Consider the following 121,896-nt stretch of genomic DNA (forward strand, 5'->3'; position numbering starts at 1 on the left):
TCACGTCTCCCCTCATTCTTCTATGCTCCAGGGAATAAAGTCCTAACCTATTCAACCTTTCTCTGTAACTCAGTTTCTCAAGTCCCGGCAACATCCTTGTAAGCCTTCTCTGCACTCTTTCAACCTTATTAATATCTTTCCGGTAATTCGGTGACCAAAACTATACACAATACTCCAAATTCAGTCTCACCAATGCCATATACATCCTCACCATAATATTCCAACTCTTAGACTCAATACCTTGATTTATAAAGGCCAATGTACCAAAAGCTCTCTTTACTACCCTTTCTACCTGTGACACCACTTCTAGGGAATTTTGTATCTGTATTCCCAGATCCCTCTGTTCTACTGCACTCCTCAGTGCCCTGCCATTTAGTTTGTATGTCCTACCGTGGTTTTTCCTTCCAAAGTGCAATACCTCACACTTGTCTGTATTAAGCTCCATCTGCCATTTCTCAGCCCATTTTTCCAGCTGGTCCAAATCCCTCTGCAAGGTTTGAAAACCTTCCTCACTGTCCACTACACCTCTAATCTTTGTATCATTAGCAAATTTGCTGATCCAATTTGCCACATTATCATCCAGATCATTGATATAGATGACAAATAACAATGGACCCAGCACTGGTCCCTGTGGCACACCACTAATCACAGGCCTCCACTCAGAGAAGCAATCCCCCACTACCACTCTCTGGCTTCTTCCATTGAGCCAATGTCTAATCCAATTCACTACCTTACCATGTATACCTAGTCACTGAATCTTCCTAACTAACCTCCCAAGCGGGACCTTGTCAAATGCCTTACTGAAGTCCATGTAGACAACATCCACTGCCTGCCCTTCATCCACTTTCCTTGTAACCATCTCAAAAAACTCTAATAGATTGGTTAAACATGGCCTACCATGCACAAAGCCGTGTTGACTCTCCCTAATAAGTCCCTGTCTATCTAAATACTTGTAGATCCTATATCTCTTAGTACTCCATCCAATAATTTACCTACTACCGATGTCAAACTTACTGGCCTATAATTTACTGGATTACTTGTAGAGCCTTTTTTAAACAACGGAGCAAAATGAGCTACCCTCCAATCCTCCGGCACCTCACCTGTAGATACTGACGTTTTAAGTATATCTGCCATCAGATTCTATACCAAGCTCAGTCATGGGAGGAGATGAGCAGGACGTCTCCTTGAAGGAATGTGACATCCCCACTGGCCCCTTGCCATTCAAACTGGAGTAGTCATATTCAGGATGGTTTTGAGAATTTTGAAGTCTTACATTGGGAACTCGTAGAGCCCCTGCACAAGGAGTGCACTACTCACAATCTAGCCACTTGCTTGCTCTGACAGCTATAACTTGTCCCAACTGTGGAATATCTATAGTTCACATGTCGACCAAATCAGCTCCTTCAAAACCCACAGGAGCAGAGGCAAATCTCCCTTCTCACAGGGTACTGTCTAAAAAGATTAAAAGCAAGTCATGTTTGATGAAAGCAAATTGTGCATTTTGATTCACCGCCATGTAAAAAAGATTTAGGTAATATGATTGATGTACATTTGGCTTTTCATAAGGTGGTTGCTATGTCCTACATTAAAACTATTTAGGAAGTGCAGACAATATGAAAACAAAATGTCAGGAACACCATGGATGGGAAATTGGCATATTGACTGAAGAGTGAGTCATGGTATATAGTTTTTTTTCAACTTTGAGGGAGTCGGGCATAATGCTGGTGACATAATTGCTACCATTCATAGATACAAATGATCCTAATGGATGTCAAGTGCAAAAATACAAAGTTTAGGAAATTCTCAACCAATTTATGGCTAAAGAGGAGGGAATAGTTGTATCTTAATAGTTTAAATTCCATCTCCATTTCTCAGCCCTTCTTTCTAACTGATCCAGATCCCACTGCAAGCTTGGATATCTTTCCTTACTGTCCACTATGCCCTCAAGTCTTGGTGTCATCTGCAAAATTTGCTGATCCAGTTAACCACATCCAGGTCATTGATATAAATGATAAATAACAATGGACCCAGCATCAACCCCTGCAGCATAATACAGTTCACAGGCCTCCAGTCAGAGAGGCACAGGGATCTTTGCTATTTTGTGTTTTAATCCTGTGCACAGCAATGCAATTATCTATTAACTGTTCATGGGATGGGCATGCATATTAATAGAATTCAAAGAATGCCATTACTTTCTGAAAATACAATGTACAGCTATCACCTGAAGCATTGGAGCATAACTATATATTCATATCATGTTTCATTTATAAAGCAGCGATCTTTTACAATTAAAAATCAGTAAACTGTGCCATAAGATCTCAGTGCTAATTTGATTTTCAAGAACAAGGAAATAATTGCAACATCTACATTCTTAGTTACACTTGGTTTCACACACTGCAGTTACAGAAATAGTGAAATGTTGCATGCAGGTTTCCACAGAAATTTTAATAATTAGTTTATAAAATTGGGTACTTGTACTTAAAGTTTTATGTCTAAGAATGTTCTGGGGAAAGTGCATTTTGCTATAATCTTTGAGTAAATTTTAAAATATTATTTCAGTATCACATAAGCAAGTTATCACTACTATCTGAGCCAGAAGACTACACAAATGAGCAAGATGTAGATGAAGTTGAGGCTGCCCTTACCAATCTAGAGGTGACACTTGAAGGTGGAAAAATCGACAAAACTTTGGTAAGTACTTGTTAGTAAAAATTCTTACTGAAAAAAAATTGTATTTTATTTATCAGTCAAATAATTACAGATATTTAGGGTGCCTTTGCTTATTTAGTATATAGGTAGTCCCTGAGTTACGAACGTCCGACTTACTGACAACTCTTACTTACGAACCGAGGAAGGAGAACTCCGACTGCCATTTTAAGTCGGATCGCGATGCCGTCCACCATTTTAAGTCATTGCCGTTAACACTGTGTTGAGTGTGTAACTTCGTATTTGGCTTAAATTTTTCTTAGCAAGATCCACCCTGTCCCGGTCGGCTGGTGGCGCAGTGAGATCAGCGCCGGGCTGGAGAATGGAGTTTCCTGAGTTCAATCCAGTGACAGCCCACTCCCGCGCCGGGTTGATGTCGATCCAGTGTTACGTACTCGTGACACATGACAGTGGTGCCCCTGTCATGTGACTGGGGTTGAAGCTGTACTGGTCTTGAGGTGATGGTCTTGTGATGGTGGAATGACGTCATTTTCCCGCCAGTAGAGATCATGTGACGGGTTTTTTTTACAGATTATGAAAGGTAGACCACCCTGTGAGGAGGGGCAGTTCGTGGCTGGATTTGCCAGGTTGACTTCATGCCACTGCGTGTTTTAAGTGATGACGCAGTTTAGTTGAAGGATGAAGTTTTTATTTAATGCCTAAAGTTTAAAAGGTCATTGCCGGCAGGTTCTTTATGATTCTGCTTGTTCGAGAAATTAGTGGAGAGTGAAGATTGGAAGTTCGGAAGTTAAAGATCGAGGAGAATCGCTTTCTACGGTGAAACGGGGGCGACCTTTGTTTGATCCTTATTTGGAAGGATTTCGTTGACTATCTTCGTGTTAATCCCTAGGTTTAACTAGAAAGGATTGAAGGTAGTGGAGAAGGAAAGGTCAGTGCCTTTAAGCCGTTCTGTTTCGTAAATTCTTCGTGGGAAGTTCGACGTCGGGGATCGAAGCAAGCGACGTGAAAGAGAACCTAAATCATCCTATAAAGTCTCTCCTTTTAAATGGACTGTGAGGATATCGAACTTTTGGCAATACCACTTTTAAGAACTGTTTTTTGGAATATCACTTTAAGAACTGTTTGGGCTGCCGCTCAGCAGCTGTTTCCGGTTACGTTAGTGTTTGTTTACTTTTGGGGGGTTTGTTTTCGGTGTTTAATAAACGTGTTGTTTGTTATAAGAAACCCTTGCCGAACTCATATATTTATTGTTGCCTGAATATGTAACATTAAATATGTGGGCTTGTCCGGGATTGAATCATTTGAGTTTAAATGCTTGCAAACTTTTGAATCGGTGTTTTGGGAACGGAGATTACTCAGTTCTTTTGTTTGGCTTGTTGTGGTATTCGGCAGCAATGAATATTGATGAGTTTCTGGCTTCGCCTGCTGCGGAGGTGTTGGCGAAGGCGATAAAAACTGAGGTGTTTGAGATAGCTAGTAGATTGCAACTTAAAGGTATTTTGCAGACTACATCTAAGGCTGTGATACAGAGAAAAATCGCGTCACACTATGTGGATTTGGGTGTTTTTGATTTTAGAGTCGTTTCAAATAAGTAATCTGGAGATGCAGTTGCAAATCGAACAAATGAAATTGGAACAAAGTAAAGCTGATTTGGAGAGGTCTAAATTGGAGATGGATCAGAAAAAGAGAGAATTTGCATATGCAATAGAGGAATTAAGGTCTGGAAATCAGTCTTCTGGTTCTAAAAAACCGTTTGTTGCTAGTCAAGAAATTAAATTGGTTCCTCCAATTAGTGAAACAGAAGTGGAAAGGTATTTTCAACATTTTGAAACTATTGCTCGGATGTCAGAGTGGCCGAAAGATAAATGGTCAGTGTTGCTACAGAGTGTAATTAAAGGCAAAGCACAACAAGTTTACACAGCTTTAACAGCTGCGCAAGCACTTGATTATGATATTGTAAAGAGGCATATCTTAAACGCATATGAGTTAGTCCCAGAAGCATATAGGGAAAGATTCAGAAGTTTGAAAAAGTCTGTAGAAAAAACTTATGTGGAATTTGCCTATGATAAAGCTATGTGTTTTGAGAGATGGGTTTCTTCTAAAAATGTAAATGGGGACTATGATACATTGAGAGAGCTGATTTTAATGGAGGAATTTAAAAGAAGCATTCCTGTTGAAGTACGGACCTACTTGAATGAGAAGGATACTGATAAATTGCAGGACTGTGCTAGATTAGCTGATGAGTATGTTTTGATCCATAAGAATAAATTTCCTCAGGGCAGAAATTTTAAGAGGAAAAATAACATGGAGACTCCAGGTAAATCTGAAATTAAATCAGAGGTTAATGAGAAAGTTGATGAGAAAGGAAAGCCTGTGAAGGTGAGACAGTTTGGTCTTATTTGTAACTATTGTAAGAAGCCTGGCCATGTAATAACTAACTGTTTCAAATTGAAAAAGAAAGAGAAGGAAGCAGTTCTAGATGCTTGTGTGCAACATACTTAAGCACCTGTAAAGTTACAGGGTTTGATAAAAACCAATGAGGCTTTGTTAGAGTCTGACCAAGTTAGAAAGGGATATGATCATTTTATAACTGAAGGGTTTGTATCCTTGAAGGAAGGATCTACTCTGGTGCCAATAAAAATCCTTAGGGATACTGGAGCTTCTCAATCACTGATGTTAGACAGTGTGTTGAAGTTTAATGAAGAGTCTGATACTGGTGAGGTAAATTACATGAGAGGTGTTGGAAGTGATTTTATGCCTGTACATTTACATAAAGTAAATTTAAAGTCAGGGTTAGTTACTGGATTTGTTAAAGTAGGATTACAGCATAGCTTACCTGTGAAGGGTATTTCTTTATTGTTAGGTAATGATTTGGCAGGTGGACAAGTTTTTCCTGAAGTGTATTTGACAATGGAGTCAGAGGAACCAGAGTTGAATTCTAACACAGATTCTTCCTGTGTTGTGACTAGAGCTATGGCTAAAAAGATTGATGCGCAGAATGAGGTTGTTATTCAGGACTGTTCAACTCAGGATTCGAGTTTTGAGGATGTGTCAGAGACTTTCTTATCTTCGTTGTTTGAACAAGATTCTTGGAGTAAGTCTGTCTATAAAGATTTATCTTTGTCTCGGAAGGAGATGATAGCAGAGCAGAATAGAGACTCTGAGATTATAAAATTAAGAGAGCAGGTTTTACTAGATAGTGAAATTGATAAGGTGCCAGTAGGATATTACTTGGAAAAAAGAGTGTTGATGAGGAAGTGGAGATCGCCTACAATTCCTGCAAGTGAGGATTGGAATGTTGTTTACCAGGTAGTTGTTCCAAAAGTTTATCGAAATGAGATTTTGACTTTAGCTCATAGTGTGCCTTTAGGTGGACATCAAGGGGTAAGGAAAACTGTGGACAAGATTTTAAAACATTTTTACTGACCTGGTCTAAGAAAAGATGTGGCGATGTTTTGTAAAATGTGCCATACTTGTCAAATTGTGGGTAAACCAAATCAGGTTACACCAGTAGCTCCATTACAACCTATCCCAGCATTTGGTGAACCATTTTCTAAAGTTATTGTAGATTGTGTTGGTCCATTACCAAAGACAAAAACTGGTTATCAGTATTTGTTGACTATCATGTGTACTTCTTCTAGGTTTCCAGAGGCAGTACCACTTAGGAATATAAAAGCTAAAACTGTGACAAAGGCCCTTATAAATTTTTTTACTTATTTTGGATTACCTAAGGAGATACAAACTGATCAAGGCAGTAATTTTATGTCTGGATTGTTTCAACAGATAGTTTATAAATTGGGAGCTAAGCAAATCACTTCATCTGCATACCATCCAGAATTGCAGGGTGCCTTGGAGAGGTTTCATTCTACCCTCAAGAATATGATTAGGACATTTTGTGTGGAAAATGAAAGTGACTGGAATGAGGGTATAAACTTACTTTTATTTGCAGTAAGGGAATCGGTACAGGAATCTTTAGGTTTTAGTCCATTTGAACTTGTGTTTGGGCATAGAGTTAGAGGACCTTTAGCTTTATTGAAAGAACAGTGGATTAATAAGGAAGTACACACTAATTTGTTGGACTATATTTTGAAATTTAAGGACAGGTTACATAAAGCTTGTAGCTTAGCTAAGGAAAATTTAAAGTTGGCTCAGGAGAAAATGAAGACTTGGTATGATAAAGAAGCTAGGATGAGGATGTTTAAGCCTGGAGATAAGGTGTTGGTTCTTTTCCCAGTGCAGACAAATCCTTTACAAGCTAGATTTCATGGTCCTTATGAAATTGTGTCTAAAATCAATGATGTGGATTACGTGGTAAAAACTCCAGATCGTAGAAGGCCAACACAACTTTGCCATATAAATATGATAAAACCATATTTTGAGAAACAATCTGATACTGTGACTGTTGTGGTTAGTGAGAATGAGTTTGATTTAACTAGGAACATGATAGATGATTCATCTGACTTTCACTCTAAATGCAACATTGTTTCTGTTAGGTTACCAAATTCAACCATTCTGGAAAATATTGATGAAAAATTAGCACATTTACAGTTAGAGCAGAGACAACAGATGAAGGAGTTAATTTTTAAGTATGAGGAGTTGTTTCCAGATGTTCCGAGAAGTACTACTATAGCTTCACATGATGTAGATGTTGGAGATGCCAAACCTATTAAACAACATCCATATAGGATGAACATGGAAAAATGTGAACTTGCTGAGAAAGAAATTGAATATATGTTAGAGAATAATATCATTAGACATTCTAACTCGAATTGGAGTTTGCCATGTGTAATGGTGCCAAAACCAGATGGTAGTATTAGGTTTTGTACGGATTATAGGAAGGTGAATGCTGTAACGAAAACAGATGCATATCCAATTCTTAGAGTAGATGATTGTGTAGATAAAGTTGGAAAAGCAAAGTTCCTTACAAAGATTGATTTATTGAAGGGGTATTGGTGTGTTCCATTAACGGACAGAGGTAGAGAGATTTCTGCATTTGTAACTCCATCTGGGTTATATGAGTATAATGTTCTTCCATTTGGGATGAAGAATGCCCCAGGTACTTACCAGAGGATGATTAACTCTGTGATTCAGGGATTGAAAGACACAGATGCTTATATTGATGATTTAGTGACAGGAAATGATACTTGGGAAGCACACATTATTGCGATGGAGAAATTGTTTGAAAGGCTTTCAAAAGCTAACTTAACTATTAATTTAGCTAAGAGTGAATTTGGACATGCCACTGTGACTTATCTTGGTTATGTTGTGGGTCAAGGTAAGGTAGCTCCTGTTCAGGCAAAAGTTCAGGCAATTTTAGAGATTCCCACTCCAACGGGGAAAAAGACTCTCAGAAGGTTTTTGGGAATGGTAGGATATTATCAGAAATTTTGTAAGAATTTTGCTAATGTTGCCCTTCCATTAACTAACCTTCTGCAGAAGAATGAGAAGTTTGTATGGACGGTGCCTTGTCAAGAAGTATTTGAAAAAATTGAAAACAATGATAAGTCAACAACCTGTGCTTAAGGCACCTGACTTTGGAAAACCTTTTTCATTGGCTGTGGATGCTAGTGATGAGGCTGCAGGAGCAGTAATAATGCAAATGAATGAGGGTGATGAGGTTGATCATCCAGTAGGCATCAAATAAACTATTCGACAATAGAGAAAGAATTGTTATCTCTTGTTTCAGCTTTGGAATATTTTGAGGTATATGTTAGTACAACTCAAAAACCACTTATTGTTTACACTGATCATAATCCGTTAGTTTTCCTGAGTAAGATGAAAAACAAAAACAGGAGATTATTAAATTGGAGTTTGATGTTACAAGAGTACAATATTATGATAACTCATATTAAAGGTAAAGATAATGTGGTTGCTGATTGTCTATCTCGATGTTGAATGTACACTGTAATTTTTTTTTGGAGTGTTTTTTTTTCAATTGTAACACACCTACTGTATTGTGAGTTATAAGCTGTTATATGATGGTATTGTATATGTCATAAAATTTATACCTTTGTTTTTCTTGTAAGCAATTGTTAAAAATTTTTGTTCTTGTCAGACCAAAATTGTTTTTTTGGAGGGAGATGTTATGTACTCGTGACACATGACAGTGGTGCCCCTGTCATGTGACTGGGGTTGAAGCTGTACTGGTCTTGAGGTGATGGTCTTGTGATGGTGGAATGACGTCATTTTCCCGCCAGTAGAGATCATGTGACGGGTTTTTTTTTACAGGTTATAAAAGGTAGACCCCACCCTGTGAGGAGGGGCAGTTTGTGGCTGGATTTGCCAGGTTGACTTCATGCCACTGCGTGTTTTAAGTGATGACGCAGTTTAGTTGAAGGATGAAGTTTTTATTTAATGCCTAAAGTTTAAAAGGTCATTGCCGGCAGGTTCTTTATGATTCTGCTAGTTCGAGAAATTAGTGGAGAGTGAAGATTGGAAGTTCAGAAGTTAAAGATCGAGGAGAATCGCTTTCTACGGTGAAACAGGGGCGACCTTTGTTTGATCCTTATTTGGAAGGATTTCGTTGACTATCTTCGTGTTAATCCCTAGGTTTAACTAGAAAGGATTGAAGGTAGTGGAGAAGGAAAGGTCAGTGCCTTTAAGCCGTTCTGTTTCGTAAATTCTTCGTGGGAAGTTCTACGGCGGGGATCGAAGCAAGCAACGTGAAAGAGAACCTAAATCGTCCTATAAAGTCTCTCCTTTTAAATGGACTGTGAGCATATCGAACTTTTGGCAATACCACTTTTAAGAACTGTTTTTGGAATATCACTTTAAGAACTGTTTTTGGAATATCACTTTAAGAACTGTTTGGGCTGCCGCTCAGCAGGTGTTTCCGGTTACGTTAGTGTTTGTTTACTTTTGGGGGGGGTTTGTTTTCGGTGTTTAATAAACGTGTTGTTTGTTATAAGAAACCCTTGCCGAACTCATATATTTATTGTTGCCTGAATATGTAACACCAGTGACTCCTGTACCATCTGTGCCTGGTTGATGTCGAGCGCTCAACTCGACCTCATAAAAAAACACCGCCACCTCCAGTTTAAATTCCCACATGGAATACTGTGGAGGATCAAATACTGTACCCAAACCAGTACAGCCCCCACTTGTCCCATTTAACCTGTCTCAGTGCGATGGACTTTCGGACCCGGGGAATTTCGTGCAGTGGACATTAGGACCCAGTGGACCTCGGGAGCCAGCGGAGGTCAGGACCCGCCGCCCACAGTGTTTCTGTTCTGTTGATTGGAAGCAATCACGATTGAAAATAAAGTGGAAATAATAAAGTGTTTGGAAAGAGTTGAAACACCATCGTTCTTTGAAAAAGCATTAGGCTACAGTCGGTCAACAATCGGAACAATTTTAAAGGATAAAGCGAGAATAATGGAGCATGTGAAAGGCCCTGCCCTGATGAAAGCTACAATTATTACTAAGCAACACAGTGGTTTAATTATTGGAATACAGAAACGTTTCTTTAGTGTTTTATATGCATAGAAAGGTAAAATGTATACTATATACTAAGACATACATTTGACACTAAATAATACCAGATGTACTTGTTCCGACTTAAGTACAAATCCAACTTAAAGACAGACTCAGGAATGGAACTCATACGTAACCCAGGGACTGCCTGGATTGAAGCTCTGTGCTTCAAAATGAGTACACAATTTGATATTTGTGTCAAAGTGCAATTTTAGAGCATAAGATGCAGGAGCAGAATTAGGCCATTTGGCCCATCAAGTCTACTCTGCCATTTCATCATGGCTGATCCACTTTTCCTCTCATCCCCAGTCTCCAGCCTTCTCCCCGTATCCCTTCGTGCCCTGGCCAATCAAGAATTCTGGTAATTTGTTATAAATGAACTTGATATAAAATGCAAATTTGAAGCATTTAAGATTTCTCTTGACTTTATCACGTGGGACATTGTTTTGTTCAAGTTTGTTTGTTGGGCTTGACAGTAAAATTGCATTTGCTGAATACGTTACTTCATTTATCAGTGATTGCAAAGTGTATTGAGTTTAATAAATTAGTTGGAAATGGACGGTAGAGAGGAATATTATTTAAATATGAAACCTTGCACTTTTCTGTTGATTTACTAAGACTGCATGCAAAACGTTGAGGACACTGTGATGTAAAAATAGCTGAATAATATTAAATTGTACAGGTCATACCTAAATCAACTGAGCAACTCTATCTCTGATATCTAATTACTGGGCCAACAACTGTCTGAAGTGTAAGACTCATTGTCCTAAGAACTGAACAAAATAACTGCATTGTTTCATAATCTTGTCTACTGAAAAGCACCCCATACAAGTTGCTCTGTGGTCAGAAGCCCTTGAGGACAAGTCATGAAGATTTTGATCACCTTAGAGTCTCTCATATTATTGGATAATAGATAGGAAGGTGTTTTATTAGAGGACTGAAGTGCAAGTTGACCAGACAGGGATGTGTACAAGACAACAACCTTGCGCACAACATCAGTCGGACAAAGGAATTGATTGTGGACTTCAGGAAGGGAAAGTCGAGAGAACACACACCAGTCCTCATTGTGGGATCAGCAGTAGAAAGGGTGAGCAGTTTCAAGTTCCTGGGTGTCACATCTCTGAAGATCTATCCTGGGCCCAACATACTGACATGATTACAGAGAAGGCATGAAAGTCAGCGACAATATTTCACAGGGAGTTTGAGGAGTCTTTGTGTGTCACCAAAGATTCTAGCAAATTTCTACAGATGTACTGTGGAGAGCAGTTTAACAGGTTGCATCACTTTCTGGTATGGAGGGGCCACTGCATAAGATTGGAAAAAGCTGCAGAAAGATGTAAACTCAGCCAGCTCCATCATGGACAGTAGGCTCAGGACACCTTCAAATGGCAATTCTCCAAAAAGGTGGCATCTATCATTTAAGGACCTTCTCCCACCCACCCCCAATCTATGCCCTCTTCTCATTGCCACCATCAAGGAGGAGATACAGGACCCTGAAGAGACACACTCGGTGTTTCAGGAACAGCTTCTTCCCCTCATCAGATTTCTGAATGGACAATGAGTCCATTTACCTCACTTACCTTGCTGCCTTCTCGCACTACTTGTTTAATTTTTTATGTCTAACTGTAATTTATAGTTTTATTATGTATTGCGCTGCTACAATTAAAAATAATTCTGATAAGTTTACTGGCTATAGGAGAGGCTCAATAACCAGCATGTCCTTCATTTGAGTGATTGATTATATGCACAAGCACCCACAAGCTGGATGATTATTTGGAGGAGGCTGGCTCTACCACTCCTTGTGCTCTCTCCTTCCAATTCTGTGCATTCCCAGATCCCCAGTAGATGTTGGTTTCATGCACTTCTTTAATATTCGACTTACACCTGGGGAATAGTCTCACTGCCATTCTGAAAATAAAATTTCTGGAGTGTTCCACATTGATGATGCCTTGCTACCCAGCGCTGCACCTGACTCCGCCATCTTGCCTCTCTGCCACAATGATCACAGGGACACTGCCCCTTTACATTTTAGTATCATGTTGACAGTTTAAGTGCAAACTCTTGAATGATGTTGTACAGCTGATAGAGAGTGGCTTTCAATAAGTTCAAGAGCTGAGTGAGAAAAACAAACTTGATACGTGTATTTCATTTCGATGAATTTTGTAGTATAGTGTTTTTACAGAAATTTCAGTTTGCAAAATTAAGGACAACTCATTTATAAATAAGTCACGCACCCACACTTCCAGAAATAATTGCACATTTGGATACAAGAATCCCATAAATCTTTCATCTTTCATTTCATTGAAAGAAATGAGGTTTCTAATATGCTTAGTCTCTTCAGAGTTCCGAACCACATACTACAAAAGAATAAAACACAGTAAACAGTTCAGTAATTAAATTCAGCAGCTGTTACAAATGAGCAAGTAAAAACATTTCTTCACTGACTTTCCAGAGAGTGGAACAACGAGTGATGAAATTCCAACAAAAAATATCTGCCCAAAGCTGTAGATTTATTGTTTATAATTACAATGTAAAATGGAAGAGATATATAATTATCACTAAGTTTTTATTCTTTGAAAATGGGTCCCATGCCTCTGTATCTTCTTGCCTTTCTTTGCGTCTTCTACAATTAACTATTCCAGTTCTCTCCTGGTTGCTGACAGGAGTGAATAGATTAATTCTGTTTCTCTTCTAGTGGTTGCTCATGGCATCACCTGATATAACTGCTTCCCCCAGCCTGGAGATGGAGATATGAAACAGAAATATATCACGTTTCCTATACCTACTATATACTTCTGCAAAGAGAATGTAGAGAGAAACCTACTAAACAAGATTTGTATCTTGGTGTCCCTCCTGTCTCTGCTGAGGAAGAGGGAACAAGGAATGCTGAATCAGAGTGGAAGTAGCAGAGACACAAGTGGTTCACTGTTTCAGCTCTTAAAGCAGCTGTAGGGGGATTTAAGCAATTTCAAATATTACTAGCAGATTAGTGACCAATAGTAACTTATTGGTTAACTTTTAGCAATAATCACAATAGTAAATGTACGCTCATTGGACAATATTAGGTTCACCTACTTGTTAACACAGATATCTAATCAGCCAGTCATAGCGCAGCAGCTCAATGCATAAAAGCATGCCGAAATGGGCAAGAGGTTCAGTTCTTGTTCAGACCAAACATCAGAATAGGAAGAAATGTGATCCAAGTTACTGACAGTGGTACTAGATGAGACGGCTTGACTACCTCAGAAATTGCTGATCTGGGATTTTGGCACCTAACAATCCATAGGCTTTACAGAAAATAATACAAAAACAAAGAAACATCTAGCGTGCTGCAGTTCTGTGGGCAAAAATGACTTGGTAATGAAATAGGTCAGAGGAGAATGTCCGGACTGATTCAAGCTGGCTGGAAGGTGACAGAAGCAATCATACATTACAACAGTGGTGTGCAGAAGAGCATCTCTGAACGTACAACACATCAAACCTCGAAGTGCATGGGCAGAAGATTCCAAACATACCCTCACTGGCCTCGGAGTGTAACCATCCTGCTAGGTTGGCTTGACGGTCTTGTAGTAATACCACGTGTATGGGTTTGGTGGATTCTGTTTCTCAAGTAATGACAGGTGGGCTGGCAGTTAGGTACCAGGTTCTAATGAAGCTGGGACCTTGTGCTGACTCAGAACCAGGCAAGTTCCCCAGAGATCTGTCACAAAGCCTAGTTTCTCTCAAATTGGTGGAGAGCAAGCCTAACTGATCAGTGTGGTCCGGCGCGGTGCCTCTCCAGTTGAAGTGTATAGTCCCCAACAGGAGGGAATGTTTTGCTAACCGTTTGGACTTTATCTTCTAATAATGTTAGCAGGTTATTACCTGTACAAGGTTGACAACACTGTAAAGAAGAGGAAATATGTGTAAATGACATTCAAATAACATTGCGAATAATACCTTTATATTATTAAAACTACATTTTAATTAAAACAAGGAAATAAATAAAATTAAATGCAAGTTGTTGAATCCAATTCAATAAAATTGACTTGAACATATCCACTATTACTTCAGGTTTTTTCCCCTCACCAGTGCTAGGCAGAAAGTTCAGAGGGCTCATTGAACCTCTGCCAGGTGTACAATGATTAGATTTTCGGTAAATTCCTATGATATTCTGGCTGGCTTATTTGATGTTCTTGTAATTATTAGTAGATATCAAAACTGCTTGCTGGAAGAATATCAAAAATTTAGAAACATCTCCCAAAGGATGACAGTTTCATGCCTTTCTTTACGTTAGTTGCAAATTTAAAAGGAAATACTTCATTCACATCACTTGATGTTTAAAGAAGCCAGTCCCTTTCTGCAGGATTCAACAAGATTATGACAGAAACAAACTGAAAAGCATGCAATTGGTCTGGCTTATTTGGAAGACTTGCATCCACAGTTTCAAATATTTGCTCCTTTCTCCATAATTTTTCATGAACTTTTACTTCCATGTCCTTCTGAGCAAGTTCATTTATAAGTTTTTACATAAATTTTATTCCATGTTTATCCATGGTTTTAATTTTCTCCAATAGAGTTCACTGGGAGTACATTTGCAGTGAAATCTCGATCTACTATTGTTGTATCCCATGTTTCCATGATGTCAAATATTCTATTTCTTTCCAGTTTGCATTGTCTTAGTATATTTCCTATCATCTGTCTCTTTTCCCTTCCATTTCAGGCCTAAACTATCGTCTTCATTACTGATAACGTTGGTGGGTTATCCTTAGCACAAAATTCTTGACCTTTTTCAGCTGCCCCAGCTTTAATAAAACATCTTTGAAACTGAAAAATAGTCAAAAAAAAACACCAGAATATTTATGGGAGGACAATTGACAGGGAAAGTGGGTGGACAATCTCAATGGAGAAATGAAAAGTCTTGAAAATACAAAACAATATCTAGCATGTGAAAAGTTTGTTATATGAAGAGCAAAAATGACATTATCCTCGATACAGCTACCTGGAAAGATACAGCAGCTGTTTCACATAATTATAAACATGAATTTGCATTCAAAACCTATATTAAATTCTAATGTTTGCTCTAATTGTATTCCTTTTTCAAAGAATGTAAATTAATATGATTTAAAAATAATTACAGTACCTGCTTTTATTTTAGGAGGATATCACAGACATCCCAAAGTTAGCAGATTATCTTAAAATTTACAGGTAAGTAAATAAATGGGTTGATTATAACATATTTACCTTGCATAATGGCATAATGTAAAACAAGTTGTTTAATTGTTCTGTATTTAATTCAAAATTGGAAGCATGTTGTGCATAAGTTGTAATTAGATTTGAAGAAGTGGGTAACATGTTCTCCAGCTTCAATAGTGAGGTACCAACAATGAAATCTGTTTGCTAAACATTCATGTTTGGTAAATAGATTTCATTGACTTAACATCCAAACTCCTCAGCCAATGGTGGTTAATTTATTTGGAGCATCACGTAAGGACACTGCAGATTTATTTGCAATATTAATGTCTACATTATAACAATCATTCTACAATAGGAGGCTTTTAAATTTCAAACACTCTTAGGAATTCTCTATTAAATTCTGCAGATTGAGCTTGAGTCACATACCCATGGAGTTGAGTTACATTTACAATTTGGATTTGTATGGTACCTTATTTGTTAAAAATAGATATTTTCAAAAGCTGTGTTGACTGATCTGATATTTTGCCACATTTTCTATTAAGTTCTATATTAGCAAGCAAAAGTCTGTGTTCCTAGCAATGTTTCCCACCCATAAGAGCCTAGATGTATTTATTCATGATGGATAAAGCCTACAGTATCATATCCATGTACAATTAAAATATCTTGAATTACCTTTTGTCTGGCTTTGTTGCAATGCTTAACTGGTGAAGGGTGCAAGAGGGCGCAGTAAAATTGAAGAAGTCCTTTAGATAATTAATTGGATTAATATAGAAATAGTTCTTAAAGAAAATTAAATATAAGGCATCATGTTCTTCAAACTAAAGCAATGGTCTTAACACAAATTTTTATGATTTTTTTTCATTTGAGGCCCAAAAAACTGTTGCTGAAAGCCTACAAGCAATACTACTTTATTTTTAAAGATACTTGTCTGTCGTATTATAAGAACAAGGAAGTTTCTCAAGGAGAACCAATTGAGCAATTAAACTTGAGAGGTGAGAAATCTATGCACTACTAAACATAGCAAAGGCAAAATTTAGAAAACTGGTGGTAACCAAATCATTGTCCCAAATATTGCTTGAGTAGTCACATTTCAAATGGAATAGTCATGGTGCTTTCAATTCTGCTAAGTATTGGGTTGTCATTTAATTGCTCTTAAAGGCTCACCATATTAGTTAAAAACCTTGGTCCATTAAATTGCTACACTAACGAAATGGCTGGAGAGTTGTAAGGCAACAAGAGAATTTTGTTCAAAAATTGAATTAACCTGCAGGCATTTCACTGACAAGTTAAATTACAACTACAATTTAAAAAAAAATATAGGAGAAGGATAAACATTTTCTTGTCAGTCATTCCTCAGTTTTGGAAGATAATTCTGTTGAAAGCAGAAAGCAAAGATTTTGGGGGAGGAAAGAGAAGTCCTACTGTGAAATGAGAAGTTTTCTGATTATATTTCTCACCTTATCTCTAAGACATTCAGATTTCATCAAAGTTTTTAAGAAATCCAAAAATTGTCATAATGTATGTAAGTCCTGTCTGAACCATTGGATGCCAAGGCACGTTGCAGCCAGTTTATAATTTTGGAAAGGTTAGTTGCCAGTTCTCTGTGATAATCTGGCCACTATGCCCTTTTGAAATGCTAGCCTTCGAGATTGAAATCTTCAAACCCCTGATTCAAAGTGCTTGCTTCTGCTTCTTCAAATCCAACATCAAGTCTCTGAAATCCTGCTCCCAGTGTAAAAGAGATGTCAATGCCCTGAGTATTTTCACCATTATCTCTCAGTGAAATAGTTCTTTTAGAATTAGAACAATTCCATGAGTACCACAGCCTAGAAATCTGTGTATATTTTCAAACTCTAAAAATAGGGGGAGAAGTCCCATTTTTACCATCCAGTGCCACTCATTAAGCTTTGTGTGTTTGCGTGCATTACACATCCATAATTCCTAAGTCATTAACCAGCGCAGTTGTTAAAGCAGACACGTTCAATTACAGATACCACTGGACATTTTTTGGTAGCTGATGATGAATGAATATGACAAGTACAGAGGTGGTCGCTACCAATAGTATCCCTGATGACCATATGGAGATCATAATAGCTGAGGTGGCTACCCCGAGCAGATCAGTACTGGGTGGAGGGAGGTGGATGATTCAAGGACGTTTGTCAAGTCCTTTCCCGAATGTTGATTAGTATTCTGGGCTACCATAACAACTGAGGTGATCACGTCAACATCTTGCATGAAGAAATCCTCAAAGATACAGTTAAACCGTGTTGTTTAGATCCCACACAAGTAGGTTTGGTTTCCAATGCATGGGCTGTGTTGCTGGCATGCAGTCTATTGTGATGTTGATAAACTTTCCATTTTTCATGTGCATTCAGTTTGCAGAGATGCACAGAAAAATAGATGATTGAAGCCTGCTTCACCATCCAGTTTAGTAATGACAGGCCTCTTTTCATGATACCATGTCCCTACTCTCTCTTCATACACTGATTCACAAATAAATCAAGAGACTTGACCTCTCCAGTCTTCTAAGTAGCAAGTTAGTGAATTCCACAAATTTACCAATTTCTGAATGGAGGCAATTTTGATCAGTCCTCAACATTGCACCACTTGTGACCTTGTTCTTGACACCCCAGCAAGGGGGAACAATTTACTCACATCAAGTATCTCCAACCCCATCAGAACATTTCAGCTTCAGTTAGCTCTCCTTTCATTGTTAACTCTGCCATATACAACCTTTCTTTCAATGACAGTCCCACCTTCCCAGCAATCACTGCACTCCCTTGGTGGTTAGTATATCATCTCCAAGGAAACCAAAACTGTATTCAGTACTCCAGTTGTAACATCACCAAGACCCTGTATAATTTTTACAGGACTTCCTTGCTCAAGTACTCACGTTGTTTTGCTTCAAAAACCAACATACCAATCTGTGCCTTAACTGCTTGCTGCACCTGAGATGACTGGTGTAACAGAAAGCACCAGTTCTGTTTGTATATCAATACTCCCCAAAGTAACACCATTTAAATTGTGATTTATCCTTGTTAAGGAAAGTGAAATGCAATGTCATTTGGTCCTAAAGTCCTGATTGTGCTTACCATTTACTTTAAGTACATTTATTCTCGAAGTATGTATACCATTTACAACCTTGGGGTTCATCTCCTCGCAGGCAGCCACAAAAAAAGAAAAATAATAAAACCCATTAAAAGAAACACACAACAAAGACTATCAAACGTGCAATGTGCAGGAAAGAAGACCAAATCATGCAAACAATAAAATAGTGAACAAGTAATGTTCAGTACCTTGACCACAGAGTCCCCGGAAGTGAGTCCATAACCATGAGCCAGTTGAACATTGAGGCCCCTGCTGATGGTCGCAGGCCACAGCTGCAGAGTCAGTTCATTGTTGAAGCGAGTGAAACTCGCGGAGTCGTGAGTCGAAGACTGGTTCGTCCTTCTCCCTTGGCCTTGACACCTCGATTAAATCGCACAAAGAGTAATTAATTAATTAATTAACAGGCAAACAAACAAACAAACGCACGCACACGAACATGAATTGCTGAGTCCCTGAAAGTAACTCTGCAGCACATACAAAATCAAGCACTTATTATTTCAAATGCTTCCATATTTACCATGCAGGAACATCTGAAAAAATCTTCCACTTTACATCCCTCATTTAACTGTTTGGTTTGAAACTTTGCTTAATACAGGATGTGAACTTGTTCCAGATGTGAACATAGCAGGGCAGAAATTTGGGATCAAGCTGCTGATTCCTGTGTCTGATGGCATGAATGAAGTATATATAAAATGTCAGCATGTAAGTATTTGATTCATAGGCATTAATGCTAGTGAAATATTACCTTTGTTGAGCAGTGATGTTTACCAGCCAGAACAGTACTTAGAATTAATTGTGATGACAAGAACAAGCACATAGACATGAAGACTGAAGCTTACATGTTGAGCAGAAATCTCCAATAATGTAATGTCCTATTTTAGACCATAAGACATAGGAGCAGAATTAGGCCATCTGGCCCATCAAGTCTGCTCTGCCATTCAATCACGGCTGATCCTTTTTATTTTTCTCCTCCTCAGCCCCAGTTCCTGGCCTTCTCCCGGTAACTTTTGATGCCAGGTCCAATCAATAACCTATCAATCTCTACTTTAAGTACGCCCAATGACCTGGCCTCGACAGCTGCATATGGTAACAAATTCCGCATATTCACCACCCTCTGGCTAAAGAACTTACTCTGCATCTCTGTTTTGAAAGGGCGCCCTCTATCCTGAGGCTGTGCCCTCTTGTCCTGGACTCTCCCACCATGGGAAACATCCTTCCCACACCTACTCTGTCTGGGTCTTTCAACATTCGAAAGGTTTCAATGAGATCCCCCCTCATCCTTCTGAATTCCAGCTCAAACCCAGAGCCATAAAATGGTCCTCGTATGATAACCCTTTCATTCCTGGAATCATCCTTGTGAACCTCCTCTGGACCCCCTCCAATGCCAGCACATCTTTTCTAAGATGAGGGGCCCAAAACTGTTCACAATACTCAAGGACAGGCCTCAATGAATTTTGTTCTTTCATTGATCAGGATCTGAGCATTGTCACTATTAAACCCATCATTTATCATCCTTCCAAACTGCTCTTGAAAAAGGTGTTATTATGAGGAAAGATGTATAATACTTTCTCTCAAGTTATGTACATCATTTTGCAACATACAGTATTATCACATTTGTACATTATATTAGCTTTTCTAGTTCGACTATATTCATTAGGTTTAGATATTTTCTAGAATCTTTAAAACCAAAAGGAATAAGGATAACTATGTGAACCAACAGATATTTGGGAATTATGCTTTTCCATGTTTCCAACCAAAGCCAGCACTTTGATGTATTAGCTACAGTCCCTGGGTTTGTTGAAATCATGAAGATCATGCTGATGTTGGATGAGAGGAGGAAATCCTTCCAATTTAACCTGGCAGTGAGTGATTTGCTAGTTCAACAGCTTTGATTTATCACGATAACCACTTTTTATTCTAGTGATCCTCCAATGAACCTTTTCCAGATCCTGTAAATCCTTCACCAGTTGATTGACATAGTCCAGCTGAGACCTAACTAAACTCTTTCATACAGTCTTTGTTTTATATGGAATTATTTCTGCTTTACATGCCAGGCATAGATAATTTTCTTTTTCTGGACATTGTGGTCTCAGAATCATATTTGCTAACTATGTTTCAGTGACACAGATCGTCTGTAGGGCTGCGGCCTGGCAGTGCCAGAGATCTCATTGAACCTTGATCTTAGCTGCTGTCTACATGCTGTTTGCATTTTCACCTTGTGTGGGTTTCCTTCTCCGTCACAAAGGTGTGTGGGTCAGTGTGCTTCCCTAATATGGAAGTGAGCGGTAGAATCCGTGTCTGTGTGTTTGGAGCGAGAGAGGAAAGAAGGGAGTTGATTAGAATGTGGGAAGAACATAAATTTGGATTACTAATGGATTTATGTTTTTAAAAAAACGGTGGTTGACAATCTGTGTGGACTCAGTGAGCCAGTGGATGTTTCATATTGTCCATCTAAATTTACTGTACGTTCAAATTAACTGTGCTTTCTACCTTTCGTGTATTTTTTTAAAATTCAAATTAACAGAACACCTGTGTTTGACTGCAGGAAGTACAATATGCTAAATGGATGGCTGCCTTTCGACTGGCTTCAAAGGGCAAGACAATGGCTGACAGTTCATACCCAACCGAGATGTATAACATCCAGTCCTTCTTAAGGATGAAGAATGTAAATTCCTCACCTCACATGATACACAACCCAAACACCATGGAGATGAATCCAGAATCACTGGTCTCACCCAGATATTTGAAGAGGTTCAAAACCAAACAGGTACTAAAATACAGTCAAGTACTTAAGTGTTATGCTGTAACTTCAGCCTTGCTCTCCTTATTGTATGAAATTTATTGATTTCGGAGCACAGGGTGAATTTGGTACAACATTCTGGCCCTTCAAGCCACACTGCCCCAGCGACCGCAATTTAAATCTGCCCTAATCATAGGACAATTTTCAATGATCAGTTACCCAACTCAGTATGTTTGTGGACTGTGGGAAGAAATTGGAGCACTGGGGGAAAACCATACAGAACGGCACCGGAACTGACCTTGGAACTCAGGAGCTCCCAGAGCTGTAATAGTGTCACGTTAATTGCTACACTATCATGGTGCCCAAAATGTCAGGTGAAATTATGTATTGCAGAATAAGCATAGAGTGGAGGGATTTAGACTTGTGTGAACAGAAGGGAATAGTTTAGTAAGGCACAATGTCAGACACCAAGGGCATGTTCTGTGTCCTGTGTCATTACAGAATTCTTAAGACTTTTTTCCTTCATTACATAACAATCTGAATGCCCATCACTTTTAGTTAACTTGGTGCATTATTTCTTCAAAGAGAGATGATACACTCCATTCTCGTAACTTGATTCTGCAAAGCATTTGTACTTGTCCATCCTGAGTCCTGACGAGGGGTCTTGGCTTGAAAAGTTGACTCTTCATTCATCTCCGTAGATGCTGCCTGACCTGCAGAGTTCCTCCAGCATTTATGTGTGTTGTTCTGGATTTCCAGCATCTGCACAATCTCTTTGTGTTCATGTGCTTATCCATTTCTGTGTCCGAACAACCATTTTACAGAAGTGCAGGTGGGATGTACTAGCCTCAGTTAATGCCCAGTTTAAAATTATGCCTGGGTGAAAATAGATTAAAGATCTGCCACAGTCCGGGTTTAGTACAGTGGCCAGAATTTATTTTCATAATTTTACTTTGAATCTTTATAAAAGACACCCTGATTCTTGGACTAATGCGTGGGTTTTCACATGAAATTTTTTCCATTGTATGTATGGTTTAAAAATGGTTTCTACTAGCTGTAGTGAATGGAAACCTTTGCTTGAGTAAATGAGCTGGAGCCAAATTTCATTACTTTTCCTGCTGATTTCCACAATGTATTTATCTTTACCTTGTCTATTTCCAACTCTTCCCACAGCTATCCTTGTATATACTTCCTCCCACTGCATCCTGTGATTGCTCTATTGCCATCATCTTTCCAGTGATGATAAGACTTTCTGCAGAGGTGCCTCAAATGTCAGCCAGACTTTCCCCACATTGTGGACCGATATCTTGACTACATCATTTCTTATACCACTGCTCTCACCTTCTCCATCTGGACAGAGTAAGAATAGAGATCTTCTGGCCCTCACATTCAACACAATATCCTTCACAAAGTTGTTCTAATAAGTTTTCACCATCAGATGTGTCTACCCCTTTCACAGTACTATTCACTACGGTCTCCCTGGTCTGCTTTTCCATCACCATGATAGCACTCCCATGCAGCCTAGGGGCCTATCGCCTCTTCCCTGCCCACCAGCCAGTGGGCTCAGTCTTCGCAGTGAATTACTGGCATTTAAATCAACGTGATCTAGTGTATTGCATTTGGTATTCACAATGTGTTCTTCATTAGAGAAACTAAACACAGTTTGAGCATCTGTTTTGTATAGTGGCCATGTTTACTCAGAGCTTCCTATTGCCTGGTACTTCAGTTCTTCAATCCCACTCTGATTCGATTTGTCTGCAGCCTTCTGCCCTGTTGTAATGAAGCCCAGTGCAAGCTTGACAAACAGCATCAGCATGTCAACTTAGCAGCCAGAGGGGAGAATTTATTAGGTCTGGTTTATATCAGCAATCGTGGAGCCTATAAGACTGCCCACAACATCCCCCATCTGTCGACCTCACCTCAGATGCTCAGACCACATATCTAATTTGCTAATTCCTGCATACGGACCACTGGTTAAATGAGTCAAACTATTTTACAGTGAGATCATGACCTAACCAGAAGCTGCGTTGTAGGACAGTTTCAAAAGCATAGACTGTAAAATACTCAGGGAGGTGGCTTCCTACAATTACTACATTAACATATGCAGGTTTGGTGACTGGATCACTCTCCTTTGGACATCAGTGGCGCTGCTGTGGGGAGAGTGAAGAGCACAAAGTTCTCTGGTGTGTACATAACCTGGATCCAGAACACCTTCTCGTTAGTAAGAAGGCACAGCAGCATCTGCACTTTCTGAGGAGATTGAGGCATGCTAGGGTCCCTGCCCCATCCTAACAACTTTCCAAGAGATCACCATTGAGTGTGTCTGGTCTGGCTGCATCTTTGTGTGGTACGGAAGCTCCAAGACCCTACAGAGGACAGTTAAAAACCACCGAGGGGATTACTGTGGTCTCTTTCTCTCCCCCCCCCCCCCCCCCCGGTTTGTTACACTTACCAAGAGGGGTTGTGGACTAAGAGCCCAAAGCATTGTTGAGGATCCCTACCACCCGTGCCACAATCTCTTTGACCCATTGGGAAGGAGGTACAGGAACATCAAGACAAGAAGACAAGGGTTGCCAGACTGGATAACAGCTTCTTCCCTCCGGATGTGAGACTAGTGAGTCACTACTGAGGTCTCGTCGCTGGGATAATGAGCTGTTTACTGTACTATTTACCTGTGCTGCAAACTACATTCATTCTGAATTATATATTTTTAATTTATTTATGGTGACATTTTGTTTTATGTGCTGTGTGTGATATGCTTTGTTTCTTTCTTTCTTTCTTTCTTTCTTTCTAAATCTTTTTATTAATATTAGTAATATGGACAGAATACAGATGATATATTGATAAAGAAATTACCAACATACACATTCCATTACATATGAAAAAAAAACATACATAATAGTTACAATATAAATGAGTTTACCAAGACATAAGCCATAAGATATATGTATGGACATAGTAAATCTAAATATTTCATAATATATAATATAAAAAAACAGAAAAAAGAAAGAAAAAAAAACAAAAAAAAAATTATATAATGCAAAACTAACTAATCTAATCTAATAACTATAACTAATAAGTAATATAAAAGAAAAACAAACAAACAAAAGAGAAGGAAAAAAAAAGTGGGCTGTTTATAATATCTCACAAAAATAAGTATTCATCAATGCCGTCACTTCCGATCCTCTCAAAATACATAAGCTAAAAGCTGGGAAATCAAATGTACTTGGCACAGGGTCATATTACATCATATGAAAATGTTGAATAAATGGTCTCCATAACTTTTCAAATTTAATAGAAGTCTCAAAAGTACCACTTCTAATTTTTTCTAAATTTAAACATAACATAGTTTGAGAGAACCAATTAAATACAGTGGGAGGATCAATTTCTTTCCAATTCAACAATATAGATCTTCTAGCCATCAGAGTTAGAAATGCAATCATTCGACGGGCTGAAGAAGATAAATGCTGTGAATCTAACATTGGTAAACCAAAAATTGCGGTAATAGGATGAGGTTGTAAATCAATATTCAAAACCGCAGAAATAATATCAAAAATATCTTTCCAATATTTCTCCAAAAATGAACACGACCAAAACATGTGAGTTAAAGACGCAATTTCAGAATGACATCTATCACAAATAGGACTTATATGAGAGTAAAAATGAGCTAATTTATCCTTGGACATATGGGCCCTATGTACAACCTTAAATTGTATTAATGAATGTTTGGCACATAACGATGATGTATTAACTAATTGAAGAATTCTATCCCAATTCTCACTAGAAATACTAAAACTAAGCTCTCTTTCCCAACCCTGTTTAGTCTTATAAAGGGGCTCTGAACGTATCTTCATAATTATATTATAAAGTTTTGAAATAAGCCCTTTTTGAAAAGGGTCTAATTCAAATAAACTCTCCAAAGTATCTGAAGGCACAAAATTTGGAAACGTAGAGAGTACAGAGTGATATGCTTTGTGGGTGCACTGTGACCTGGAGGAACTTTGTTTCATTTGGTTGTATATACGTACAGTCAGATAGCAATAAACTTGAACCAGTTCCCTTCATTGTTTAAGCACATTGTTATCCTCCACACTTGATGTTGCATTCAGGAACTTCTGATAAACTGCTTCCTGTGTCAGAAATGACCATGTTTTGCTGCAACTTAGCTGTATGTAGATAGTCTCCCTTTTGATCTTTACAGTTTGACCTGCTACTTTTAACACATCATACTATCATGCCACCCTCTGACCGACCCAGTACCAACATCCCTCCAGCAACTGTAGCCCCAATGTATCACAGGTATTCCCTTGCCAGGGCTAACCTCATTCCCATCTTCTCTACAACTCAGAGCAAACTATTTGTTCTTGCCCAGTTCTAACAAAGGTGCTACAACGTGAAATATTAATTGATTTACTTCCCTCAGATGCTGCTTGGCCTGCTGCGTCTTTCCAGCATTTCCTGGCTTTATATGCCTCAAAACGGAAAATGCTGTTTCTCCCTTAGGCCTAAATACTGAGGCGTAACTTTGGCTCCATGTTCCAGTTTTGCAACTACATTAAACTTGCTTGCATCCCTCTGTAGCTCTCTGCTTCTATCTATAGTTTTTATTGATTGAAGTCACCAGAGAGACACTGAAGCTGGTGAGACAGAAGTCTTTATTCAGCACGACAACTAGGCATTTTCTTGGAGATGTTCTTGCTAGAGGCTCTCAAACCCAAAAGTTCATCACATTTTTATATTCTTAAGGTCTAACAGAAGGTGATTCAGTATTTTTTTATATAGTTACAATGACATCGTTTACTTCAGTATGTTATTTTGACAATAAATTGCATTGAATTGAATTGCATACCTACTGTGGAAGACACCTCTGAATGTTCAGATACCTTGACTGGGATATTTTCCTGAACTTATTTACATTTACAATGGTGCAAATTCCTTAAACCCATAGCTGATGCGGGGCAATAATGCAACCCCATTGTCTTAATGTTTGCTGCCCTAAACACCAGGGACGTAACGGACAGTATCATCTAACTATTGTCTTAGTGTTTGGCTGATGGTCACCATTTTGCAAACTATATCTTTTAGTTTGTGGGCAGCTCTGCAGACAGGGTAACAGTGTGCTTTTAATTTCAGTTTACTACTTGCACTTTACGATCCATGTTAAGAACTGAAAGCTGGTTCTTTTTTGAATTAATTTCTGCTATATTCACTTAACTCCAGAATACACCCTAACAGGTCTTTTATACAATATCATCTACAGCCATGGATAAAGAGCAGTCTTCCTTCATACAATGATAAATTGTGGTTCTACCCCTGCTAAATCCTTGTGTAAAACCACATCACAACCCATTGACATCAGATTAGTGGACAAAGGGAAAGACTGTATATGGGGAACAAAGTTTCTGAATGCTGGAATAACCTCTGATTTTATATAGTCAATACATTAATAGAAACAAATTTATTATACTTGCAACAAACAATCTGCTGAAGGAACTCTGGGTTAGGCAGCATTGGTCAAGACTGTTGTCCTGATAACACACACAAAATGCTGATGGAACACAGCAGGCCAGGCAGCATCTATAGGGAGAAGTGCTGTCAACGTTTGGGGCCGAGACCCTTCGCTTCTCCCTATAGAGGCTGCCTGGCCTGCTGTGTTCCACCAGCATTTTGTGTGTGTTGTTTGAATTTCCAGAATCTGCAGATTTCCTCATGTTTGCTATTGTCCTGATGTAGGGTTTAGATCTGAAATGTCAACAACTTCTTTCCCTCACAGACACTGCTCAAACCACTAAATATCAGCTGTCTAGTTTCCCTTTATATATGCTTGTCAATGTAACCATACAGGATTTTAGAAGTTGTAGCATATGTATATTAATGTTAGAATCATTTCATGTAAAAGGACCCTTTTAATGAGAATTTTACCTTAAGTTGCATAGACATATACCATGGAATCTATGTAGTTGGGAAGGAACATCAGGAATGAGTGTTGACTCTTCATTCTACCTATATTTCTACATACAAACAGAGTGGATACAGTCCAGTCCATCACGGGTAAAGCCCTCCCCACCAATTGAGCATATCTACATGAACCGTTGTCACAGGAAAGTAGCATCCAGGCCATGCTCTCTTCTCACTGCTACCATCAGGAAGAAGGTACAGTAGCCTCAGGACTCACAACACCAGGTTCAGGAATAGTTATGACCCCTCAAACATCAGGCTCTTAAACTAAAAGGGAAAACTTCACTTGCCCCATCACTGACATGTTCCCACAACCTATGGACTCACTTTCAAGGACTCTTCATCTCGTGTTCTTGATATTTATTGTGTATTTATTTATTATTATTACTTCTTTCTGTATTTGCAGCTTGTTGACCTGCACACTGGTTGAGTGTCTAAGTTGGTGCAATTTTTCATTGACTCTGTTATGGATTTATTGCGTATGCCTGCAAGAAAATGAATCTCGGGGTTGTATATGGTGACATATATGCACTTTGATAATAAATTTACTTTGAACTGTGACCCACTTTACCAGAAAGCTACCCTGGTCAAACTGGAGTCATTGAGCTGGAAATTAATTAGTTTGCATGAGCTCAAAATATCCCAAATAAGAGGGTTTGGAGTCTGTACTGAAAAATGGAATGAATTTGAAAAGCAGAGTACAATGCAGTGATGCTACTATGCAGCATATTGATTGCTACCAACCATCTATGCAGCAGCGTTTGTGACGACAGTTGCTAAACCAAATGTTCAACATGTGATTTGTTTTCAGTTGACAACACGCATCCTAGAAGCTCATCAAAATGTTGCACAGATGACTTTGGTGGAAGCCAAGATGAGGTTCATCCAGGCATGGCAGTCGCTACCAGAGTTTGGAGTTTCTTATTTTGTAGTCAGGTGAGTAATGATGAGACTACAGGAGCATTCATAAAATGCTTTTATTAATATTATTTGTATTTTCATCATTTAGAGACAAAGTGAGGAACATATCCACCAACCCACAGATATAACCCTAGCCTAATCACCGGACAATTTACAATGACCAATTAACCTACTAACTGGTATGTCGTTGGACTATGGGAGGAAACCAGAATTCCTGGAGAAAACCCATGCACTCACAGGAAGAACATACTAACTTTCTTACAGAGAATGCCAGAACTGAACTTCGAACTCTGACACACTAACCGCTACACTACCGTGGCACCCCGCAGAACAAAGGAGATGCAGAAAAGGATCATTTTATCATTTTTACATATACCTTTCGAGGACACATACTATGAGGAGAGATTAGATAAGCTGGGCTTGTTTTCTCTAGAGCTGCAGGGGCTGAGGGGAGATTTGATGGAAGCTTATAAAATTAAGCAAAGCATAGATAGGGAGATTATATCTTTTGAGGCAAGTTTTTTTTTCCATGCAGAGTGGCAAAGACCTGTAATGGTGGTAGAAACAAATGGTATAAGCATTTAAGAGAATCTTAAATAGGCACGTGAATATATAGAGAAGGGAGGGATTTGATTGATGTGCAGGGAAGAGGGATTAGATTAACTGGGAATCTTTGGTTTAGTTCATTTGGTACAACATTGTGTACTGTAGAGCTTGTCCTGTGCTGAACTGTTCTGTGTAAACCTTAATGAATACAATTAATTGTTATACTTCTGCAAGTAATTAAGATCCAGCAGTATTTCTTTAGAAACATTATAGATAAAACTGTAATGAATGCAACAAAGAACATTTCCATTTAAAGCCAACACAATCACTTGCTTGCACAGATTTAGAGGAACCAAAAAGGATGAACTGTTAGGGATTTCCTACAACCGATTAATAAGAATTGATATGGCTACAAAAGATCCTGTCGTAACTTGGAGATATAGCAACATAAAACAGTGGAATGTCAATTGGGAGATCAGACAGGTAAGTTGCATCTAACTCGATCTTCTCTCAATCACATAAACGGGCTTGTGTTCAGTTATTTAGCAATACAGCGCAAATCAGACCCTTCTGGCACTTCAGGCTTCGCTGTCCCAGTAGCCCCTAAGCAAATGACTTGTCCATGGGAGGAGTTAAAGTGTAATGGGTGGTGGGGGGGGGGGGGGCAAAATCAAAAAGGGTTTTTGATTTTGACAGTGTTTTATGTGAATGCACGCAGTATACAGAATAAGGAGGATGATTTTGTAGTGCAGTTACAGTTTGGCAGGTACGATGTGGATTATCTCCCAAGTCGTGGCTGAGAGAGCATAGTTGGGAGCTTAACGTTCAAAGATGCACACACTGTATTGAAAGGACAGGAAAGTAGGTGGAGGGGGTAGGATTGCTCTATTGGTTTAAAAAAAAATTAAGTCAAATCCTTAGAAAGAGGTGACATAGAATTGGAAGATGGCTAGAGTTAAGGCACTGCAAGGGTAAAAAGACCCTGATGAGAGTAATATACAAGCCTCCGAACAGTAGCCAGGTTTTGGGCTACAAATTCAACAGAAGATAGAAAATTTATGTAAAAAGGGCACCCCAAGAGGGAATTTGTAGTTTGCCTACAGGATAGCTTGTGGTTGAGCCCATGAGGCAAAAGGCAATTCTGGATTTGGTGTTATGTAATGACCCACATTTGATCAGGAGACTGTGATCATAACATGATAGAATTCACCCTGCAGTTTGAGAAAGAGAAGCTAAAGTCAGGAGTATCAATACTACAGTGGAGTTAAGGGAATTACAGAGGCATGAGAGAGGAGATGGCCAAAGTTGATTGGAAGGGGACTGTAGCAGAGACGACAGCAGAGCAGCAGAGGCTGGTGTTTCTGGGGTAAATTTGGAAAGCACAGGAAAGGTTCATCCCAATGATGAAGAAGCACTCTAAAGGAAAGATGAGGCAACAGTGACGGACAAGGTAAGTCAAAAACAGCATAAAAGCAAAAAAGACTTATAGCAAAAATTAATGGGAAGGTAGAGGATTATGAAGCTTTCAAAAACCAGCAGAAGGCAACTGGAAAAAAGCCAATAATATAAGAGGATACAATTTTTTTTTCAGATATTTAAGAAGAGACAAGAATGGGTATGGGGATGTCCGAAACGCAAGAGTGTGAAGGGGTAGAAGTGCTATTACTAAGGAGAAGGTGCTTGAGAAATTGAAAAATCTGAAGGTAGATAAGTCGCCAGACCAGATGGACCACACTCCAGGTTTATAAAAGAGGTAGCTGAAGAGATTACAGAGGCACTAGTAATTATCTTTCAAGAGTCAATAGAATCAATCAATAGAATGGATCCTGAGGACTTGAAAATTGCAAATGTCACAGGAAGGCAGAAGAAAGGAAATTCCAGGCCAGCAAACCTGGCTTCAGTGGTTGGTAAGATGTTGGTAAGGATGCAGTATTGGGGTACTTGGAGGCACAAGGTAAAATAGACCAAAGTCAGCCTAGTTTTCTAAAGGGGATATCTTGCCTGACAAATCTGTTGTAATTCTCAGGATAGACAAAGGAGATTCAGTGGATGTTATTTGGATTTTCAGAAGGCATTTAACAAAGTTTTGCATGCGAGGGGGCTTAGCAAAATAAGAGCCCGTAGTATTATGTGAGAGGTACTAGAATGGATAGAAGATTGGCTGACCGACAAGAAGCAAAGGGGCATTTTCTGGTTGGCTCCTGGGGACGAGTGGTATGCCACAGGGGTCGGTATTAGGACCACTTCTATTCACATTGTATGTCAATGATTTGGATGAAGGAATTGATGGCTTTGTGGCCAACTTTGTAGACAATACGAAGAGAGGTGGAAGGGTGACTATTATTGAGGGAGCTGGTGGCTGCAGTGGGACTTAAACAGATTGCGGGAATGGGCAAAGAAATGGCAGATGGAATATAATGTAGGGAGGTGTATGCTCATGCACTTTGGCAGCAGGAATAAAGGTGTAGACTATTTTGTAAATGTGGAGACAATTTAAAAATTGAGGGAGGCAGAGGGACTTAGAAGTCCTCATGGAGGATTCCCCAAATGTTAATTTGCAGATTGAGTTGGTGGTAAGGAAGACAAATGCAATGTTAGCATTCATTTTGAGAGGATTGGAATACAAATTGAAAGATGTAAAGCTGAGGCTTTATAAGATATTGGTCAGATCACACTTGGAATATTGTGAGTAGCTTTGGGCCTCTTATTTAACAAAGGCCGTGCTGGCATTGCAGAGTCCAGAGGTTCATGAGAATGATCCCAGAAATGAAAGGGTTAATATAGGAGTGTTTGATGGCTATGGGCCTGTGTTCACTGGAGGTTAGAAGAACAAGGGAGGTCTCATTGAAACCTATTGAATATTGAAAGGCTAGATAGAATGGATGTGCAGAGGCTGTTTCCCATAGTGGGTGAGTCTAAGATCAGAGGGCATAGCCTCAGAATAGAGAGACATCCATTCAGAACAGAGATGAGGAGAAATTTCTTTAGCCAGAAGGTGGTGAATCTGTGGAATTCATTGCCATGGCCATCAGAGCTGTCTAAGTCATTGAGTATACTTAAGGCAGAGGTTAATGGATTCTTGGTTAGGCAGGGTATCAGAGGTTACAGGGAGATGGCAGAAAAATGCATTGAGAAGGATAATAAATCAGCCATGGTGAAATAGCTGAGCCCACTTGATGGGCTGAATGGCCTAATTTTGCTCCTAAGTCTTCTAGTGTAAACACCCTCAACTTTCATTGATTTTTATTACAAAATATTTTTTCTGCTTGGACCAGTGGTTCTCAAACATTTTGGCTTACTACCCCCTTGACTCCCAAACCACATTCCCAATGTCCAGACGTTACATAAAAGCTATAAAAGAATTTTGAATAAGGATGCACAGTGAAAGAAAATAGGAACTGCAAATTCAAAGCAGTGACAAATAATTTGAAAAATTTATTCAAAGGTTCAAATAAAATTATTTCATTAATTACAATTTTGGAACCAATTATTCACGACATTGCTTTTCACCTTTCAATGAGATGGATGGGCTTGGTGTGTGCTATTAGCTTCTCAACATCAGGCTGAATGTCACTCAGGAGTCTCCAATCCCTGCATTCAGTAATTTGCAGTCCGTTTCATTGCTTTGAAATAAGCTGGGCAACTGCACTGAAAATATGGTGCTGGAAGGCAATGTAGAACATTGACCCTTTTCCACGGTGTAAGATGGTGCTCAGAGAATTCTTTCCACAACCAAAAATCTTGATGAACTTTGGCTTCAGCTCTACATCATTTTGTAGTGAGAATTAGTTCTTCCTCCATCCTTCCTGTTTTACTTCCTCAGTACAAGTGTTCAGAAATAGATTTATAATTCAATCTGACATTTGGATCGAGAGAAGTTCTTGAACTCTCTCTGATATGTCTTTATGCAGCTCACCCAGGTGGGCACAGTATACTTGAAGATCATTATCCAGTATTCTTTCGTTCTCTTCCAACTCAGAGGCTCAGTAACTTGGAAAAGTTCGCAAAGGCCAATATTGCATTTAAATAGGGTTAGCGGACAGAAATGTGGAGATGATTGATCTGATGTTAAGATTCATATTTCCTTGCAATTGATGACTGATTTCATTAAACTGCAAATAATTCTGACAAATAAGCAATATCATGCCTAATAGTCTTGAGTTGATTACTGAAACATTCAAGTCTTCAAATTTTCAGTTTCAAAAAGCGCATGGAAGTGTCACTGACAGTTTCCTCTTGAGAGCCACGTGACTTCTGTGTACCACAGCAAGCATTCCATCTGTTCATCAATCTCAAAACAAAGCTCTCAAAATGGCTGAGAACTGAGAACATACAACTTGATATTACTTACTGCTGTAATAACAATATTTATTGACTTGTGCAGCTAATCACTTAGTTTTTTTGCGACAAGATGTTGCCCTGTGAATTACACAATGAATAGTAAATATGTTAAGTACAGACTTCTTTAAGAATGTAATACCCTCCCGGTAGTATCCTGTCATTGATGATGCCCTATCTGTTGTATAAGCCAGACTGTTGGTGAGCAGAATATCATGTTTTTTTTTTGGAAAAATTGCTCAACAACTCTAAGTATTGACTCCCCTTTTATATCCCATTGCAAATAACAACTCTTGAACCACACTTTCATCCTTTAAGAAGCCAACATAATCTAAAAGGGAAGTTTTGTTGCATGGCAAAGTTAACTCATCTAACTGCAGAGCAAATTCTGTTCTCCTAAGTATATTGCAGAACGAGTCTTCCTCATTCTCAGACATTTAATCTATCATCTTTGAACGGAGTTGTCGCTGAGCAGAATTGCTTTAATTATTTGGTCTGGTGACTTACACAAAACCATATTCAGAGCCTCCCTTACTGCTGGCAGAATCAGTTCTTCTCCAATTGCATGGGGCTTTCCAGATTTAGCAATATGCAATGAAATGTTGTATGAGGTACACAAGCCTTCACTGTTTCGTTGTGAAGTGCTGGTAAACATGTTTTGAAGTGTTTTCGATTTCTGAAAGTTTTTACAAAGTGACTGAAACTAAGTTCCTGGTTACTTTATCAGAGTGTTTTCTCTTCAAGTGTTCAAGGAGCCTGGTCGGTTCCATTACCTCATTTGGAGAATTTTTTTTTCACACAACAGGCATATTGATTGCTGTTGGTTGATAGGTGCTGGTATAAATACATGTTTCAGACACTCTGCACCATATACTGTATACTCTTCTATTTGGTCTATTTGGTCTGCCATTTTCATTATGGATTAACAACCATGGTCAAATCCCTATTGTTTAAGTGCAATCTCAGTCACCGTGAACAATAAAGGGGAAAGATATGGTGTCGTCATAGTTCAGGCAAAAACGAATTCTCTGCCCGAAGGTACATAAAGTGAAGCAGCGATATCTCAGTTAGGCTATGGGCTAGAGAAATATGGTCAAGACTATTTGAAAGGGCAGATTCTGAATTTTACACCATTGAACACCATGCCCTAATTCGTATGATTTGTGTCACTGTGTGATTAGAGTATGGAAATTGTACAAGCTAATATAGTACAATAGTAATGAATGACAATAATGTACAAGCCAGGCCTGAAAATAATGATTTCTTCAGCCCTGATTTCTCATGATACGCCAAATACAGGTGTCACATTACTATTCAAAAACCACCCCTCGTGTTACCAAATGCCCCCTATCACCCAGGGGGCAATATCGCCCACTATGGGAAACACTGGCTTAGGGAAATGGAATACTTAAATGATTTTAAAACACTATACAGAGAAATGTTATACTTCCTCTTCATTAAATTCATTTTGTGCTTTCACATGTTTTTTTGAAAGTGCTAAAATATTACTTCCCTCTCCAAATACAGTAGATTCCTGTTGATTGGGACATATTGGGAGCCAGTACATTTTGCCCAATTAAGCAGCTACCCAGATGAGCTGAAGTTTTGTAGCAACAGTTAAAAAGGAATAAAAGAGGCAAACCACCATTTAACTGAGTAACAAAATTATGTATTTAAGTGAAATACAGAACAAATCAGAATACTACCAATACTACAAGAGTGTGTATTAGTTCCTAATAGTTATCGACAGAGGAATTTATCCAGTATACACTGCCACGTTCTTTTGACTGAGTTGAACAATATCACCAGACACCTAGTGTAGATAATGGACTGCCTTCATACAGTGTTTGCATCCTCTACATCTTCAAGATGCAATCCCAGCTATTTTCTCAATTAGTTTTTGTTCTTTAACAGTTGTCCCAAATAAGCAGCTGCCCCAATTAACCAGAATCTCATGTATTGGAATTTTTAGAAATTCTTGTTTTATGTGGATAAAAATAATTGAACCTTAGATTACTACATTAAATTAACCTTAAACACAATATCAGAAGTTTTAGCATCACACCATTGACCACCTAAGACAAATAACTGATAAGTAAAATTGGAGAACAGCATTATTTTGATTTCAAAATTCTTATTAATAATCACAACAGAATGATAGGCAATGCTAAATCAAGCTTTAGTTGTAAATAACTTTTCAGACATTTAAGGGACTAAAACCTGAGCACAATTGTATAGCTTTATAATGTGTACCTAGTTATATAACTAAAAAGACTAATAACACATCTGAATTGTTACTAAAATAATCTGGAATCTTTACCTTTATAAACAGGATACACTATATAGACAAGATCGTATTGAACCCTTAAAAATCACAGGCTCCATCTAAAGTATTATGTCCAACTCTAAGAATTATTTCTTGGGAGGGATAAGAAGGATGTATTAGGGTACCAAAGCCACTGTTCAATCCATCTGGTCTACTCCCCTATATCTCTGCAACATTCACTCTCATGCCCTGTCTTTTTTGCAACAATGTATATGAAGTGCTACCTTACTGTAGCCAGTAAATTTACCAGGATGCATATGGCGTGTGGGAGAAAACTACAGAAACTGGCGTTGGCGTAAAACTGCGAACTCCACATAGACCGCATTTGAAATCAGAAGTAAAATTGGGATCTTGGTGCTGAGAGTCAGTAGCATCATGCCAATGGGAGATGCCATTTAGAGAGGGCATAGAATTGATTCATCTAAGATGCAGGACTTCATAGGAAGAAAGTGCCAAGGCCAAGCTTGTGCATAACCCTCGTCCAAAGTAAGCGCAAGTCGACCAAATCACCACATTCTGGATTCTTAGTCAAAATTATTGATTATAATTCAACAACTATTTTCTCAAAAACATAAAACATTTGACTCTCTTCCTATTTAGTTATGGTTATAATTTAACACCAACCTTTGTAAGTTATGAAGAATTGCCCCTTTACTTACCACAACCAGTAAGCAGCATTCTCGAGGAGACAGTGCCATCTAGGGGAATGTTGTTGAATCGCTAGACAAAAATGTAAAGGAAACTGATACCGTCCCCCTTATCAAGTTGTTGCTTCTTAATTTCAGGTTGAAATTGAATTTGATCAGAGTATGGCCATAGCACTCACATGCCTCAGTGCAGACTGCAAGATTGTCCATGAGTACATCGGAGGATATATCTTTCTGTCAACACGTTCCAAGGATCAAAATGAAACGCTGGATGAAGAACTGTTTCACAAACTTACTGGTGGTCGGGATTAATGTTAAAGACCCCCTGAAGCTGTGTTGTAACCTCCAAAAGAAAAGGCAAATTTCAAACTTTACAAAGCCAGGTTATTTGTAACATACACAGGTATACTATACTTTTGATAGCTACTACCTATGCTTATAAGAGCTACCAAGAATTATTAAATTTTAGTTAAGTATTATAAACTCTTTGAACTGATTACAGAGTGTGTGCTGTGCTCAGCTGTTGTCTCGTGAGTGGGGGAGAAAGGGCACGGCTTAATCCTTGCATGTTAACCTCGATGTGCATACTCACTGAATGGACAGATAACGAAAAGGGTAATAAACAAAAGAGCATAAGGAAACCAGTGTGCATTATCCTTGGGAATGATTATGAGCGTCAAACAAAACATAATACTATTTAATAATAGGGCTGACCTTCCTTAAAAGCTGAGCACCCTATTTTCCACAAATCATGTCAGTTCAGCAGCAGAGGCTTCCGACTTGTGTGTCAGCAACAAAGAATTGCAGAGCTGGCTGTGAGAAAAGCTGCTTATTTCTGTTGCTGAGTCTTCACTCTGACAATGGCCCAATCACACGTGCACATGCTATTTTTGCTTCTCTACCAAGTTTTTAAATGCTACTGTGTAAAAACGGGTCTAAAAATATTTTTCCCTAAGTTTCCTTCTCTTAAAATATAAAAAAATATTGTTGATATTCAGAAGACCTGCTGTCTGCCCTCTGCATGCTCCAGCTCTGCTATAAAACCTGTGGGGGAACCATGGAGAGAGCTGCCATCCTAGGCCAGTGCTAAAGTGACCTACTAGCAATGCTAGCAGTAGGCCAAACCTTTAACATTCCTAACCTCAAGTTACTAGGAGTTTGAAGCAAAACCTATTTGCCAAAAGAGATATCTGCTGGTTTTAGATAGGATATATGCTTAAATGGAAAGGCATAAGATCCGAGTTGTTGGCTATGTTCTTGGATCAGAGAACCAAACCGGTTCTCCTAGAAACAATGAGGTGGTAATAAAGAAAAAAACAAACCAAGTTTTTAAAAATCTAATCAGCAACAGCAAAGACATTACTGGACCATATGGAGCAGATAAAAGAACATTCCGCAAAACCCAGATCAGCAACTTATAGATAACTCTCCACCTCAGATCTCCAGCAAACATTCTTCAGCATTACACTTAAAGTTCTCAACTACTTCAAAGGCAAACATGAAAGGAAATATGCCATGTTAACCAGCATCATGTTGAAAGGCTTGAGAATAGGGCCACTGAGAAACCACTTTGAAATGGCCAACACAGGTTCCATGAGTTGAATGACTTCCTCCTGTTGATTGCATGAAGATGGGTGGGCTGAAGTTAACAATTTGGATGAAGGCTTGGTTCGGGATTCCGCTTAAGGATTCATTCATTTTAATAATAGGGAAGATCAGAGGAAAATACTGGTGCCACAGTAGTTTGCAGATAGAGTGCGGATAGGATTTTTTCTGTTAAGATTTTATTTTCATATTTCCATAATAGGGCTGAGTTCAAGATTTATATTTTCCTACTAAAGTCCACAACGAAATTGGTCTCAACATGTCATACTCAACTATAAAAGCTAACAATCTAACAGAAGCCTGTAGGCACACACTCAGCGAATCAGAACAGCTTCTTCCATCTACTGTACGATTCCTAAATGGATATTGAACACAACCTCACTTTTTTTATGTATTATTTCTGTTTTTGCACTATTTTTCATTGATTTTATTTTTTTCTATATTATCATGTATTGCATTGTACTGCTGCTGCTGTTAACAAATTTCACGATGCATGCCGGTGATTAATAAACCTTATTCTGATCCGTTGTTAAAGAAAGCTTTTTGTAGCTAACTCCATCAAGGTACTTCTAATCAGTATCATAAAAGAAACAGATAATCTCTCCTTTATTTTCCTCCTTCACACTTATCTCTCACTCAATAGTCCCATTTATACACGACCATTTGACTACCTCTCTAAATCTTTCACCTTCCTTTCTTGCAGTCTCTCTCTCTCACACACACACACACCTGGCTACTGCTTCCTCTGTCCACCCTGCCCTCTTTGGTTTTACAATGCTGTCTTACTCTCTGTACTGCTTTCTTCATCCATGTCCACTTTTTCATCTTTAACTTCCACCAGTGTTAGTTCCTGGGAAGCAACTGTGGGATGCGAAGACAACACATGCCTTAAAAAAAAGTGAGACCTGGTACAGGAAACTTTGAATAAACATTAAAGAGCAGCAAGGATCACAGGAGCAAGCCTTTGCAAATATTAAAATAGCACAGGAGTAAAGTAGAACAAGCACTGACTATGCTGTGGAGAAGAACTTGCGGTATGGGCCCAAGTGTAGTCAGTTGGAAAGGAGCCAGTCTTTCTCATCCTTCCTGTACCAGGATCAGTACAGTTTGGTTGGTTATTTTTAAAAGAACATTTAATACGTAACAAATTTATACTTAAAGTTGCAAACTCAAAAGTGTTAGTTTTTAACAGGATGTGCAGCCTTTATGAGGATCTCTAGGTATAACATTGGCTTCCTGTGGAGGAAGAATGCAATCCTGTCATCAGAATCGGCTCTGGAAGTATTGTGCATGCATAGATTTACATAGTTTTGGCACATGAATAGGACCATTTAACACATTGTGAGCTAAACTTTGATGCAGTGTTCTGTAGCACAGATGTAAAGTACAAATTGTTTATACTTTACTGTTACATTACCCACTATGTTCTGGACATAGAGTGAAAACAGACCAGTGGGAAGTTTTATAAGATAAAATAAAATAATGAGATTTATTTTAACACAAGACCACTACTGGAAAAAGTAGGAAATCCAATTTTACCTTTGAGATTTACAAAAGACAACAGGTCATACTAGCTAAAAGCCAATTAAGGAGTGAAAGGAACAGGATAAAGATGTCGCCAGTACTCTAGCAGTATGTTACTCAGCCTATCAGAGTCCAGTTTCTCAAGTCCAGTGCTGACCATTTTAAATATACTTCTGGTGCAGAAATTTAAAACTGGTTTAATAAATGTTTGAACTCAAGTTTAATAACGACAATAAGCAAGAGCGTTAGCATTTCAATATAATTCCCAGTTAATAGAAACTTTGCTTTAGTTTTAAATATGTTCTGTTGCTTGGATTCCTGCTATTGTTGTATTATTCCTCAAAAGTTTAATTTTATTGTGGGAGAGGAAAGAGTTGTAATGGTGGAAGATGAAAAAGACAGCAATAAATAGGTTGGGTTGTATATCTTGACTCAAGAACTCTGATTCAATACTTAGTATTGGTGAGTTACAATGCACCTTGTTAAAGGGTACTTTAAAACATAGGAGCAGAATTAGGCCACTCAACTCATTGAGTCTGATCATGGCTGAATTATTAACTCTTTCGACCTTCTCCCTGTAACCTTTAACACCCTAACTAACCAAGAACTTCCTCTGCTTTAAATATACATTGACTTTGCCTCCACTGGTGCTCATGGCATTGAATTCCAGTTTCACTACCCTCTGGCTAAGAAATTCCTTCTTATCTCTGTTCTAAATGGATGTCCCTCTATTCTGAGGCTCTGCCATCTAGTCCTACACTCACCAGCTATAGGAAACATCCTCTCCACATCCACTCTGACTAGGCTTTTCAATATTCCATAGGTTTCAATTAGATCCCCCCCCACCCTTTATTCTTATAAACTCCAATGAGAAGAGGCCCAGAGCCACCAAATGCTCCTCATATGCAAAGCTTTTCATTCCCGGAATAATTTTTGTGAACTTCCTCTGGACCCTCTCCAATGCCGGCACATCTTTTCTATGATAAGCAGTCCAAAACTGCTCACACTACTCCAAGTGTGGTCTGACCAATGCCTTATAAAGCCTCAGCATCACATCCTTGTTCTTGTATTCTACTCCTTTCAAAATCAATGCTGATATTTTATTTGCTTTCCATACCACTGACTCATCCTACAGGATAACCTTTGGGGAATCTTGCACAGGACTCTTAAAGTCCCCTTTGCACCTCTGATTTTAGGACTTACTCCCCATTTAGAAAATAGTCTACTATTTAGTCTAATATTCTTCAATCCATGCTAGTATCTTTCCTGTAATACTTTGGGCTCTTATTAAGAAGCCTCATGTGCGGCAGATTGTTAAAGATCTTCTGAAAATCCAAGTAAGTAGCATCCACTAACTTTTTTTTGTCTTCCTGCATGTTATTTCCTCAAAGAATTCCAACAGATTTGTCAGGTAAGATTCCCCCTTAAGGAGACCATGCTGACTTTGGCCTAATTTATGATGCGCCTTCAAATACCCCAAAACCTCATCCTTAATCATGGACTCCAACATCTTCACAACTGCTTTAGTCTGGCTAACTGGCCTAAATTTTCCTTTCTTCTGCCTCCCTCCTTTAAAGTGTGGAGTGATATTTGCAATTTTCCAGTCCTCCAGAACCATTCCAGAATTTAATGATTCTTGAAAGATCATTACTATTCCTCCACAATCTCTTCAGCTATCTCCTTCCAAACCCTGGGGTGTAGTCCATCTGGTTCAGGTGATTTATCCACCTTCAGACCTTTCTGCTTCCCAAGCACCTTCTTCCTAGTAATAGCAATTGCACTCACTTCTGCCCTCTGACAAATGTAAGTTCTGGCATACTGCTAGTATCATCCACAGTGAAGACTGACACAAAATAGTTATTGTGCTTGTCCACAGCTTCTTTGTCCCCCATTACTACCTCTCCAGTGTCATTTTCCAGTGGTTCAATACCCACTGTCACCTCTCTTTTACACTTTATATATCCAGTGTCCTCCTTGATACTTTTTGGCTAGCTTACCTTCATATTTCATCTTTACTCCTGCTTTTTAATTTTTAAAAGCTTTCCAATCCTCTACCTTCTCATTAATGTTTGGTATAATACATGCCTTCTCATTTGCATTTCTGCTGTCTTTGATTTTCCTTGTCACCCACAGTTGCCTCATCCCCCCTTTAGAATACTTTTCATCTTTAGATGTATCTATCCTACACCTTCCCAATTGCCCCTAGAAAATTCAGCTTGCTCCTCTCTCATGCCTCTGTAATTCCCTTTACTCCACTATAATACTGATACATCTGACTTTTTCCCCCTCAAACTGCAGGGTGAATTTTATCATACAATGATCACTGCCTCCCAAGGGTTACTTTACCTTAAGCTCCCTAATCATATCTGGTTCACTACACACAACACCCAAACCAGAATTACCGTTCCCCAGTGGGCTCAACCACAAGCTGCGTTAAAAAGCCTTTTCATAGGCATTCTACAAATTCCCTCTTGGGATCCAGCACCAACCTGATGTTCCCCATCTACCTGTATATTGAAATCTCCCATAACAAAGTAACTTTGCCCTTATTACATACATTTTCTATTTCCCATTGAAATTTATATCCCACATCCTGGCTACCGCTTGGAGACCTGTACATAACTCCATCAGGGTCTTTTTTTCCCCATGTAGTTTAACTTTACCTACAAGTATTCTACATCTGATCCTGTTACTTCTTTCTAAGGATTTTATTTCATTTTTTAACAATAGAGCCACCAGCCCCCCTCAACCTACCTGCCTTTCCTTTCTATCTATACACGGTGTATCCTTGGATGTTAAGCTATCATGCTATTCTTTCAGCCATGTTTCAGTGATACCCACAACACCATAAATGCCAATCTGTGCCTGCACTACAAGATCATCTACTTTATTCTATATACTGTGAGTGTTCAAATATAACACTTTGTCTTGAATTCATTACCTTTTTTGATTTGGCCCATGTTACGCTCCACCTCATCCCAATGACTGCAATTTTGAACTATCATTTGCCTATCCATCCTCACAGGCTCACTACACACTGCATTGACTTGTATACCACCTGTCCCATCCTTAACCGTATCACTCTGGCTCCTATCCCCATGCCAAGTTAGTTTAAACCCTCCCCAACAGCTCTTGCAAACCTGCCTGTGAAGAAATTAGTCCCCCTCAGGTTCAGGTGAAACCCATCATCCTTTTTGTACAGATCATACCTTCCCCATAAGAGGGAAAAAAGGACAGGTTACACCTAAACCCAAGTGGGACTAATATCCTTGCAAGCACATTTGCTAGGGCTATTGGGGAGGGTTTAACAGCTTTCACAAACCATTGTACTTTAAAGTACAATGTTCAAAAGAACATCAAGTATTAAGGATAAGTAAACTAGCTTAAAGTTAAAAGTACTTATTTAGAAATAGAAACATTATTTTCAAATTTGCAGACTGTTATCTTACATATATAGCCAGACCTCCCATTTAATTAATGATTTTCTTCTAGTTTCAAGAAGAACATAGCAAAAGAAGATTTTCAGATTTAAAGTTAATACAAATCTTGTACACACAAAATTCTGGGAAACTGGATCAGCTGCAAGCATCCAGCAAAAATAAGCTCAAAAATCTCTCTTTTGGAAAATTAAATTCCTGGTTGGTTAACATGCCTCTTTTATCAATAACTTATCAATTCATTATTAATATCTTTCTTGGGATATTATCTATCAGATTTCACTATACAGCTTCTTAAAGTGCATCGTATCTTACCATTTTTTTTAAACCAGACTTTTCTGTTTGGTATTTCATTTGAAGGCTTCTTGCATGTGTAGAAAACCTTTGTAGCTGGATCTAATATTAAGTTACTGCAAGATACACTTGCAAGATATGAAAAAGGAAAGAATCACAGGAGCTGGATCACAACACCCCTAAAAAAACTTCTTTACCCATTTCTTAAAAAAAAGCACAATTCTAAACACTTAATATCATCGAACAAATATGCTTTCTTTAATACTTAGTATTACCAATCTGGCTCTGATAGTAATTGCAAACATTCCTACTGCTGGGTTTGAACATAGATTTGAGTTCTTTCCAGAACCAATGAAGCACTACAACATTCAATTCCCATTTGCCTTTTCCAGAGATTCCGGTGAAATGTTAAAAATTCAAAATGTAGTTCTAACACTCTGGCAAACATTGCCTAAATACAAAACAGATACTGTTAAGTATCCAATACTGTATTTGGACTTGGTAATGTTCAAGGATTTGAATCAATTGTTCAGAAACTTACTTTTTGCAGTTCTGAATTACATCGGTATCTGGCTGCAGTAGGCACAGGAAACATTAAAACAAACACCCCTCAGTTGCCAGAAATCTTTAAAATCTTACTTGTAAATTAATTCACTTGTAGTGTTCACAGTGCATAGATTCTGATTCTTTGTGCAACAATAAGTCAGATGTTTGTTACGACACATTAGCAACCAATTTGGTAAATTATTTTAAAGTTTTGTAACAGACTCCATTTCAGCTTTAAGTCAAACTCCACCAGATTTAAACAGCTGAATAGAAATAAAATACTGGTACCTATCATCATAAACTTCAGAAAAAAGTTATTTTAATAAATTTTGTTTGACATAATTAATGGTGTCCATAATTTAGTTGTCATTGTGCAGAATTTTAGATTTATCCTCTTCAGCTGCACACAGTAAACCTAATGAATAGTTGTGACTGAATTCCTCAATACCACTGCCTGAAACTCCACTGTGAATCTTAAATTGACACCATTATTTAAAACCGGACTGAATGCCACTCTGAATTTCCCATTCCGCTCATCTGACTCTTGTCCATTTATCAGTTGTAGCCCAGTAATCATTACATCCACTTTCTAATTCCTCTGGACTTTTCCAAGAATCCTACAAGTAATTCATTTTCCAAACTTTTATTGAATTCCTTTTTGAGATTTATCATTGAATCCATTTTCACCATCCTATTAAACAATGCATTCCTGATTTAAAAAATGCAAAAATAATTCTGACAACCAATGGGATTATTTTACTGTAAAATTGGTTTAATTTCAACTATCTAAAATTGCAATAATCAGTTTTTAAAAATCAATTCACCAATACATCTTATCCTCAACTTGTAACGTTCTGAGTTCAAAAACAGCATTACATTGAAAACAAATGCAGAAGTACAGTACCATATAGATAGCATCATCCCAAATAATTTACCATTTGAAGATGGAAACAAAATTCAACACAGAAACAAGTAATTTCCCCAAAGAAGATCTTCAGTAAATCTAAGAGAGGCAAGATAAAAAGGACAACAGATGCTACTTTTAAAGATAACTAAGGGTGAACAGGCCTAAAAATCTTAAGCACACGAGAGACCCACTTGTGAACTTTCATTGAAGGTCAGATTATATATGAATACAGAATTTTCTTTTAATAGCTAGAGTTCCTGCCTTTCATGAGAATCTTACATCATTTAAAATCCATGGAGAAAACCACACACTGGTGACAGTGAATTAAAAAACAGCTCTTGCCCTCAGTCACAAAAGCAAAGGCCAAATAAACAGCTGATACAATCTTCGTGAGCTGCACTCTGAAAAATGTCAGGTTACAACTCGTCTGAAAGCACCAATAGGGCATTAGAATGCAATGGGGAGAAAGATCTATAGGTGAGAAGTGGAATACCGTAGATCAGGTGCAGACACAGGAGATGAACCAACAAGAGGCAACAAAGAGCAAATGAAGCTGTTGGTGACAGGGCAAAGGGAAACAATGGCAGAAAGGTGAACTGGGCGATGCAAAGACAGAAGTGAGCAGTGCCTTCGGTGTTGCATCTTGCTAAGGCTTTTGCATGTATCCATTCATACAGATTACTTGGATTAAGAATTCGAAAACGAATTACCTGCAGAGTAACAAATCACATTCAACAATGCAGTGTTTGATAGAACTACTGCACAGTGTGCAATATCATTAAAAACAATTCCACTATGCTGCCCAATATTTTGTATCCTTTGCCTTACTGTTTCAGCGACAGACAAGATCTCCAATGGTATGAAATATACACTGCATCAGCTTGATTTTTAAGAAAACAACTAAAGTTCATTTTTATAGCAGTTTGACTACATCAGCTAGGCAACATGCAAATAATTATTTTGTGATTAATTTCATATAGTGATGGAAACACAAAAGAAATTGCAAAACCATAGATGAAAGAAATCCATAGTTTTTATTTTTATTATTAAATTTGTATCTTTTGATGGGAAAAAATCTATATATATCTACATAATTTTAATCAATGTCTCTTTAGCATAAAAACCAAGATCCTCTTCCTGCATTGTTGTGCCGATTCCAGAATTCACTGGCCAACTATAAAGAACTATTCACTTCACCCGATTCAAAACTTGCACAGCATTTTTGCCGTGAGTGTAGTAACTGCATCCTGATGCAACCGTTGTCAAGGCTGTGACATACCTGGAACAGAAAGAATGAGAATCAGCATCTGATTACTTCTTTTAATCAAAATATTAAGAGTTTGTACTCATCTTGAACAAAACCTACTTTATTAGTTAACAGGTACATTTAAATAACACTATTTATAAAATGATATAGCTCAAAGGATTTTACAAATAATATTAGGCCAGTAAGGACTGGGAAATAAACAAGTGAACAAATAGATTTTAATGAACGGGAGGATGAAACACATGCCAATGTGTGTGTGATTACGAGGAGACACAGCTTTGGAGCAGTAATTACAAAGTTTATGATTGGCATTGGTATAAAGAAGGTTAGAGCTGGGAGTTTGTAGAGTTGGACAAGATTCTGCAGATATAGTGCAGCGATGGCAAAGTAGATGAGAATTTTTAAACTCTAGTGTTCTTAGATCAGAAACCTACAATATATTGGTTAGTGTGCAGAATTGTTTTTACGAACAGGAATAGTCCCCAATGGGAAAATTAGAAAATTATTTTATTAAATGCTAAATATGTTGGCAGTTCATTGTAGCATTAGGTTTCAGGGTCAATGACAATGTCTTTCAAATGAGATATTAAACTGCCAGCCTCAACTGCACCTAGAAAGGCACAAGCAAATTTCACAAATAACTTTCCTTTCTGGCAAGCCATTTTACCCTGGAAACTTCAGTACTTTGTTGACATTTAAAACACTACCAACTCATTGTGTCTCTTCTGGTTCTACCATATTTTAATTTCAATATCTATTTTATTTCCCTTTAAACATCTTTACTCCTCTCCAACACAAAGACCTGATGATTCATAAGATCATCCACATTATTTAACGGTACCAGTTGGCTAAAGCTTGATCAGAGATAGTACAGGATTATAGAGCAGAGAAATAGGTCGTGCTGCATTGTCCCTGATACACAACATCTGTTTAAGTGCAACGATTCTGCCTCACTGTCTTCAGTTTCCACAAACCATTTCCAATCACTCTGCTCTCCCTGCAGCCAATTGCTGTTGCTGTTTGCTTAGTTAGTTGCCTCTTTGCTCTGTATATCCCTGTTGTTGGTTCTTCCTAAACAATCTGCATAGCTTTCACCCTTACAGGTTCTTGAGCTTTATCCTGCTGGGTCAACACACAGTTTGCTAGATTCACTGGAATCCAGACCACGTTGCTGTCTGCCACCCCTCAGCTCTCACTAATGGGGTTCACTCTCACTTTGTTGTGCCTTCCAAGTCAGTTCATCGTTCACCCTATCTAGTGCGGGCTCATCATCATGTCCTTTACCCCAATTGCAAACATTCTCCATGTTTCACCCCAAAGCCTTGCACAATTAAAATTTCAAAAATGAATCATTCTAGAGATGCTGCCTTATTAATGGAGACTTACTAAAGAGTAAGGGATGGATGAAAACAAACGAGAGTAACATTTTAAATAGACAAGAGCAGAGGAGCCTGGCTGCATTAACAAGGCAAATGTTCTGAAGATAACGCTAGACATTTGGAAGTATATTAGCTGTTGTTACAGCAAACCTTTAAAAAAAAACTGTCAATATTAAGTTTCTGGTCACAAGGTGTTCAGACCTAATGGAGAAGGGGATGAAGAGGGTGTTGTCAATATTGGTTAAAGGAACAGATGGCAGCAAAAAAACTAGCAAATACTCTATTTTTTAGTGTATAAGAACTGCAAAAGAACACTTAAGAAGAAAATCAGGAGGGCTAAATAAAAGATTTTGTAGATGATAATGTTGTAAACTGGATTAGCAAATCTGTAGATGAAATCAAGCTTTGAGGCATAGTTGACAGCAAAAAAAGTCATCAAAGCTTGCAACAGTATTTAAACCAGCTGGAAAAAATGGACTGAAAAATGGCAGATAGAATTTAATGCAAACAAATGTGAGGAGTTTACCTCTAGGAGGAGAAGCCAGGATAGGACTTACATGGAGAAGGGCAAAGTATTGGAGTGAAGTGAACAGAGGTGTCTGGGAGTACAGATCCAAAAATTCTTGAAAGTAGATAGGAATTGTAAAGAGAGCTTTTGGCATACGAGCTTTCTTAAATCAAAATGTTGAGTACAAAGTTCAGAGTAAAACTATCAAAGTACATATATACAACCCTGAGATTCATTTTCTGGTGGGGATTTGCAGACAATGTTTGTCTGTCATGTTGGGTGCAGTCTTTCATTAATTCTATTGTATTTACTGTGAATCCCTTCAAGAAAATGAATCTCAGTTGTATATGGCGATATATATATATTTATATGTACTTCTTGTATTTGCACCACTTGTCTTGCACAACCAATGTGCAAATACAAAAAAGGAAGTAATTATTATAATAATAAATAAACAATAAATATCGAGAATGTGAGATAAGAGTCTTGAAAATGAGTCCATAGGTTGTGGGAACAGTTCAGTGATGGTGCGGGTGAAGTTAAGTAAAATTACAAGAGCCTGATGGTGGGTCCTGGAGCTTCTGTACCCCCTTCCTGATGGCAGCAGCGAGAACAGAGCATGGCCTAGATTATGGGGGTCCTTGATGATGGATGTTCCTTTCCTACGACAGTGCTCCATGTAAATGTGCTCAATGGTGCAGAGGGTTTTATCAATGATGGACACGGCCATATCAACTACCTTTTCTAGGCTCTTCCATTCAAGGGCACTGGTGTTCAAACTGTGATACAACCAGTCAACAAAGTCTCCACCACACATCTATAACAATTTGTCAAATTTTAGGTAACACAAAGTCTTTGCAAACTTGAAAGAAAGTAGAGAGGCTGCTGTGCTTTCATAATGGCACTTCTCTGTTGGACCCAGGACAGATCCTCTGAAATGGTAACTCTATGGAATTTAAAGTTGCTGATCCTCTTGACCTCCGAACCCCCAATGAAGACTGGCTCATGGACCTCTGGTTTCTTCCTCCTTTAATCAATAATCAGCTCCTTGGTACAGGAATTGGGATGTTATGCTGAAATTGTATAAGATGATGGTGAGGCCTAATTTGCAGAATTGTGTACACTAATGGTCACCTACCTGCAGAAAAAACATCAGTCTGATTGAAAGGGTACCAAGAAAATTTACAAGGATGTTGCCAGGATGTGAGGAAATGCATTATGGGGAAAGGTTAAATAGATTAGGAATTTATTCCCTGGACTGCAAGATAAATTCACTAGAGATTTGATAGAGGTATACAAAATTATGAAGGGTATAGACAGGGTAAATACAAACAAGCTTTTGCCACTGAGGTTCTATGAGACTAGGTCATGGATTAAGGGTTAAAGGTGAAGTGTTTAAGGGGAACATAAGCGGACAATTCTTCACTCAGAGTGGTGAAAGCTGCCATTAGAAGTGGTGGTTGCATGTTCAATTCAACATTTAGGAGGTATTTGGAGAAGTACATGAATGGGAGGGGTATGATGGGCAATGGTTCAAGTGTGGGTCAATGGGGCAATAATATTTTGGCACAGACAGAAGAAATTGATGTACATGCCATCAAGTTGGAGGCTACCCATCAAGTTGAGGTGTTGTTCCTACAACCTGAATTTTGCATTGTGCCATAAAGGTCATGAAGAGACATATCAGAATGGGAAATGGGAAGCCAAATTTAAATAGTTAGACACTGGGAGATCATGCCTTTTGCAGCAGACAGGGAGGTGTTCAACAAAGCATTTCCCTCCTGCTCCTTCAGCCTTTTCTTTCAATATATATTTTATTCACAGGACAGTCCAAACCATGTAAATGCAGAGTACTGTTTATTGCTCTATCATTCATACACAAAATTAAAACATTTGGATTTAACGCTTGTGTTGCTAGCAGGGTCCCAGACTGATTCACACTGCACTTTCTTACTGTTCTACTTCCCCTACACCTTGTGAGCTCTGACATCATGGCAGAACCACTGCTGTTTCACCCTGCCATATCCACATCCACAGCACTTTAACTGGTCCACTGCAAATGATTCCTTCTCCTTCCCACTTATCTTAATGTCCGCAACCAATGCTCTTTAGTCAGATCCCTCATGCTTACACTGCCAACTCCATAGAGAAGTACAGAAAAGGGCCCTTTGGCACATCTAGTCCATGCTGAAATCATTTAAGTCGCCTACTCCCTTCGACCTGCACCAGGACCATTGCACTCCATACCCCTACTATCCATGTGCCATTCCAAACTTCTCTTAAACAGTGAAATCAAGCTGCACCATTTGTGTTGGCAGCTCTTTTCACACTCTCACAACCCTCGAAGTGAAGAAGTTTCCCCTCATGTTCCCCTTAATCTTTTCACATTTCACACTTAACCCATGACCTCTGGTTGCAGTCCCACCCAACCGCAGTGGAACCCTTGCCTAATACATTGTCACTGAATTTTGTCAGGTCAACATTATTTCATTTCTGCCTCACCCATCCGTGCCCACAACTACCTCACATGTTAGATTCCACTTCAATCATCCTGCTCTCCCTGTAGCCGATTACTGTTGTTATTTCCTGGTTAGTTGCTTTTTTGTTATGTCTATGCTGCTTCTTGTCACCCTGTCCACACCCAGTCTGTCAGATCCACTCCAGATCATGCTGCACTCTCCGCCCAAAGTCCACTGCTCCTGTAACCCACTTGCTTTCCTCTGTTTTCTCGTCCTGTCTATATCTCACATTGCCTTACACCTTTTCATGTGGCCTGCTCCACTTCCCAACACCCCATTCTTCCTACTTCATCCCAAGTCCTTTTACTACTTTGCAAACTCTTGGTTCACAGTTGCTTTGCTGTCAGATCCACTTTGCCATCTCCCATTCAGGTCCGTCTGAGCTCCATCCTGCTCTCTCCCTTTCAGCTTCACACCAAGCTGACCAGGGACACAACCATCACTACCGAGTTCACGCTAAGTTTACCAGATCTATTCCAAGTCACGCTGCTCCCTCTATTTGCCTTCCTGCCGCTCACTGTCACTGAGCTCTGCGACACTCACTTCACTTCACTGTGCCTTCTCAGATCGTTGTTGTTTCACCCTACTTGGTACACCTGCTCTTCACCTTACACCTCACTGCCTGCCCCACTTCCAGACATCCAATTCACCTTGAGGCCTTGTGCAATTAAAATCTCAAACGAGGAGAGGAGGATGCAGTCACTCTACAAATATTGCCTTATAATGGACACTTATTAAATGGGAAGGAATGTTTGGAAGCAAAACTAAGGAAGATATTAAATAGACAAGAACGGGGGATCCTGGCTCAACTTAATATATAAAATATATTCATGTACAGTTTAGTGAAAAAGGAAATTGTTCTAGAGACAATGTTAGACATGAGGAAGCATGATTTACTACCTGTTTCTCAATCTTTAAAAAAAGCAGAACTGGTAACCTAAAGTTACTGGCCACCACAACCTTCAGACCAGGTGGAGAGGGTGACAAAAGGATTATGGCAAGATAGTTGAAGGAACAATGTCAAAATGAATGACATTAAAAAATTGAAAATAAAACAAGGGTTGAACTAAAGAGCAAAACAAAATTACCATCATAAACTGCATGGTTAGAAAATGACAGATGTCTAAAACTGGTAAAGACATTAGCACAATTATAATATTGAAGGATTGCTCAGCATTACAGGGCAAAGAATTCCCATCTACATTCAAAAATAGTTTTAACCAATACATAGTAAGCTAAACAAAAGGATAGGACATCCCGGATTTGCTTTTAGGGAATGAAGCTGAGTGGATGGGTACAAGGATGAAACTTTTTGTAATTATGATCATAATTCAACCAGATGTAGTATTGTTCCTGAAAACCATTACTGAGCAAAAGTTTCTAAGTCAGGGTAATATTAATTTTATCCGATGATTTAGCAAAACTGGACAAAAACTGTTATTTGAAGGTAAGTTCTCTAAATGTTAGTGAAATAAAAAAAAACAATTAAACATAATTCACTACTTTTACTACCATTAAAATTGGGTAAATGCTCTAAGGCTTTTGGCAGGAATTGTGCTTACTATAGCTAGGTATTTAATGGACATGGAACATGATGGGCTGAAGGGCCTACTTGATGACTACCACTGCCACTCAAACTACAGCTTTAGCTCATATGATTCTTTGAACTAGTGCAAATGTCCCTCTGCATCTCGATGAGGCAAGTGCAGCATAGGCATGATGGAAAGTCAAATAATGACTCTCACTGGCATACCAAGCCAATCACTTCACTCAGTATGTTGACAGAGTATAACAAGGAACTGATCAGGTAGAAACTATGTAGGAAAACATTTCAGTGATAATTTGATGTTCTTCATTTGAGCAGGATGGTAACAGAGGTATTAATTTTTATAATGGACACATACTAAATGGGGGGAGGGGTGGAAGCAGAACAAAACAATGCTTAAACAAGAAAATGGGAGCCTGGCTGCACTCATGATACAACAGATAAATGCAGAGTTTACCTGAACAAGGCAAAGGTTCTGAAAATTATATTAGATATAAGAACATAAGAGAAAGGAACAGGAGTAGGCCAATTGGCCCCTCAAGCCTGCTCCGCCATTCAACAAGATCATGGCTGATCCAATCTTAACTCTAGTTTTCACCAAATCCCACAAGGCAACAGTGCCAACCAACAGGGCACCATGCCGCCCATTTTATTTTATTATTCATCCCGCCCAAATCCATGTGATCACCCTGGGGAGAAAAAAACGATTTGCCAATTGAGGAGAAAAAATCTGGAAAATTCCTCTCCAAACCCATCCAGGCTATCGAAAACTGGTCCAGGAGATCACATGGCTGATCTAAACCTAGCCTCATGTCCACTTACCTGCTCGCTCACCGTATCCCCTAATGCCATTTTTATCCAGGAAAATGTCTATCTCCGTTTTGAATTTATTGAGTGTAGTAGCTTCCACAGCTCTCTGGGGCAGTAGATTCCACAGCCCCACTATCCTCTGAGTGAAGAAATTTCTCCTCATCTCAGTCCTGGAACAGCATCCCCTTATTTTAAGATTATGCCCCCTAGTCCTAGTTTCACCCATCATTGGGAACATTCTCCCTGCATCCACCCGATCAAGCCCCTTCACAATCTTATATGTTTCAATAAGATCGCCTCTCATTCTTCGGAACTCCAATGAGTAGAGTCCCAATCTACTCAACCTCTCATCGTACATCAACCCACCCATCCCCGGAATTAACCTAGTGAACCTTCTCTGCACTGCCTCGAGAGCCAGTATGTCCTTTCTTAAATATGGACACCAGAACTGCACACAGTACTCCAGGTGTGGTCTCACCAATACCCGGTACAACTGCAGTAAGACCTCCCTGTTCTTATACTCCATCCCCCTAGCAATAAAAGCCAGCATTCCACTGGCCTTCTTGACCACCTGCTGCACTTGCATACTAACTTTTTGTGTTTCCTGCACCAGGACCCCCAGATCCCTTTGCACAGAAGCACTTTCCAGTTTCTCTCCATTTAGATAATAACTTGCTCTATTATTTTTCCTGCCTAAGTGCAAGACCTCACAATTGTCAGTATTATATTTCATCTGCCAAATGTCTGCCCAATCACTCAGCCTATCTATGTCCCCCTGCAGGGTTTCAATGTCATCCGCACTCATTACACTCCCTCCCATCTTTGTGTCATCAGCAAACTTCAATACGTTGCACTTAGTCCCTTTCTCCAAATCATTAATATAAATTGTAAAGAGTTGGGGTCCCAACACCGACCCCTGCGGAACACCACTCGTCACCAACTGCCAGTCTGAGAATAAACCATTTATCCCAACTCTCTGTTTTCTGTTAGAAAGCCAATCCTCCACCCATGCCAGAATATTACCCCCAATCCCATGATTTTTTACTTTAAGTAATAATCTTTGGTGTGGCACCTTGTCAAATGCCTTTTGGAAGTCCAAATACACCACATCCACTGGTTCCCCTTTATCTACCCTATATGTTATGTCCTCAAAGAACTCCAACAAATTTGTCAAACATGACTTCCCTTTTGTAAAGCCATGCTGACTTTGTCCTATTAAGCTATGTTTATCCAAATGCCCTGTTACTGTTTCCTTAATTATCGATTCCAACATTTTGCCAACCACAGATGTTAGGCTAACTGGCCTATAATTCCCAGCCGTCTGTCTATTGCCCTTTTTAAATAAAGGAGTTATATTAGCATTTTTCCAATCTGCCGGGACCATTGCCGAGTCCAGCGAGTTTTGAAAAATTATCACTAATGCATCCACAATCCTGACCGCCACTTCCCTTAAGACCCTAAGATGCAAGCCATCCGGTCCAGGGGATTTATCCACCTTCAGTCCCATTAATTTATCAAGTACCATTTCCTTGGTGATTTGAATCGTAGTTAGCTTCTCTCCCCCTAGAGCCCCGTGTTTATCCAGTGTTGAGATATTTTGAGTGTCCTCTACTGTAAATACTAATACAACATATTTGTTCAGCATTTCCGCCATCTCCATGTCCACTACCATTAATTTCCCGGCCTCATCTTCTAGGGGACCAACATTTACTTTAGCCACCCTTTTTCTTTTTATGTAACTATAAAAACTCTTACTATCTGCTTTTATGTTTTTCGCCAATTTACTTTCATAATCTATCTTCCCCTTCTTAATCAATCTTTTTGTTATTTGCTACTGATCTTTAAAAGCTTCTTGATCTTCAATCTTTCCACTAGATTTAGCTACCTTATATAACTTTCTTTTTAGTTGTATACTTTGCTTTATTTCTTTACTTAGCCACGGATAACTATTTTTTCTTTTACACCCTTTTTTCTTCAGTGGAATATATTTTTCTTAATAGTTGTAAAATGACTCTTTAAATATACACCACTGATCAAGTACCGATCTACCCTTTAATCTATTTTCCCAATCCATCTTAAGCAATTCCGCTCTCATACCATCATAGTCTCCTTTATTTAAGCTCAGTACGCTTGTTTGAGATCCAACCCTCTCATCCTCTAATTGAATATGTGGGTCTATTTATCCATTGATCCTCCATCTAGCCTGCTTCAGAATCTTTTCCAGTCCTGAATTTGCCTTATTTCTTTATCTCTTTTACTACAAGTTAATATTCTAGTTACAAATCCAACATCCTAAACAATAAACACTTCTATCCAACTTTATACTGTTATATTTACCAAGGGACACACTCCCTGCCACGCACAGATACTTTGATTGAAACCCAAAGTTAGTATAATTCTAAATGTTAAAATGTTATTTTAAAACTACCAACCAGATTCATCAACCATATCACGTGCTGGCCAAAAAATAGCATTAAATCAGCACCAGCATTTCATGACAGAAAAGGTATCAGGAAGAGAAATCACTGAGATTGATTCTGAATTATCAAGCCCTAATTCCAATATTTTAAATTCACCAAAAATAAGGCAATTTAAAATAAAACTCAATGACACCATAATATTTTTGGAGGCTAATTTTCAAAAGGTATAATGCCATTCAATGAGAAATTGTCCAGCATTAATTCAATGTCTCATCAGCGTTTTCCTGAATAATAAAATGCCATTACCATTTTATGTACAGGTTGAAGGATTGAGGCATCTCCTACATTTCTCAGATTTCAGCTGCATATAAACAAGCAGTAAACTCAGTTCACTGAGATTCTCCAGACATTACACTGCATGATAAATTCACTATGTCTCTGTGTTGAATGTCACAATGCTGAATGCTTGTCAGATTTCAAGGTTACTGAAGGACAATGTCCAGATACCTCAAATATTCTGCCCTTTCTGTCTGGTCAGTCATATAAACCTTGAATAGCAGAATCCCTCATAAGTATAATTTTCCTAACAAAATGGCCTTTCCAATGCATGATAGTTTACATATGTAATGTTGATCCAATATGAATGTAAATACTACTGGACTGCATGTCATATTTTAAAATTTGTAACATGCCTTTTAAATAGGTATGCTTATCATTAGTTAAATATGCAACTCAGAACCTCAAAGGAGAGTTTTCCCATTTCTTAAAACAAAACTAGCTACAGTTATATAAAATATACTTAAGCATTTTGAATCTTGTCCACGAGAGCAGTCCACCCGCAGAATAGCCAAACCACAGGCAACCACTGGAACTACATGAGATTCTCTATGCAAAGATCAGCTAGCATAATATTGCTCAACTAATCCAAAGCTAAAATTATCATTTGCTTTGGCTGGGAAAATGTGGGCAGCACTGGGTGAGAGACTTTGTTACGCATATTCTGTTCCCACACAGCAAAAATCATTTCTATAATATAAACATCAAATAATTATATGAAACCACAATATCAATAAACTGTAACCTTTAAGGTCTACATTCCCATCCATCTCTCCCACTCCAAAATTTATTAATTTGGCTTCCTTCCAGCCTTTGCTTGCATCACCTCACTTCCTAACAAACACCCTCAATTTGTTCATCTTCAAGCAATAATTCTGAAACACTCTTCTCTTTCAGATACATTTTTCCCCATGTAATATAGTCTTCAACATCGCATCCTACTTGAGAGGCATGAATGCTTTCACCAGTTACCTTTCCCAAGGCCTTTATTCCTCACTTAGTGTCCATCCTTCTCTAACTCACTTGACACTGGCAGTTAGCACACTAAAAGCTGGAAGTATCCAAGCATCATTGCTGAAAACATTGTTGACCTATGATAATTGAATAAGTTTCTGCACAGCAAAATTCACACTGTTTATTCATTTCCATAGATGATGCCTGACCTGCCAAGTTCCTCCAGCATTTTATGTATGTTGCTCTGGATTTTCAGCATCTGCAGAATCTGTGTTTAAGATTCATTTATACTATCTACCATGGGCACCATCAGATCAGAGAGCAATTAGCTGAAAAGACCAGCTACTGCCCAACTTGCCTGATATCCCAACATTTTCTGTTTTTATCCCAATGTATATGGCATTGCAAGGTGTCAAAATAAATTCAATTTTGAATCCGTTCAAATCCACATTCAATCAGTCAAGCAGGCAGAAGAGAAAATCAAGGATGTACATTAATATTGTACATTTACAGTACATCCTTCATTGGTACAGAACATCCCACGACAAAATCCATTTGAAGCAGGAAACCAACTCAAATTTCCTCTGTCTCATAAATTATAACATTTGCTTGACTTACATGGTTAATTTGTTGTACAGTAGCTTTCCAGTCTGAGTTAAGCCACTAACAAAACTCCAGGCACACACAAACTAAGAAGCAAAATCGATGCAGTTTTTCATATGCTCCCAAGATTCTAGTTACAGAATAGAAATAACTGAATCCTGGAAATTAGCTGACAATATGATCAACTGGAAGCAGGATGGGAAAAGATGGTATTAAAAATATTTTGCTATCTTAAAAGGGGAAAGATGGGAAAAAACAATTTTTGATCAGTTTTTTAATGCAAAAAATAGAATATATCATTGCATTAATATCTGCCACCCTACATGTAACACTTAGTTATTTCAATATATGACACTTCTGCAATCAAAAGTACTATCTTTACTGAAGATACCAAACTAACTGAGGTTGGTATCAATCTAGATGCATGTCTCAATAGCTATAAAAGTTTGAAAACTTCCAAATTTCCAAAATCAGCAACCCACTATGCTTGGATCCGCTATCAAACAGATTAACAATCAGTACCAAAGAAACAACTTCATCACCTAGATTTATTTTTAAAAGTTTTCAAAATATCTACTTTCAGAAGGAAAATCAGATAGTAGTTCAATAACAAAATCATTTTCAATAAGTGGATACGAAATATTTAGAAAAGGCAGAACATACACCTAAAATAGCTCTTCAAAGAATGGAGTTCTATTCTTGCTCTGTCCAGGAGGAGGGAGTGAGGGAATCGCAAGAAGTTGATGAAAGGTGATCAAAGACTATGTCAACCATGGTAGAAGGGAAGCTGTGTATCAGGAAAGGAAACTGATATCTCTGAAACAACGTATGGATAGTCTCATTTCAGAACAAATTTATAAAAAGACTGAGCAACTGGGATAATGTAACGTGTCCTTAGAAGGAAGTATAATTAAAAATATCTGGGCTTGAAATGGTCATCTGCTACTTGTGTCTCCCCTGAGGTGGAGGAGAGCTAGACTGGGAAGAGTCAGCGATGGACCATCTCATTGTAACACAAAGAAGGAAACTTGCAGAAAAAAGTAGCAAAATGTGTATCTTAACACCCCTCCCCACCCCAACCCCACCACTGCAGGAAACAACACCAATACACTCATTGACGTACTAGGAAAAAAATAGTCAAAAGGGCTAGAGTCAGTCAGAAACAAAGATTATCCCATGTATTCCACAACAGGGCAGGCCTGGCCCAGACGCATGTTAGTTTCAGTAGTTATATTTTTATTCTGGAGGAAGTGAATGGTGTTGAAGAAATTGTTCAAAGCAAGAATATTATGAACAGACTAGTTTTCAATAAATTAGCAATGTAATGAAATGGATTCACTCTGCTGATCTCATCCTGTAACAAATCCAGCTGACCAGAACTCTTGTTGACTTCCACGGTTCCCTATCAATTATTGCTTATTTATACATCCAACCCAGACCCTGATATTCTGCTCTAAAGTATGGAGAATTTACTCTATTCCTCCAACAGCCATCACACCAATACAAACTAATATTCTCTTCTTAAACCTCTAAAGCAGCTTGCACCCACCTGCACTTCCCATATTTCCTATAACCAACTCGATCTTGCCCTGATTTCAGTAGTCATAGAGAAGTACAGGACAGAAACAGCTACTTCAGCCCATTCTAGTTTGTGCCAAGCTATTTAACCTGCCTAGTCCCAATGATCTGCACTGGGACCACAGCCTTCCATACCCCTACCATCCATGTACCTATCCAAATTTCTCTTAAACGTTGAAATCCGAGCTCACAATCACCAATTGCATTGGCAGCTTGTTCCACACTCTCATAACTCTCCAAGTGAAGAAGTTTCCCCTCATGTTCCCCTTAAACTTTTCACCTTTCACCCTTAACCCATGACCTCTAGTAGTAGTCCTACCTAACCTCAGTGGAAAAGCCTACATGCATTTACCTTACCTATACCCCTCATAATTTTGTATACCCTCATCAACACTTCCCTTAATTTTCTACACTCCAAGGAATAAAGTCCTAACCTATTCAATCATAGAACCATAGAAACCCTACAGCACAGTACAGGCCCTCTGGCCCACAAAGCTGTGCCGAACATGTCCTTACCTTAGGACTACCTAGGCTTACCCATAGCCCTTTATTTTTCTAAGCTCCGTGTACCTATGTATCGTTTCCGTCTCCACCACTGTTGCCAGCAGCCCATCCCACGCACTCACCACTCTCTGCATAAAAGAAAAACTTACCCGAGATCTCCTCTGTACCTACTTGCAAGCACTTTAAAACTATGCCCTCTCGTACTAATCTTTCCTTATAACTCAGGTCCTCCAGACCTGGTAACATCCTTGTAAAGTTTCTCTGTTCTCTTTCAACATTATTTACATCTTTCCGATAGGTAGGTGACCAAAACTGCACACAATCCTCCAAATTAGGCCTCACCAATGTCTTATATAATTTCAACGTAACATCCCATCTCCTGTACTCAATACTTTGCATTTTGAAGGCCAGCATGCCAAAAGCTTTCTTTATGATGGCACTACCTGTGACACCACTTTCAATGAATTACGGACTTGTATTCCCAGATCCCTTTGTTCTACCACACTCCTCAGTGCCCGACTACTCATTGTGTAAGACCTACCCTGGTTGGTCCTCCCAAAGTGCAACATCTCACACTTGTCTGCATTAAACTCCATCTGCCATTTCTCACCCCATTTTTCCAGCTGGTCCAGATCCTGCTACAAGTCGTGATAGTCTTCCTCGCTGTCCACTACCCTCCAATTTTGGTTTTGAGTGCAAATCTGAGTTACAGAATCAGTTACACGCTGATTCTCTGCGGGAACGTGACCCACTCTTGGGGTCTCACGACTGGCCATTATTCGATACGCCAAGGATGCGGCCTAGAGGATTAGCTCATCTTTGAAGTTCTGGGATTTCGTGGCTCTGGAGGTCAGTGCCTCTGCAGGGAATCAGTGTGTCGTGGAAGATAGAAGATCAAAGGAGTGAGCTGGCTGCTGGCTGTGTGCCCAGAGCTTGAGAAAAGTGATGCAACAGACTTTTAACATCACAAATCAAGAAGTTGTTTGTTATGTCTCCCCTCTCGCTGTGAAAGAGACACCTCTTTCTCCCTTGTTAAGGAGAGAGAGCCTCTGGTTTCTCGAATTAACGGGTGAACAGGTAGTCTTTGGGGTACTGCAAGTCTGTGTCTTTACTGATTCTTTGCTGCACGCTTGAGTGCTCGGTGGGAGGCTGCTGATGTTTTCTTGCTGGTGGGGGAGGGGGTCATAGCTTTGCTGTTGCTTTCGCAGGGGAGGGTGGAGCTGGGGGGGGCTTTGGGGTTCTAACATTTAACTGTCATTCATTCTTTGGGGCACTCCTGTTTTTCGTGGATGGTTGTGAAGATAAAACATTTCAGGATGTTTCTTGTATACATTTCTCTGACATTAAATGTACCTTTGAAACTTTTAAAATATGCTGATCCAGTTAACCACATCATCGATAGAGATGACAAAATGGACCCAGCACCGATCCCTGCAGCACTCCACTAGTCACAGGCCTCCAAGTCAGAGGGACAACCACCTACAACCACTCTCTGGATTCCATGAAGCTAATGTCTAATCCAATTTACTACCTCATCTTCAATGCCAAGTGATTCAACCTTCTTGATCAACTTCCCATGTGGGACCTTGTCAGATGCCTTGCTAAAGTCCACGAAGACAACATCTACTGCCTTGCCTTCATCAACTTTCCTGGTAACTTACTTCAAAAACTCTTTAAGATGGGTTAGACATGATCTACCACGCACAAAGCCATGCTGGCTATCCTTAATCAGTCCCCGTCTATACGAACACTCATATCCAGTCACTTAGCGTACCTTCCAATAACTTTCCCACCATGTTGTCCGGCTCTCCAGGCTATAATTTCCTGATTTATTTTTAGAGCCTTTCTTAATCAATGGAACAACATTCGCTATCCACCAATCCTCCAGCACTTCACCTGTCACGAAGGATGATTTAAATATCTCTGCTAGGGCCCCAGCAATTTCTGCACTTGCCTCCGACAAGGTCCAAGGGAACACCTTGTCAGTCAGACCTTGGGGATTTATTCACCATAATTTGCCTCAAGAAAGCCAACACCTCCTTCTCCGCAATCTGTATAATCCATGAAGTTGATGCCACTTTGTCTCACTTCTATAGACTCTGTGTCCATTTCCTGAGTAAATAAAGATGCAAGAAATGCACTTAAAATCTCCTCCATCTCTTCTGGCTCCACGCATGAATTACCGTTCTGATTTCCCAGAGGACCAATTTTGTGCCTTGCAATTCTCCATCACTTTGTATAAGGCAACCTCGGGCCTTCTTTTAACCCTCCTGATTCCTTTCTTAAGTTCTCTTGCATTTCTTATACTTGATAAGCACCTCATTTTTTACTACCTACCTATACCTGCAGTCAAGCTCCTTTTGTTCTTTTTTTTTAAACTTTTTTTATTGCATTTTTAAGTAGTTACAAAATGAAGTATGGAAAAACAATGTATATAACCCTTCCCCCCTCCCCTTATCCCCTCCCCCCTAACTGCCCTATAGAAAAAAAAAAGAAAGAAAGAATGCCTGGTTGTTGGAAGATCTCCACATGCTCCATGGAATTCGTAATAACTTTAATACGTATATTTATTTCTTTCCCCAAATAACCAATTGTTTCATCTTCAGAACATTTATAGATTTAATCCTGTCTTTTGTAAATAAGGGCTCCAAATTTTCAGAAATGTTTCATATTTATCTCTTAAATTATAAGTAATTTTTACTAATGGAATACAACCATAGATTTCTTTCTTCCAAGAGTCTATACTTAAATATGTATCCGATTTCCAAGTAACTGCAACAGCTTTTTTGGCTACTGCCAGTGCAATTTTTATAAATTCTTTCTGGTATTTATTTAGTTTGAGTTTTGAAATGAGTTTCTTGTAAGAAAGCTATATCTATTTTCATTTTTTTAATATATGTTAAAATTCTTTTTCTTTTTATTGGTCCATTAAGCCCATTAACATTAAAACTTAAAAAATTCAATAGATTAGTCATTATTTTTAATTATGTTACTCCAATCTATAATAATATCTAATCTTTCAACTTTCATTGTATCCTGGGAAATCTTTTTAGAAGTCTCCATGTTGCTATGTGTGTCCCCACCAATCATCCAGGCAAAAGAATAGAAGAAAAATAGAAAATAAAGAAAAAAAACAAAATACCCCCCTACTAATGTTGTGAAAGAAAAAAAACACAACATTACCCCCCTCTATTGTACGGGTCATGGCAATCGCCATGATTACACACGTGAATCCCGTAGTAACCGATTCAAAGCTCCCCAGCCCCCCCGCAACTTAAAAAGTATATATATAAAAAAAACATACTATTCTCAGTTATTATTTCTAAAATTTTACTTTTCTCCCTTATATCATCCTTAAATGTCCATCAGTTCCATTCGCTATCTCTGTCTTCATCTTTAACCATTACATTTAAAAGTCTCTACGTTTAATTAGCAAACAGATGGGAGTTTTTGTGCGAACACCTCCGCTTCTCGATAATCAGAAAAAAATCTTTTTCCCTCCTCCAAAAAAATTATCAGTATTGCTGGGTGACGCATTAAAAACTTATAACCTTTTTTCCATAAAACATTTTTAGCTGGATTGAATTCTTTCTTTCTCTTCAAAAGGTTATAACTTATATCAGGATAAAAAAGAACTGGTTTCTCTGCTATCATCAATGGACCTTTTCTTCTTTTAGCACCTTGGGCAGCTGCCTTCAAAATCTTTTCTTTATCCTGGTATCTTAAACATCTTATCAAAATTGATCGCGGATTTTGATCATCTTGAGATCTTGGTCTTAAGGCTCTGTGCACCCTTTCAATCTCAATTGAAGTTTCTTCTCCCATTTCCAATTTTTCAGGTATCCATTTTTGAAAAAAATTTATTGGGTCTTCTCCTTCGGTACCTTCTTTAAGTCCAACAATTTTAATATTGTTGCGTCTACTAAAATTTTCGAGCTTATCAATTTTTCCCACGAGTTGCTTTCTTTCTGATGTCCAGGCATCATTATCATCTTCCATTTTCTTCATTCTTCCATCCATTTCTTCCACTTTGACTTCCAAATCTGTAATTTTCTTTTCCATTTTTTCCTGTTTCTTTGTCATTTTATCAAACATAGCCTCCATTTTTGTTATTTTTTCTTTAATTACTTTTAATGCATTTAATTTTTCTAATTTATGCATTATTTGCCTCAAAGTCTTTTTTGTATTTTCAGAGGAACTTTCATCTCCATCTTCGTCTGATTTTTCCAGAGAGTCCGGCTCTCTCTCAGACTCACTTTCACTGTCGGTTTCAGTCGTTGCTGGGTTTTGTAGTTCTGGTTGCACTCGTTTGCGCATGCTCGTTCCTTTACGCATGCGCAGTTCTCGTTGATCCTTTCCTTTAGAAATGGCCGATGCTGCCGCGGTCTCCTTTTCTGTTTCACCGGTGGTGTGTTGTACCTGAGTCCGCAGTTCTTCAGTAGAAGTAGGCCTTGATTCTGTTCCAACTTGAGCGGTCTTCGCGGAAGTAGTTTTCTTCATCCTCTGTTTATGAGGCATAACTTAAAACAGTCCAGAGTAGTTTATGAGTAACCTTAAAAAAGTATTGATTGACTTTTCTTCACTTAAACATTAATTTATTAACTTTTTACGGGAGGGCTGAGTTCCAGCGTCTCGATCCTACGTCATCACGTGACGTCCCCGCTCCTTTTGTTCTTAACCAGGCCTCAATATCTCTTGAAAATAAAGGTTCCCTACAACTGTTATCTTAACCTTTTATTCTTGCAGGCACAAACTAGCTTTGTATGTTCAAAGTTTCACTTGTGAAGGCCTCCTACTTAACACGCATACTTTTGCCAGAAAATAGCCCGTCCCAATCCACACTTGCCAGATCCTTTCTGATATCATCAGAATTGGCCTTTCCCTAATTTAGAATTTCAACCCGAGGACCAGGCCTATCCTACTTCTTACTTTGAAACTAATGGCATTGTGATCACTAGATGCAAAGTGTTCACCCTAGACAAACTTCTGTCACCTGCCTAGTCTCATTTCCTAATTGAGTGAATCCATTGCATCACACACTCTCTCACTGGGACTTCTACGTACTGATTGAGAAAACTTCCCTGAACATATTTGACAAGCTCTATCCCATCCAGTCCTTTTACAGAATGAGAGCCCCAATCAATATGTGGAAAGTTAAAATCACCGACTATAACAACCTTATGTTTCTTGCAACAGATTGATCTCTCTTCAAATTTGTCCCTCCAAATCCCTCAGACTGTTGGATGGTCTGTGATATAGCCCCATTAATGTGGTCAGACCTTATTTCTCAGTTCAACCCATGTTGCCTCACTAGACGAGTTCTTCAGTCTGTCCTGGCAGAACACTGCCATGACTATTTATCTGACTAATAATTCCATCGCTCCTCCTTTAATCCCTTTCGCTTGGTCACGTCTAATGGAACCCCGGAATACTGAGCTGCCAGTCCTGCCCCTCATGCAAAGAAGAATCACTAATGGCTACAATATCATAATTCCAGGTGTTGATGCATCCCTGAGCGCTTCTGCCTTTCCTACAATACATTTTGCATTGAAATATATGCTGTTCAGGACACTAGTCACTCCATGTTCAACCTTTTCATTCCTGATTTTGTCTGAGATCTTGCCAACATCTACCTCCACAATCTGTTCTAACATTCTGGTTCCCATCCTACTTCAACTTTAGTTTAAACACCCTCCACAACCTCCCTCATATAGCACTAACAAAGCTTCCTGCTAGTGTACAAGTCCACTTCCTGTTCAGTCACAAACCATCTCGACTGTACAGATTCTGTTCTCCTAACAAATTCCCTACCGGCGACCTGATCACTGTGACTTTCCTCTACTAGGTCTCCCCCTCAACAGTATCCAAAAGTGATATACCTGTTGTTGAAGGGGATGACCACAGGGGTACACTATACTGGATCTTTATCCCCTTTCCCTTTCATGACTGTCACCAGTTCCCTGTGCTCTGTAGCTTGGGTGCAACTACCTCTCTATATGTTGTATCTATCACCACCCTCAGCCTTCCAAATGATCCAAAGTTCATCCAGTTCCAGCTCCAACTCCTTAACACTAAGTGTTGCCGGTGTCGTCATCAGCGTCACTGGAGGTCTCCCTGCCTTCCTACATTCTGAAAGAGGAGCATTCCACTATCCTGCCTGATATCTCTACTGTTCCTAACAGAACAACTATAAATGAAGAACAATAAATTGTGGGAGAGAAATAAAACTCTACCTACAGCTTTTTTGCCTTTTCTCACTGAAGCCTTTCCTCACAAAAGCCTCAAAATCTCCACTGTAACTCCGACCACTCTAACAATGGCCACTCCGCTTGCCTGTGCCTTACTTTAATTTGTTCTTGTCAATCAATCTCGAACACTGATTGGCCACTGCTCAAAGCTCTAAACTGCCGCAAGTCACTGCCTTGTCCACTCAATCGGCATCAACATGTCCATTTATGAGATATTCCATTGGATTACAAGCAAAATAAAGCTGCTTTGTTTTTGCTCTTCAGCGGGGAAGAAAATTGTTTCCTGTCAATCTCACCATAAAGTACGAAGGAACATACTGTCCACAAAATTAAAAACTGGAGCTGCTAGTGATGCAGCCACTAGTACAAGTTGAACCGCTGTGTTAACCTGCAACAAAAAAATTGCAAATTAGATGTTATGGTTCAGATATCATGTAGCAATTGCTTGGTTTTCTTTTTTCAGATTCATAATGTATATCTCTTGTCAAACATATTAAAAACAGGAGGGTAAATAGGTTAAAAATGTTGCAAGCTACCTGTATATCAGGAACATAAATACAGTGGATTCAGGTTAATTGGGGCAACCACTTATTTGGGACAACTGTTAAAAAACAAAAACTAATCGAGAAAATAACCAGGATTCCTTTCATTTATTTGGGACGCTATGCCACTTAATTGGGGCAGGACACTGCTCCCAAACAGCTTCTAACTCGAGTAAGACACATACACTTGCATAGCCGTTAAGACACTAAACTGTGCTTAGAGCAGACAGCTTTTAAGTATCGTCAGTTACATGTGCTTGTGTTCAAAAATCAGTGATTTTTGTCACCGATAGTTGGCAAGAACTAAGCAGTAAGACAATTCAGAACTGTTTTGCTCACTGCAGTTTCGAGCACTCAGACTTGGAGTTGCCAGAGACAGCTGGGAGTGAAAATGAAAGAATTTCATTACTTCAATGTTAGGAACTATGAAGAGTTTGAAGGTACAATCATCTTGAAAGTTACAATGAAAATGAATATCTGGAGGATACAATTGTCAATTATAGTGCATTATGGCAGTCCATTATCTATATTAAGTGTCTGAACTGATTTTATTCATTTACTGTCAATCAAAAGAATGCATTCAATGGAAGAATTCCTCTGTCGATAATTATACGGAATGAAAACAGGTTTATAGTATTGATAGTGTTCTAATTTATTCTGTACTTTATTTAAATACATAATTTATTCCTTAGTTCAACAGTAGTTTGTCCTTTTTTTTAAAATACCCTTTTAACTATTTCTATGAAACTTCGGCTAATTAGGGTAGTCACTGAATTGGGCCAAAATGTATTGGTCCCGATGTGTTCCATTTAAATGGAATCTACTGTTTCTGGTTTTGAAGGAGCATAGTTAATAACTTCTGGAAGTAGGTACAAGCACACCAGGATCAAGATTTCTAAAAGTTAAATCCGTCAAGGAACTTGTATATTTTTGCCGCATTCAAAAACATTGCTGAAATTTTAAAGCTACTGTGTTGTCATAATAAATAAATTAATTCTGTCATCACATATTTTAAGTATGTAAATTAATATCTATCATGTTATAATTATCTCTGTTTTGAATCAGGTTAATAGATGGGATATAATGCAACAGATTTGTGTGGATGCTGCTACCATGCCTTTGTGAGACAACGATGTGAAATAGTGGGCCTCAGAGTTTAAGCAAAGCAGATCCTTTCAATCGACAGCTCACTGGGTGGATGTGAAGGGAATCAATTAATAGGAAAATGAATCTTACCTTGCTGATAAATGTTGGTTTTAATTGGGCAGTAGCATAACATGGGTTGAAATACTTGCTCAGTGTCCTCTGTGGGAATAAAGAAATAAATTAACTGTTTGCAATTAATTTAATATGATACAAACTGCCTATAAAAGGCTGTGCAATACACCAGTTAAGAAAGAGATCTGTAGGAAATTATAAAGCATCGGTTATTTTAGTCTGTATGCAAGCAATTGTGCACAAGCCAGCATAGGAAATTAAAGCAGCTGGTTCATACCAGCAGAAACCTGAAAATACATACATCAAATGTTATACAAATACATTGATACACAGGCCACCACAATAGAGAGCAAAAAAAAAGCAGCCCAAGGAAAGGGAAGGGGGAAGAGAGCAATATTTTCTTACTTACTGGTGTTGGAACCGTTCGGTATCTAATGTAGAAACCAGCTGCAACCAAAATAACATCTCGCAAAAGGACCATAACAGTAAGAGGTGCTGAAAATTAAATGAATTATTAAGGTGAATAAAAGCAGCAGGGAATAAAAGAAGTGAAATCACAGAGTGGGGCTAACAGAATGAACAATTTTAATTCCTTATTTTTGTTCTACTCTAGAGGGAACACCTAAATAGTTAAGGCCTAATTTCTCTATGAACTGAATAAGTGGCTTTAAGCTACATATTTATTTCATATCCTCCATTCCATGAACCAACACAAAATGTTCTGCAGATATACAAACAGAAACAGAGATGACTCTGAAGCACATTATACACAAACACAGATGAGAAAACAACAGTAAATGACATCTTAAACTTCTGCAGAATTTAAAGCTTTAAAGCAGTGGCAATATTGTGCATTAACAATTGGCCATACAGTCTTGTTTGTTATATGTTAAGTTCAGTCTTACTATTCAGTATGGTCCATTTAAAATATGGTGTAGCAAATTTGCTATGTATCTTTACCAAATCACATTGGTTGCAGTCCACCATCCCAACTTGCTGTGCACAGTGCCCAACCATTCACACAAACCTGATCTGGAAACAGCGTACCCAAGCTGACACACCAGCAAAGATTTGAACGCAGATGGTGAGTGAACTGGAAGGAAACATGCAGGAAGTGGTGTTCCCATCAGTTTGCTGCTATTGGCACATTTTGATAATCGTGGTTATGGATGTGGGAGGTATCCAAGTGAGCAACTGGAGTGTAGTTGTAGACAGTACACAATGCAGGCACCTTGCCCAACAGAAGAGAAGATGAATGTTTAGGCAGGTGGATGGGTTGCCAAATAAGTAGAACACAGTATCCTGAAATGTCGCAAAGATTCTTAAATGCTGTTAAAATTGCATACATCCCGGCAAATATAAACCATTTATTCACACTCTTGGCTTGTACCTTGTAGACTGCAGAAAGGCTTTGAGCATTAGGATGACAGTCACTTGACACAGGATACCCAGCCTCTGACCTGCACTCAGAGCCATGGTATTTATCTGGTTAATGCAGCTGAATTTCATGTCAATGGCAATTCGCAAAATGTTGATCTCAGAGGATTTGGCAAGCAATGCTATTGAATGTCAAGGATCAGTAGCAAGATTCTCTCTTATCAAAGATGGTCTTTGCTTACACTTCCTATAAGCTCTCAAGTCATATTTAATATGTAAAATGACTGAAATACTTGGCTGTATAAGGGATTTCCTTCATAACTTTTGAAGTTATTGGCCTTTTAAAAAATTAGCTTTATTTTCTAAGTGCTTAAAATAAATTTCCTAACAGCTTAACCAGATCGAAAGAAAATCTGATGTCACGCATTGGAGCACAATACTCTTGTACTTCCATTTTGACAATCACTGCAGTTGCATTGCTGCCCAAATTTCAAGCATGGAAATAAAATCTAGTTTTATCACAGTATAAATCTTAATAGCTTAGTACTTAATGATTTTTTACAAGTTCAGGTTATCGTCATTCAATCCTGTACATGTATACTGCCAAACGAGAAAACATTCCTCCAGTCCAAGGTGCACCATCTGTACGTATAATGCACTGTAAGGATGCACAACCATTCCTCCCTCCACATAATCATCAACATAGGTACCCTCCCAGGGCTGTGCGCTGAGCCCATTGCTGTACACTCTGCTCACAGCTGACTACACGATCAAACATTCAAGTACACCGATGACACAACATTCGTGAGGCTCAACTCTGACAACGAATAGACGGCCTACAGAGAGGAGGTGGAGGAGCTCAAAGCCTGGAGCCAGGCAAATAACTTCTTCCTTAATGTCAACAAGACAAAGGAGATGGTTATCATCTTGAAGAGAACTCACACTAGTCACACACCCCCTTTGCGTCAGCAGCACAGCAGTGGAAACTGGAGTGCACATCACACACAACCTTCCATGGTCCCAGAACACATCCTACACAATCATGAAAGCTCACCGCGCCTCTAGTTTCAGAGGAGAGTGAGGAGAACTGAGCTATGCATATCCATACTTGTGTCATTCTACAGATATGCAGTGGAGAGAATTCTGAGAAGCTGCTTGGTACAGAAACTGCGATGCAGCAAACAGAAAAGCGCTACATGGGTAGTTAAAACTGCCCAATGCATCACTAGCACCAACTTGCCCATCTTCAAGGACATATTTATAGCAAGGTGCCAGAAAAGGGCCAGTAACGTCATGAAGGATACCATCCACCCTGCTCATGGACTATTTGCTCCACTCCCATTAGGGAGGAAGCTACACAGCATCCACACCAGGACCACCAGACTCAAAAACTCTTACTTTTCCCAAGCAGTAAGGCTGATCAACACCTCCACACACCAATTCCACCACTACTTTATTATTTCCTGTCAGTACAGCCTAACATCTTTTTAAGGACATACAATCAATCTATGTATATAAGCTACTTATTGTATGTATTAATATTTATGTATTTTATTATTGTGTTCTTAATCCTTTGTTTTTTTTGGTGCTACATCAAATCTGGAGTAATAATTATTTCATTCTCCTTTACACTTGTGCACAGAAAATTACTTAAATAATCTTGAATATAACTCACAGACTATATAGTAATATTATCACAAATAAATTTAACAAATAATATATTCCAGAAGAATGACACTGACATATACTGAAATATATATTTGAACTTGTTTATAATTTTCTATATTAAAAAAACAGCATTTATTTTTGTTTTTCCATTTCCTGATGCCCACATACACCAGTAACATGATCAGGCTCAGTTGTTAGGACAAGATTTGAAATGGTGACTGCTTTTCTGTCCCTATTCCTTAAAGTTTAGAATAATGAGGGATGACCTTATTTAAACAGAAGGATTTGAAGGGGGCTTGGCAAGGTAGAAGTTGAGATGTTTTCATTAATATGAGTCACAAACAAGGGAACATCATAAGTAACAATGGGCCAGTATTACATGTGTACAAATTTCTTTCAGGATGAATCCCTGAAATACTCTGTCCCTACAGTGGTGGAGCTAATTTCACTGTAGGAAGATGGCACCAGAGAACAACGCAACCAAAGGTGGTATCCTCAGTCTTTTAACAAAACTACTTCTTTTACTTCTTCTTTCAAATATGATTCTGCTACCACTAAATGTGATGTACATTTTGATAGTATCTTTTCGGGCCGATTAAGCGTCTGGTGCTTTGCTGTCTCTGAGGGAGTTCGATGAGGTTTCGAGTGGAGTGTGTGTAGCCTGGAGGACAAGAAGTCTGAAGATGGGCTGCAAGCTCATGGTCAACTCCACTTCTTGCGGATCTCACAGGTTAAAGTGTCGAACAACATTGAAAACACCAAGGATGAGAGCAGGAAGTGAGCAGGTGTTCAGTGCCATCTGCTTGCATTTGATTGGTCTCTCACTCTCTGTCTTTCACTGCTCCCAGAGGACGGTGCCTGCGTTTCAACGGACTCTCTCTCTCTCCCTCTTGCTCAATGCTGCTGGAGTCTTGGGCAAAGGTTAATTCACATGGTTTGTGCAATGGACAGTGCAGTTCATGCTATGACGTGTCTCAATTACTCCTTTTTTTTAAACTGCGATTTTGATCAACACTAAATTGAACCGAACTGAAAATTCCTAGAGTATTTCAATCACTTTGTGGTTTGATGTTTCATATTCTAGTATTTTGCTAATTTTTTGCTGTTTGTACAATTTGTTCTTTTGCGTGTTGGGTGTTTGGTGTTTTCTTTGAACCTGTCCATGGTGTTTCTTCATGTCAGAGCTGTCTGCGGGAAGACAAATCTCAGGGTTGTATACTGCATACATACTTAGATAATAAATGTACTTGCATCTTTGGAATCTTTAAGGTGCAGTCATATATCAATATTTGAAAGATTGAGGAATTGGGGAACAGGCACTAAAGAGGAATAGTGACCAACATAGCAGGACCATCTGAATGCCAGGGCAGGTTTGATGGGCTGCATTTTGCAGATTTTGCATGGTGGTTTGGCTAAAATTCTTCCCTTGAGTAACATTATAGAGGAAAAGGCCATTACTTGCATTTTCCTGTGTAACAACTTTTCCAAATATAATCTACTAAGAAGTGACCTTTACTTTCACGTAAGGGAAAATGTAAGGGACAGTCTGAAAAACTGATGGTGTTAAATGACCTTTACTTTCAGTTAGATTCAATCAAATTATGTGATCCAGATTGTCCTACAATCAGAAAGGTAATAATATAAAGGTACTTCAATCACTGGTACCTGTCCCATTAACTGATAAAAGATGAAACTGAGTACCTTGATACAAACAGTCTAATCTCCCTTCTGGAGTGGAGAGAAGCTTTAGAAAGGTGTACCTGGAATAAGTTCAGCACAAGTGAGACTGACATACAGAACACTGATCAGAATTTTATCTGCTAACGGGTCCAGGGCGCTCCCCAAAGCCGATTTCTGATTAGCCCAGTTTCGTGCAATGTAACCATCCAACTGCAAAATATGAAGAAAAAGAGAGTTAAATAGGCAATACACCATGCATCAGAGAATGGCATTTCTTTAATAATATCTCAAATGTCTGAACTTACGTCATTCTTCCTTTAAGCAAAACAGCAGTTTTGATCATTCAAACATGCTGAAAACTAAATTGGCAAACTGCTTACTTGAGGACGAGCTATTTTAAAGGAGCACATGGCAGCATGCAGCTTGAAGCTAAGATCCAGTTTTGTTGAAATGGTGAGAGGATGATATACCTAAACTACTGATCAAAAAAAAATTCTATAAGAATTGATGCAAAAAGAGATATTCAGAGATTGCAATTTTAGCCCGATGGGAGTTCGGGGAGCTGGGTTAAGCACAATAGGCAGCGATTCAAACAGAGAGAGGAGAAATGGGCTAAAAATTCTATATCTGAATGCACGAAGTGTCAGAAATAAGGCGGATGAGCTTGAAGCCCAGGTGCGAATGGGTAACTGTGATGTTGTTGGGATAACCGAGACATGGCTGCAGGGAGATCAGACCTGGGAAATGAATGTACAAGGATATACGTGCTATCGTAGGGACAGAAATGTGGGCAGAGGGGGTGGGGTGGCCCTGTTGGTGAGGAATGAGATTCAGTCCTTTGCAAGGGGGGACATAGGGTCAGGAGAAGTAGAGTCTGTGTGGATAGATCTGAGGAACAGTAAGGGCAAAAGGACCCAAATGGGTGTTGTCTACAGGTCACCAAACAGTAGCATGGATATTGGGTGCAAGTTGAATAGGGAGTTAACATTGGCATGTGGCAAAGGTAATGTCGCAGTAGTTATGGGGGATTTCAACATGCAGGTGAACTGGGAGAATCAGGTTGGTGCTGGACCACAGGATAGGGAGTTTGTAGACTGCCTACGGGATGCATTCTTGGAACAGCTTGTACGAGAGCCGACCAGGGACAAGACTATTCTGGATTTAGTGTTATGTAATGAACAGGATTTGATAAGCGAACTTGCAGTAAAGGAGCCATTAGGAGGTAGTGATTATAATATGATAAGTTTTTATCTGCAATTTGAGAAGGATAAGGGCAGCTCGGAGGTGTCAGTGTTGCAGCTGAACAGGGGAAACTATGGGGCCATGAGGGAGGAGCTGGCCAAAGTTGACTGGACGGATAGCCTAGCAGAAAAGACAGTGGAACAGTAATGGCAGGTATTCTTGGGAATAATGCACAAGGTGCAAAATCAGTTCATCCCCCAGAGAAGGAAGGATTCAAAGGGGGGAAAGGGGCCACAGTGGTTGACAAAGGAAGTCAGAGATTGCATAGCAAAGGAAGTATGACAGAGCGAAGGTAAGTGGGAGGCCTGATGATTGGGAATTTTTTAAGGAACAACAGAACTTAACTAAAAAGACAATACGGGGAGAAAAAATGAGGTACTAACGCAAGCTAGCCAGGAATATAAAGGAAGATAGCAAAAGCTTTTTTAGGTATGTGAAGAGAAAGAAGATAGTTAAGAACAATGTTGGGCCCTTGAAGAATGAATTGGGTGAAATTGTTATGGGAAACAGAGAAATGGCAGAAGAATTTAATGAGTACTTTAGATCTGTTTTCACTAAGGAAGACACAAGCAATCTCCCAGATGTATGGATGGGCCAAGGACATAGGGTAACAGAGGAAATGAAACAGATTGACATTAGGAAGGAAACGGTGATGAGAAGACTGATGGGACTGAAAGCTGACAAATCCCCAGGTCCAGATGGTCTGCATCCCAAGGTACTAAAGGAGGTGGCCCTGGAAATTGCGGATGCATTGGTAATCATTTTCCCATGTTCCTTAGATTCAGGATCAGTTCCTGAAGACTGGAGAATGGCTAATGTTATCCCACTTTTTAAGAAAGGAGGGAGGGAGAAAACAGAGAACTATTGACCTGTCAACCTGACATCGGTGGTGGGGAAGATGCTAGAGTCCATTATCAAGGATGAAATAGTGGCATATCTAGATAGCAGTGATAGGATTGGGCCGAGCCAGCATGGATTTACCAAGGGTAAATCATGCTTGACTAATCTGTTGGAGTTTTTAAAGGATGTATCCAGGAAGTTAGACGGGGGAGATCCAGTGGATGTAGTGAACCTCGATTTTCAGAAGGCATTTGATAAGGTCCCACATAGGAGACTGGTGGGTAAAATCAAAGCTCAGGGCATCGGGGGGAAGACATTGACATGGATAGAAAACTGGTTGGCAGATAGAAAGCAAAGGGTAGCGGTGAATGGGTGTTTCTCGGAATGGCAGGTGGTGACTAGTGGGGTGCCACAGGGCTCGGTATTGGGACCACAGCTGTTTACAATTTACGTCAACGATTTGGATGAAGGCATTGAAAATAACATCAGCAAGTTTGCTGATGATACTAAGCTGCGTGGCAGTGTGACATGTGATGAGGATGTTAGGAGAATTCAGGGCGAGTTGGATAGGCTGGGTGAGAGGGCAGATACTTGGCAGATGACGGTTAATGTGAATAAGTGTGAGGTTATCCGCTTTGGGAGTAAGAACAGGAAGGCAGATTATTATCTGAACTGTGTAGAGTTAGGTAAAGGAGAAATACAAAGAGATCTAGGAGTCCTTGTTCATCAGTCACTGAACGTGAATGAGCAAGTGTAGCAGGCAGTGAAGAAGGCTAATGGAATGTTGGCCTTTATTACAAAGGGAATTGAGTACAAGAGCAAGGAAATCCTTTTGAATTTGTACATGGCCCTGGGGAGAACACACCTGGAGTATTGTGTACAGTTTTGGTCTCCAGGTTTAAGGAAGGACATCCTGGCTGTAAAGGAAGTGCAGCACAGATTCACAAGGTTAATTCCTGGTATGTCCAGACTGTCTTACGCAGAGAGGTTAGAGAGACTGGGCTTGTACATGCTGGAATTAAGGAGATTGAGAGGGGATCCGATTGCAACATATAAGATTATTAAGGGATTGGACAAGATAGAGGCAGGAAATAAGTTCCAGATGCTGGGAGAGTCCAGTACCAGAGGGCATGGTTTAAGAATAAGGGGTAGGTCATTTAGGACAGAGTTAAAGTAAAACTTCTTCTCCCACAGCGTTGTGGGGGTTTGGAATGCACTGCCTCGGAAGGTGGTGGACGCCAATTCTCTGGATGCTTTCAAGAAGGAGCTAGATAGGTATCTTATGGATAGGGGAATCAAGGGATATGGGGACAAGGCAGGAACTGGGTACTGATAGTAGTTGATCAGCCATGATCTCAAAATGGCGGTGCAGGCTCAAAAGGCCGAATGGTCTACTTCTGCACCTATTGTCTATTAATGAAGATCAGGCGATAAGTGATGTGTGAAATTAATACATTTTCCAAAAGGTATTGGAAGTGGCTGAGGTAGGTACAGTAGTATTAATCAGCTCTTAGACAGGTGGAAGGATGGGGCTTATAAGGGCTGAACACAAAAAATCGCTTCTAGCAGGGTGAGCGTCCTGGTCAGCATGGACTGGTGGGCTGAAGGATCTGTATCCAATCTGTAATGTTCTATTGGTCCATTTTATTAAATGATTGGCTCTGAATATCCAAATGCTTTTGATTTGCTTTCAACAGTTGTGAGTGCAAGACATTAACAGGGTTCAAGTTCTATTCCAGAGATGTGAGCATAAGATTATAGAGCAACACTCCATTACTGCACTGAAAGAATATAGCAATGGCTCAGTTCTTTGAGATGAGATATCAAACCAAGCCTCCTCCTCCTGATCACAAGTGAAAATCCATGATACTGATTCCATGAAAAAGTGTTCTTATTAATGTCCTTTGAATATTAATGCTTGAACCACACATTAAAATGATTTCTTGCTCAATACTGGATTATTATAAGTTCTGACTGTGAAATGCTTTCAAATATGGAGAATAAACCATACATGAGGAAATAAAATCATCTTGCTTAAATCTGGAGAGCATAAAACATTTTTTTCCCACAAATAAGATGCAACATGCACTGTAAAATATGCATTAAATAATCTACCAACTGAAAATTAAATTACAACTTTTAATGAATTAACGGTAGTGTGGTGGTTAGCACTACATTATTATAGCTCAGGGCATCGGGAGTTTTGAGTTCAATTCTGACATCATCTAAAAAAGTTTGCATGTTCTTCCCGTGTGGGCTTGGGTTTCCTCCAGGTGCTCCGGTTCCCTCTCATAGTCCAAAGACATACTTGTTCAGGAACTCTTTCTACCCCTCAACCATCTTGAACCAAAGGGGAAACTTCACTTAACTTCACTTGCCCCATCATTGAAATGTTCCCACAACCAATGGACTCGCTTTCAAGGAGTCGTCATCTCATGTTCTCGATATTTATTGCTTATTTATTATTATTGTTTCTTTTTTTGGTATTTGCACATTGTTACACTAGTTGAGCAGTCTTTCAATGATTCTGCTATAGTTATTACTCTATTGATTTGTCAAGTATATCCACAAAAAAATGAATCTCCAGTTGTATATGGTGACATATATGTACTTTAATAATAAAATTTACTTTACTTTGAACTTTGGTTAGTCAGTTAATTGATCATTGTAAATTGTACTGTGATTAGGCTAGAGGTTAAATAGGTGGCGATGTAGCAGAGTGGGCCAGAAGGGCCTGCTCCACACCGTACTTCTAAATAAAATTAAACTAAAAGGAAATTAGTTGATCATTGTCATACATGCATATTAAAGATTTTAAATGAGTGCAAATAGTTACAATATTTAACTAAATGAGTACAAAGATTCCATCAATTAGAAGCTAATTAATCTAATTGTTATGTTGGTAAAATATTCTGCTGGAAAACAAACTGGTTGAAAAGCACATTAGCCAGTTTATAAAAACTAGGAACCAATACTGATCAAATTAATCCTACAAGCAGCTTTTACATCACAAGATGCAGTTCATTTCACTTTTTAAAAAGAATTTTATAAGTTGCCTCAAGATTGATACAGAAGTTTAAAATATACAGAATAACCAACAATATGCTTGCATAAATAGAAAAACAATTTGTGAGAAAGTTAAAGACAAAAATGTCAAAAACTAATTAACAGGCGGTGCGGCATCCTTGTGCTAAAGTGATATAGAAAAGCTTAAAATAGGAGTTGCTAAGAAGGTTGCTAGGCAGTGTAAATTGAAGTAAAGTGCCTAGACAGTTAAACTTCTAGTTTGCCCTCTCACTCAACGTTTTCCAATTTCAAAAAATATATTTTGTAAAGAATTACACATAGAGTGTGGTGAGGTAATATAACAACAGAACAATCTGATCTAATACAAACTTGACCTGCCGTAATGCCTGAATAGCTTTCTCCTTATTACTTCCTTCATGGATTTGCATTCCTTACCATCCTGTTTGTAGTGTTTCCTAAGGTTTACGCAAAAAAACAGCTAAAATGTGCCAAGTGGTTGACAAAATAACATCAGATTATGACCACTGCTTTACTGTGTTGGGAACATTTGAACAGGGTAACCAATACACAAAGCCTGTCTGTTATTCTATTCGGTCATGGTTGATATGTATGTCCATTGCATTTCCCAACATCTACTTCATATGCAGACCATCAACAAATTATATTTACTCCCGACAACTTCAACTTACTAGTAACAAAATCTGTTTTGGAGAAGAACTTTCGGATGCCCACTTTTTTTGTGTGTGGAAAGAGCATTTCCTGGGTTTTATGCCATAATTGGTCTAGAAATAATTTTGTTATGCCTCCTCATTCTGGAGGAAAGGAGTTCTCTAAAACAAAATGAACAAAATCTTCCCAAGAAGCTTAACTTCTTTAGCACCAGTATTAATCTGATAAATCTGGTCCAGTGAAAAAATATTCACCAATATTCATCAGACAATAAAAGGACTGCTACCCTGTCCAAACAAGACAATGCAAGTCACTGATCATCAACAACTGGATAACTTTCTCTCAGGTAGTCAGGACACAACCAAAGTAAGTAAGAGCTCTCCCCTAGAACACTTCTTCCCTTCATTTCAGGGAGGTGCCTGGACTTCACAAAAGGCTGGACCTTAGCACAGCTGGACCCACATAGAATAAAGAGCTGTAGCCTCAACTGCACTACATCAGAATGAAAAGTACTGCTGCAAGTACAATGAAAGGGAATAAAATTAGACAATGTTGGAAATATACAACAGGCCTTGAAGAATTAGGAAAGTTATTTAAGGTTTTTGGATCAGGGGAGCTAGCTATGTTTATCTTAACAATTGAGTAAGAAAAACTACCACCCAGTTGCAGTACTTGTTTTTCATTTTTTGGTTTCAATACACTATGTACAATTTGAGAATTTCTGAGAATAAAAAAAATCCCTATCACCACCAGATCCATGTTTATAGTTCAATGATTTTAAGAATCACATTCTCAGATGGCAGAGGAATAATAGGTGTAACAATGAATGAAACATTAAAGTTGTGAACACAACCACATCATGCCAGTGAAATAGGATCCAGTCAGCATGCTTTATTACCTATTTCACTGATGCACAATTAATGACCAAATTGTTCACTCTAGTCACCCCAATCTCCTCCACAAAAGTAATTTCTGCTCTTCAAAAAAGAAAATCAGTCATTTCCTGTTATCAAGGACAGCAAACAGCTGGAATAGATCTTTCACTTACATATACCATACTCCCAGTAATGGAATGTGCTTTTTGAGCTCCATCCCTAGCTGGTACAAACTCCTACAACACTTTATCATAGCTGTTTATCTTAATAATGGACCTGGAAATTTAAAAGCCCACCCGACCACCCAACCCTTCAGCCAAGCCTCGCAACTACTTCAGAAACCTTAATTTTAAGAACGTCTGATGATTTTATAATTATCTCAATACTTAACGAATGAATTATGTCTTCTACCGTTTGCATCATAAGCAGTTTCCACATTCCCTCGTGGTTAAGTGCACTGCTCCTAAGACATAGATGCAGAATTAATTAAGCCATTCAGCCCATCGAGTCTTCTCCACAGCTCCATCATGACTGATGCATTTTCCCTCTCAACCCCGTTCTCCTCATAACCTTTGAGGCCCTGACTAATCAAGAACCTGTCAACCTCTGCTTTAAATAAACCCAATGATTTGTCCTTCACAGCGATCTGTGGCAATGAATTCCAATACTCATTGCAATACTCTGTCAAACACACCAAAGGGTTTCCATATTTCACAGAGAATAATCAAAATATGAGAAAATGCCAATTTGGTGAGTCACTTGTATTTAAGTAACACTTAGCAACTGCAAGGGAAAACAAATCAGGCTCATTGATCTTTGGAGAGTTAATTTTCCTGTAAAATGGGATCAATGCAGTACAACTGGGATAGCAGGCCCACTTGCTGATACCAACTTGCACACAGTCAAATTTATTTTTATTCAGAGATACAACATGGTAACAGGCCCTTCCTGTCCAAGAAGCAACGTACCATCCAATTACGCACAATCAACCTCCTAACCCATACCCCTTTGGAATGCGAGAGGAAACCTACGTGATCATGGGGAGAATAAACAAACTCCTTACAGACAGTGGTGAGAATTGAACCCTGGTCGCTGGCGCTGTAATAGCATTACACTAACAACTATGTTACTGTGCTGCCACAAGCATGAATTTTGTTCTTGTCCAAGGCCCATGGTACTCCTTAGAGGGAAAATCAAATCAAATGCACTTACTTGCATTATTTGGAATTTAACAAACTATCTGATTATTCTTGTCCACTGTTTAATCTGCGACACCATGACCTTCAAATAATCTACCATTTTAACTTCTCAATCACATTCTGCTTTCGATTTTCTCATTGCTAAGGAAACCACGGTAGATTCCAAAGTACAGAACTTGCTGAATAACCTAATTCAATGTGTTTGCATATTTTGTAAAGAAGTGGAACACAAATTTCAGACATTTTGTACTCCACATCTTATCAACTGTCGCAATAAATTTAACATCAGATCTTTTAACACTATGCAAGTCAGTCAAATATCAATTGCAGATTCAGGTGTCAGGCCAAGGAAGGTTTACAAACGATTATAAAATTCTTTCAAAGCTTCAAAAGGGGGTTGTTAAGTGGATATTCTGAATAGTTAGCTGAACAGATAGCTAAACAGTTAAGAAGTAGTGATTCTGTTCCTCGGATAAGTGATCAGCTATTTACAGCTGAGATAAGGAAAAATTGTTTCTCTGGGAAGTTGTAAAACTTTTAAGTTCTTATCCCAGACAAACGTGAATAGTACCGGGTATACTCAGGAGAACACAGCAAGTGCACTGGAGATTTCAGATTTTGTTGAATAGTGGATCTGCTCTGCTTCCTAAAAACATCATTACATAATCAATAAAGTGACGTCTTAGCATAATCTTTCAGCTGTTGGCACAACCACTGTTTGTATCTTTCAATGCCACTTTTCAAACAAATTCTCATAGATTGAGTCATAGTGACCATAACAAGTTCTGCAATGATATCAGTCATCTGGGGAACTTTTTCTTTAAACCTCTGGTGAAATAAAGGCAATTAAAGAGTTAAATTATTATATTGAGTTTATCTCAAAACAATTCTTTAGGGCATTCTTTTACCTTCGCAGCCAGGGAACAAGCTGAGTACTGAAAAGGCACAGGTATACTTCCTTGCAATTCAGTCCAGGCCTTTATCCAATTCCAATCCAGAAAGCTGAAGTCACTGATGGAGGTGCCTTTGAAACTTTCAGTAATCTTACACAAAGTAATCTGGTCATGTGGTTGGGCCAGAATAAGACCTACACAAAAAATGCATCTGAAAATTCAAAAAAAACTACATCTGACATGATTACACCCCTCCCTCCATGCTTTTGGATATTAGGGCCAGCCAGAAACAGACAAATATTATAAATAATATGCCAACTTAAACAGAAAATCATTTGAATTGATTTGCAGCTTAATCAATTAAAAACAACATACAATGAATGCACTGCAATTTATGTGATTATTTATTTCGCACACGCATTCTCACAAATGGGCCATGTGATACGGAAACTGCATTGCGGTAGACTGGAGGGCTCTAGAGCAGGCAGTTAAAACTGTTCACCACGGGTACACACGCTGGCCATCAAAGACATGCATACAGAAAGGTACCAAAAAGAAACAGCAGTTTCTCGAAGGATCCCGCCCATCCTGCTCACGGACCGTTTGGTCGCCCTCCCATCAGGGAAGAGGTGATGCAGCATCCATGCCAGAATGAATGGGCTGTATTCTTCTTATTTTTATGCTACTTAAGATCCAGAGTTTTCTTTTACATTTGTGCACTGATGAATCACAATAAATACTGTTGAATCTTGTACATTATGCTCAGTGCTCTATACGGAGTGGTGTCCAGGGTGAGTTATGGCTAAATTAAGGCACAGAGATCACTTGTGGAGCCTTTGATAAATACATCTATTTTTAAAGGCTTATTCAGGTCTTTTGAATAAATAGTATAACTCATATCTTTAAAATCATTAACATATATGTTGTATATAAAAAAACACTATTGTTAAAATTCTCACTTTGTTGGCCAGAAAAATGTCTCATAATAAATATAGTTCATTCTCTTCCCAAAACTCTTCCAAAGAAATTACTCTTGATAAGTGTTTTTGGAAAATGGGTTAACCTAGTCTTTGCCTTAACTATGTCTTATTTTCCCATTAAAATCAGAGTAATTTTTAATCTGTAGATCACCCACAAATCCAATTTGAATATTTCTAGTTAATTAAAGCCCTCTAACCCTCAGTATCTGAGGCATTCTGCTATCAAAGCAGGTTACATTCCAAGAGCTGCTGGAGGAATGTACATCCACCACAAAAGAAACAAAGCAGTCACATGAACGACACAGACTCTGTGACCAGAGTCCGCAAGGACTTGGTATTGCATGGACCTGCACACGTTCAACTATTCTTCCTTTACAACACATGTAAATACTTATAGAAAATCAGCAAGGGTTAAAAGTCATCTGATTGATTCATTCCACACAACTGGGACATCCATTCAACAAGCTGAAAATAATTTGCTTCACACAGCCTAAATCAGTACTGTGATCAATTTGGTAAGTGTAACAGATGTTTTACTTTCAAAGAATGCTACTGTAAATATTCTTGATAATTAAGCATCATATTACTTTGCCAGTGCTGGCGAATTTTCTACAAAATGTTAAATTACAGGTTAGAAAAAATAAGATCACAAATTGTTCTACCTTTGTGGAGTTAATGCTTAACTATTATGTGGACCTTTTAGTCTTTACCCAAATTTATTACAAAAATAAGAAAACATAATTCAAGTTTACACAGTTAAATACAATCCTTTGAATAATAAAGAAAACACCAGTTAAAAGTTGTGCTTTTAGATTTAACAAAAATTCATGGGAGCATTCAATGCAGTTTTGTAAATAGATATGGAGATGAGAATGGCAAAATAGTATGAAGTAAACTATATTCTGAATCTGTTAATTCAAAATTACAGCAACATGAAAAATATCATCCATCACAACACCACACCCACCACACACACATAAAAAATATGTGTGTGTGTGTGTGTGTGTGTGTGTGTGTGTGTGTGTGTGTGTGTGTGTGTGTGTATGTGTGTGTGTGTGTGTGTCTTTTTTGTCGGAATTAGAACAATCAACAGTAATGCTGGCAATTGTCTTCATTTGTATCATGTAGTTATACCAATGTTAAAATTACAATGGCATGCAAGAAGATTCATATCCAACTTGTGAATAAGAAACTTGTGTCCTAGCAGCTATTTTAAAAAGTTAATAGACTTTTTTATAAATCAAACAACTAAATGACATAACTTATGTTAATCAATAAAACTAATAAAATCTAGTGTGGTAAAAAAAATCAAAGTCTCTGGTACACAAAAAATGATTTGCCTCAAGTATCTTTAGTTCTTTTCACTATTTGGGAGTTGAATATTTAAACATAAAATGTGCTCAAAACTCTAAGATGTTGTGGCATATCTGTAAAAAAAAATGTTGATTTTCTATCCAAGTAGACTTTAGTTGGAATAAACTGAGACAGGCTAGATGTTTGGGCCTTGCAATTAATTGTAAGTAGCATCCCTAATCCCAACATAAAGATCAAAGTGTAGGGTGAACCAAAAAAAATTAGGAAATAGGAATGAAATGCAGGACTTTACAAACACACTCAAAATTCCACTGGTTCTTTTTGACATGATCTGGTTTGCTGAACCTGGGAATATGGGCTACATCCTGGAGAAGGGAACTTCTAACAGAAGCTAATAGTTTTATGGCTTTTATTCACAATCTGAGATGGTCACTACAAAAAATTTTACTTGCTAATTTGGTTGTTAGTTAAATCTTATTCCTAGACAGAAGATTTATTCTGGAAACTGGACATCGAATAATGTAAAAACAGTAAACAGAAAACATTTTATAAAATTGGATAAAATAGTGATTAAAATTATCTTGAGGTTGAATATAAGAACTGAATATTAAACAGCAATAACAATTCACCTTGAATGTGTTTTCTTTTCCCTCCTTAGGAACCAGGGTGCAATAGTTTTTTTTTAGAAATGGAACTTGTGGCTCTATTCCTACTAGTGGAGACAATTTTTAATCACCCAAGAATCGCTGGTTCACCAATTGATAAGTCTAAGCACTTTTCATTCTATCTTTTGAAAACTTATTCTCAAAATGATACTCAACTTCACCTGTCAAGAATGAACATTAGTAGTATTCCAGTTAATGCCTTCCAAAGTTTGAGTGGTCTGGAAATACTCGAGCTGTCACAGAACAATCTGACTTACAACAGCTTGCCCTGTGGATCCCTAAACATAACAACATTAAGGCGTTTGAATATAGCCAGCAATCAACTTACAACTGTCCCAATATGTCTACCCACAGCTCTCGAATTTCTTGACTTGAGGAAGAACGTCATTCAGTGGGTTAATTTTTCAGAGTTTATGGATCTTCACAAATTGAAAATTTTACTTCTAAGCCATAATAACATCTCAAAAATTGGGTCTTCGGGGACAAAGCTCCCACACATTGTTTCACTGGATCTCAGCTATAATAACTTTACAAGGTCACAATGGAAATTTCAAGGGCCTAATCTCAGGACGCTAAGACTTGAAGGAAATCCTTTGCAAGAAATTAGCCCATATGAATTCAATCCTTTCCCCAAGCTACGTTACCTAAACCTGTCCTCAACATCTTTGGAATCATGCAGTTACAAAGCATTTGCATCTGAAAAAAAAAGTATCGAAACCCTTGATCTGAGTGAAAACCTTTTCAAAACCTGTAAGTACCACTATGCTCAATTTGTTAAATTCTGTACCACAAAAATGTAATGCCCTCTCAAAGAAGAAATGAACTTACTTAGCCTAGAGATTCTGCTCAATTGCACCAGCTTCTCATGGAAAATTCACCTAAAATCAGTGCACACAGAAGACTGCACAATTTGAATGCAAAACGTATTTCCTTATATTGATCTCTAAAACACCACACAAAAAGTAGGCCCATCCAATCAAACCGTATTCTCCCCCTACTGAGTTATCCACTTCTGGGAAATTTGTTAATTGCCTATACTACATAGATTCACAAATGCCATGATGGCACTTATGTTCATGAATGCATTTCTGAAGAGCTTGATTACAACTTGATTTCTTTAAAATACTTCAATAATGAATACCGTATTACAAGAGCTTGCAATTTTATCAGTTCCATTTAAAATCTGCTTATTCACAAGTAACAGAGAGAGAGAGTCAAAAAAAAAGATTACAACATTTTCAGCTGTATTCAAATTTAAAGTTATCACATTACAGCTACATTTAAAATTCAATGCAACAGATTTTTCATTACATGGCAGGCAACATACGGTAGAAATGTTGTTGGTGGTGCTTAGGACTGCCAAGGAGAATAATATGATTAAAACAATGTTCACCCATTTCAGAGACACATGAGACTGCAGATTCTGTAATCTGTAGCAGATTACAAACTACTGGAGGAACTCAATGCACCAGGACATATCTGCGGAGGCAAAGGAATAGTCAACATCTCAGATCAAGACACTATTGACTGTCCCTTTACCACTCAGATTCTGTCTCACCCACCAAGTTCCTCCAGTAGTTCATTTTTTGTAGAACCATTTCACCTCTACCCCCGTTTATTCAAGTTCCCGAATTTGAAGCACACACTCAAAACTTTAAAACACATCAAATGGCTATCAAATAATAAAGCAACTTTATCAAAAATAAATGTCAGGCAAGGAATGTCAGAATTTACCATGCCAACTGTGCTTAGCAAATTTAATAACCTTACATTTAAAACATTTTATTCAGAAATTAAGAATTAAATTAGATGACAACATACATTAAAAATAGACTAAACTACCACTGAAGTGGGCCAGTTGGTGGTGTAGTGGCATCAGTACTGGACTTCAGGGCAGATGGTCCTGAGTTCAAACCCACCCAGCTGGGCAGCAGCAGCATCTGTGTGGAAGAAAAGCCTGGCAATCTACTTCCATATCTTGCCAAGAAGACGCTATGGTCCATGAGGACGAAGAGTCAGACTTGACTTAACAACTGAACAACAACCACTGAAGTGAATTTGGATTGTGCGGGAGAGTAGAGGTAGTGACTCAAGAGGCAGAGAAAGGAGAAAGTCAGGAATTGGTATTTGAGCTGACAAAAATATTCACTGGTAGCATTACTTAAAGGACATATTCAGCAGCTTAGTTAATTCTTCATTCTGATATCCCAAACAAAAGAAGAGCACTTCATCTATTTCAACAGCAAAATTTGAAAATAATACATTGGTTGTTTATTTTAAATCAGGTGTTCTTAGAAACATTCAAAACTAACCATGTTTCACAAATAAAATCATAAGATATCACACTCCAAATGTTGTGTCTTTTCTTCCCAACCTACAAAAGCTTTCCCTAAATAGTTCCTCAAATTTTGTCATTTATTTGCAAGATGAGTTCTTCAGCTGTTTAAAAAAATACCCTAGCTGAAGTAGTTAAGTACGCTCTATGAATTCTAACCTTTCGCAGCTGATATTCACTTTTTATGACCTGAATGTGAAAAAGATCATCCGAATATAACACATAGGTGATTTACTGAAGGAGCCAGGACAAACATGTAAAGTCAGGGTGAGGAAAATTTATTTGTATTCGAAGTTGGTAAACTCTTAATGAAGAAGCTTTAAACAAAATCCTATGTATCAGTCACTAAAAATGGCCATGAACATAAATGTCAAAAAGCATTTCTGCTGCTGTTACCAATATAATTTTCAATAATTTACAAGGACTGGGATAAATTGTAGATTTAAAGAGGTACTCATTTCTGAAGCAGCCATAATCTCTGATTTTCCCATCGTAAACCATAACATTTTTCTGTACATGGTTTTTTAAAGGAATGAATACACTAGATAATCACTAATTTTACAATTACAGTTGACCCACAGTGTTTTGAAGGATTAAGTAATTTGCAGATCCTATGGATGAGGAGAATGCCCTTTCTTCAGTCTCTGCCTGATGATCTATTTCTCTACACTTCAAATCTTACTCAAGTGAACTTGGAAGAAAATTCCCAACTACACTTTGTGAAAAGTAGTATGTTTGAACAACTCCCACATTTACAGACACTTTCTCTCAAAAGGTAAATTATTCAACCTTCCTATAAGTAGATCTATTTCCTTAATACATTTTGTTGAGAAATAATTTAAATACCTATACTTCTATGATATTTTTGCAGTTATTTATTAAACACTTATTTATTTAAATATTTATTAAAGTTTTCATTTGGAAAATATAATACATAGCTGTGCATGCCAATATATGATATAAATGCACTTAAGGTCATATACCTGTTTAACCTTATAAATTCATGATATTTTTCTTTCACAGTTCTGACAAAAGGTCTTTGATCTGAAATGTTAACTTTTTCTCTTTGCATAGATGCTGTCTGGCCTGCTGAGTGCTTCCTGCATTTTCTGTTTTTATTAGCCTGGTCTTAGTTCAAATGCTTAGTTAAACCTTTTAAAAGGGGTGCTAAAGCTAGACGAGTATAGCAAATTATACTCTTTTTACTTGGAACAACAATTTCAAGTTCAATTTATCGTCATCCAACCATATGCATGAACACCACCAAACAGAACAACGACCCTCCAGACCAAGATACACTGTGTTGTACATATAACTCACAAAGTAATATTACAAGTAATTTTCATTTATGACACAAATAAGTAAACAGTATAAAGCTATAACGCAACCAGCACTTCATATTGATGGGACCAGGGTAGTAGCAGGGAGTTCAGATGTCTTACAGCCTGGGGGAAGAAGCCATTTCCCATTCTAACAGTTCTTGTCCTAATGCTTCTTAGACGGATGGGATGGGAGGGATCATTAACAATACCGAGAGCCCTGTGTACACAGCAGTCCTGATAAATATCTCAGCTGTCCTTGCAATCCTTTGTAGGTCTTGCAATCAGATGGCTGGCAATTCCCATACTAGAGGGTGATGGAGCTGGTTAAAGACACTTTCAATGATGTTCCTGTAGGAATTGGTTAGAATGTGGGAGAGAAAAGCTGCATTCATCTCTGTCTCCTCAGGAAGTGGAGATGCTGCAATGCTTTCTTGATGAAAGGGGTGGTGTTGAGGAACCAAGTGTGCAGTATGTATCCTTTATGTGCACTCCCAAAAACTTGCTGCTCCCACACAGCAGCCATTTCTGTGCAGTGGGGAAAGGTCAGCATGCATGTTCCTAATGTTCTCTTTGGTCTTGTCCAGACTGAGACTCAAATTATAGTGCACGCACAATTCTACCAGCTGCTCTATCTCCACTCTGTACACCGTCTCGTGGTCTTTGATGAATAGGGCAACCACTGTTGTGTCAGCAGTGAACTGAGCATGCACCCTGGGGACCAACAACGTTCAGCATGACAGAGCAAGATATGGTTGCACCAACACAGCATGACTGTGGCCTTTCTGTCAGTAGGTCCAGGATGCAGTTACAGAGAGCGGTGAGGACAGTTTATCCACCGGTTTCTGAGGGGTGATCATATTTAACACCAAGCTAGCCAATAAGCAGCATTCAGGCACATGAGGCACAATTTTCCAGGTGTGACAGTATGGAGTGGAGTGCATCAGCAGACCAACCTGGGTGATAAGCAAAATAGAAAGGGTCCAATGTGACAGGGAGTTGGGATTTAATGTGATCCATAACCAGCCAATCAAAGCAAACTCCATTATTGGTGTGATCAGTGCCACTGGACAGTAGTCGGGCAGGTTACTGTCACCATGTTGGGCAGCGGGATGAAGGCTAGGGAGACAGTCCACTGTTCCAGAGAAATATTGAAGATATCCATTAGATGGCTACACAGTCCCTCAGCACCTGACCAGGTACATTATCAAGCCCTGCAGCTTTACCTGGGTTGACCCTGGCTATGGTCTTCCTCAAATCAGCTGCGGCCAGTCAGAGTGCCTGCTTCTCAATAGGAAGGGTTCCTTCTTCATCTGCACGTTATTCCATGCATCAAACTGAGTGTAAAAGACATTCAGACTGTCAGAAAGAGGAGTGTCACTGTCACTGATATGCAGAGCAGACTTGTAGTTCACTATGGTCTGAATACCCTGCAACATGCATCTCATATCTCTGCTGTATGTTCCCTGTGAATAATCTCATTTTACCTTCCTATGGTGTGGGAAAACAGCTCCTACTGACCTGAAAGCTCTCTTATCCCCCAGTCTGAAAGCAGCTTCCCAATCTCTCAGCCATGCCCGGACCTCAATTATCAGCCATGGCTTCTGATTTGCCGTCACATAGATTTGCTTAATAACAAAACCCTCAATGCACTTCTCTATGTAGCCAGTCACAGATCTCGCATATTCATATACGTTAATATGATGGTCATAGGTAGCCACCTCCCCGAACACGTTCAAGTCCATGTTTTCAAAATAGTCCCACAATGATGAGGGTTTCCCTGAACATGCTCCAGTCTGTGTTTTCAAAATAGTTTCCTAATGCTAAGGTTGCTCCTTCCGGCCAGCTCTTTACCTCCCTTTGAACTGGTTTAAATCGCTTAACCATCGAAGTGGGTGGTCTGCAAGTCATTGCTGCATTAGCACAGGGGTAGGAATGTATACAGCCACAATCACAATAGTAGTGAAGCCCCTTGGTAAACAGAAGGGCCTTCACCATTAAGAACTCTACCAAAGGTGAAAAGTGTTCACATACCAGTTCTTATTAAGAAATCTCTCCACCATGGGTTTTGCCAGAAATTGAGGGAATTCTAAAAGCCCAAAAAGAGACAAAACTCTCTAATTGGATGGCTGCTTCAGGAGTGCTATCCTAGAACCCCACGTTTCCATCAGAGTGAGCATACAGCTGTTCCTTATGTCATGCTGATTCAGTCTCAGACACAGGTTAATCTACTTTATTTTCCAGTGATCAATCCTCTCAAAGCAGAATTGACAGGAGAGCTGACTTGCAGGGTCTCGCCTTTAATCACACATGAATACCTCTACACCTTTTGTGTTTTTGTTTCCATGCACACTGCTTCTGACAGTTTCTTCCCCCTGGTGGCTGTGGCAGGTGACAACACAGAATGCAATCAGCCCAAGCTGTGAAGCACATCCGCCATCCGACGACTCATCAGTGAGGTAGACTTGCAGTACCTGGTATTCTAGATGTCCAGCAGTGCCTTGTGATCGTACGAAAGATGGAAAGGACGAACAATTGTACCATTACTTGGAGCTGGATTCCTATTAGATGCATCACCATCTTGTGGTTCTGGACCAAAAGGGTTTTTTTTTTAATAATTTTAACCAAAAAAAAACAATCATTCAAATTAATGAATAATAATGGAGATATATTTGGCCAATTTAAAATCATCCTGTAACTAAAGTAAAAGGTACTTGGTCAGAAAAGAATTATGCTGATTACTTTGGGGAGTGCTGCAATATTAAGCACTGTATGTTCCAAATACCACAATAACAATTCCAGCCAAACAGGGTATGTTTAACCATTATAACTAGAACATGAAGTAGTCAATGGGGGACAATTTGTGCCACAATACCTACTAGAAACAATAAAATTTAAAAAGCAGACACAATTCAGCCAGTACTGTATGTAATTTACAAAATGTGCAAAGACCATGCAATCACAAAGAAAGTTACAACGGACAGAGGCCAAATGCATTCAGGAGGATCAGATCCTGTATGGCTCAGTGCAACAAAATAAAATTATTTAAAAGGACCATAAAGGAGATTAAAACAGCAAAAAAAAATCCCATTTAAATTGTTGCTATTTGCTGTTCTAGTTGCAACCTAACAGAATTCAGACCCTGGAAATTATTCACTAATTCAACCATCAAAATAACCCTTTCTGGAAACCACCTGGTTTGTAGCTGTGAGCTTGCCTGGTTGATTAAGGAACCAGAAAAGACATTTCTGAACAGGTAAGGGCTATCTTTACCATAGTGTAATTTTTGTAATTACGCATATAGAAATAGAATGCCATATTTGAGAATAACATTTAGCTGACTGTGACAAAAATAACCTGCTTGTCTTCATCCTTAACTACCTACCACAACATTCTCCTCTCAAAACTTTCTCCACCAGCACCAAAATGGATGGAACTCTGCATGTAATTCAGGTCTTCCCCATCTAATCATTGCCAGATTTCCACAAATGCTTCTCATCAAACTTTTATTATTTCAACCTACCAACCACACCCCTCACAACCACCTTTCAAAGTATCTACCCTTTGTTTTAACAAATATTTCTATATATACACAAATGATTGGGAACCCTTTGCAATTATCTGGCTTTCTGCACTACTCATAAAATGTGATCTGATCTTCATCTAAGTCACAGACAGACAAAAAAAATGCCTAAACTAATAACAAGATACAGTAACAATTGTACACAATAACATACAAACAATTGTACTTTACATGTTTTTATTGAACACACTGTTCAATCATTCACAATCCAGGCTGGAAAATGTATGAATCCTTGAAGTCAGTAACTAGTAGAGCCTCCTTTAGCAGCAAAAACTTCCATCAAAAATGTCCTGCAGCTGCTGATCAGACGTGCACAATGGCAAGGATGAATTTTAGACCATTTCTCCATACAAAACTGTTTCAGTTTATCAATACTTCTGGGATACATTGCATGAACAGCCCTCTTCAGGTCATGCCACAGCAAATCAATTGGGTTAAGGTCTGGACTCTAACTTGGCCATTCAAAAACACAAATTTTCTTCTTTTTAAACCATTCTGTTGTTGATTTGCTCTTGTTTCGGATCATTGTCTTGTTGCATCATACAACTTGCATTAAGCTTCAGGTGATGGACCGCTACCCTGATATCCTCCTGTAAAATGGCTTGATACAATTTTGAATTAATTGTTCCCTCAACATTTGCAAGCTGTCCAGGTCCTGAGACAGCAAAGCCACCCCAAACCATGATGCTCCTTCCACCATGCTTCACAGTTGGGATGAGGTTTTGGTGTTGGTGTGCAGTGGCCTGTTTTCTCCAAACATAGCAGTGTGCATTTCTCCCAGAAAGTTCAACTTTTGTTTTATCTGTCCACAAAACATTGTCACAGAAGCGATGAGGAACATCCAGGTGGTCTTTAGCAAACTTAAAACATGCAGCAATGCTTTTTTATTGGAGATCAGTGGTTTCCTCTGTGGTGTCCTTCCAGTGTTTTTCTTGTAGTGGACACATGATCAGAAACTTTAGCAAGTTCTAGAGATTTCTGCATGTCTTTTGTTGCTACCCTTGGGTCCTTTTTCACCTCCTTCAATGTTGCAAGTTGTGTTCTTGCTGTGATCTTTGCAGGACGCCCACTCCTAATAATAGCAGTTAGCGGTCAAATGCTGATTACATCAACGTCAAACAGTAAACTAAAAGGACAGAAGCTTACTGTATAATTAGAGGCAGCAGGCTTCTGTGTTTTTAGTTACTATAAATGGACTAATATTGGTCATAATCTTGACACCAATTATTACATACAATTACCGCTGAAATTTTGGGTGATAAATAAACAACTTTCTGGCACAGTTTTGATTGGAGAATAAACAATTAAATATTAAGTTTTGCATATAATTAACACTGTTTTTTTTTACTGCTCTGTAACTTGCCTTCCTACATGTGTAAAAGAGCAAACGATACCGGATGTGTAAAGTATGGTCCTCAAAGACAGATTTTATTGCCTGGCTTCATTGACGAATGCAAAAGAAATGGAAGTGCTACAGAAGAATTGCAGACTTACAGCAGAACTGTACAAAACCAACAGCAAGAGCATAGGACAGCAGTATATCAGAATCCTTCAGGGATCAAGGTCAAGTTAAGCAGCAAATTACCAATACAATGTTCAACCAAGTTTCAATTAAGCTTCACATCTTTCACAAATAGTACTAACCTGCTCCATGCATTACTACTCCTTAAAACACCTTCTCATCCACACTCTGGTACTCTGCAGACCAAAGAAAGCTCTAATAATGAAACTTGGAATAAAATTAAATCAAGCATAAAAATGGCATTAACACTGCCTATCACAAGCAGATATCAAACAACAGCTAAACTCAACCCCCAAACCACCACAGATCACACAGAGACTGGTCCTCACACAACAAATAATGGAGGAGTATCAGAGACTGAGACTTACCCAACCGTCAGAAAAGGAACTGTGACCAAACCTTATCCAATCACAACTGGCAGAAGTCAATCCAGAACTAAACTGAACCCAAATATCAGAGATAAAGTTCAGACTGAACCCTTTGCCACCAAAGAGAAAAAGGCATTTGAACCTTACTCAACAACTGGATATCAATCAGTGACTAAACTTCACCCACAGACCATCAGAGATCAAATGAGGGCCAAGCTTTACCCCACAACCAAATACCACTGTAGGACTAAACGTCACTCACTGACAACCACAAAAGAAACTGGGACTGAACCTCACCCAACCAGAGAACAAACTGGGACCGAACCTCACCCAACCAGGGAACAAACTGGGACCGAACCTCACCCATTGACAACCAGAGAAGAAAATGGGACTGAACCTCACCCACTGATAATCAGAGAACAAACTGGGACCAAACCTCTCCCAAACAGAGAACAAACTGGGACTGAACCTCACCCAACCAGAGAACAAACTGGGACCAAACCTCACCCAAACAGAGAACATTCTGGGACTGAACCTCACCCAACCAGAGAACAAACTGGGTCCGAACCTCTCCCAACCAGAGAACAAACTGGGTCCGAACCTCTCCCAACCAGAGAACAAACTGGGACTGAACCTCTCCCACTGATAATCAGAGAACAAACTGGGACCGAACCTCTCCCAACCACAAAACAATCTGCGACTGAACCTCTCCCAACCAGAGAACAAACTGGGACTGTACCTCTCCCAAACAGAGAACAAACTGGGACTGAACCTCACCCAACCAGAGAACAAACTGGGACTGAACCTCTCCCAACCAGAGAACAAACTGGGACTGTACCTCTCCCAAACAGAGAACAAACTGGGACTGAACCTCACCCAACCAGAGAACAAACTGGGACTGTACCTCTCCCAAACAGAGAACAAACTGGGACTGAACCTCTCCCAACCAGAGAACAAACTGGGACTGTACCTCACCCAACCAGAGAACAAACTGGGACTGAACCTCTCCCAACCAGAGAACAAATTGGGACTGAACCTCACCCAACAACCAATGAACAAATTGGGACTGAACTTCACCCACACAGAGAACAAGCTGGGACCAAACCTCTCCCAAACAGAGAACAAACAGGGTCTGAACTTCTCCCAACCAGAGAACAAATTGGAACCGAACCTCACCCAACAACCAGAGAACAAACTGGGACTGAACCTCACCCATTGACAACCAGAGAACAAACTGGGACCGAACCTCACCCAAACAGAGAACAAATTGGAACCGAACCTCACCCAACCAGAGAACAAACTGGGACTGAACCTCTCCCAACCAGAGAACAAACTGGGACCGAACTTCACCCAACCAGAGAACAAACTGGGACTGAACCTCACCCAACCAGAGAACAAACTGGGACCGAACCTCTCCCACTGACAACCAGAGATGAAAGTGGGACTGAATTTCAGACACCAGCAGCCAGAGATCCAACTTGGAACAAATCTTACCCAACAATATCCAGAGACGATACAGGAACAATCAGAAGTCAAACTGGGACTATAGCTAACCTGATCACTACCAGTGATCAAAATGACAATAAACATTACCCACTGTTTACCAGAGTACAATCTGGTTCTAAACAATACTCAACAGTAACAATGCAGACAGCAACATACACAGCCAAAAAGGGGGCCGTATTTATACACATTGAAGATGACGATACAGACTCGTTGGAAAAAGAAGAAATCACAAGCCCTACGCCTGGTGACTGTAATTATGATCCATGTAGACACTGGCAAGTACCTTGTCATGACTTGCAACATTTGACAGGCTGTCTTTGCCCTGTCATAGCTGGAGAAGATGTTATACCGGATCCAGTGAAAATACAAAAGGTTATGAAGATTACAGACAATTCAGCAGAAATCTTCTGGTGTGCTCCTAGCTCTACAGTAATGTATTACTATATTATTTATCAATCTGATGACAACAAACGTTTGTACAAGACTGACACCATCAAACCGACATATCGAAGATACACTTTACGTGACCTTACAGCAGACAGCACATATCATACCTGTGTGGTGGCTGTGAATAAAGCAGGACCAAGTACCACAAATAGCATTTGGTCTTCAAAAGGCTCATGCTATATATTCAAGACTAAACCAAACTACAATAATATATTTTATATCGCCTCTACTGTCATTATTGCCATTCTTTTCATACTTGTAATCACACTATCGTTCTGCTTGTGCAAAATTTATCAAAGGGGACGATTAACTAGTTTATCACGCATAAGCTTGGATCCCCTTAGTTTGCAAAATCCAGCATTTGAAGACCATCTGGAGCTAGCAGATCCAAGAACAGAACACACAAGTAGTCCAGACTCTGAACAGATTCTTTAAAGTTAAAACTTAAAACCACTCCAAGGAAAACCTGCCTAAAATTAACTATGTAACAATTTTATAATTAAATTTTGGAATCTTATACATTTCATCAACTGTTGTTTGTTCTTTTGCAATCATTTAAACTATACTGTTATTTATAAAAGTATGGTTTCAGTAAGTGTACAAGGTGCAGATTTTCAATCATTTACTCAAATTGCTATGTGAAGGAATTATGTAAATATGTGAAATTAAATAAAACATTTCCTGTATTTACTACCTTAGATAATAAAAGGATTTATCAAAAAAAAGTCCAGTGTTGCACTGCTTTTTAAAGAGCAAACTGTAATACAAATTGGCATGTGGCTGAAAGAGGAAATATGATCTGTAAAGAATAAATAACAAATTCTGGGGGATCAAACCAGTGAATGCTTTTGATGCAAACACCTTCCAACTGAGAAATAAAAAGATGGGATTTTTAAATGGTCGACCAACTGTTTTGAATTAGAATTAGGTTTAATATCATTGCATACCTCATGAAATTTGTTATTTTGCTGCAGCAGTAAAGTGCAATACATAATTTTACATATTTAGGAAAATTACAAATTACCATAGGAAAAATATTTATAATTAAATAAGTAGAGCAAAAGAAGAAACCAAAAATAAATACGGTGAGCCGGTGGGGAAGAAGCTATTCCAAAAATGTTAAGTGAGTCTTTTCTGGCTACTCAGCCTTCTCCTTGACTGCAGCACTAAGGGGACATGTTCTAGATGATGGTGGGGTCCTTAATGATCAATGCCACCTTTTTGTAGTATTGTCTTCCGAAGATGTCCTCCACGCAAGACAGTCTAGTGCCTATAATGGAGCTGGAGCTGGCAGAGTTTACAACTTTTTCTGATCCTGTGCGAAGTCCCTCCATACCAGACGCGATACAACCAGTTAGAATGCTCTCTGGAAAAATTTGTTAGTCTTCGGTGACATACCAAATCTCCTCAAACTCCTAATATATAGCCACCACTGTTCCTCCTCTGGAATTGCATCAATATGTTGGGTCCAGGACAGATCATTAGACATACTGACATGAAGGACCTTAAAACTGCTCACCCTTTTCACTGCTGATCCTTTGATAAGGTTTAGTGTTCATTTCCTCGACTTCCCCTTCCTAAAGTTCACAATCAATTCTTGGGTCTTACTGACATTGAATGCATCAAAGTTGTTGCAATGCCACTGCACCAGCTGATTCATCTCACTGCTGCTTGCCTCCTCATCACCATCTGAAATTCTTCCACAAATGACGCCTTTTCCACTGCATGGTTTCAGTTTTTTTTAAACTGAGAGTAGTGGGGGAATTGGGCATACAGTCACCTACATCTACAGCATTTTATTTTTTCTTCATAAGCATCTACTATATATCATGCCTCACACCTAAGGAGTTTTCATGGCTTTGCTTCATAAATATCCTTGAGTAGAATTCATTCCGCTGTGTGACTGGGTAAAGCCACTTATAACTTACTAAAGATGTCACAATAAATCTTGAGTTTTATAATATTTATTCAGGATTTAAATATGAAATAATATCTTATATAAAAGCATAATTTCTACGATTAAATAATACCTCATATCCTGCTTCAGCTTCTTTACCTGGGCACAGATTCCCAATCCAGGAGTTTGGTTTATGCTTCTCTTCTGATAAATACATTACATTAAAATCACTGACTTCACAGCTATCCAATTTTGCAACAATTTACTGCCCATTTCTCTCATTCATCCTTGTAACCACCCACTGACTAAACCATTCACTATTACCCTAACCAACTTGTTCAAACATCCAGTGTCATACAACTCTGTCCATTTACTCTGAGTATCAAATCACTTGCTTTGATTCCATCCTACAGACACTTACATCAATTCCTCGCAGTATCTGCTGCCATAACCACAGTAATTAATCAAAGTTGTTCATTTAAACTGTTCTTCATCCAAACTATCCAATAATCTCCAAAGTGCTGATTTTTTTCTTTCCCAAAGCCATTCATAATCTAAACCTTGTATACCCATCACATCAGCCTCCTTTCCATTCCTCCCTTTGGACCTCCTCAAACTTTCCACTGAACGAGGACTCAATTCCCAACTATATTTTACTGTTCTGTAGGGTTCAGTTATCCAGGTATACCAGTAGCAGGCCTTAACCTCCTCTAGGTATTCAGCATTCCTTTTCTAATACAAACTGACAGCCAAAATCCTTGATATTGCCTTTTCTTCACTCTTCCTACCAAATAAAACCAATTTTTACTATCCTGCAGGGTTCACACAAACTACTCATTATGATTGTCCAGATAACAGGCCTTAACCTCCTCAATCTATTCAGCAATCTTTTTTAAATTTGTACTAATTCAAACTATTCTGATAGCCAAAATCCATCTTTCCAAAACTATCTTCAAAACCACTCTTCCTACAAAAAAAAATGCAATCCATGAAATTGCATTTGCCATCACATATTGCCACCAGTCTGAGAAATACTCTGAAATCCCTTCCATAAAAAGTATGGATGAACAATAACAAAGTACTGCATATGTGCATTATTTTTCATCATATTCTTGTACTGTAATGTATGCAATGTCACATACAGTTGCAAGAAAAAGTTTGTGAATCCTTTGCAATTACCTGGTTTTCTGCATTAATTACTCATAAAATGTTGTCTGATCTTTATCTAAATCACAATAATAGACAACACAGTCTGCCTGAACTAATAACACACAAGCAATTGTACTTCTCATCAATACTGAGGACACCATTTAAACAATCACAGTCTAGGTTCAAAAAAGCATGTGAACCTCTAGAGTAATGTCTTCTGCAAAAGCTATTTGGAGTCAATGAATGCTGAAGAGGGTGAAAAAGAACTCAAGGGTAGCAACAAAAGATCTCCAGAGATCTCTGGAACTTGCTAAAGTCTCTGTCCACATGTTCACTTTTAAGAAAAACACTGAACAAGCATGGTGTTCATGGAAGGAAACAATGGAGGAAACCACTGCTGCACATCTTGAGCTTGCAAAAGATCGCCTGGAAATTCCACAACACTCCTGGGACAATGTTCTGAGGACAAATGAAACTGAAGTTGAACTTTTTTTGGCAGAAATGCACACTGCTGGGCTTGGAGGAAAGAGGGCACTACATACCAACACCAAAACCTCATCTTAACTGTGAAGCACTATGGTTTGGGGCTACATTGCTGCGTAATGGCCTGGACAGCTTGCAATCATTGAGGGAACAGTAAATTCAAAATTACATCAAGTCATTTTACAGGAGAATGTCAGAGTAGCTGTCTGTCACCTGAAGCTTAATAGAAGTTGGATAATCCAACAAGACAATGATCTAAAACACAAGAGTAAATCAACAAAAGAATGATTTAATAAGAAGAAAATTTGTGTTTTGGAATAGCCAAGTCAGAGACCAGACCTTAACCCACTTGAAATCCTATGACATGACCTGAAGAGGACTGTTCATACAAGATATCCCAGAAATATAGATGAACTAAAAGTTTTGTATGGAGGAATTGTCTAAAATTCATCTTCGCCGTTCTGCAGGTCTGATCTGCAGCTACAGGAATCATTTGGTGGAGGTTATTGTTGCTAAAGGAGATTCTACTAGTTATTAAATACAAGGGTTCACATACTTTTTCCAGCCTGGACTGTGAATGATTAAACAATGTGTTCAATAAAGACATGAAAAGTACAATTGCTGTTAATCTCAACAGATTTGTCTATTATTGTAACTTAGATGAAGATCAGACCACATTTTAATGAGTAATTAATGCAGAAAACCATGGAATTGCAAAGGGTTCACAAACTTTTCCTTGCAACTATATACAAGTGACATATTAAATTTTGGGGGTGCCACAGTTGCATAGCAGTTCGTGCAACACTTTTACGTCTTGGGGAAATTGAAGTTCAGAGTTCAATTCCAGCATCCTCTGTAAAAATAAAAAGGTCTGTCTGGTCTTTCCACGTGTACTCCAGTTTCCTTCTACGTCTTCGACTGTACCAGATAGTAGGCTAATTGGTCATTGTACATCGTTCTGTGATTAGGCTAGGGTGTAATAGGTGGGCTGCTGGCTGTCACAGCCCAACAGGCCAGAAGGGCTTGTTCTACACTGTACATTAAATGACAAAATAAAATTGATGCATACTTCCAGTAGGTATTGCAGACGGTGAGGCTGAAGGTGGCAATGAATCAGCATCTAGGATGGAGATTGAAAATCTGGCTGAATGGTGCCACAACAAATTTGTATTCAACATCAGCAAACTAAGGAGCTGATTATTGATACAGGAGGAGGAAATGTTGTCTCCATGTTACAGTTAAAAAAAAATGACAGTTTTCCAAGTCAAAGTTTATTGTCATATGCACAAGTCCATGTATACACTGGTGTAATGAACAAGCTACTTATAGCAGCATCACAGGCACATAGCATCATACAAGCAGATTTAACAAAAATTCACTATGTTTACAAGAGAAGAAAACTAAAAAAAAATCCAATTTAGTGCATAGCGATTAGTCACAGTGTTGTTAATCTGTAGTGATTGTTTTATCCCCATTTGGTTCACGAATTAGTTAGTTAGAGGGATGAAGCTAATCTTGAATTTGGTGATGTGAGACGCAAGGCTTCTGCACCTCCTGCTGATGGTGTAAAGATGACGAGAATCTTTGATGATGGATATTGCCTTCTTGAGGTAACAGTTCCTGTAAATATTACCAATGTAGCAGAAAGGATGTGACCATGATTTATTGGTCAGAAACCACCACTCTCTGCAACTCATGTTTCTGTGCATTTGAATTGCATACAAAACCATGACGCAACAAGTCAAGACACTTACAACAGTATACACTTAGATCATTAAAGTGTTCTGTGATAATGTTTTGCAATGGATCCTAGCAAAATAATAATTGTGACAGCATGAGGCACTGTAAAACACACATTCCCATTTTGTAATAAAATTTGTATAAAAGGTACACATTTTCATATTAGTATAGCAAAACAAAATGAACTGGTTTTTAATTATAAACTAGCATTTAAGATGTATTTACTTAATAATCAGGGACAACAGTTAATTTTGTCATCTTGATTTAATACTCCCACAGAACATTCAAACAAATTAGCATGAGGATGATCCTTTGCGTTGACTGCCATTATTCCAGTTAATTGGGCCATGGGTTAATCAGGGCAGCTGCTTATTCAGGACAGCTCTTAAAGAATAAAAACTAATCGAGAAAATAGTCTGTATTCTCTGTTTCTTTGGGACACTATGCCGCTTAATTGGGACAGGAGACTGTTGCCAAACCATTTCTAACTAGCATCATTCTCATCCACTTGTATATTAGGCACTACACCATGCTTTGAGCAAACAGTTTTTCAATAGCATCATTTGCATGTGTGGATGTTTAAAAACCAGTGATTTTTGTCACTGATAGTTGGTGAGAAATGAAGCTGCAAGACAATTCTGAACTGCAGTTTCAAGAATTCGGGCTTGGAGGTGCCAGAAACAGGGTGGAGGGAAAATGAAATGATTTCATTATATCAACAAGTTAGGCAATACGGAAAATTTGAAGTTATCGACAATCATCTTGAATGTTACAATGAAAATGAAAATTTGGAGAATGCAATAGTGAAGGGATTGTATGAAGGCAGTCAATTATCTGCACTGATTTTATTCATTTAGAATCAATCAAAAGAACAGCAGTGTACATTGGATGAATTTCTCCATCAATAAGGCCACCTGTAAGGAGTTTGTACATTCTCCCCATGGCTGTGTGGGTTTCCTCCGGGTGCTCCGGTTTCCTCCCACAGTCCAAAGACGTACAGATTGGATGATTAACTGATCATTGTAAATTGTCCCATGATTAGGCTAGGGTTGTAACAGGGGTTGCTGGGCGGTGTAGCTTGAAGGGCCAGAAGGGCCTTACTCCATGTTGTATCTCAACAAATAAAAAATTAGCAAATAATAGTTGTATAGTACTGTAGTAGTACTGATAGTATTCTAATTTGTTCTGTGTTTTATTTAAATACGTAATTTGGTACTCAATTAAACTACTTTTTTTAAGTATACCTTTTAAATAATTTCCATTGAACTGCAGCTAATTGGGGCAATCAATTAATTGGGCTAAAATGTACTGGTCCTGATGTGTCCCAATTGATTGGAATCCACTGTGTGATTTTGATTTTCTGGACAGCCATTAACAAATAGGAGTTTTAATTGGTTTTAAAATCTGTCCAATGCACAAAGCCAAATATCAATGAGACAAAATATGGAATTGGATGATTTCAGACAACTTTTTGCTCCTAAATTTTGCACCAATATATCTGTAAAATGCTTATGTAAAAACTCTGAATAAACAGCAATTCATCTTCAAAAAGGTTGCTTGAAGGACTACATTGCAAGTCATATTTTGGTAGTTGAGAAATCTGATATTGCAAGTGCTTCATTTCTACAAATCATAAATAAAAACAGAACAAAGCATACATATTCTTAGCTTGAATATGCTATTTCCTTTAGACCAGATAAAAACATTGCACAATGCATCAGTAATTTGAGATGCTTTGCAACACTTCAGAGTGTCAATCGAAAAGACATATATGGATTATTTTATGAAATGAAGACCTAACAACATTTTTTGTGCTAGATCAGTACTTTCAACCTTGTGTGGCAAAAGACAAGTCTAACAAGTCACATTTGCTTGCTCATAGATCATTTTCAATCTATACTATAACATAAAAAGCTGCAATAACGTGAAAAAGAGGATCTTTGAACCTCGACTACAAATGAGAGGTTGATCAATACAGAATGTTTTAATCATCTTCTCAACTCTGATTTGTTTCCTTTAAGCATGTTAAACACTAAAATCCAATTCAGAAATGCAACAAACATTATAATAGTGTAATCAGTTGCAACAAAAACTAAAACCTTGGGTACAAAGGTTCTGAAAATTAATGAATCAACTAAATTGATTGTATGTATTTTAAAAAGAACTAGGTTACAAGAATTAAAATGTACATTACAGTATAGGGTATTTGATGGTTGATTAATAGATCAGGGACAGGATACAAATGACCCAACTTACTAAAATTTGACTTTACACAAGTTGCCATATTTTTAAAAGGATTTTTAGGATAGTACCACAATATGTATTCTATCAGTTCAATTCAGAGTAATGTTAGGGTGACTATTCAATGTTCTGGAAGAATTATGGCAAGTATACACAGTGCAATACGATATAGGTAACAACAGAAAACAGATGTTTTTGACGAATGGAGAAGTCGGCTTACACGGCTCACATGAACAGAACCCAAACTGTAACTTGGGGACTGCCTGTGCTAAAGGCAGCTTTAGCACTTGACCATAAACATTTGGCCCATTGAGTGAGCTCCACCAATCATGGCTGATCCTTTTTTTCCACAAATTCACCACCTTCTGGCTAAAGAAAGTTCTCCATATCTGTTTTAAATGGTAGCCCCTCTACCCTGAGGCTGTGCCTCTTACTCTAGACACCCCCATCATGGGAAACATCCTTTCCATATCTACTCTGTCTAGGCCTTTCAACATTTGAAAGGTTTCAATGAGTTCTCCCCATCATCCTTCTAAATTCCAGTGAGTACAGACCCAGAGCTATCAAATGTTCATATGATAACCCTTTCATACCCAGAATCATCCTTGTGAACTTCCTCTGAACCCTTTTCAATGTCAGCACAACTTTTCTTAGATGAGGAGCCCAAAGCTGTACACAGTACTCAAGGTGAGGCCTCACCAGTGCCTTATAAAGCCTCAACATCACGTCCATGCTCTTGCATACTAGACCTCTTGAAATGAATGCTAACATGGTATTTCCCACCCTTATCACCATCTCCACCTGCAAGTTAACCTTTAGGGTATTCTGCAGAAGGACTCCCAAGTCCCTTTGCATCTCAGATTTTTGGATTTTCTCCCCATCTAGAAAATAGTCTGCACATTTATTTCTTCTACCAAGTCCATGACCATGTATTTTCCAACATTATTTCATTTCTTGTCCATTCTCCTAATCTGTTTAAGTCCTTCTGCAGCCTACCTGTTTCCGCAACAATATCTGACCCTCCACCAATCTTTGTATCATCTGCTAACTTGGCAAAAAGCCATTTATTCCATTATCTAAATTAGTGATATACAGCATAAAAAGCAGTCACAACACAGACCCCTGCGGAACATCACTAATCACTGACAGCCAACCAGAGAGGGTCCTTTTATTCCCACTTGCTGCCTTCTACCAATCAGCCAATGCTCTAACCATGCCAGTAACTTGGTAAGCAGCTTCATGTGTTGGCATCTTGTCAAAGGCCTTCTGAAACTATAAATACACAACATCCACTGCATCCCCTTTATCTATCCTATGCGTAATCTCTCCAGAAAATTCCAACAGGTTTGTCAGGCAGGATTTTCCCTTAAGTAAACCATGCTGACTTTGTCCTATCTTGTCCTGTGTCACCAAGTACTCCATCGCATCATCCTTAACAATTGACTCCAACATCTTCCCAACCAGAGGTCAGGCTAGGTGGTCTATAATTTCTTTTCTGCTTCTTTACTCTTTCCTTAAGGTTGGAATAACATTTGCAATTTTCCAGACCTCTGGCAGATCCTTCATCAGCACTGGAAAGAAAGAGGGCAGAAGCCAGAATAAGATAGGGGAAGGAAAGGAGCACAAGCTGGCAGATGTAGGTGAAACCAGGCAAGGAAGCAGGCAGGCGGGTGGGGCAAGTGGAATGAAGGAAGGATCTGAGACATCTAGACAGCCTTGCTCCTTCAAATTCAGATTGTCCTTAAACAAAAAATAATCAAGGCAGCCTAAAAAGCTGGACTTAATGATCAAAGCAATTTGGCCTAACCTAAAACCACCAACAAACAATATATCAAAATAAACTGTGCAAGGTATACTCAGTCGGAGCAATACAGCAAGAAAACAGGCCCTTCAGCCCATCTGGTCCATGCCAACCAAAGCATCCTCCCTGTTAGTCCTAACTGCCTGCGTTAAGCCCATAACCCTCCAAGCCTCCTCCCCCGTGTACCTATCCAATTAAGCCTTGTAATTATGCCCACCTTGTCACCCTATATAGTAACTCATTCCAGGTACCAACTACATTCTGTGTAAAGAACAGTCTCTTAATCTCTCACCTCTTGTACTTGTGCCCTCTGGTTTTGGATTCCCAAACCTGCGGAAAAGACTGACTCCCAGCTCATCCGCACCCCTCATTTACCTATGCTTCAACAGATAAAGGTCCAGAATGACCAACCTCTTTCTACAATTCAGACTCTCCAGTCTAGGGGGTTCCCAGCCTATTAATGCCATGTACCAATACCATTAAGCAAAGAGTCTGTGGACCCCAGGTTGGGAACCCCTGCTCTAGTCCAAGTAACATCCTCATAAATCTCTTCTGCAACATCCCCAGCTTGACAACATCTTTCCTGAAACAGGTTAAACCGAACAGTACACAATATTTCAGGTTCAGCCTCATCAATGACTCATGCCAGCATCCTAAATACCCCTACTTCACCCCATCTACTTGCATGGCTGCTTTCAGTCAACTTGTGTACTCATACCTTCCGGGTCCCTCTGTGCCTGAAGAAAGATGAACAGGCTTGATAACAAAAATCAAATTACTGAATCCTAAAGTTCTGTTTAGGAATTAAAAGTCCAAGATGGTACTAAAATAGATACTGTAAATTTAATTACCACCTGGTCCTTTATCATAAAGGCATAACAAAAGATGTCCATTTAATCACAGAACTAGTTACTCACCAGATCGGTAATGCCCGCCAATGTAAAAAGACCAAGGGCTAAATTGAATTCTTCTTCTACAATTAGGTAGCCCAAATAGGGTGATAAGCCAATCCTCGCCATACATAGAAAGTTTGGAATTGTCCATGGATTTTCATACTACAAATAAATTAAAGAAAGTTAGTAATTTCACATATATATACAAATTCCAGATAATCAAAAGAACCGGGTACCTGATGCAACAGCTAGCTTAAACATTCCCAGAATACTGAGAAAGTCACATTAATCCTTTGTTTTCTTCAATATAGAAAGCACTATTCCAAGTACTTAGCAGTTGTTCCATGTAACATTCAGAATAGGCTATTCTTTCTATTTTGTATTTTATTGTAATGTTTAACTCCGGGTGCAACTCAATAGAAAATAAAACTACACAATGCAAGCACAGAATTGGACCAAGATCAAAGACAAGTAGAATAGCTAAGTGGCTTGTAACATTCACAGAAGTTGTTATACCAGGTAACCAACCACTTGCCCGTGGTATTAATGGCCCTGCAAATCCTTGACCATTGAGGTATCTAAGTACATGCATGTTACCATACATAACTCAGATAATTTTCTTGTGGGCATACTCAATAAACCCTTAACAGAGTAAGTTCAAAGTACGAATAAACTCTTCTTGGGCTTCCAGCAGGTACAGGTGAAGATTTTAACTGACCTTTCAATGACAAATTCCGTCTTCTTCATCAAGGAAGACAGAGTTTGCCATCAAAACGGCAGTTAAATTCGATACCTGTACCCAGCTGGAAGCTCGAGAAGAGTTTATACAGCACATACGCTGGGAAAGCACTTGATCCAAGTTCAAAGTACATTTATTATCCATGTACATATACATTATATACATTATATAACCTTGAGACTCGTCTCCTTACAGGCAGACACAAAACATATAAGCATAATAGAATCAATGAAAGCCTGCACCAACTTCGCTGTTCAACCCTACATCTCACACTTCACTGATACAATCAAATCAGGGGACCAACTCTGGTTTAATCCACTTGAAGGGACTCATCATGAAATATTAACTGTTTATTCTCCTCCATAGACGCTGCCTGATTTGCTGAGTTCCTCCAGCACTTTGTGCATGTTGTTCAAGATTTCCAGTATCTGCAGAATCTCTGTATTTGTATCTATGAAGGAAATAATAAGTCCATAAGATCTAGGAGCAGAAGCAGGCCATTCAGCCCATCAACTCTATTCCACCATTCAATCATGGACTAATCCATTTCTTCCAGTCATTCCCATTCCCCTGCCTTCTCCCCATACCCTTTGATGCCCTGACTAATCAAAAACCTGTCCATCTCTGCTTTAAATGCACCCAATGACTTGGCCTCCATAGCCACTCGTGGCAACAAATTCCACAGATTTACCACTCTGAGTAAAGTAATTTCTCCGCATCTCTGATCTAATAGACGTCCTTCAATCCTGAAGTTGTGTCCTCTTGTCCTAGAATCCCCTATCATGGAAAATAGCTTTGCCATATCTAATCCGTTCAGGCCTTTTAACATTTGCAATGTTTCTATGAGATCCCCCCCTCATCTCCCCTAATAGGTGATGTTTTGGGTTGAGATCTTCACCCAGACTGGAAGGAACCTGACCCAAAATGTCAACCATCTACTTCCTTCTACAGGGACTTTTGGGGGAGCAGAAACTTTGGCAGTTGATTCTTCAAAGAGCTGTGGAAGCTGAAGAATTAATTATATCTGGGGCTGAGAGAGACAGGTTTTTGGTCTACAGGGAGTCAAAGCTCACAGTGAAGTTAAAGCTAAGTCAGATCAACCTATGACCTTATTGAAAGGCAGAGCAGGTTCCAGGGTTCTCAAATGATATGTGAAATTGCCAGCAAGCCACTCATTTTACAAGCAATTAAGAATAGGCAACAAATACCAGCCTTGCTAACAACTCCTGTTAATGAATAAATGTTACCGGACAGACTAAATAATTGTGAGTTGCTTTCAGAACAATATAACCCATTCTGAAGAATTTTAATTTTACTTCAAAGATTAGCAGAATGACATTAATTTTCTATTAAAAAATCAAAAATGATCGTAATTTATGTAGCAAGCATACACTGGTAGACATACCAGTTGGTTTCCTTTCCCAAAGCAAGACAGAAATTTAAATGACGCTACTGCCTGAGAAGGAACAACCCAAAGTTTAGACAATTTAAGTGCTAAGCCAGATTGAAAAGGTCAGTGTGTTGGGGCTGGAAGCGAAGGATGGGCCGGCTCTGCACAATGAACTGAGGCTGTGGCCTACAACCAAATCACTTTCATGAACTTCAGCTCTGAATGCTACCTGCTTACTTCTATTGCTTGCACGATTTATTGTTTCCTCCCTTGGCACACTGTTCTTTTGGGTTTCTTTGTTTTGTGGCTGCCTGTAAGGAGACAATTCTTAAGGTTGTGTAAAGTATACATTCTTTGATAATATGTACTTTGAACTTGTATAATCTCATGTTCAAAAGCAGTATGCACACTGATGAGACATTTGCCAAGTAATATCATAGTTGTGAAGTTGGATACAGCGCTGCCAAGCAACCCCTTGGTGTAAGTGACTGCACAAAATTCAGGCCAGAAATTGCTACAGTTAACTTTACCATTGTAATTTACTGCAATCACTATCATGCTGAAATGATTTGGCGCACGGGCAGGTGTGTAGCCACGATCAGCATGGGCAAGAAGTGGGCATAAAGCCAGGAAGGCGGAAATGGCAGCAATTACTTTGCTTCAGTATTCATCAGTGATAAAAAAAAAGGGTGATGTAACACTGGATGATGAGGTGACAAAAGAGAAATACATTTAAAACACAAATAAACTGACAAAACTTGGAATGGATTGCTGGCTGACTTCAGGACAGCAAGCAGAGAGGGGAGTAAAGAGTAGCCACTCACAACAGAAAAAGGTAGGTATTGGCATTCCACAAAGGAATCAATGGTGGAGCCATTACTTTACGTGCTTTAGTCTTTGGAAGATTTAGACAAAATTTCAGAAGGATGGAAACCACAGTGATCAGGCTGTCAGTATGCAAGAAGATGCAGTGCACAGCAAAAATGTGAGGAAGGACAGCCAGGTGATACGGCAAAATTGCAGTCAGTGGAATGTGTTGAGCTATAACATGGAGACAACATTTAAAATAGTGACGAATACAGGACTGAATGTGTTATATTTGAATGCACACAGTATGTGAAATAAGATAGCTGATCTTGTAGTGCAGTTACAGATTGGCAGATAAGACATAGGTATCACTGGGTCCTGGCGGAAAGAAGATCATAGGTGGGAGCTTAACTTCCAAGGAAACACATTGTAATTGAAGTCACAGATAAGTAGGCAAAAAAGGTGAGGTGCTTCTACTGGTAAACAATGAGATCAAATCCTTACAGAGGTGACATAGGATCAGTAGATGTAGAATCCTTGTAGGTAGAGTTCAGAAAATGCAAGGGTAAAAAGACCCTGATGAGAATCATATTCAGGCCTCCAAACTGTAGCCAGAATTTGGGATACAAATTATAACAGGAGATAGAAAAGACATGTGAAAAGGGTATATTTACAATAGTTGTGGGGGATTTCAATATGCAAGTAGATTGGGAAAATCAGGTTGGTGCTGGATCCCAAGAGAGGGAATTTGTACAACGCTTACAAGAAGCCTTTTTAGACCAACTTGTGGTTGAGTCCACTAGGGGAAAGGCAAATCTGGATTGGACGTTGTGTAATGAACTAACTTTGATTAGAGAGCTTCAAGAAAAGGAAGCCTTAGGAGGCAGTGTTCATTATATGATACATTTCACCATGCAGTTTGAGAGGGAGAAGCAAAGTCAAATGTTTCAGTAATTCGATGGAGTAAAGGGAATTACAGAAGCATGAGTGAGAAACAGGCCAAAGTTGTTTGCAAGGGAACACCAGCAAGGCAGACAGGAGAACAGCAATAGCTGGAGTTCCCTGGAGCAATTCGGAAGGTGTAGGATAGATTCATCTCAAAGAGGAGGTATTCTGGATGACACAACAATGGCTGGCAAGGGCAGTCAAAAGCAGCATAAAAGCAAAAGAAAGGGCACATAATATAGCAAAAAATAGTGGTAAGTTAAAGAGGATTGGGAAGCATTTGAAAACCAACAGAAGGCAACTAAAAAAGCCATAACGAGAAAAGATGAAATATGAAGGGAAGCTAGCCAATAATATAAAAGATGGATACCAAACATTTTTTCAGCTACATAAAGAGTAAAAGAGAGCAAGAGTGGATATCATGGATATCAGACCACTGGAAAATGATGCTGTAGAGGTAGTAGCAGGGGGCAAAAAATGCCAGTCAAACTTAATAAGCATTCGGCATCAGTCTTTACAATGGAAGACACTAGCAGTTTGAGTGTGTCAGGGAGCAGAAGTGAGTGTAGTTGCAACTACTCAGAACATGCTTGGGAAACTGAAGGGTCTGAAGGTTGATAAGTAACCTGGATCAGTGACTTTCAGAACCCTAGCATTCTGAAAGAAGTGGCTGAAATGATTGTGGTGGCAGTAATGATCTTTAAAGAATCACTGGATTCTGGAATGGTTCCACAGGACTGGAAAATTGCAAATGTAACTCCACTCTATGAGGGAGGGAGGGAGGTAAAGGAAATTATAGGCCAGTTAGCCTGACTATAATGGCTGGGAAGATGTTGGGAGTCCATTATTAAGGATGAGGTTTTCGGGCACTTGAAGGCGCATGATGAAGTAGGCCAAAGAAGGGCATGGTTTCCTTAAAGGGAAACTTTGCCTGGCAAATCTTTGAAGAAATAAGAGGCCGAACAGATAAAGAAAGTCAGTGGATTTTATTCACTTGCATTTTTGTAAGTGCTTGACAAGATGTTGTACATGAGACTGCTTAACAAGAGCCCATAGTACTACTGAAAGATACTAGCACTGATACAAGATTGGCTGACTGGCAGTGTAATGTACTGTGTGAGTATTCGTAGGTCAGAGTGCGTATGATGTCAGAACAGGGGTTAAGAAAATGGAGGTCTGTTGAATAAACGTGGTTGTTCAATCTACAGCGGTGTCCAAGTCACATCAATACTACATGGTGTCAGAAGTAATTGTGAGGAAAAAAAAGTAAAAGATGTCACAGTTACAGCCACCGTCGAGTTTAAGCCTATGAGGTAATGTTGCTGAGAACTGGAAGATAAGGATCCAGCATTTTGAGGTGTTTTGCACCGCTAGCAGCATAGCTGAAAAGACAGAGAAGGTGCAATGTGCTACGTTTCTGCATGTGGCGGGGGCAGAGGCAATAAAGGGTTGCAACACGTTTGTCTTCCAAAATGATGAGCAAGACAATATTGAAGTGTTGAAGAAAAAGTTTCAAGATTACTGCGAACCGAGAAAAAACTTACCATACATCCGACACTTATTTTTTATGAGGGCTCAAGGACCGACAGAGACCATAGACGCCTACGTAACAGATTTGAAGAACAAGGCAAAAAATTGAGTCCGGACAACTGCACGATTCTTTCATACGCGACAGGATTGTATGCGGCATACGAGATGATCATGCGAGAGGCAGGCTATTGAGAGAGGCGGAGCTAACATTAGAAAAGGCGATTGATGTTTGCTGTGCCAGCGAGATCACATCAAGTCAGGTTAAAGTGCTTAATGAAGAAGTTGAAGTGCACAAAATAAAAACTGTGAAAACTGATAAGAGCAGGACAAAGCCAGCTCCACAGGATAATCAAAAGGAAGTTAACTGCAACAGATGTGGTTATAAACATGGATACAGAAAATGTCCAGCCTTTGGTAGGACATGCAAATTATGCAGAAAGAAAAATCACTTTGCAAAGATGTGCAAATCGCAGGAGCAAGCAAGGAAATTGCATGCTGTGGAACAGAGTGAGGGCAACAGTGACATGTTCATTGACACAGTTGAAGTGGAACAGGAGGTATGCATCAAGAATATTGACAATGCAGAGATGGAGGATGAAGATGATTGGACTCAAGATCTGATAATAAACACGAGGAATGTGACATTTAAACTTGACACTGGGGCGAAGTGCAATGTAATGTCAGCAGAAACATTCAACTCACTGGACATCAGAGGAAGACTGAGAAAATTCACCTGCAAGCTTGTTGCATATTTTGGCCACAAGACAGTGCCATTGGGAAATAAAACACTCATGTGTGTACAAAGGGCAAAAACACAAGATAGAGTTTGATATAGTACAGCAACATGTTCCAGCAATACTGGGCAAAGCAACATGCACAAATCTAGGCCTGGTGAAGCGAATCTATGGTGTGGAAAAAGAAAATTACATTCTCAAAGATTTTGCTGACTTGTTTTCTGGATTAGGATGTTTACCAAGGAAACATCATATCCAGATTGATCTAACTTTTGCACCAGTCGTGCATGCTCCGAGAAAGATTCCAGTAGTTCTCAGGGATCGAGTAGTGGAGGAGCTACACAGAATGGAACAGATGGGAGTCATAACAAGACAAATAGAACCTACTGACTGGGTGAATAAAATGGTGACAGTGGTCACAGAGAAAAAGATGAGGATTTGCATGGATCCACAAGATCTCAACCAAGCCATCAAAAAAAGAGCACTATCCGCTGCTCACGGTTGAAGCAGTTGTCTCTCACATGCCTAATGCAAAATACTTTTCAGTATTGGATGCAAATCAAGGTTTCTGGCAGATCAAGCTGGATGAGGAAAGTTCCAAATTATGCACTTTCAACACGCCCATAGGGAGATACCATTTCCTGCATCTACCCCTTGGGATTTCTTCTGCATCACAAGTATTCCAGAGGTCCGTGGCACAAATGATTGAAGGCCTGGACAGAGTGGTCAATATCATTGATGATTTGCTGGTATGGGGTGATACAATTGAGGAACGTGATCAGAGACTGAGGAAGTTCCTGGAGAGAGCACGTGAGTACAACCTAAAACCGAACAAAAGTAAATGTAAGATCAGAACTACAGAGATCAAATACATAGGTCGCTGATGGGCTAAAACCAGATAATGAAAAGGTCAGGGCCGTGATATAGCTACCACAACCCGAAGATAAGCAAGAATTATTGAAGTTCATGGGCATGATATAGTATCTTGCCAAGTTCATTCCCAACTTATCAGAGGTCAGCACTCCACTTCGAAAGCTACTAGAGAGCAACACTGAATGGCATTGGGAAGACGAAAACAAAAGAAAAGTTTTGACACATTGAAGCCGTTGGTTACCAATGCACCAAGCCTCAAGTTCTGTGATGTCAATAAACTGGTGACAATGTCTGTGGATGCCGGTTCAGAGGGAATAGGAGCTGTTATACTGCAGGATGGGAGGCCTGTGGCGTATGGATCACGAGCACTCACAGACTGTCAACGCCGATATGCTCAAATCGAGAAGGAGTTACTCGCCATAGTTTATGGGTATGAGAAGTTCCAGCAATATGTATATGGCAAAGAAATCCAGGTTGAGAGTAATCACAAAGCACTTAAGAGTATCTTCAAAAAGCCACTTCACCAAGCTCCTACGAGGCTGCAAAGGATGCTTCTCAGGCTACACTCTCACAGTCACCTATAAGCCAGGAAAAGAACTGTACATTGCTGGTGCTTTGAGCTGTGCTTACCTCAAAGAGCAAAAGGAAGAGTTGCTAGGAAGAAAGCTGGAGGTCAACTGGGTTACACCTCAGCTACCCATCTCTGAGGGGAAGTTGAACATGTTCAGGAAAGTGACTGCAAATGATCCTGAAATGCAAATACTAAGAAACATTACAATGGCCAACAGAAAGAAAAGATGTTCCAAAGGAAATGCAGAAAAACTGGACATTTGAAGGAAATCAGCTATGCATCAGGACTAATGTTCAAAGCGGCAAAACTCATCGTACCAAACTAAACGAGACAGGAAATGCCCAACAGAATTCATGAGTCACACCTGGGGATAGTGAAATGTAAAGAAAGAGCAAGGGACATTCTCTATTGGCCAGGTACGTCAACTCAGATAGAGGACATTGTGTCTCAGTGTGCTGTCTGCAATGAAAACAAAAACAGCAATCCAAGAGAGTCTTTGCTTCCCCATCCACTACCAGGAAGACCACGGGAGAAGCTTGGCACAGATCTCTTTCGCTACAATGGTACAGAATATCTGCTTTGTGTGGACTACTACTCAAAATATCCGGAGATCACCAAGTTAAGTGACATGTCCAGTCAAGGTGTCATTACCGCAATGAAGTCGACATTCACAAGACATGGTATTCCAAATATTGTCATTAGTGACAATGGTCCACAATATGTCAGTGGTGAGTTTAGAGGGTTCTCAGAAAGCTGGGAATTTCAACATGTTACTTCCAGTCCAGGGCACACTCAGTCTAATGGACAAGCAGAGAGAACTGTACAAACTGTGAAGAACATGCTCAAGAAGGCACAAAGCAGCAACAGTGACCCGTACATTGCTCTGCTTGAATACTGCAACACACCGATTGATGGTGTGGGGTTCTCTCCTGCGCAGCTGTTGATGGGACGGCGTCTGAAGTCCAAACTGCCAACATCCATAACTCTACCGACTCCTGAAGGTAATCTTCAAGTACATGACAAGCAAAAGTACAAGCAAATAAAGCAAAACAGCTACTATGACAGACATACAAGACAGTTGCCAAATCTGCATACAGGTGAATATGTCAGAATACAGAGAGGAGACACTTGGCAGCCAGCCGTGGTTGTGAACAGACATCAGCATCCAAGATCCTTCATAGTTCGCACGCTGGATGGAAGAGTCTACAGGAGGAACAGGAAGCATCTGCTGAAGACAGGTGAGCGGGAATTTCCACGTACAGATGCTCAGGACGTTTCCACAGATGCAGTCACGGAAACAAACAACACCAAGAGTGAGGGGTGCGACGACGCAATGAAGGTGAAGGTTTGGCGCGGGCCTACCGAGGTGGAAATGCAGACCACAAAGACACAGAGGTCACTCGAGAGACTGACACTGATGAAGGACAAGCACAGTCACAGTTGTGTCACACACATTCTGGGAGACAAGTCAAACTTCCAGCTAGATACAGAGACCAGATCTACCTACAGACTCACACAGTTTGAGGCAAAGTCACACATGTTATAAGTTCCAAGGTGTGAAATAAAAGGTTTATTAGTCTATGTTAGTAAAATAAAATACACTGCTGTTAGTATTGTAAGATACAATGTAGAATACATTATAAGAAGTTAAGATGTTTTTTTTTTAAGTTTATGTTATGGCTGTTGCAATAAGAAAGGCATTGTTTTGGTAATTCACAGAGTTGTAAAAAAAAATCTTGAGAAAGGGGATGTAACGTACTGTGTGCGTATTCGTAGGTCAGAGTGCGTATGACGTCAGAACGGGGTTAAGAAAACGGAGGTCTGTTGAATAAACGTGGTTATTCAATCTACAGCGGTGTCCGAGTCACATCAATACTACAAGCAGGGAGCAAAGTGTGGAAATAAAAGGAGCTTTTTCTAGTTGACTGCCAGTGACCAGTGGTGCTCTACAGGGTTCAGTGTAAGGTCCGCTTTTCACTTTACACGTCAATGATTTGGATGGAACAGATGGCTTTGTGGCCACATTTGCGGATGATACAAAGATAGGTGGAGGGGCAAGTAGAGTTGAGGAAGCAGGGAGTCAGCAAAAGGACTAAAGACAGATTAGGAGAATGAGCAAAGTTGCAGCAGAATATACTGTGGTCAGGAACTTTGGTAGGAGGCATAAACTCTTATATACGAGAGAAAATTCAAAAATCAGAGGCGCAAAGGGACTCGTGCAAGATTCCCTTAACGATTAACTTGCAGCTTGAGTTAGTGGTAGGAAAGGCAAAGGTAATGTTAGAATTCATCGCATGAGGACTAGAATAAAAAAAAACCAAGATGTAATACTGAGGCTTTATCAGGAATTGATCAAAACAAACTTGGGAATATTTTGAGAAGCGATGTTGACGTTATGGGCTCTCCCTATAGATGCTACCTAGCCCGCTGTGTTCTACCAGCATTTTGTGTGTGTTGTTGTTTGAATTTCCAGCTTCTGCATATTTCCTCGTGTTTGCTCTGGGAATATTTTGAGCAGCTCTGGACCCCTCATCTGAGAAATGATGTGTTGACATTGGAGAAGATCCTGAGGAGATTCAAGAGAATCACAGGGTTAATGTATGAGAAGCATATGATGACTCTGGGCCTGTACTTACTGGAATTTAGAAGAATGAGGGGGAATCTTACATAGAAACCCTACTGTATAATACAGGCCCTTCGGCTCACAAAGTTATGCTGAACATGTCCTACCTTAGAAATTACTACGGTTACACACAACCCTCAATTTTTCCAAGCTCCATGTACCTATCCAAAAATCTCTTAAGAGACCCTATTGTATCCACCTCCACCACCATTGCCAGCAGCCCATTCCATGCACTCACCACTCTCTGCATAAAAATTGTACCCCTGACATCTCCTCTGTACCTACTCCCAAGCACCTTAAACCTGTGTCCTCTTGTGGCAGCCATTTCAGCCCTGGGAAAAAGCCTCTGATTATCCACATGATCAATGCCTCTCATCATCTTTATGCACCTCTGTCAAGTCACCATTGCTTCAAGGAGAAAAGGTCAAGTTCGCTCAACCTGCCTTCATAAGTCATACTCCCCAATCCAGGTAACATCCTTGTAGATCTCATCTGCACCCTTTCTATGGTTTCTACATCCTTCCTGTAGTGAGACGACCAGAACTGAGCACAGTACTCCAAATGGGGTCTGACCAGGGTCCTACACAGCTGCAACATTACCTCTCAGCTCCTAAATTCAATTCCACGATTGATGAAGGCCAATACACCATATGCCTTCTTAACCACAGAGTCAACCTGCGTAGCTGCTTTGAACGTCCTATGGACTCAGACCCCAAGATCCCTCTGATCCTCCACACTGCCAAGAGTCTTGCCATTAATACTATATTCTGCCATATTTGACCTACCAAAATGAACTACCTCACACTTATCTGGGTTGAACTCCATCTGACACTTCTCAGCCTAGTTTTGCATCCTATCAAAGTCCCGCTGTAACCTCCGACAGCCCTCCACACTATCCACAACACCTCCAACCTTTGTGTCATCAGCAAACTTACTAACCCAATCTTATTGAAGCCCATCAAATATTGAAAGGCCTGGATGGCATGGATATTCCCTATCGGGTGGGAGTACTGGACCAGACAGAATAGCCTCAGAATAGAGATGTCCATTTAAAACAAAAATGAGGATGTCTTTAACCAGAGACTAGTGAATCTGTGGAATTCATTCCCACAGACGACTGTGGAGGCAAAGTCACAGGGTACATTTAAAGCAGTGATTGATTACTTAGGGATCCAAAGATTACAGGGAGAAGGCAGGAGAATGGGGTTGAGAGAGATAATAAATCAGCCATGATGGAATGGCACATCAGACTCGATGGGCCAAATGGCTTAATTCTGCTACGTCATATGGACTCCAAGATGCAATTTCTAAATTTGCAGGTTGTACCACACTATGAGGAATAATGAATGACAAAGGTTTACTTCTCTTTTGGAAGAAGACAGCGAGGCTGTGAGAGGAAGTACGGTGGCGGCCATTTTCAAATTACTTCTCAGATCGGAGTTCTGAGAGGCGGGACTGCGCAGGCGCGTGAAGGAGGCCTGGGAAGGAGGGAAGATATAAAAAGTACGCAGCCTTAAGCAGCGGGCAGCTTTGTTTGTGGGCAGCGGAGTGAGCCGGGAGCAGAGTGTAGGGCTTGGGCTCAGAGGGCTTAGGCGTTAAAGGACACAGTAGGCTTATCTTTTAGTTCTCCTTGTTATTTTCAGTTATTCGGGAAGTATGAGTGTGAGGGCAGCTTGTTGTTCCCGGTGTCGGATGTGGAAGATCTGGTGTCTCCGAGCCTCCCGGACGTCCACATCTGCGCCAGGTGCACCGAATTGCAGCTCCTGAGGGACCGAGTTAGGGAACTGGAGCTGCAGCTCGATGATCTTCGCCTGGTCAGGGAGAGTGAGGAGGTGATAGCAAGGAGTTACAGGCAGGTGGTCACTCCGGGGCCACGGGAGGCAGATAGGTGGGTCACGGTCAGGAAGGGGAAGAGGCAGGTACTAGAGAGTACCCCAGTGGCTGTACCCCTTGACAATAAGTACTCATGTTGTTGAGTCCTGTTGGGGGGGGGGGGGGGGGGCGGGAACAGCCTACCTGTAGCTCAGAAGGGTAGGGATAGATGAAAGAGGACCATTGTAATAGGGGACTCGATAGTCAGGGGTTTAGACAGGCGGTTCTGTGGAGGTGATCGGGAGTCCCGGATGGTAGCTTGCCACCCTGGTGCCAGGGTTCGGGACGTTTCTGATCTCATCCAAGATATCCTGAAGTGGGAGGGTGAGGAGCCAGAGGTCATGGTACATGTAGGTACCAATGACATAGGTAGGAAAGGGGAAGAGGTCCTGAAACAAGAGTATAGGGAGTTAGGAAGGCAGTTAAGAAGAAGGACCGCAAAGGTAGTAATCTCGGGATTAATGCCTGTGCCACGCGACAGTGAGAGTAGGAATGGAATTAGGTGGAGGATGAATGCGTGGCTGAGGGATTGGAGCAGGGGGCAGGGATTCAAGTTTCTGGATCATTGGGACCTCTTCTGGGGCAGGCGTGACCTGTTCAAGAAGGACGGGTTACACTTGAATCCTGGGGGGACCAATATCCTAGTGGGGAGGTTTGCTAGGGCTACAGGGTAGACTTTAAACTAGTAAGATGGGGGGGCGGGAATCAATTTGAGGAAACTATGGGAGAGGAGGTTAGTTCACCAGTAGAGCAAGTAAGTAGACAGTGTGTGAGGGAGGAAAGGCAGGTGATAGAGAAGGGATGCGCTCAGCCCGAAGATGTAGGGGAGAAGAAAGAAAAGGATAATAAATTTGAATGCATTGTTAGGGATGAAAAGAGAGGAGGAGGTGGAGAGTATCTTAAATGTATCTATTTTAATGCTAGGAGCATTGTAAGAAAGGTGGATGAGCTTAAAGCGTGGATTGATACCTGGAATTATGATGTTGTAGCTATTAGTGAAACATGGTTGCAGGAAGGGTGTGATTGGCAACTAAATATTCCTGGATTTAGTTGCTTCAGGTGTGATAGAGTAGGAGGGGCCAGAGGAGGAGGTGTTGCATTGCTTGTCCGAGAAAATCTTATGGCGGTGCTTTGGAAGGATAGATTAGAGAGCTCCTCTAGGGAGGCTATTTGGGTGGAATTGAGGAATGGGAAAGGTGTAGTAACACTGATAGGAGTGTATTATAGGCCACCTAATGGGGAGCGTGAGTTGGAAGAGCAAATGTGTAAAGAAATAGCAGATATTTGTAGTAAACACAAGGTGGTGATTGTGGGAGATTTTAATTTTCCACACGTAGATTGGGAAGCTCATTCTGTAAAAGGGCTGGATGGTTTAGAGTTTGTGAAATGTGTGCAGGATAGTTTTTTGCAACAATACATAGAAGTACCGACTAGAGATGGGGCAGTGTTGGATCTCCTGTTAGGGAATGCGATAGGTCAGCTGACAGATGTATGTGTTGGGGAGCACTTCGGGTCCAGTGATCACAATAGCATTAACTTCAATATAATTATGGAGAAGGACAGGACTGGACCTAGAGTTGAGATTTTTGATTGGAGAAAGGCTAACTTTGAGGAGATGCGAAGGGATTTAGAGAGAGTGGATTGGGTCAAGTTGTTTTATGGGAAGGATGTAATAGAGAAATGGAGGTCATTTAAGGGTGAAATTATGAGGGTACAGAATCTTTATGTTCCTGTTAGGTTGAAAGGAAAGGTTAAAGGTTTGAAAGCACCATGGTTTTCAAGGGATATTAGAAATTTGGTTCAGAAAAAGAGGGATGTCTACAATAGATATAGGCAGCATGGAGTAAAGGAATTGCTCGAGGAATATAAAGAATGTAAAAGGAATCTTAAGAAAGAGATTAGAAAAGCTAAAAGAAGATACGAGGTTGGTTTGGCAAATAAGGTGAAAGTAAATCCGAAAGGTTTCTACAGTTATATTAAAAGCAAGAGGATAGTGAGGGATAAAATTGGCCCCTTAGAGAATCAGAGTGGTCAGCTATGTGTGGAGCCGAGGGAGATGGGAGAGATTTTGAACGATTTCTTCTCTTCGGTGTTCACTAAGGAGAAGGATATTGAATTGTGTAAGGTGTGGGAAACAAGTAAGGAAGTTATGGAACCTATGACAATTAAAGAGGTGGAAGTATTGGCGCTTTTAAGAAATTTAAAAGTGGATAAATCTCCGGTCCTGACAGGATATTCCCCAGGACCTTGAGGGAAGTTTGTGTAGAGATAGCAGGAGCTCTGACGGAGATCTTTCAGATATCATTAGAAACAGGGATTGTGCCGGAGGATTGGCGTATTGCTCATGTGGTTCCATTGTTTAAAAAGGGTTCTAGAAGTAAGCCTAGCAATTATAGACCTGTCAGTTTGACATCAGTGGTGGGTAAATTAATGGAAAGTAGTCTTAGAGATAGTATTTATAATTATCTGGATAGACAGGATCTGATTAGGAGTAGCCAGCATGGATTTGTGCGTGGAAGGTCATGTTTGACAAACCTTATTGAATTTTTTGAAGAAGTTACGAGCAATGTTGACAAGGGTAAGGCAGTGGATGTAGTCTATATGGGCTTCAGCAAGGCCTTTGACGAAGTTCCACATGGAAGGTTAGTTAAGAAGGTTCAGTCGTTAGGTATTAATGCTGGAGTAATAAAATAGATTCAACAGTGGCTAGATGGGAGATGCCAGAGAGTAGTGGTGGATAATTGTTTATTGGGATGGAGGCCGGTGACCAGCGGGGTGCCTCAGGGATCTGTTTTGGGCCCAATGTTGTTTGTAATATACATAAATGATCTGGATGATGGGGTGGTAAATTGGATTAGTAAGTATGCCAATGATACTAAGGTAGGAGGTGTTGTGGATAATGAGGTGGGTTTTCAAAGCTTGCAGGGAGATTTATGCCGGTTAGAAGAATGGGCTGAATGTTGGCAGATGGAGTTTAATGCTGAGAAGTGTGAGGTTCGACATTTTGGCAGGAATAATCCAAATAGAACTTACAGGGTAAATGGTAGGGCATTGAGGAATGCAGTGGAACAGAGAGATCTAGGAAAGATCTAGGAATAACAGTGCATAGTTCCCTGAAGGTGGAGTCTCATGTAGATAGGGTGGTGAAGAAGGCTTTTGGAACGCTGGCCTTTATAAATCAGAGCATTGAGTACAGAAGTTGGGATGTAATGTTAAAATTGTACAAGGCATTGGTAAGGCCAAATTTGGAATATTGTGTACAGTTCTGGTCACCGAATTATAGGAAAGATATCAATAAATTAGAGAGAGTGCAGAGACGATTTACTAGGATGTTACCTGGGTTTCAGCACTTAAGTTACAGAGAAAGGTTGAACAAGTTAGGTCACTATTCATTGGAGCGTAGAAGGTTGAGGGGGGATTTGATCGAGGTATTTAAAATTTTGAGAGGGATAGACAGAGTTGATGTGAATAGGCTGTTTCCATTGAGAGAAGGGGAGATTCAAACGAGAGGACATGATTTGAGAGTTAGGGGGCAAAAGTTTAAGGGAAACACGAAGGGATATTTCTTTACTCAGAGAGTGATAGCTGTGTGGAATGAGCTTCCTGTAGAAGTAGTAGAGGCCAGTTCAGTTCAGTGTCATTTAAGGTAAAATTGGATAAGTATATGGACAGGAAAGGAGTGGAGGGTTATGGGCTGAGTGCGGGTAGGTGGGACTAGGTGAGATTAAGAGTTCGGCACGGACTAGGAGAGCCGAGATGGACTGTTTCCATGCTGTGATTGTTATATGGTGTTATATGGTAAAAAGAACAAAGATATTTAAAAAATGCTGTGATTGAGTAAATAATTGGCTTATGAGATTCAACACAAATGAGGTAGTACAGTAATAATAAGTAAGAAAGCACATTACTGAGAAGGCAAGGTTGTGGTGCTTGAATAAAAAGTACAAATATAATAATCACTAAAAATATTGTTACATATAGAAAAGCCTAGTACTAGAGTTTATTTCCAGAGTGATCGAATTGCAACCTTTTTGATTTCTGATCGCCATATTCAGAAAACAGGATACTGAGGCAATAAAGTGTGCTCAAAGAACAGTTAAGGAGGACAGTGAACAATCAGGTACTGTATACCTATCAGCAACCAATGACCAAACGGCCCTCTTTAATCTTGAGTAAGAAACTGAGGGATCTTTTAAAAGATGGAAAACTTCGGTGATATGGATGCAGCTTGAGTATTTCCAGCTGTAAAACTGAATGCAACTTGCATCCATCATTATTAGATAGTCAGCAACAAGTCCAAAAGGGAATTTGGAAGAAATCCCTTTACCCAGGGGTGAGAAAGTGAAAAACATTGGATCATTGAGTGGTTGGAGCGAATAATGTTTAAGGGGAGGCTGCTCACGTACAGTTTACCAGTAAGAAACAAGAGGTATATCTGGAGTGGAGAACAGACGCCTGCATGGACGAGATGGGTCGAATATACTGCGCCTGGACTCACCAGCTCCGGAGACCTAGCGGGGGCCGCCGCCGCCCGCTCTTCTCCCTTCTCTCCGGGCCCAGTGTACGAGCAGGGCTCGGCGGCTTGCCTCTTTGGAGCGGGTTTCCCGGCTCCGTAACAGCGTGCGGGCCCGGCTTCGGGACCCACCTGCTGCCGGAGGAAGGAGCAGCACCACGGCCTTCGGCCGGACACAGGACGGGGCCAGGTGACCGTGATCCGGAGTCCCGATCCAGGCCCGGCTGACAGGATGGGGAGCGCGGCCGAGCCCTGTAGCCGGCAGTCCCACCCGTGCAGAAGCGAGGAGGTCCGTTCGTGGAGGCGGAGGCTGAGGCTGAGGCTGAGGCCTGGCCGCAGCTCCCCGGTGCCTGCTCTCACCGGCCCGCTTAGCGCCCTGCCCACGCCGCCGATTGCCCAGCGGCTTCTCCGCAGGAACATGCTCCAGGCCCCGAGGGCCGTCAGTGCGAGTACCGCACACCTCCACCCTGGGCCCGCCTTCTTCGCCGACCCTCCGCAGTCACCATACCCGTCCTTCCTCGTCCCGGGACCCTCTGAACCCTGAGCCCGACTACAGCACCTGCTTAAAGGGCGCAGCCGCCACGCGTTGTATTTGGCAAGATCAAAAATCTCCGTTTGAAGCTGTACGGCCCTCCGTTGCCGCTAGGTGGGGATCAGAAAACCTGCCCCGGCCCCCGGGCACCGCACAAAGCATTTTGCATTTGTGACATCTACTGGTTTCTTTCTACTTCCATAATCGAAGCAATTCAACAAGGTGATGAATTAGTCAAGGATTTTCCTGCCATTATTCCCAGAAAAGTACTTGAAGGACAGGTTTGTTTTACACAGAGAGTGGTGGGTGCCTTGGGCACTGCCTGGGGTGATGATAAAGGGACTTTTAAGAGAATTTAGATTGGCACATGAATATGCGGAAAATGAAAGGATATGCACATTGTATAGACA

At 39.4% G+C, this 121,896-nt stretch overlaps 3 protein-coding genes across 4 annotated transcripts in view; 2 read left to right on the forward strand and 1 right to left on the reverse strand.

The window, feature by feature from the left end:
- The window catches only part of fermt1 (FERM domain containing kindlin 1), a 79,529-nt gene extending 41,503 nt beyond the window's left edge, over positions 1–38,026 (forward strand). The window contains exons 9-16 of the mRNA XM_059985250.1: positions 2,560–2,691; positions 15,278–15,327; positions 16,183–16,307; positions 19,019–19,125; positions 20,969–21,190; positions 27,933–28,057; positions 28,930–29,071; positions 36,038–38,026. Coding sequence (XP_059841233.1) covers positions 2,560–2,691; positions 15,278–15,327; positions 16,183–16,307; positions 19,019–19,125; positions 20,969–21,190; positions 27,933–28,057; positions 28,930–29,071; positions 36,038–36,211 — 1,077 coding nt within the window. The 3' untranslated portion in view covers positions 36,212–38,026. The remainder of the gene's footprint in view (positions 1–2,559; positions 2,692–15,277; positions 15,328–16,182; positions 16,308–19,018; positions 19,126–20,968; positions 21,191–27,932; positions 28,058–28,929; positions 29,072–36,037) is intronic.
- A 5,920-nt stretch (positions 38,027–43,946) lies between these two features.
- Positions 43,947–121,507, reverse strand: crls1 (cardiolipin synthase 1). Of its 2 annotated transcripts, XM_059986253.1 has the most exons (7): positions 120,940–121,507; positions 104,382–104,519; positions 71,450–71,579; positions 67,054–67,139; positions 66,663–66,731; positions 65,181–65,272; positions 43,947–45,491 (listed from the first exon to the last, which is right to left on the reverse strand). In XM_059986253.1, the coding sequence occupies exons 1-7, from the start codon at positions 121,372–121,374 to the stop codon at positions 45,401–45,403; spliced, it is 1,041 nt and encodes a 346-aa protein (XP_059842236.1). In that variant the 5' UTR covers positions 121,375–121,507; the 3' UTR covers positions 43,947–45,400. The 2 variants fall into 2 exon arrangements, with proteins under 2 accessions (XP_059842236.1, XP_059842237.1); XM_059986254.1 differs by lacking the exon at positions 65,181–65,272.
- Positions 81,378–94,878, forward strand: LOC132403035 (uncharacterized). The gene is made up of 5 exons (XM_059986252.1): positions 81,378–81,609; positions 83,067–83,823; positions 85,979–86,183; positions 89,846–89,983; positions 91,693–94,878. Exons 2-5 carry the CDS (start codon positions 83,097–83,099, stop codon positions 94,586–94,588), a joined length of 3,966 nt encoding a protein of 1,321 aa, XP_059842235.1. The 5' UTR covers positions 81,378–81,609; positions 83,067–83,096; the 3' UTR covers positions 94,589–94,878.
- Positions 121,508–121,896: the final 389 nt, after the last annotated feature.

Source organism: Hypanus sabinus, chromosome 12 (genome assembly GCF_030144855.1).
Source record: "Hypanus sabinus isolate sHypSab1 chromosome 12, sHypSab1.hap1, whole genome shotgun sequence".
Classification (NCBI taxonomy): domain Eukaryota; kingdom Metazoa; phylum Chordata; class Chondrichthyes; order Myliobatiformes; family Dasyatidae; genus Hypanus; species Hypanus sabinus.

Bases quoted from the DNA above. Each gene is read 5' to 3' on its own strand.
- LOC132403035 (XM_059986252.1), top strand. From the start codon at position 83,097: ATGGAACTTGTGGCTCTATTCCTACTAGTGGAGACAATTTTTAATCAC. The intron at 86,184-89,845 runs GTAAATTATTCA...TTGCTGTTCTAG, and splicing joins CAGACACTTTCTCTCAAAAG to TTGCAACCTAACAGAATTCA. The intron at 89,984-91,692 runs GTAAGGGCTATC...CATGTGTAAAAG, and splicing joins GAAAAGACATTTCTGAACAG to AGCAAACGATACCGGATGTG.
- crls1 (XM_059986253.1), bottom strand. From the start codon at position 121,374: ATGTTCCTGCGGAGAAGCCGCTGGGCAATCGGCGGCGTGGGCAGGGCG. The intron at 67,140-71,449 runs GTACACCTTTCT...TTTAATTTTCAG, and splicing joins TTGTGCTGAACTTATTCCAG to CACCTCTTACTGTTATGGTC. The intron at 45,492-65,180 runs GTGAGATTGACA...TTTCTGTTCCAG, and splicing joins ATGTTCCTTCGTACTTTATG to GTATGTCACAGCCTTGACAA.